At 41.5% G+C, this 119,210-nt stretch overlaps 1 protein-coding gene across 1 annotated transcript; it reads left to right on the top strand.

The window, feature by feature from the left end:
* The first annotated feature begins 32,207 nt into the window (after positions 1–32,207).
* PRELID2 (PRELI domain containing 2) lies at positions 32,208–110,704 on the top strand. The gene is made up of 6 exons (XM_052644159.1): positions 32,208–32,326; positions 47,349–47,406; positions 49,741–49,814; positions 51,346–51,506; positions 77,777–77,882; positions 110,638–110,704. Exons 1-6 carry the CDS (start codon positions 32,252–32,254, stop codon positions 110,695–110,697), a joined length of 534 nt encoding a protein of 177 aa, XP_052500119.1. The 5' UTR covers positions 32,208–32,251; the 3' UTR covers positions 110,698–110,704.
* The last annotated feature ends 8,506 nt before the right edge of the window (positions 110,705–119,210 follow it).

The raw sequence follows: 119,210 nt of genomic DNA, 5'->3' as shown, positions 1-119,210 counted from the left end.
CTTATTTTTATTGAAGGATAATTGCTTTACAGAATTTTGCTGTTTTCTGTCAAACCTCAACATGAATCAGCCATAGGTATATATACATCCCCTCCCTTTTGAAACTCCCTCCCATCTCCCTTCCCATTCCACCCCTCTAGGTTTATGCAGAGCTTCTGTTTGAGTTTCCTGAGCCATATGGCAAATTCCCCTTGGCTATCTATTTTACATATGGTAATGTTACTCTTTCCATACATCTTACCCTCTCCTCCCCTCTCCCCGTGTCTGTAAGTCTGTTCTCTATGTGTGATTCTCCATTGCTGCCCTGTAAATAAGTTCTTCAGTACCATTTATCTAGATTCTGTATATGTGCTTTAGAATACGATATTTATCTTTCTGACTCACTTCACTCTGTATGATAGGTTCTAGGTTCATCCACGTCATCAGAACTGACTCAAATGCGTTCCTTTTTATGGCCGAGTAATATTCCATTGTATATATATATATATATATATATATATATATATATATATACCACATCTTCTTTATCCACTCATCAGTAGATGGACGTCTAGGTTAGTTGCATGTTCTAGCTTTTGTAAATAGTGCTGCAATGAACAATGGGATACATGTGTCTCTTTAAATTTCGGTTTCCTCAGGGTATATGCCTAGGAGTGGGATTACTGGGTCATATGGTGGTTTTATTCCTAGTTTTTTAAGGAATCTCCATACTGTCTTCCACAGTGGCTGTATCAATTTACATTCCCACCAACAGTGCAAGAGTGTTCCTTTTTCTCCACACCCTCTCAAGAATTTATTGTTTGTAGACTTTTTGATGAGGATAATTCTGACTGCTGTGAAGTGATATCTGATTGTGGTTTTGATTTGCATTTCACTAGTAATGAGAGATGTTGAGCATCTTTTCATGTGTTAGCCATCTGTATGTCTTCTTTGGAGAAATGTCTGTTTAGGTCTTTTCCCCAGTCTTTGATTGGATTGTTTGTTTTTCTGGTACTGAGTTGTATGAGCTGCTTATATATTTTGGAAATTAATCCTTTGTCAGTTGTTTCATTTGCTATTATTTTCTCCCATTTTGAGGGTTGTCTTTTCACCTTGCTTATAGGTTCCCAAATCACTGAAGATGGTGATTGCAGCCATGAAATTAAAAGATGCTTACTCCTTGGAAGGAAAGTTATGACCAACCTAGACAGCATATTCAAAAGCAGAGACATTACTTTGCCAACAAATGTCTGTCTAGTCAAGGCTATGGTTTTTCCAGTAGTCATGTATGGATGTGAAAGTTGGACTATAAAGAGGGCTGAATGCCGAAGAACGGATGTTTTTGACCTGTGGTGTTGGAGAAGACTCTTGAGAGTCCCTTGGACTGCAAGGAGATCCAACCAGTCCATCCTAAAGGAGATCAGTCCTGGGTGTTCATTGGAAGGACTGATGTTGAAGCTGAAACTCCAATACTTTGGCCACCTGAAGCCAAAGAGCTGACTCATTTGAAAAGACCCTGATGCTGGGAAAGATTGAGGGCAGAAGGAAAAGGTGATGACGGAGGATGAAATGGTTGGATGGCATCACTGACTCAAAGGACATGAGTTTGGGTAGGCTCCAGGAGTTGGTAATGGGCAGGGAGGCCTGGTGTGCTGTGGTTCATGGGGTTGCAAAGAGTCAGACATGACTGAGTGACTGAACTGAACTGAACTGAATAGTTTCCTTTGCTGTGCAAAGTTTAATCAGGTCCCCCTTGTTTACTTTTGTTTTTATTTCCATTACTCTAGGAGGTGGGTCATAGGGGATCTTGCTTTGATTTATGTCATCGAGTGTTCTGCCTATGTTTTCCTCTAAGAGTTTTATAGTTTCTGGTCTTACATTTAGATCTTTAATCCACTTTGAATTTATCTTTGTGTATGGTGTTAGGAAGTGTTCTCGTTTCATTCTTTTACATGTAGCTGTCCAGTTTTTCCCAGCACCATTTATTGAAGAGGCTGTCTTTGCCCCATTGTATAGTCTTACCTCCTTTGTAAAAAAGAAGGTACCCATAGATGCATGGGTTTATTTCTGGGCTTTCTATCTTGTTCCATTGGTCTATATTTCTGTCTTTGTGCCAGAACCATACTGTCTTGATGACTATAACTTTGTAGTATAATCTTAAGTCAGAAAGATTGATTCCTACAGCTCTATTCTTCTTTCTCAAGACTGCTTTGGCAATTTGGGGTCTTTTCTGTTTCCATATGAATTGCGAAGAGTTGACTCACTGGAAAAGACTCTGAGGCTGGGATGGATTGGGGGCAGGAGGAGAAGGGGACAACAGAGAATGAGATGGGGGGATGGCATCACCGACTCGATGGACATGAGTTTGAGTGAACTCCAGGAGTTGGTGATGAACAGGGAGGCCTGGCGTGTTGCAATTCATGGGGTTGCAAAGAGTTGGACACGACTGAGCGACTGAACTGAACTGAACTGATGAATTGTGAATTTTTTTGGTCTAGTTATGTGAAAAATGCTATTGGTAATCTGATAGGGATTGCATTGAATCTGTAGATTGCATTTGGTATTTCACAGATGTCAATATTTTCATAATATTGATTCTTCCTACCCAGAACATGAAATATCTCTCCATCTGTTTATGTCATCTTTGATTTCTTTCATTAATGTCTTGTAATTTTCTGTGTACAGTTCTTTTGTCTCCTTAGGTAGGTTTATTCCTAGATATTTAATTCTTTTTGTTGCAATGGTGAATGGAATTGATTCCTTAATTTCTCTTTCTGATTTTTTATTGTTAGTATATAGAAATGCAAGTGATTTCTGTGTATTGATTTTGTATTCTGAAACTTTGCTAAATTCATTGATTAGCTCTAGTAATTTTCTGATACTATCTTTAGGGTTTTCTATGTATAGTATCATGTCATCTGCAAACAGTGAGAGCTTTACTTTTTCTTTTCTAATCTGGATTCCTTTTATTTCTTTTTCTTCTCTGATTGATGTAGCTATGACTTACAGAACTATGTTGAATAACAGTGGCAAAAGGAGGAATCCTTGTCTTGTTCCTGATCTTAGGGGGAATGCTTTCGGTTTTTCACCATTGAGATTAATGTTTGCTGTAGGCTTATCATATATGGCCTTTACTCTGTTGAGGAAAGGTTCATTCTATGCCCAGTTTTTGAAGAGTTTTCATCATAAATGGCTGCTGAATTTTGTCCAAGACTTTTTCTGTATCTATTGAGATTATCATATAGTTTTTATCTTTCAGTTTGTTAATATGATGTATCACATTGATTGATTTGCATATATTGAAGAATCCTTGCATTCCTGGAATAAGCCCAACTTGATCATGGTGTATGAGCTTTTTGACGTGTTGCTGAATTCTATTTGCTAAAATTTTGTTGAGGATTTTCACATCTATGTTCATCAGTGATATTGGCCTGTAGTATTCTTATTTTGTGTTGTCTTTGTCTGGTTTTGGTATATCAGGGTGGCCTCGTATAATGAGTTTGGAAGTGTTCCTTCCTCTACAATTTTTTGAAAGACTTTTAGAAGGATAGGCTTTAGCTCTTCTCTAAATGTTTGATGGACATTCTCCTGTGAAGCTGTCTGGTCCTGGGCTTTGCTTTTGGGGAGATTTTTGATCACAGCTTCAATTTCAGTGCTTGTAATTGGGTTGTTCATAATTTCTATTTCTTCCTGGTTCAGTCTTGGAAGATTGAACTTTTCTAAGAATCTGTCCTTTTCTTCCAGGTTATCTATTATATTGCTATATGGTTGTTCATAACAGTCCTCACAATCCTTTGTATTTCTGCATTGTCTGTTGTAACCTCTCCTTTTTCATTTCTAATTTTGTTGATTTGATTCTTCTTTCTTTTTTTTCTTGATGAGTCTGGCTAAAGGTTTGTTAATTTTGTTCATCTTCTCAAAGAACCAGCTTTTAGTTTTATTAATCTTTACTATTGTTTCTTTCATTTCTTTTTCATTTATTTCTGCTCGGATATTTACGATTTCTTTCCTTTTACTAATTTTGGGTTTGTTGTTGTTGTTCCTCTTCTTTTTCCAGTTGTTTTAGGTGTAAAGTTAGGTTGCCTATTCCATGTTTTTCTTGTTTCTTGAGGTAGGATTGTATTGCTATAAACTTCCCTCTTAGAACTGCTTTTGTTGCATCTCATAGGTTTTGAGTTGTCATGTTTTCATTGTCATTTATTTCTCTGATTTCCCTTTTGATTTCTTCAATAACCTGTTGGTTATTTAGAAACGTGTTGTTTTATCTCCACGTGTTTGTGTTTCTTACACTTTTTTTTTCTTGTAATTGATATCTTGTCTCATAGCATTGTGGTCAGAGAAGAAGCTTGATACAATTTCAATTTTCTTAAATTTACTGAGGTTTGATTTGTGACCCAAGATGTGGTCTATCCTGGAGAATGTTCCAAGTGCCCTTGAGAAAAAGGTGTATTCTTCTGCATTTGGATGGAATGTCCTGAAGATTTCAGTGAGATCCATCTCATCTAATGTATCATTTAAGACTTGTGTTTCCTTATTAATTTTCTGTTTTGATGATTTGTCCATTGGTGTGAGTGGGGTGTTAAAATCTACTATTATTGTGTTATTGTCAATTTCTCCTTTTATGCCTGTTAGTGTTTGTCTTATATATTGAGGTGCTTCTATGTTGGGTGCATAGATATTTACAATTGTTATGTCTTCCTCTTGGATTGATCCCATGATCAATTATGTAGTGTCCTTCCTTATCTCTTGTAATCTTCTTTAAGGTCTATTTTGTCTGATATGAGGATTGGTACTCCAGCTTTCTTTTGCTTCCCATTTGCATCACTTCATGGGAAATGGATGGGGAAACAGTGGAAACAGTGTCAGACTATTTTTTTGGGCTCCAAAATCACTGCAGATGGTGATTGCGACCATGAAATGAAAAGATGCTTACTCCTTGGAAGGAAAGTTATGACCAACCTAGATAGCATATTCAAAAGCAGAGACATTACTTTGCCAACAAGGGTCTGTCTAGTCAAGGCTATGGTCTTTCCAGTGGTTACATATGGATGTGAGAGTTGGACTGTGAAGAAAGCTGAGTGCCAAAGAATTGATGCTTTTGAACTGAGGTGTTGGAGAAGAGTCTTGGGAGTCCCTTGGACTGCAAGGAGATCCAACCAGTCCATCCTAAAGGAGGTCAGTCCTGGGTGTTCATTGGAAGGACTGATGCTGAAGCTGAAGCTTCAATACTTTGGCCACCTCATGTGAAGAGTTGACTCATTGGAAAAGACTCTGATGCTGGGAGGGATTGGGGGCAGGAGGAAAAGGGGATGACAGAGGATGAGATGACTGGATGGCATCACCAACTCGATAGACATGAGTTTGGGTGAACTCTGGGAGTTGGTGATGGACAGGGAGGCCTGGGGTGTTGCGATTCATGGGGTCACAAAGAGTCGGACACGACTGAGCGACTGAACTGAACTGAACTGCATGGAATATATTTTTCCATCCTCTCAGTTTCAGTCTATATGTGTCTTGAGGTCTGAAGTGGTTTCCTTGTAGACAGCATATATATAGGTCTTCTTTTGTATCCATTCAGCCAGTCTGAGTCTTTTGGTTGGAGCATTTAATCCACTTACATTTAAAATAATTATTGAGATAGATGTTCCTATTGCCATTTTCTAATAGTTTGGGGTTGATTTTATAGATCTTTATTCTTCTGTTGTATTTCTTGGCTATATAAGTCCTTTTAATATTTGTTGTAAAGTTGGTTTGGTGGTACTGACTTCTCTTAACTTTTGCTTTTCTGAAAAGTTGTTTATTTCTCCATCAATTTTGAATGATATCGTTGCTGGGTACAGTAGTCTTGGTTAGAGATTTTTCCCTTTCAGTACTTTAAATATATCCTGCCAGTTCCTTCTGGCCTACAGAGTTTCTGCTGAAAGATCAGCCATTAATCAAATGGGGTTCCCTTGTATGTTACTTTTTGCTTCTCCCGTGCTGCTCTTAATATTCTTTCTTTGTGTTTAGTCTTTGTTAATTTGATTAGTATGTGTCTTGGTGTGTTTCTCCTTGGGTTTGTATTGTAAGGGACACCTTGTGCCTTTTGGACTTGATTGACTATTTCCTTTCCCATGTTGGGGAAATTTTCAACTATAATCTCTTCAAAATTTTTTTCATAGCCTTTCTTTTTCTCTTATTCTCCTGGGACCCCTATGGTTCAAATGTTGGTGCATTTGCTGTGGTCCCAGATTTCTCTGAGACTGTCCTCGGCTCTTCATTTTTTTCACTTTATTCCACTCTTCAGAAGTTATTTCCACCATTTTATCTTCCAGCTCATTGATTCATTCTTCTGCTTCAGATATTCTGCTACTGATTCCTTCCAGAGTATTTTTAATTTCAGTAATTGTGTTGTTTGTCTCTGTATGTTTATTCTTTAATTCCTCTAGTTCTTTTTAAATTGATTCTTGCATTTTCTCCATTTTGTTTTCAAGGTTTTTGATCATCTTTACTATCATTATTCTGAATTATTTTTCAAGTAATTTGCCTATTTCCTCTTCCTTTATTTGGACTCTGTATTTCTGGTTTGTTCCTTCATTTGTGCAGTATTTCTTTGCCTTTTAATCATTTTTTAAAAGTTATTGTGTTTGAGGTCTCCTTTTCCCAGGCTTCAAGGAAAGTTGAATTCTTTCCTTGAAGAAGGTGAAATTCTTTCTTCCTTTTGGTTTCTGCCCTCCTAAGATTGGCCCTAAGGTTTGTGTGGCTTCCTATAGGGTTTGTGCTGAGTTTTTTTGGTATGTTTTTCCTCTGATGGGCAAGGTTGAGTGAGGTGGTAATCCTGTTGGCTGATGACTGGGTTTGTGTTTTTGTTTTGTTTGTTGTTTAGATGCGGTGTCCTGCACAGGGTGCTACTGGTGGTTGGGTGATGCTGGGTCTTATATTCAAGTGGTTTCCTTTGTGTGAGTTCTCACTATCTGATATTCCCTAGGGTTAGTTCTCTGGTAGTCTAGGGTCTTGGAGTCAGTGTTCCCACTCCAAAGGCTCAGGGCTTGATCTACAGTGCTTGGAAGGCTTCCTCCATTTCTCCATGTCCAACATGGTGGCATCTTGCATGCAATAGTTGAGCATCTTCCCCCAGAAAGCAAGTGGTGCCCCTGGTGGCATCACCTTCTCATCCCAGTCTGGCTCTGGCTCCTCGTCCCGCTTCGCCGGTCACTGGGTCTCCCCAGCCACCTGCTGCCTAGGCTCCCCATGCCCACAGGTATGCCTGGAGGGCACCCGGGCTCTGTGTGCTGCTGCCCAGGCTCCGCATGCCCACAGGTATGCCTGGAGGACACTCGGGCTCTGTGTGCTGCTGCCCAGGCTCCCCATGCCCACAGGTATGCCTGGAGGGCACCCGGGCTCTGTGTGCTGCTGCCCAGGCTCCCCATGCCCACAGGTATGCCTGGAGGGCACCCAGGCTCTGTGTGCTGCTGCCCAGGCTCCCCATGCCCACAGGTATGCCTGGGGGGCACCCAGGTTCTGTGTGCTGTGGTGGCTCCCCCAGTGGGCCTGTCACGCTCCCCTTCCCTCCCACGCTCCCCTTCTCTCCTGTGCCACCACAGCTCTCCGGCTTGTCTGCCTGCTCTCTCTGCTGTCCAGTCAGTCAGTGTTTATCTCTTTTAACACTACAGGATTCCTCTTTGTGAAATTTTCTTAGTGTCATTTTTGTCCAACTCTCATCTTTGTTTCCTTATTAATGATTAATTCTCAGAAGACTGTGGCCATTAATTTATACTAAGATGTGAATACCTAGTAGATTATTGACCATGTCTGCTTTTTAGGGTTCAAAGTTATGCTATGCCTCCTATAGGGTAGGCCATGTGCAAGACACAAGCAGCCAGAAGATGAAACAGACGTAGTCCCTTCTTTCAGGGACATTATAGTCTCACAGGGCAGCAGATATTTAAATAAATATTTGCAAAATAAAGTTAAAGGTGCTATAGGAGAGGAGGAAAGGAGAGAGTATTTAACTCTCATGGAATTGCAGGTGTCTTTCTTTGAGCTATGGGGTCCTTAAGAGCAGGAAGTGTGTCTCATTTATTACTAAGGCCCCAGCATCTCCTACAGCACCTGGTGCATAGAAGGTGTTCAAGAAATGTCCGCTGATTTGGTGTTTGCAGAGACATGACTTTGGGATGCACACACATGGCCCTTGGTGTGTTGTTGTGTGGGCCAGTGTCTTGGGAAATTTCACATGCAGACAGCTTCTAAAATAGCTCCCAGTGACCCCCTACTCATCCTATGCAGTCATTCTCTGAGTGTGAACTGGACTTAGTGGCTTGCTTCCAACAGTGGACTGTGGCAAAAATGATGGGATGCCATCTCTTAGAACACATTATAAAAGACGAACTGAGGGATGAATGAATGAGTGGAAATATGGATAAATGGATCAACATGTGATAAAGCAATACAGCAAAATGCAACTTCTAGAGTCTAGTCTAGGTGGTTTAAGGGTTATTCCTTCTACAGTTCTTTCAACTTTTCTGTACATTAGAACTTTTTCATAATAAAATGTTGAGAGGAAATGCCAAAAACAAAAAACAAAGCAAAACGAGAAAAGACTATGACTTTATTTTTGGCTTTTCTTGCTTCTTCACCTGATGTAGCCAGCTGCCATGCCGTGAACTGCCTTATGGAGAGATCACATAGCCAGAAACAGCCAGGAGAGTGTGTCTCCTGGCTGAGAGCCCAGGAGGAATGGAGGCCCTCAGCCCAACAGCCTGTTAGGAACTGAATCCTGCTGACAAATACATGTGTGAGTTTGGAAGGGTCTCCTTCCCTCCATGAATCTGAGGCTCAACCACAGCCGACATTTTAATTGCAGCCTTGTGAGCCACCTGGAGCCAAGCCATTCGGCTAAGCCCTGCTCAGATCCCTGCCTGTGGGATGATAAATGTTGAGAAAATAGATGTTGTTGAGCCAGTAGTTTGGGAACCATTTGTTACATAGGGATAGATAATTACCACAAGGTAATACTACCTTCTCTCTCGGTCTTTATTGACAGAACATTTTGTTTTGGTTCCTTTTCTTTTCATTTTTTTGACAGATTTTCCTATGGAGAGGAATACTCAGAACGATTTGTTCTTTGTTTAAAACTCAATTTATTAAGTTCATGAATCTAATACCCCAAATTGAAAATCAGTTTTTCTTGGGGCTTTTAAACATTGATTACAGATTTATTAAGCATATCATATTAAACAGTTTAAACTAACTGCAATTATATATTTAGAATGGCTGATCATTTTAAACACTTCAAAACCTTAGTTTATAAACATATAAAACAAAGGCTATAGAACTTACAGTTTCATATAAATTTACTCTAAAGCATCAATATCAAGGATTTAATGCCTCTCTATTTCTCTTCTTATTTTTCTAAGTTAGTTTTTATATAGCCTCAGAGTTTCAGCATTATTATTTTTATTCCTTTCCTTGGGTCACAAAATTCTTAGCAGATCCTGAAGAAAAAATAAACTTATCAAAACAGCCTAGATGGCAGGACTTGGTTTATCGACTGATTAATTCTTGGTCATACTTGTTTGTTTCTCTCAAGGTGATTCTAACCCAAATCACCTTTCTATGGTAAGCTTTTCTATAGTTAAATTACATCTGTTAAGGTCAGTGAGACTATTTCAGGCCTTATCTTATGCCTGGGGTTTTAATTTTGCAACCTAGTATCTATCTCTGATTTGAAAAAAAAAAGATCGCTTGGCCATTGTTATAAAACCTATTATCTTGTCATGATCAAATATTGATTTTGTCTCTTAGCATTAAAAAGTTACATCTCCCTTATTAGTACTGAGATTTAATCTCCTAGGAGTTGTGAGATTAAGTCTGTGTAGTGTTCCTCTGTAGGTCATCTGGCAAATGCTGTGGATCCCTCTATCTGGTTGGTTATTTGGGGTGCCCACCTAAGTTGAACGGTCCTTCCTGTTCTTGGCATCTACTTTTTCTGGGGCTATATAGCTTACACTGTCAACTGTTTATTCTTAATAGATAAGGTAGGCAGATGACTGTGCTTTTAAGCATACCATATTCATATTAGAAATACTAGAAGAAATATCAAACCCTCCTAATTATTAAAATCAATAAAAAATAAATATGATCTATTATAGTCACCACTTTCTATTACAGTAATCTTTTGGTCAAGCTTCATATTAACTCTTCTGAGTCATTTTGAATTCATAGTATTTCACAAAATTGATCTTGTCCTATAAACCATGGTGACGATGATGGTGATGATAATGCAAGAGATGTATCTTTTTCAAATGGGCAAGAGTAAACTGTAGTGTTTAGAGATGAACATTTGGGTAATAAAACAAATACCCCAAGAAAGGCATTATTATAAAAATGAAGATATGCAGAAGGGGAAAGAGGTGTGATAAGAATGAGGGTCAAGGAAGGAGCTTCTGGAACAAATGCTTAAGTTCTATTTTTTGACCTGGGCATACATTTGATGTGTAGTGTGTATGTGTTTTCTGCTCTATTTGTATAATAAGAATTTTATTTAAAAAGCTCACCATATGGTCTTTGAAGCACCCTTCATATTGACTCCTTTATCCTTTATGTATTGTCTCTGATAGTCTTGAAAACTGTCTTGCTTTTTTGGCAATGATTGGATGTTGGAGAGATGTTCTGAAATTTTTTTTCCATCATAAATCAGGAAATTAGCTACCTTCTAAAGGATTCTGTTTTTTGTTTTTTTTAACAGAAAATAATTTTAAAGACCAGGAGCTGTGTCCTGGGTATGTATTAATACAGGCGAATGTGTGATGAACAAGAGTGAATTGCTGCTGGTACTGGGCCACTGAGAGCCGAAAACAAATTTATGAAGGTTATTATTTCACACTGATATTTCCAATTTAACTTATGATATTGCTGTTCCATACTTTTCTTGTCTTATATAAGGTTTCATCAGCTACAAGCCTTTCTCCAGAATTGACAATCTTTTTGATCTGATGAAGCTCCTGGATGGAGCCAAGACATGGTTCATATCACATTCTGCTCATTAGTACAATAATTCCAAAACCTCTGTCAGTCATAGAATTCATAACTTTTTTTCTACAGATTTGCCAATTTCATAATTTTGTACCATTTATATTAATGTTTTCTTAATATTTTTGTTTGATCAACATTAAAGTGAAACCCTTAAAAGAATGATATTCATATTAAGCAATAATATCTGTGGTATTACAGGGTTTCATTAACAGGCTATATAGTTTTCCAGTATCCATTAAGATGGATATGAGTGTTAGAATTTGAGGGGACTCAATAAATGTCATCTTCCTCACTTGAGGCAGATGAGAGTCAGGCAAATGGAGCTCAAAATATGAGGTTAGTGACTAATACAGGCTGCACTGGGGGCTGTTGCTTAGTGAAAGAAGGTGAAAGTGAAAGTCACTCAGTCATGTCCAACTCTGCAACCCCGTGGACTGCAGCTCTTCCCTCCATGGGATTCTCCAGGCAAGAGTACTGGAGTGGGGTGCCATTTCCTTCTCCAGGGGACCTTCCCAACACAGGGATGGAACCCTGGTCTCTCAGATTGTAGGCAGACACTTTTACCATCTGAGCCACGAGAGTTGCTTAGGTGCTGGGCAATTATGGGCTCCCTAAGAGTAAACCCCAGGCTTGAACAGACACATCCGCCAGCAGGCCTACCCTGCAGCATGGCCCATTTCTTCCCACAGCCAAGGACAGCACAGAAGTTGTTCTCCCTGAAGGGGGCAAATTCAGAAAGGTAGGGAGAGAGACTTCCCTGACGGCCCAGTGATGAAGAATCTGCCCTGCAATGCAGAGAACACGGGTTTGATCCCTGGTCAGGGAACTAAAATCCCACATGCCAGGGAGTAATGAAGCCCACACGCTGTAACTACTGAGCCGGTGCACCACAGCTAGAGTCTGTGTGTTCCAATGAGAAATCTCCCATGATGCAACGACAATGCTGCATGCCAGAACTAAGATCAGACACAGACATATAACTAAATAAATGAATTAAAAGAGAGAGAGAGAAAGCGTAGGGAGAGAAGGATTGAGCTACCATACTTGGTTTTTTCCTCCAAACTCACTAATCGGGCAGGAATGAAGAAGAGAATAGAGAAGGGCTAGGAATATTAAGCTAATGGATAGTTCCTCTTTCCTTCTTTTTTAAATTTGGTTTCAGCACATGGCATGTGGGATCCTAGTTCCCAAACCAGGGACTGAACCTGCACCCCCTGCATTGGAAGCATGAAGTCTTAACCACTCGACCACCAGGGAAATCCCAGCTAATAGACGTTTCTGTAAATCAAGCGCAAAGTCAGGGGAAATAACTACTAAGCATACATGTTTGTCCATTTATTGAGTTAAAGCCTCTAAGTACAACTTTGGGAAAATGCTGCTGTAGTGAACAGAGTTATGATGAAGTGCCTATGAAGTTCACCTTGTCCAATATTGCTTGGGTACCTTCCCTGCCTCTCAATTTATTTGTTATATTTGGAGGAACACATTTAATGTAGAAGAGTCTGTCTGAATCCAAATCAGAGTGAGTCATATTGACAATGTAGCGCATATGCTGTCTGGGTCATTTTTTAGACACTTGTGTTAAACTATCATTATGAAACCATAATCAAAAGGCTCCAGCCTTTCATATGCCACTGGGTGTTATTTTGACTTCACTATTCACAAAATGACTATACTATGGCAAAGTCTTCTGAGTTTTCATTCTTTATTTCCTTAATTGAGTCAGGGACACTTATCCCATTCAAACATTTTGATATGATAGCTTCAGATGATCAGGCTCCATAGAATGTCAGCTCTTAAAGGAAAATGTAGAGACACTCTGGCTCCCCCTTCTTTTATAGAGATGAGAAGTGAAGGTCTGCAAAGGCAAAGAACTTGTCCAAGGTCACACCCTACTTAACGGATTTAGCCCCAGATTTCTGGATCTCCTAATTCTCAGCTCATTAACTTTTTAATGCACTCCTGGGCCTTTTAAAGTCAAAATGACAAAGCAATCAGTCTTGGCAGGGAAAAATTATTTCCTAACATTTTGTACCTTTAAAGATATATTTTGAGGAAATTCTCTGGTGGTCTAGTAGTTAAGACATGGTGCTTCCACTGAAGGGGGCATGGGTTTAATCCCTAGTTGAGGAACTAAAGTCCTATATATATAATCTCCCCATTGTTTTCCGTATTCCATACCACTACTCCAATCAACATTGCCTCCTACTTGGATCACTTCAGTAACCTTAAGTCTTCTCCATTTCAGCCTCCAATTCAGTTTCTTCCCTTCACATGAGTTGTTCACTGGAATGCTTTATCTTTTTTTTTTTTTCCCCACCACCTTCCTTATACTCATTGCATTTCTGTTGCAAAAGAGAAAAACACAATTCAAGTGGTGGATTTAACTCAGTGTGGGATAAGTTATGCTACAGTGAAGAGCAGCTCCATGATGTCAGTGCTTTCATTTCTTCCTCTTGGTTGATGGGAGCTCTGCTCTCAGTCCAGCTCAGTCAGGGTCTTAGGTTGACAAGAGTCTCTACCATTTGGAACATATCTGACTGCCATGACCAGGGAAGATAACGTTGTAGGGTGTGTACCAGCTCTTAAAGACCTCTGCCTAGAAGTGAAATACACTGAGGCTGCTCACATTATATTGGCCAAATCAATATAAAGGAGTCTGACTTAAAGGAGTAAGGAAGTAGAGTCCCACCATATGTCCAGAAGGAACAGTACTAGGAAAAAAAAAAAGACTAACACTAAAGCTCCATGCATTTTTTTAGCCAGAAAGGAATGTGCTATGTTTCATATATCTGAACAGTCCTTGGGTTATGGATATAGTCAGTGCTCAGTTACTTCAGTGGTGTCTGACTCTTTGTGACCCTATGGACTTTAGCCCGCCAGGCTCCTCTGTCCATGGGATTTCCCGGGCAAGAATACTGGAGTGGGTCGCCATTTCCTTCTCCAGGGGATCTTCCCAACTCAGGGATCAAATCCACATCTCCAGCACTGGCAGGCAGACTCTTTACCACTGAACTACCAGGGAAGCCCAGGCACAGTCTAAACTGGAGTTTTAATAATGACAAGAAGATCCATTTCTTGATACAGAAATGAATCTCCCTGTTATGCATCATCGCCCCTCCTTCAGTTTCAAGGTCATATCTTCACAATACTCAGTGCAATGGATAAAACGGCTTAAACCAAAGCCCCTAGATAGAGTCTTGCTGCTATAATTGCCCTCACAGAGGTCATTTTCCCATGCCTGATGCAATTGGATACATCACTGGCCAGGGACATGAGGTACACAGCCTAGGTCTTGGCCCCATCCTAGCCTTGAGGGGGGGTGGGCAGAAAAGTCTCCAAATTACCATTGCAGTGAGCATGGGAAGAATATTCAAATAGTCTCCAGAAAGACTTGGATGATGGTTGTAGAAGAATGTGAATTGATGCTAGGTAAGAAAGTAACAAAAGATATTTACTGCTCTTTTCTTTCAGGTCTCATATTTAATGTCACTTCCTCGGGAGGACTTTCTTTGGTATACCCCACTGAATTACTTACTCTTTTTATTATCTCCCAGGAGGCCCTTTCCTTTCAAGGAAGAATATGTAATTTTGTATTTATTTGTGTGATAATTTGTTCAATGTCTGTTTCCCTTCCTAGAAGGCAAGCTCCTTGAGGTCAGTAACTACAGTTGAGCCTTGAACAATGTGGAGTTTGGGGTGCCCACCCCACACATTCAAAAATCCGTATACTGCTATCTCTGCCTAAAAAATAAAGGAATTGATACATAACTCATCAAAGGGCAGGAAACTGAAACAGTTTGGGCAGAATCAGAACTCAAACTTTAATTTTTTTGAGTCCATATATTGTGATCTCTAAATGAACACAAACTTTCCACCACACTAGTTGATTTAAAGATCAGTAAAATGAAAAGAGGTACTAATTTGTTGGAAAAAAACCCAAACAAACCCTATGTGTTCAGTCAGTTCAGTGCAGTCCCTCAGTTGTGTCCAACTGTTTGTGACCCCATGAATTGCAGCATGCCAGGCCTTCCTGTCCATTACCATCTCCTGGAGTTCACTTAAACTCATGTCCATCGAGTCAGTGATACCATCCACCATCTCATCTTCTGTCGTCCCCTTTCCCTCCTGCCCCCAAACCCTCCCAGCATCAGAGTCTTTTCCAATGAGTCAAATCTTCGCATGAGGTGGCCAAAGTACTGGAGCTTCAGCTTTAGCATCATTCCTTCCAAAGAAATCCCAGGGTTGATCTCCTTTAGAATGGACTCGTTGGATCTCCTTGCAGTCCAAGGGACTCTCAAGAGTCTTCTCCAACACCACAGTTCAAAAGCATCAATTCTTCGGTGCTCAGCTTTCTTCACCATCCAACTCTCACATCCATACATCACCACTGGAAAAACCCTAGCCTTGATTAGACGGACCTTTGTTGGCAAAGTAATGTCTCTGCTTTTGAATATGCTATCTAAGTTGGTCATAACTTTTCTTCCAAGGAGTAGTTCAGTTCAGTTCAGTCACTCAGTCGTGTCCGACCCTTTGCAACCCCATGAATCGTAGCACGCGAGGCCTCCCTGTCCATCACCAGCTCCTGGAGTTCACCCAGACTCATGTCCATTGAGTCAGTGATGCCATCCAGCCATCTCATCCTCGGTTGTCCTCTTCTCCTCCTGCCCCCAATCCCTCCCAGCATCACAGTCTTTTCAATGAGTCAACCCTTCGCGTGAGGTGGCCAAAGTACTGGAATTTCAGCTTCAGCATCATTCCCTCCAAAGAACACCCAGGGCTGATCTCCTTCAGAATGGACTGGTTGGATCTCCTTGAAGTCCAAGGGACTCTCAAGAGTCTTCTCCAACAGCACAGTTCAAAAGCATCAATTCTTCGGTGCTCAGTCTTCTTCACAGTCCAACTCTCACATCCATAATGACCACAGGAAAAACCATAGCCTTGACTAGACGGACCTTAGTCGGCAAAGTAATGTCTCTGCTTTTGAATATGCTATCTAGGTTTGTCATAACTTTTCTTCCAAGGAGTAAGCGTCTTTTAATTTCATGGCCTGCAATCACCGTCTGCAGTAATTTTGGAGCCCCAAAAAATAATGTCTGACTCTGTTTCCACTGTTTCTCCATCTATTTCCCATGGAATGATGGGACCGGATGCCATGATCTTCGTTTTCTGAATGTTGAGCTTTAAGCCAACGTTTTCACTCTCCTCTTTCACTTTCATCAAGAGGCTTTTTAGTTCCTCTTCACTTTCTGCCATAAGGGTGGTATCATTTGCATATCTGAGGTGACTGATATTTCTCCTGGCAATCTTGATTCCAGCTTGTGTTTCTTCCAGTCCAGTGTTTCTCATGATGTACTCTGCATAGAAGTTAAATAAGCAGGGTGACAATATACAGCCTTGACATACTCCTTTTCCTATTTGGAACCAGTCTGTTGTTCCATGTCCAGTTCTCATTGTTGTTTCCTGACCTGCATAGAGGTTTCTCAAGAGGCAGGTCAGGTGGTCTGGTATTCCCATCTCTTTCAGAATTTTCCACAGTTTATTGTGATCCACACAGTCAAAGGCTTTGGCATAGTCAATAAAGCAGAAATAAATGTTTTTCTGGAACTCTCTTGCTTTTTCCATGATCCAGCAGATGTTGGCAATTTGATCTCTGGTTCCTCTTCCTTTTCTAAAACCAGCTTGAACATCAGGAATTTCACGGTTTATGTACTGTTGAAGCCTGGCTTGGAGAATTTTGAGCATTACTTTACTAGCATGTGAGATGAGTGCAATTGTGCAGTAGTTTGAGCATTCTTTGGCATTGCCTTTCTTTGGAACTCGAATGAAAACTGACCTTTTCCAGTCCTGTGGCCACTGCTGAGTTTTCCAAATTGCTGGCATATTGAGTGCAGCACTTTCATAACATCATATTTTAGGATTTGAAATATCTCAACTGGAATTCCATCACCTCCAATAGGTTTGTTCATAATGATGCTTCCTTAGGCCCACTTGACTTCACATTCCAGGATATCTGGCTCTAGGTGAGTCATCACACCATGATTATCTGGGTTGTGAAGATCTTTTTTGTACAGTTCTTCTGTGTATTCTTGCCACCTCTTCTTAATATCTTCTGCTTCTGTTAGGTCCATACCATTTCTGTCCTTTATTGAGCCCATCTTTGCATGAAATGTTCCCTTGGTATCTCTAATTTTCTTGAAGAGATCTCTAGTCTTTCCCATTTTATTGTTTTCCTCTATTTCTTTGCATTGATCACTGAGGAAGGCTTTCTTATCTCTCCTTGCTATTCTTTGGAACTCTGCATTCAAATGGGTATATCTTTCCTTTTCACTTCTCTTCTTTTCACAGCTATTTGTAAGGCCTCCTCAGATAGCCATTTTGCTTTTTTTTGCATTTCTTTTTCTTGGAGATGGTTTTGATCCCTGTCTCCTGTACAATGTCAAGAACCTAATGACTTTTAGACTGCAGCAAAACGAAAAAACAAACAAGCAAACAATTACAAGCTTCCAAGAATCTATAAATCAACATAGCAGGAAATCAATACTGAATATTCATTGGAAGGACTGTTGATGAAGCTGAAGCTCTGATACTATGGCCACCTGATGTGAAGAGCTGATTCATTGGAAAAGACCCTGATGCTGGGAAAGATTGAGGTCAGGAGGAGAAGGGGATGACAGAGGATGAGATGTTTGGATGGCATCACTGACTCAATGGACATGTTTGAGGAAACTGGGAGATAGTGAAGGACAGGGAAGCCTGGCATGCTGTAGCCCATGTGGTCACAAATTGTAGGTCATGACTTGACTGAAAAACAACAGCAAAATAAAACTGAGCAAATCTCTATTTTTCACCCTTCATCTGTAAAGAAGATGCAACACAATCCTGTTATGAACTGGTTTAGGCAAGTCCTATTGGTTGAAGTATGGAGACTTTAAGATTTTCTTTTTGTTAGTCATTAGTTGTTTAAATACTGAGAATTTTCATCTTAAGGAAAGTTTCTTAAAAGTGTATGAGTAAACGTGTAGGACCTTAGCTTCTTCATCTGTAAACTGTGGACAATAATAGTACCTGACTATTGTGCTGGGAGGATGAAATAAGTTAACACATGCAAATTTTTCAAAGCAATTACAAAAAACAGTGCCTGGCTCATATTAAGTGCCCAAGAAATGTTACCTATTATTATGAGCAGCTTGTATTAGTGCTTTAGTTCCTTTATTATTTTATTTGAACAGCAATTTCCTCCACCAGAGGACTTATTTATACATTACCTTATATGAATTGCATGAAAGATTCAGCACTTAGTGTTTGCAGGGTGCCAGAGATATAAAGAAATGTAAGACCTAGTTCCATCATTGAGAAATTTGCAATTGAGTTCCAGCAAAGTCCTTTATCCTATGGCTTGGCTTTAGAAAATATCTCTCCAGGGGAGCTAAATTTGGACTGTTAGCTTTTTACCAGGTAGGATTCTCTAGGTTGCAAGTAAGAGAATCCAGCTCAGACTGGCTTGGATTACTAAGCGGATCTGTTAGCTCATATATGGCACAATGAAAACAGTGTGGTGTTTGGGACTAATTGGCAAGGGCTCCATAGTGTTCACTTTAAAGCTTGGATTTAGAAGAAAGAAAGCCTGGGACTTCACTGGCAGTCCAGTGGTTAGGATTCCACACTTCCTTTGCAGGGAACATGGGTTCAGTCCCTGGCTAGAGACCTAAGATCCTGCAAGCCATGCAGTGTGACCACACAGGGAGGGCATCACACCAAGGCTGTCTCCCCATAGAATGTCAGCTAGCCAGAACTAGGGATATTTTCTTGTTCATGTGCAAGTGTGTGTGCTAAGTCACTTCAGCTGTGCTCGACTCTTTGTGACTGTATGGACTGTGACTGTATGGACTGTGTACCGCCAGGCTCCTCTCTCCCTGGGGTTCTCCAGGCAAGAATACTGGAGTGGGTTGCCATTCCCTTCTCCAGGGGATCTTCTCAACTCAGGGGCTGAACCTGGGTCTCCTGCATTGCAGGCAGATTCTTTACTTGTCTTGAGCCACAAGGAAAGCCAAGGAAGGAGGAGTTAATTAACAGAAGGTCCCAATAAACATTTCTTTATGTCTCACTGGTCCATACTGATTCATATACCCATTCTACTGCCAATCAGTGGCAATGAAGATCATTCCTAGGCCACTAAGGCCTATGAAGCTAGGGTTAGAGTGAATCCTTGAAGAAAAACAGTGTTTATCTTGAAGACAGAGGACCGAATGAATGCAGAGTAAACAACCAACCATTCCCTGCCCTTTGAAGAGGGGACCGTATCTTACTTTTCTCTACATTCTAATAGCTGCATAGAATTCTAAATATGGTATATATATACCATATATATATATATATATATATATATATATATATATATATAAAGAAGAAGATCCTTAATAAATACTAGCAGAAAGAATGGATAGTAGGTAGAACCTAGAAAGAATTCTTATTCACCTTACATCTGTCCCAAGAACTAGCATGACCAGTTTTTTCTTGTTTAATTGCCTTCTCCCTGAGCAACATGACTATGGACTCCACCTTGTCCCAGCAGTACTAAAGGGAAGGTCTGGATTGGCCCTTTCTTCTGGAGCTCCGTCGCTGATTAATTACAAGTTGTGATGTTCTTCATTCATTCCCAGGTCATGGGCATATTTTGACTGGTTGGTATCACGTGTATCATATGTAGTGGATGAGTTAGTCTTCCAAGAGAAATTGCCATTTGAGCTTCCTCTTCATTCCAGCTCTAAGGTTAGGGAAGCAGATGTTGGTGGATTAATTAGATCTTAGGGGGACTAGACCTAATACAAAGGACATCATCATTTTTATGCTAAATCGCTCAACAGTGCCCAATTTTTTGCAGCCCCATAGACTGTAGCCTCCTCCAGGCAAGAATATTGGAGTGGTTAGCTATTCCCTTCTCCAGCAGATCTTCCCAACTCAAGGACTGAACCTGGGTCTCCTGCATTGATAGGCAGATTCTTCACCAGTAGTGCCACCTGGAAAGTCCATCCTTTATCTGTTGTTTAATTGGTTATGCCAGACAGACTCTGAGAAGCTCACTGGAATGTTATTTCATGCAGAAACAACAGATTAGTCTAGCCTCCTATGCATCATATATAATGACAGTGGTAATACAGTAAGAAAAAAAAAAAAAGCAAATCTTATGCCTGGTCACAAGTAAAAATAATGTTAGGTGCAGGTGACATTGGTAAATGTATTACCACCCTGGAATTAACCCTTTGATTTCCATGCTCAACATCTCTTTGATCTCATCTCTAAGAAAGAGCCCATGTCTTATGGATAGACTTGAGGTAACCAAGTACACACGACCACTGCATAATATCCTCAAGAGTCACTTAAGCTTTGGGGGAGCTAAAAGCAAAGTCAGGAACCACTTTATTCTGAAATTTCACTACTGTAGTGATTAGACATGCTCTTACTGGCAAGTTCAGTCTGCTTGGTTAGCAAACAAAGGCAGTTGCTTAATGGCTTAGCTTAATCTTGATGTGACCATTCTAATACATTTTTTTTTTCCCTACCAGGAAAGAACTGTTCAAAATTCTTGTATGAATTGCCATTTTCTAGTGGTAATTTCTCCAATATCTATGTTTACCTCTTGAATTTTATCTATGTTATCTTATGCTTTCATGAGTCACCAATACCTCTTTTTGAAAAAATTTAATTAAATTTTTTTTTTTTTTTACTTCAGCTGCCCTGGGTCTTCATTGTGGTGCATGTGGGCTTTCTCCACCTGCAGCACGTGTGATTCTCTCGTTGCAGCAGAAGGGCTTTACAGTGTGCAGGCTCAGTAGTTGCAGGGCACAGGCGTGGTTGTCTTGAGACGTGTGGGATCTTAGATCTCCGACCAGGGATTGAGCCGAGGTTCCCTGCATTGGAAGGTGGCTTCTTAACTGCTGGACCACCAGCACAGTCCCTCTTTAGACTGGTTTGGTTTTCTTCAGAAGTATCAGTGCCTTTAATCTGAGCCCTCTTGTGTATTCTGCCTTCAAATCATTCCAGTTTTCTTCCAGTGACTTTGTATCTATTAGTTTACACTTTTACAGGTAAAAATGTGGGGAGACTGGATTATACTCCCTTTATACTCTCCAGGCTTCCATTTATTCATCTGTAAACTGTGGATAATATTGATAATGGAGGTAGCACTCTATCCGGATCCCCTCTTCAGGTTCTATGCTCCCCCAACCCCCATCCCAAGCACTGCTCCTTATGGCAATTGTCCTCCACTGCCAGGGAATTGCCTCCCAGCCCCTGGCCTCAGTGGGGCTTACCCAGCACCAGAGCCTTTAACAGGGCTGGCTGAGACTCAGTTGGAACCATATTTGTGTTAGGGGAAGCACACTGATTGAAACCACCCACCCTGGCCAGGTACCATAGTAACCATTTGCATGAGTTGTTTTATGACAGGAGATCCTGATAAGGGATACGGAACTAATAAGCCACCACCAACCGGAAGAGTTCAGGAAAGGTCTCAAGGAGACACCACGTGTCCGTCCACTTCCCAGAATCCCTCTCGCTAGCATCCATCTTGGCGGAGTGATGCGTGTGCCACCAGGAAAGACTCTGAATTAGAATGATTGGTCAAAGACCACCTGAAAACTAATCCCATCACCATAAAACCTGACCTTTCGAGCCACGAGGCAGAGCAGTTCTCCTGGGTTCCCTTACCCTACTGCTCTCCACCTGGGTGCCCTTTCCCAATAAAATCTCTTGCTTTGTTAGCACATGTGTCTCCTCAGACAATTCATCTCAGAGTGTTAGACAAGAGCCCAGTTTCGGGCCCTGGAAGGGGTCCGCCTTCCTGCAACATTTGGGGGCAGATTACCTTTTTCCCAAATCCTGCATTCTTAACTTCCTGCTTAACTTCCTGCTTCTCCCTGAAGCACACCCATTGACATTCTCACTTCTGCCTGATCTCATCAATCAGACAGTCCTCTAAGAAAAGTAATAATTTGCTCAAGGCAGAGTTAAGTTGTGCTAAGTTTGTGATTTCTCCCTAAACTCACTCTTCCTTTGCCATAGGGCTCGTCATGGTTACCTCCTTCCCCTCCAAGCATTCCAATTCTCCAGCACCCTACTACTCACACCTTCGCCTAGAAAAATAGGTGGGAAGAAAAGACTTGGTAATTCACATTGAGGCTGAATATGTTACCCCTTAGTTTTCTAAGTTACACTTCTTTTGAAATTCTCTCTGTATGTCTTTCGTTTTATCATTATTGTTCTCTTTTTTATGATACAGATGCCCTTCCATAATTTCTGGTCTTCAGTCTAGTGTGAGATCAGCCTTTTAAAACTGGTCTTCCCAGACAGGAGATATCTTAAATGGATTCTTTTAAAATGCATATCACTAATTACTATTGTTATTACAAAGAAAATTTCCCCTGAAATTGGCCTTAAAGGATGAATGGCCTTAAAGGTGAACTGGCCTTAAAGGATGCAGTTTTACCAAACAAGATGAATAAAATTCTCGTTGGCTTTCTAAACAATCAAAGTGCAAAACGTTAAAAGAGAGTTGAAAATATAAATGTGAAAGACAGCCCAACTTTGATAGGTCTCAGGAGTTGGATTGCTTTGCAGTTGGAATAATGCTTGGCAAGGTTCTTTTGTCTTTTCATTTTATCCCCCTGGCATATGAATTCATATGAGCTAAAATTTTCTTCCACATTATGTTAAGCAGGAGTCTTAATTGAAAGTAATAGAAAACTCTAGTTAAGCACAGAATATTTACTAGAAGGATTCTGGGGAAACTCAGAAAATTCAAGGAGCTGCAGGAAACAGGGCAGCCCATGGGATTCAGGGACTAGACCTGGAAATCTGGTTCCGCAAGGCTCTCTGTCTTTAATCTCTGCTTGTTTGTTGTGTGGTGTTGTGGGTTGACACCTTTGTTTTCTAAAAGGTATTAAATTGCTAAAGCCCGGGGCCTGTGAATGTGGCCTTATTTGGAACGAGAATTTTAACAGATGAGCAAGTTAAGATGATGTGTTAGTTTGTTGGCACTGCCATAACAAAATACCACAGACTGAGTGGCTAAACAATAGAATTTTTTTCCTGGGAATTCCCTGGCAGTGCAGTGCTTGGGACTCTGCGTTTCCACTACCAAGGACCTGGGTTCAATCCCTGGTTGAGGAGCTAAGATCCCACAAGTCATGTGGTATGGTAAAAAAGAAAAAAAAAGAAATTTATCAATATTTCCATACAGTTTCCTTTCAGTTCTGGTGGTTAGAAGTCTAAGATCAAGGTGCTGGCAGGATTAAAATGGTCCTCAAAAAATGGCCCTGTCTTTCTAACCAGTGACTACCCTTCAAGGACTCTGTTCTAAAAAAATCAATAAACATGCTGATAAAAATTAATCCACCAGGATTTCCATAATAGCAATAGATCATATCATGTCCTTCCCCAGCTCAAAGTTCCCAGTAACTTCCCATTTCACACAGAGATAAGGCCAAAAGTTTCATCAATAAAAGACTCTATGTGACCCTCATCCTTATTACTTTTCTGACTTTATCTCCCAGGACTCTGGGCCAGCCTCACTGGCCTCTGTTCTCAAATATGCGAGGCAGAGGAGTCCTGTCTCAGGGCCTTTGAATTTGCCACTCCCTCCACCTGGCCTGGTGGTGATTTAGTCGCCCTGTCTGACTCTTGTGAGCTCATAGACAGAAGCCCGCCAGGCTCCGCTGTCCATAGGATTTTCCAGGCATGAATACTGGAGTGGGTAGCCATTTCCTTCTCCAGGGGATCTTCTTGACACAGGGATTAAACCCCGCTCTCCTGCACTGCAGGCAGATTCTTTACCTACTGAGCTACCACGGAAGCCCTGGCATGATCACCCCTCATATACGGGCACAACCTGCTCGCTCAAGTCTTCTACTAACTGTCACTTTGTCTGGGAGGATTTCTCTTCTGCCCTGCCCCCATTCACTCATCATCCTTCTTTTCCACCTTACTCTTCCCCCTTTAGCACACATACTTGTGCAATAATGGTTTACATATTTCTTTTGCTCAGCATTGGAATTTGACCAGCTTCTAGGTCCTTTGTAGTACGCTGGATGGTATGGTGACCTTCTGGCTCCTTGCCCTGAAACTTCTCTGCCTGATGAAAATTCTTAAACTTCTTTGTGCTGAGCTGTACCCCTCCAGCCTGCAAGCCCTTTACTTGATCAGCCTTAAAACTGAACGAAGAGCCTGGAGTCAGGGATGGAGAGACCACTACTTTAATAGATAGAGGTGGAGGGAATTTAACACGTGTGAAGTTAGGTCCTAGAGTGAGAACCTACCATTGCCCCACTGTATGCAGATGGAGGACAGGGCATGGCGCCGTCTTTGGGTGGGAAACAGGTGTGTGTGTTACCAGTTGCAGGAGGAATTGGTGTTGGCCAGGGAGAACAGCAGAGGGGCATGCTTCTTTGATAAACTATCATAGTGGAGATAGATCTGATTTAAAGATTAGAACAATCACTAGCTGAGGCTAGAGGCAAGTAGACAGTTACTGATTAGGCTCTATGATTTAGAGGGAAGGTGAGTCATGTGAGTAGGGTGTAGGTGAAGCAGAGACTGGTCGCAGAGGATATAAGGAGAACAAGAGAACAGCCATTTGGGCAGCCTGACCCTACACTGTCTGATCAATGTCTTCCTCAGTTGGGGGAAGAGAAGTCTGGTTCAGTGATGTCATGGGTCTAACTTACGCTGACACTGTGAACTTGTTCTGAGATTTTTTGCCTTGTTTTCCCTGTAAATCTCTACTTTGTGCCCTTGTACCCATGGTGCCTGCACTGAATCCAGATCTGAAATGTGAGGGAGTTAGAAGGAAATTTAGAGATAATCTTGGCCCTCTTGGTCATTTTGTTGATTGTAAACTGAGGTTCAGGGACAGGAAGGAACTCACTCAAGGTCATATTCTCTAAGTACATTCATGAGTTTATTCAATATGCCAGGTATTTTGCCAGGCACTTGTGAAATAATAGAAAGAAATATATATATTGGTCTCTGCCCTCCTCCACCCTGTACTCCTCTCCTTCACACCTTAAATTCTGTCCTGCACAGAGCTCCTAAAACCTTTGTTATATCCTAAGTGATAAAAAGCATTAGGAGCATGGTTCCCCCCCACCCCTCATATTTGTTCCTTGTTCTTGACACCAAGCTCCTAAAACCCCTGGAAATTTCTGGGTCATAGGAGTGACTTTTGTTCTAGTGAGGCAACTCTGGGTGGGCTTCTGGATGGAAGCCGGTCACCAGAAAGGCCAGTCCAGGATCAGAGGCTTGAAATTTTCAGCCCTACCCGCTATGCTCCAGAGATGGGAAATGGGCTGAAAGTGGAGTTAATGATTGATCTTGCCTCCATGTGATGAAGCCTCCATAAAAATCCCCAGAATATGGGGCTTGGAGATCTTCCAGGGTGGTGAAGTGTGGAGGTCCTGGCCGGAGAGGGTGTGGGAACCCAGTGCCCCTTCCCACCTAGTTATACGCATGTCTTCCACCTGGATGTTCATCTCTATTCTCTATCATGTCCTTTTCTTTTTTTAATTTAAAAATGACTATTTTATTAAGTAAAGGTATAGAAACTAGATTTCTCCTTTTAAAAATTTATTTTTAATCGGAGTATAATGGCTTTACAATGTTGTGTTAGTTTCTGCTGTAAATTTATGTGAATCAGCTATAAGTGTATATATATATCCCTGCCCTCTTGAACCTCCCTCCCCTTCCCACATCCCACTCATCTAGGTCATCACAGAACACCACGCTGAGCTCCCTGTACTATAGAGCAGGTTCCCACTAACTATCTATTTTACACATGATAGCGTAAATATGTCAATGCTACTCTCTCAGTTCATCCTGCCTTCTCTTTCCCTCCCTGGAATCTAGAAAAATAGTACTGATGAACCTATTTGCAAGGCACGTATAGAGACACAGATGCAGAGAATGGACTTGTCATGTCCTTTTATAATAAACTGGTAAACAGTAAGTAAATTGTTTCCTTAAGTCCTAAGAGCTACTCTAGCAAATTAATTGAACCATGGGAAACTCTGATTTACAGCCCATGGATCAGAAGCATGAGGAACCACCTGGACTTGGGATTGACATCTGAAGGGAGGGGCAGTCTTGTGGGCCTGACCCCTTGACCTGTGTGGTCTGTTGCTCTTTCCAGGTAGATGGTGTCAGAATTGAGTTACATTGGAGGACACCTAGCTGGTGTCACAGAATTTCTCAATGTGGGGGAAACCGCCACATACCTGGTGTCAGAAGTATTGTGAGTGTGGTAGTGATGTGAAAATAAAAGAGAAACACAACAGATGGACTGAGCTTTTTCCTACACAACACCAGATAGGGAAGAGTGAATAACATATAGTTCTTTCCAGTCTGGACAACCTCATACTTCAGTGGAGAATTCACATGAACAGACAGTTATAAGACTTGATAAAAAAAGGTCAGCGTGAAAAAGAGAGAGTCAGAAGAGGAAACTGAGCCAGCGTAAAAAGGGTGAGTAAATGAAAAAGGATAGAGGTGCAAGGATGAATCTCTCCATCAATTTATATCTCACAAATGTGTAAAGGGCCAATCATCCATTCATTCCATCCAAATGTATGGAGTGGTCTGCTGGGCCTTTCCTTGAAGATGCAAAGATGATTTTGGTATCTTAAAGACCAGATAAGGTCTGAATTTTTGAGGCTGGCTAGTAAATTTCCAGACTTGAGTCCCTGACTGGTGAAGCCACCTGATTTCAAAGCAAAGGAAAGTTGTTTTGCAGCAGCCCTCTTCTCTCCCCTGGGGACATAGCAAGCAAGTTGTGCAAACTGTCTGTGATTCTGAGCCATAAGACTGCTTGTCAGTGGCCTCCCTTGTCCAGCTGGGCCCCTTTTCACCTTCAGAGTGCTCTGATGTCCTTGGAATGGGCAGGTGGCATTTGTTCTTACACAAGGCAATTAGCCAATCAGCCCAAGTAGAGCCAACAGGTGCTGGGTCCTTTAATCTTTCAGTACACAGTCTTGGCCTTTTGTGCCTGTTCACCAGGAGTGGGTGAGCAGCTTTCCACGGATGTGTTCTGGAAGAAACCAATGGTCAGGATGGAGTGGGAGCCTAGGGTCTGGCCTTACAGGGGCTTCTCTGTCACGACACTCAGTTTCCAGCTGCTGTTTGGTTGCGGATGCAGATTAGAGATGCCGTGAACTCCACAAGCACATCATCTTCCCTTTGTGGGGCTGTGTGGGTAGAGTTGCTTTATACGTATATTCAATGTGTAACAGCTTTGGCCCCTAACCCTCCACCTCATTTCTCATTCAATATTTCAAGGAAACGTGACCCATGGGTTTAGTAAAGTGGGAATTAAGAATTAACTAGTGGGTTTCACAATTTTGTTCTTGGTGACCTTGACAGCAGTAGGTTCAGTGGAGTGCCAGGGGCTCAAACAGGTTGGAGTGGGTTCAAGACATTATAGGAACAAAAATGGACCAGAGAATTGAAATAGAGCTGGAAGAAGATATGGGGTTAAGGGTGCATGGATTTTTTTTTTTAAGATGGAAGAAATCACAATGTACTTGTATGGTGGCTGGAATGACCAGTAGAGAAAAAAACTGACGATGCAAAAAAGAGGGAGTGGATAAGGCTTGAGATATGTCCTTGAACCAGAAAGAGGACAAGGAACATTTAGGGATGTAGTAGAACTGTGTAAAGGAGAAAAAGTTTTCCTTTACCCTTTTAGGGGCCCTGGCTGGATGTGAAAATTAAACTAACAATGATTATTAGGAGAAAAGCATTGTTGTTTCGTCGCTAAATCATGTCTGACTCTGCAATCTCATGGACTGCAGCCCTCCAGGCTCCTCTGTCCATGGGATTTCCTGGGCAAGAATACTGGAGTGGGTTGCCATTCCTTCTCCAGGGGATCTTCCCAATCCTGAGATTGAACCCATGTCTTCTGGATTGCAGGCAGATTCTTTACTGCTGAGCCACCAGAGACGTCCTGGAGAAAAGGATAGAGATTTATTAACTGTAAGTTTTATAACTGACATAGGAGCCTTCATAATGAAATGAAGACCTGAAGAAATGGTTAAACATAAGTGTTTTTATTCTAGCTTTGATAAAGAGTGGGCAGTTGTGGAGAAGTATAGGACAAAGGGTATGATGAGGTAAGTGTAGTAAACTGGGGGAAACTTGGCAAGCTGTGTTTGTTCAGATTCTTCTTGGTGACCCTTCATCCTGGAGATAACGATGCTTCTTTCCTCTGGGTACAGAGGAAAGATCTGCTTCAGGGGAGGAGGGCTGGGGAAGGCCAGAGAGATCTTCCTGCTTCTGCAGTTTGGGCAGATTCCTTCAGTTTAAAATATTCTGTATGCTGAGGTGCCATATTTTAGGCTACTGTGTTCTGAACCTCATCAGCTGGTTGTTAAACACAGCTGTTATTAAATATTAAATTATATAAAATTACTACTAAACTATATTTTGAAAGGTAATAGATATTCAAAAAGCTTCCCTTCCTAATTCCATTACTACCTTTACCATGGTCTATATTCTTGCAGTTATGTCTGTAGTGTGCGGGTGATGGAAATGACACCACATTGGGCGTCTGAAATTGACTGTGGTGGGAGTGTTTACACCACAGAAATTGCAGCCATTAGACATCAGGCCTTGTTTTGGTTTGATTTTTAAAGTAGAGCTGTTTGTTAACCATCTGCAGCCCACGATTGGATGTGGTGGACAAGTGCAGAGACTGGCCCCAAACTAAGTGTTAGCAGTTAGTCCACAAGAACAGGAGAAAAGGCAGGGCAAATGGACAGGTGGGAAGATATGACAGAGAGATGTTTCCTATTACTAAATGAAAAAGGAAGCTACATAATCACTTGAGAATGAAGCTGGAGAGGGAGGTGTTGGAGGCTTGAAGAGAGAGGAGCCTGGGACACAAAGTGGATTACAAAATTGCAGGGTTTTTGTTTATGGTCTAAGTGCCACTAAAAAGTCTCCTTGAGGTTGGTTACAAATCTAAATAGAAGTCTGGGTGTACACTTTTCCTCCAGGCTCTCTCAGTGGTAAGGCAGTGAGTAAGGGGAGAGATGGATTTATTCAAGGTTTTGCCAGATCAGAAGCAGAAGATATTAAGAAGAGGTGGCAAGAATACACAGAAGAACTGTACAAAAAAGATCTTCACGACCCAGATAATCACGATGATGTGATCACTCGCTTAGGGCCAGACATCCTGGAATGTGAAATCAGGGAGCCTTAGGAAGGATCGCTACAAACAAAGCTAGTGGAGGTGATGGAATTCCAATTGAGCTATTTCAAATCCTGAAAGATGATGCTGTGAAAATGCTACACTCAACATGCCAGCAAATTTGGAAAACTTAGCAATGGCCACGGGACTGGAAAAGGTCAGTTTTCATTCCAATCCCAAAGAAAGGCAATACCAAAGAATGCTCAAGCTACTGCACAATTGCACTTATTTCCAGGGACGGGGGAGACTGGTGGGCTGCCGTCTATGGGGTTGCACAGGGTCGGACATGACTGAAGTGACTTAGCAGCAGCACACGCTAATAAAGTAATGCTCAAAATTCTCCAAGCCAGGCTTCAGCAATACGTGAACCGTGAACTTCCAGATGTTCAATCTGGATTTAGAAAAGGCAGAGGAACCAGAGATCAAATTGCCAACATCCGCTGGATCATTGAAAAAGCAAGAGAATTCCAGAAAAACACCTATTTCTGCTTTATTGACTATGCCAAAGCCTTTGACTGTGTGGATCACAATAAACTGTGGAAAATTCTGAAAGAGATGGGAATACCAGACCACCTGATCTGCCTCCTGAGAAATCTGCATGCAGGTCAGGAAGCAACAGTTAGAACTGGACATGGAACAACAGACTGGTTCCAAATAGGAAAAGGAGTACATCAAGGCTGTATATTGTCACCCTGCTTATTTAACTTATATGCAGAGTACATCATGAAAATTGCTGGGCTGGAGGAAGCACAAGCTGGAATCAAGACTGCCAGGAGAAATATCAGTCACCTCAGATATGCAGATGACACCACCTTTATGGAAGAAAGTGAAGAGGGACTAAAGAGCCTCTTGAGAGTTTGAGTTTGAGTGAAGTCACTCAGTCATGTCCGACTCTTTGCGACCCCGTGGACTGTAGCCTACCAGGCTTCTCTGTCCATGGGATTCTCTAGGCAAGAATACTGGAGTGGGTTACCATTTCCTTCTCCAGGGGATCTTCCCGACCCAGGGATCAAACCCAGGTCTCCCGCATTGGAGGCAGACCCTTTAACCTCTGAGCCACCAGGGAAGCCCAGTGAAAGTGAAAGAGGAGAGCGAAAAAGTTGGCTTAAAGCTCAACATTCAGAAAACGAAGATCATGGCATCTGGTCCCGTCACTTCATGGGAAATAGATGGGGAAACAGTGGAAACAGTGGCTGACTTTATTTTTGGGGGCTCCAAAATCACTGCAGATGGTGATTGCAGCCATGAACTTAAAAGATGCTTACTCCTTGGAAGGAAAGTTATGACCAACCTAGATAGCATATTCAAAAGCAGAGACATTACTTTGCCAACAAAGGTCCGCCTAGTCAAGGCTATGGTTTTTCCAGTAGTCATGTATGGATGTGAGAGTTGAACCATAAGGAAAGCTGAGGGCAGAAGAATTGATGCTTTTGAACTGTGGTGTTGGAGAAGACTCTTGAGAGTCCCTTGGACTGCAAGGAGATCCAACCAGTCCATCCTAAAGGAGATCAGTCCTGGGTGTTCATCGGAAGGACTGATGTTGAAGCTGAAACTCCAATAGTTTGGCCTGATGTGAAGAGCTGACTCGTTGGAAAAGACCCTGATGCTGGGAAAGATTGAGAGCAGGAGGAGAAGGTGACAACAGAGGATGAGATGGTTGGATGGCATCACTGACTCGATGGATGTGAGTTTGAGTGAACTCCGGGAGTTGGTGATGGACAGGGAGGCCTGGCGTGCTGTGGTTCATGGGGTTGCAAAGAGTCAGACATGACTGAGCGACTGAACCGAACTGAATTGAACTTGCCAGATCAGTGTGTCAGGGGTAAGCAAGATTACACAATTATAATGTAAAAGTCGCTACCTCAGAGACCTCTCTGATTCATCCTAGCTAAAATTATTTCACCTGTAACTTTGACCTATTATCTTATTTCTTTTTCTGTTTGTTGTTGTTGTTCAGTTGCTGAGTCGTATCAGACTCTGCCACCCCATGAACTGCATGCCATGCAGCATGCCAGGCTTTCCTGTCCATTACTGTCTCCTGGAGTTTGCTCACACTCATGTCCATTGAGTCGGTGATGCCATCCAACAATCTATTTCACTTATTGGGTGTTAAATCATCTGATTGACTCATCCCACATGACAGAAGGGACTGTGCTTTCCTTACTGCACTGTGCTTCGCACATAGTAGGTGATCAGGAATTCATATGTTAAATAAGGTATTGGATTAATGGATTCACTGGCTTGTTTCTGTAAAATCTGTACAGTTGAGTGAAGACCATTCAAAATTCTTTTTGTATCCCTTGTTTCCTCCTCCCATGGTGTTTAACCTTTCATGAGTGTAGGAATTTCTTTATGGAGTCACACGCAGATACAGGCAATTTTTAAGTACTTGAGATGCAACCTAGAGCCTCAGAGGCAACTGCCCAGGTCCTGTGAGGAATGCAGTCGTGAGCTGGGCAACACTGAGGAGGGTTATATTACAGTCCCTAAACTCGGAGGGAGGGTAGTTTATGTATTTATTACATCTTTTTAGTGCTGCCAGTAGCGGCTTAAGTAAGGCTCCAGGCGAGGTGATGACAAAAACCCCAGCTGCAAGGTTCAAGACTCCCGAGCGTTGAGGTGGAACCTTGGGTCCGCAGAGGTGCGCGTGGCGAGGCCGTGGGGGCGTGGCGAGGCCATGGGGCGTGGCGTGGCGTGGGCGAGGTGTGATCAGACCGGGGAAGGGCGGAGCCGGAGCCAGGGCGGGGCGGGGCCGCTTCTGACGCCTCCAGCCGACACCGCCCGGGGGCCCAGCACCTCCCTCGCCAGCAGCCCGGACTGGCGGAAGTGGACCGGGAAGGGAAAGGGGGTGTGCCAACTGTCTGTTTTTCCGAGTGGACAATAAAGTTTCGAAAGCTTGAAAAAGGAAGAGAAAAAATCCCCGTGCCCCTTAGGCTTCCCGGGCTTGGACGCCTGCGGCCGGGCTCAGACGGAGCTCTAGCGGTAGTGTGCTGGCGGAGGCGTGGTCGGCGCGCCGGGATGGGGGTCACCGTGGACGTGCACGAGGTGTTCAAGTACCCCTTCGAGCAGGTGGTCGCCAGCTTCCTTCGAAAGGTATTCTGCCCGCTCGGTCTCGGCCGGGGCTCGCATCTTCCCGCGCTGCCCCTGTGGCCAGGCCGTCTGCGCCCCAGGCAGCGTCGTCCGAAGTCCCCTTCTCCGTTCGGCTCCCTGCTGCCCGCGCGGAGGTCCGGATCCAGCTGCGGGCTTTGCCTCTGGGATGTGCCAGGCGAGGGCGGGGGTGGATTTCCTCAAAGGCTCCCCCTCCAGGATGAGGGAAAGGCTCGGTGCTTGGCATCACGTTCACACCCTGCCGCAGCTGGAGGGAGAGACGCGGGGAGCCCAGGTTCTTGACCCCGTTGAAGTTGCACAGGGCTTTTCGATGTCTCCAGTAAATACATCATTTACTGAGTCAAAGCTAGTGGGGGCCGTTGATGCCGCCATCCTAGTTTACTCAGCACTGTCGTTCTACCACTTCACCCCTTTCTCTTTTATTAACAGCTGTGGGACTTTGGGCGCCTCCATGCCTTAGTTTTGTAATCTGTAAAATGGGAAAAATAATAGTACCAACTTAGAAGTTGTGAGGATTCAAGTGAAATACTTCCTACAGAGTGCTTATCGCAGTGACTGATACTTGCCTAGTAAATTCTTTGAAAGGTTATGGTTATTCGCGCTACTGTAACTGTCCACTCTAGTCTCAATAGTCAGTGGCCCTCTTTATCTCAAGGGCTTTTCTTGGAACTGTGGCTTGTAACGGTAGAATAGGAAATTCTTTGAAAAATCAAGCATCCAGACCTAGGATGTGGGACCCCTGGGTTCTAGTCTGGTTCTACTTTTAGTTAGTTCACTTGATGACGTTGGTCAAGGGTCGTCTTCTCTCTTGAGGCTTCAGTTTCTTCATCTGTTAAAAGAAAAAAGCACAGCCTAAGAGTTGAGAATTAGATTTTTATTGGACAGACTTGCTGAGGACTTAGGCCTGGATATAGTCTCTCACATAGCTCTGAGGGATTGGCCAGAAGAGGTTAGGGAGGAGCCAGAATATATAAGTTCAAACAAAGAAAAAGATAGTTGACTGTCCAAAGATGACTGCTATTGAAAGAAAACCAGACATCTCAAGTTAATGGAATTAATGCTTTTCTGTGTATGGAATAATTCAAGAATCTGGACTCAATTGAAATTCCTTTGATAGGCTCCTTAACTGTCTAGGGCCTTTATCCTGTTTTTCTCTGTCCTGAATGCCCTCAGGGAGCATCCTCAGGGATGTCCTCAGAGGCTGAAGGAATTTTATGCCACAACATTGTGTGTTTACTGAAATGGCAGGTGACATTCTTTGTCCACAGATGAGAGTGTTGTATCAGAAGACCTTTCAGCTTACGCATCTTAAGGAAGATTTGCAAGAATTGTATTTTATCTTGGGCAGCCGCCACTGGCACTACTCTCTGGAAGCCTGGAGATGGGTTTTTAAATATTAAAAAAAAAAAAATTACTTGACTGCATCCAGTCATAGTTGTGGCCTGTGGGATCCTTTTCTTTTTAGTTGCGGCATGTGAGGTCTAGTTCCCTGACCAGGGAAGGAACCCAGGGCCCCTGCATTGGGAGCCTAGAGTCTGAGCCACTGGACCACTAGGGAAGTTCCTGGAGATGTATATTTTTTTAAAAGAGATAAGACCTGACCTCCATTAGAAGAGGTCATACTGTTGGGGGCCCAGATCACAGAGGAGTGAGTGGGACCCTGGTTATGATGGGGTTGCTATGGAGGCCTTTTGGGGGTGGAATGCCAGCTTGTTGACATTGTTAATTGATCTCATATCTAAAATAGTACCTGGCACTTACTAGGTTCTCAGTATACATCTGATGAGTGATGAATGAATAAACAAATATTTATTGATCTGATGTAGACTTTGCCTTACACTAGGCTTCTGGGCCCTAAAGAGAAAAAGCCACCACCCATTTTTTGTTAGGACTGGCACTTTGAAATGTGAGTTCTCCAATGCCACTGCTCCTTTGGAAAGCCTTTCTGGGTTGTCCCCATCACAAGGTAATCTCTGCTTTGTCAGAGCTGGAGGGACACGTTGGGCCTCAGTGACCATCTTTGACAGTGTTGGATAGTTCTGCATGTGTCTTTTTCCTCATTAGACTCTAATAAGCTTCCTCGGGGTAGGAAGCTTATTAGTGGAAGGAAGCTTACTGCAGAAGCACACAGCACAGGGCCAGACTCATTTAGAGAATACTTGGCATGAGTCAGGCTTCTGGGCTAAATGCTTCTCTTGCATTCAGCAGGTGTTTAAAGACACTTTTCTTCTGGGTGGCAGGCTCTGTTCTGGGTATGGGGCACCATAGACAGACCCTCTTCTCAGGGAGCTGATGGTCTCTAGTGGGTGTGACTAACACAAATAAGTGATTAACAAGCGAACAGATAACTCCAGCTGATGATGTATGTTTACACAGGGAAAGTACGCCGGTGTTGTGAAGTTTGGAGAGTGCCATTAGGGAAGGCTTCCTCGAGAAAGTGGCGTTTGTGAAGTTATGGCCAAGGCATGAGAGGAGTTTCCTAGTTTCCTAGGGGTAGGGGGAGAAAGTGCTTCCCTACATTACCCTGTTTATTCCTCCCAGCAGCTTCTGGAAGTAGTTATGGTTGACTTCCATTCCATTGTCTGGAAAAGCTGAGGTTCAGAGGAGTTTAAGTAACTTTTCCAAGTTCTTGTAGCTAGCAAGTGGGAGAACCAGGATTTCAACACATCTGAATCCAAGCCCATACCGCTAATCACTAGACTGAGCTACCTTGCACATAGTAGGTACTCAGATAATCATTGAGGGAATACAGTGTTGCAGACTCAGCTTTGCTGTGCCCTGTATCCAGTTACAGTTTCTCTTTGCCTGCAATCTGCACTCAGGGTTTATTCATCTCTGTGGACCCCTTATGCCTGGTTTAAGGGTATAGCTTTGACGATAAGAGGGGGAGAAAATACATTGTTTCAGTTATCTCTTTGTTGTTGTTTGGTCAAATATGTCCTAGTCCTACTCTTTGTGACCCCATGGACTGCAGCACGCCAGGCTTCCATGTCCCTCACCATCTCCCAGAGTTTGCTCAAACTTATGTCCATCAAGTCAGTGATGTCATCCAACCATCTCATCCCCTTCTCCTGCTGCCCTCAATCTTTCCCAGCATCAGGGTCTCTTCCAGTGAGTCAGCTCTTCTAATCAGATGGCCAAAGTATTGGAGCTTCAGCTTCAGCATCAGTGAATATTCAGGGTTGATTTCTTTTAGATTGACTGGTTTGATCTCCTTGCTGTCCAAGGGACTCTCAAGAGTCTTCTCCAGCACCACAGGTTGAAAGCATCAATTCTTTGGTGGTCTGCCTTCTTTATGGTCTGACGTTCACATCTGTACATGACACTGGAAAAAACACAGCTTTGACCATATGCACTTTTAGTGGCAAAGTGATGTCTCTGCTTTTTAATATGCTGTCTAGGTTTGTCATAGCTTTTCTTCCAAGGAGCAAGCATCTTTTAATTTCATGGCTGCAGTCATCGTTCGCAGTGATTTGGGAGCCCACAAAAATAAAATCTGTCACTGTTTGCATTTTTTTCCCCATCTGTTTGCCATGAAGTGATGGGACTGGATGCCATGATCTTAGTTTTTTGAATTTTGAGTTTTAAACTGGCTTTTTTACTCTCCTATTTTACTTTCAAGAGGCTCTTTAGTTTCTCATTACTTTCTGCCATTAGAATGGTATCACCTGCATATCTGAGGTTGTTGATATTCCTCCTGGCAATCTTGATTCCGGCATGTGCTTCATCCAGCCTGGCATTTTGCATGCTGTACGCTGCATAGATGTTAAACAAGCAGGGTGACAATATACAGCCTTGTTTTACTTCTTTTCCAATTTTGAACCAGTCAGTTGTTCCATGTCTGGTTTTAACTGTTGCTTCTTGCGATTATCTCTTGCTGTGTAACCAATCACCCTAAAATGTTTTATTGGCCTAAACCAATGGTAAGCTTTTAATTCTCACGTTTCTATGTTTCTGTGGATTGACTGGGCTCAGGTGGGTGGTTTCTAGGTGCCTTGTGTTGTAGCTGTGGTCACTTAATCTAGCTGGGTTCAGTTAAGATCTGGAAGGATTCTGTTTTAAAATTAATTAATTTGTTTATTTTTGACTGTGCGGGGTTTTCATTGCTGTGCCCAGACTTTCTCTAGTTGCATTGATGGGCTTCTCCTTTGGGCTTCTCTTGTTTCAGAAGACGACTCAGAGTCTTAACCACTGGACCCCCAGGCAAGTCCTGGAAAGAATTCTTATAAAATACTTAGCAAAGTGCCTGGCACATAGTAAATAAAGACTGAGGAAGATATTTGAAAGGTAAGGCCAGGGGAAGAGGAGAAGAGCACCTGTAGAAAAGAACACCCATCTAGAGATGGGTCAGTGCGCTTCTAGCACAGTGGACACTACATTCTTCTAGTCACAAAGCAGTCCTTCCAGAGATCCCTGGATGGGGCTAAGTGACTGTCTCTAGGAAGTAGGAAATTCGTTTGCTGTGAGAATTTTTACCTTCATTTAAAGTCATGAGCTGGAAGTCAGTAGACCTCGATTCCAGTCATTGTGCTTCCTTCAATACGAGCAGTTTTGGGGTGGCCTTGGGAAAGAGTATCCCCCATTCTATACTGTGCCCTTGTGCAAATTAGAAAGAGGCATCATTGCGGTGGTTTACCCCGTAAGCTCGCAGTAAATGGGACTAGTGGGAAGTATATGGGGCTGTTAATGCACGTTAGAAAAAAGTGCTCCTTCTTCTGTGTGGTTGTAGCCCTGTGCTCACTGGCCTGCTTGGCTGGAAAACCTTGTGCAGTGAGCAACATGCACAACTGTGTGAGTCAACCCTACTGTCTTAATTTCTTATATGTGAAATGTTATGCTATGTACCCCACCAATCTCCCAGTATTTTTGTGAGAATCAAATGTCTAACAGTTGACAAGAATTTTTTTTAAGAATAAGATAGTAAGAATGATCCTTTTGGTGTAATACAGTTTTCTTTTTCTTTTAGTCTTTATGTATTTTTTGATTCAAAAGAAAGTGCTTGGCAGAAGGGACAATCATCTGAGGATCTCTGGGAAGCATTTAATCTGATTTTGCACAATGGTATGTTTGAAGGCGCTACAGCAGTGAGGAAATTCTATTTTAAACGGAGTTGACTGATCTCTGGCTTTTGGTATGTTAGAGCTTGCTTTCCAAGTTATAATATCCTACTATTTTTAAAACCTTAGGAATGTTTGCTCTTCTTGCACCTGCCTGTTGGATACCACAGGCAATATATTAGCTACATGCTTTCAAAGTTAAGTGGCACCTTGAAAACAAACACCTCAATACTCTTTGTTCGTGGAGTGTAATATGTCTCAATGAACTCTTCATGGAGGAATGCTCTGAAAACCAAAATGGTTTATTTGTCAGATGCTAAACTGTGCTTTCTGTGAACTACAGTGTCAGTGCTCTTGACAGTGTGTTTTGGTTTGTTTCTTTGTATGACTCTCAGCTTTGTAGTTCTCATCATTTACAGCTGTTTCCTTTCTTTTACTTAAAACACCCAGAAACAGCACACTACTGTATAGGCAGATATGGCAGCTGCTAGGCTGCCCCAGCTTTGAAACCTCATGTGGGCTCTTTCATGGGCTTGCCTTGCATGGTGAACTGGATTCCTATATTTTTTAAAAGTTTTTTTTCTAAAAGATGTCCTAAATTTTGTCTACTTGGAATTGAAAGTCATAAAGAAGGACTCAGAGAGCATTGATTGTGCCTGGATTTTTCTTGTTTATTCTCAAATGAAAGCAGAGAAGTTACGGTTTTTCTCGCCGTCGAGTTGTTCAGGTTCATTGTCTGTGTTTCTTTTCTGTTTAATTGTTTGGCCATGCCATGTGGCATATGGGATCCTAATAGTTCCTGGACCAGGGGTGGAACCTTCACCCCCCTGAATCGGAAGTGTGGAGTCTTAACCACTGAACTGCCAAGGAAGCCCTTCAGGTTGATTTTCTTGTTACGCTATAGGCAAAAAAGAGCCATTGTGAATAGAGTATAAGCTTCATGCGTGGAGGTTTTATCATCTGTTCTTGATGTATCTCAAATATCCAAAGAGATCCTGCAACATAGTAGATAGTCAGCAAATCCTTATTGAATGAACGAGAGAAATATTCTCTTCTGGGATTTAGCCTTATGCAATTTCAGGCTGAAGTTGGTGTGCGATTCAGTAGCATGTCCTTACTTTGGGAACTGTAACGAAATGGACAGAGTAAAATAATTTCTTTGCTTCAACACAGTGGCTTCAGGTTTTATTTATTCTAGCCAGGATCCTGATGTTCTGAACAAAATGGTTTGAATGTTTACCCTTAAACTCATAAAGGAGATTTATGAATGGCTATTTCCATTTAGAGTAGAAAGTTGATTGGGTAATTAATAATGTTTCCATTTCTGATCCTGTCTTTTCTCCCTTGCAAATCTGGCACTTAAATGTGTGGAACATCTCTCTGTGCAGAGTTCCTGAAATATTTGAGATGGACCTGTATTTCCAAAATAAGTGATCTGACAAATGATAGGTCTGGGTTAACATGTGGTTATTTATCTTTTGGTTCACACTGTGATAGTCCTTCTTCGCTTTTAACTTCTGCTCCTCAATTCTGTTAGAAAATTAAGCACAACAGGAAGGAGAAGTTACAGAAAGGAAGAGCATGGGCTCTGACATCAGCTGGGGTCCGGGAGCTTATAGTCGTGAGTTTGGTTAAGTCAGTTCACTTTTCTATGCCTCAGTTTCCTCATCTGCAAAATAATAATAATAATATCTTCTGGAGTCATTGGGAGGAAGTAAGTTAGATAATGAACACAGTGCATACAATATTCATAGTTTAAAGTAGCCACATGGTAGGTGCCACACAGTATCTCTGCAGAGATATTTACTAACTTGGAGTAATAAAAGGGAGAAAGTGGAAGTGTTCAGTCATTCAGTCATGTCCGACTTTTTGTGACCCCATGGACTGGAGCCCACCAGGTTCCTCTGTCCATGAAATTCTCCAGGCAAGAATTCTGGAGTGGGTTGCCATTTCCTTCTCCAGGAGATCTTCACAACGCAAGCATTGAGCCTGGGTCTCCCACATTGCAGGCAGACTCTTTACTGAGTGAGCCACCAGGGAAGTCAGTAGTGAGCATGAATAAAGGTGTGCACGTGAATTATGATTAATTTTTAAATTGGCATTTAAATGGTATCAAAGCATACTTGGTAAGTCACCTAGTAGAGATTATGGCTTAATCAGTGCCTGAAAGATAGGAGATTTTTAACTGTCAAAGAACTAATAGTTAAACATTCTTTTATATGTTTTCTAATAGAAATTCACAATGGATCTGTGTATCATTTGGCTTCTGGGAGATGAAAAGCTAAGTAAAACATAGCCCTGGCCTCAAGGAGCTTACTGTTACAGGGGATAAAGGGAGATAAGTTATTTTGTATTTTTTGTGATAAGTGCCTTCTTAAGGGCATATCACAGACATACCCTGTAGGGCAAGATTGATGTTTAATTACAAACCTACAAGAGCTTTTAGAGTACAGAGTACTCTCTGCTCCACTGCGGTGCTTTCCTTCATGCTTGTGGGCAGGAAAGTATCTGGGAGTACTCATACAAATTATGAATTGGTTAAAGCATGAGCTTGTAAGGTTTTACTAATCTAGAAATATAAGAAACATCTTCTATTAATTTTTGAATAATCTTTTAAATATATCTGGATTGCAAATGGATACTAATAATATACTTAATATCACACCACAGTAAATTACAAGATAAAGACTGAAGTCTTGAAAGGAAGTTTTCAAAAATATTGATTCTTTTTGTAGTAGCAAACCAGTAAGGTGCCCAGTGTTACACTTTACATAAAGTTATTTCCTTGAATTCCTATAACAGCTCTTTGAGGTATGGACTTTTTGTTTTGTTTCATTTTCTAATTTCACAGATGAAGAAACGAAGGCAGACTGAGATAAAATAATTTTTCTGAGATTCCCATAGGTGGGCTTCAACTCAGGTCTCTTGAATTCTAAAATCCTTTCTGTTTTCCAGAGTGTCTTTATTTTAATTTTGTTTGTTTCTTAAGCTTTCATCAGCTTACACAATGTTGCAGAACCAGAAAATTCCAGTATCCTTAACTTCCCCAAACTACTGTATAGTTATAAATTGAGGGAATTATCACTGATACCATGTTAACTCTCATAACAGACATTATTCAAATATTGGCACTTGTTTACTAATATATTTTTTTCAGTATAGGAGTCAATCCTATGCTGTGGGATCTAGGATCCCACATTGCGTTTAGTTGTGTCTTTGTCTCCTCCTCAGTTCCTGAGTGCTTTCCTGAATCATGGTTGCTTTCGAACAGTACCTATCAGTTATTTTGTAGACATTGTATCTCTAAATGCACTGGGTTTGTGTATGCCTCTAATGTTTAGGGAAGAGGATTTTCCTTTGTACAATTGTATAAACGATTCTTTCTAAAGAATTTCATTATGTCGTTGCCCATCACTGGGACATTTTGGCATGAATGAGGGTGGCTGGCCATTGTTTAGAATCAGAACTTGTCTTACCAGGAGGGCCTTTGAGGATCATCTGGTGGTCCATCGGCTGGTGTTCACAGGTGACAGCATCACGGTCTGCAGGTCCTGGCTTCTTGTCCTTTGCTCTTTCTACTTCATCCTCCTACTGAAAAGGCCAGTGAACAACCATTTGAAATGTCTGTTGACTTCACTATGTTTAGCCTTTGATATTGACATTTTGATTAATCACTTGATCTTGGTATTTTATGATATTTTATTTTACAATCAACTGTGCTTTTCTTCTAAGATAGACTGTTGCATGTAGCTCGTAAAGGGAGTTTGGCGCAGCCCACGGTGATTTCTTTGTGTAACTAAACGCCAAATCTCTTTCAGCAGCCCTATCCCTCTGCATGCATGCATTTGGCAGCAGCCTGGGTAGCAAAGATTCCCTTAATGCTTATAAAAGTAATATGTTAACATCCCAGACTGATTTTAGGTCCCTATGGCCTTCTTTGCAGGACTAATACAGATATATCAGCTAACTGCTTCCTTGTGCTTGTGCTATCTTGGATAATGCTGTTTGCAAGTTGGTAAACAATGGCTCCTTTGGAGGTCATTGACTTTTTTTGGTGCGAATTTTATAAAAGGCAGGCACTGAGTTCTGACTTTTTGGGGAAGTTGGCATTTTATTTAGATATTTATTAAGAAAATTTTTTGGCTGCACTGTCTTTGTTGCAGCATGTAGGCTCCCTCTAGCTGTGGCCTGCTGGCTTACTTGCCTGGTGCCATGTGGGATCTTAGTCCCCTGGTGAGGGATCGAACTCATGTTCCCTGCATTGGAAGGCGGAGTCTTAATTTGGACCACTAGGGAAGTCCCGAAAGTTGATATTGTAATAGCTCTACTCTCTTAAGAGTGAGCTTTATGAAAGCTTATTATATTTCTCCCTCATGTAAATAAGAAAGGTAAATATACCCTATCTTCATGAATCTACTCCCGGAAGTATATTGACTGTTGTTCCTGTAGTTAGATACTCTTTCTTGGCCTCTCACTCTTCGTAGCTAAGTGTTTATTTTAATGTTTATTGTGTTTTTTACCTCTTATCTTGCAGTTTTTGGCTTCTTGCCTTTTAATATGTAAAAACAAATGAAAGCAAAGTATATGACAATGTAGGAGAAGTCTACATTTTACCTTTGTTAGACTTCAGTTCAGTTCAGTTGCTCAGTCGTGTCCGACTCTTGGCGACCTCATGAATCGCAGCACGCCAGGCCTCCCTGTCCATCACCAACTCCCGGAGTTCACTCAGACTCACGTCCATCGAGTCGGTGATGCCATCCAGCCATCTCATCCTCTGTCATCCCCTTCTCCTCCTGCCCCCAATCCCTCCCAGCATCAGAGTCTTGACTTACATACATATAATATAAGCAATGATATTTGCAATACATTTATATCTTAAGAAAAGGTAAAGGACTAGTTTATATATTCTGTGAAGAAAGTAAAAATTGTAAGTAAATTCAAAATGATCTCAAATATACCTTGAAAAATCCCTCGTGTCACCCAGAGAGTTTGGCAAATGTGCAAATCTCTGTGTGGTAGTTCTTAGCCACTGCAGTCTGCAGTCCACTGGATGTACCAGGTCCAAGGACGGTAAGGGTTCTTGGCTGATATCTGGGTCATCAGACCACTTTGCTTCCATGAATGTCGTTAGTGTGAAGTAGAAACCGGAAGATCCCAGGGTTGCCCCATACACGTTCAGGCTTTATGCCATTATGGTTTTTTGTTTGTTTGTTTCTGTTTTATTTTAAAGATTCTTTTTTAAAAAATGTGAACCACTTTTCTTTCAAGTCTTTATTGAATTTGTAACAATACTGCTTCTGCTTTTTGGCTGTGAGTCATGTGGGGTCTTAGTTCCCCGACCGGGGGTCGAACAAGCACCCCCTGCCTTGGAGAGCGAAGTCTTCACCATTGGACTTTCAGAGAAGTCCCATATGCCATTATGTTTTCAACATGAGACTCCTTATCTTAATGCATTTTGATAGATCTACTTGTTTTGAGGAGGATGAAATGAGGTATATTACATATGGCGACCTCTGCACAGATAGTAGATGCTCAGTAAGTCTTTGATGCGCTCGGTCACGATCTAGCTTGATCCTTTCCACTGTCACACTGTGCTTGTAGAGGTGTCCAGAGAAACCTGGTCACCTGCTTCCTGTCTTCCCAAATTGGTATTCCTGGTGGTCACCTTCTCTGAGCTGGCTTCCCTCTCTGGGTCCCTTGTTATCTGACTTCAGATAAATGTTTGTGAGTTAAATCATGAATGTTCAAGTTACCACAAGATAGTGTCAGATCATTTCAAGTGATGCCAGATAGGGGGAGCCTCAGCACAATAAATCTTTAAAGAAACTTAAAATATATGCCTTTCTTGTCACAGTATTTACCTTTTGTCAATAGACCTCTGATTTCTTTTCCCATTCTTCTATGGAAGGGAACTTGAGGCTCCATATCTATTCAACTTCAAAAGTAGTTGCACAGGAAAATGACCTGAGTCTTGTAAATGAGTTTACTGAAGTGAATAGTCTGGGGCTTCTTGTGTTTGACTGAGACAACTTCCATATTACTTTGTAATTTATAAGAATTGTCTAGTTAGTGACCCTTAAGCATTTTACCTAGAGGAGGGCGTGGCTACCTACTCCAGTGTTCTCGCCTGGAGAATCCCTATGGACAGAGGAGCCTGGCGGGCTACAGTCCATGGGGTTGTATAGAGTTGGACATGACCGAGGTGACTAAGCATAAATATTTTACAATGGCCCCTCTTCATAATTCCCATCCTATTATCCCTTAGTCTGATTTATTTTCTCATTATTTTATTTTTTTTTCTAACATGTAAATTGTCTAAGAATCTACGGTTTTGTTTGTTTTATTCCTTTATCCTTAGTGCACGGAAGAGTGCCTGCATAGTCAAGAAAATTGTTAAATGAAGAATATTTTTGCTATTATTTAAATCGAGAAGGCAATGGCAACCCACTCCAGTATTCTTGCCTGGAGAATCCCAGGGACGGGGGAGCCTGGTGGGCTGCCGTCTCGGGTCGCACAGAGTTGGACACGACTGAAGTGACTTAGCAGCAGCAAATCGATACTTTTTACCTTAGGGGATTCCCTGGTGGCTCAGACAGGAAAGCGTCTGCCTGCAATGCGGGAGACCTGGGTTCGATCCCCGGGCTGGGAAGATCCCCTGGAGAAGGAAATGGCAACCCACTCCAGTACTCTCGCCTAGAAAATTCCATGGATGGAGGAGCCTGGTGGGCTACAGTCCATGGGGTCGCAAAGAGTCAGACACGACTGAGCAACTTCACCTTTACCTTAATAAGCAAATATTAAAGTTATAGAAAAGCATAAATAAAGCATTTGAGTTTGTTGTTGTTCATTCGCTCAGTTGTGTCTGACTCTTTGCGACCCCATGGATTGCAGCACAACAGGCTTCCCTGTCTTCCACTATCTCCTGGAATTTGCTCAGACTCATGTCTGTTGAGTCAGTGATGCTGTCTAACCCTCTCATCGTCTGCTGCCCCTTCTGCTTTTACCTTTAATCTTTCCTAGCATCAGGGTCTCAAAGAATCGGCTCTTCTTTGAGTTTGTAGTCTTTAGGAATTTCATTGCTAATTTTGTGCAGTAACCAGAACTTGGGAAATTTTTATCATTAGCCTTCTCTGGTGATTACATTTACAGCTTCTTTTGTAATTTAGTTCAGCCATCTTCCTGCTATTTACAGTGTATTTCTAATATTCATCAGTCAGGGTATATTGATGAATACAAGACACTGTGTAAACTAGAATTAGAGTAGAGGTAGTATTCTCATACTTTGATTTTACCTTAGTATAAAAGTTCTGATGTATACATACACACACACTTAAAAATTAAGGGCATCTGTGTGAGTCTCAGATATCTTGCTAACTTCAAGGGTGTTGGTGAGGCCCCCTTCCTGAGAAACACAATAGTTAAACCTGATCCCTGTGGTGAACATTATCTTCAAAAAAACACTGAAAGTTAAACTTCAAGAAAACAGGCATCGTAATTTTGAGCATTTTTTTTCCTGTGGCAAACATGAATGAATGAATGAATAGATAAATATTTAAAAAGCCATGTTGGGGAATTCCTTGGTTGTCCAGTGGTTAGAACTTGATGCTTTCAGTGCCAGGGGTGGGTTCGATCCTTGGTTACAGAACTAAGATACTGAAAGTCTTGTGGTGTGGCCCACCCCCCAACCCTCCCACCGCCCCTCCCCCCGCCCAAAAAAAGTGTTGTTGATTAGTTCTCAAGATTGCAGTTCTCCGGATGGAAGTGTGACTGGCAGAGTTTACGGCCTGAGGTCTGGTTTGGCTTTGAGGATGCTGAGAATGGAGCCCACTGCCCTCTTCATAAACTGGTGCCCTTGGTCCCTGAGGGGGGTAGGGTTTAGTTTCCACATTGATCCTGGAGGTCAGTGAGGTTTATCTTCTAGATGGTTCATTCATTCAGCAGATATTCATTGAGTGCCTACTACCTGCCAGGCACTGCTAGGTGGTGGAGATAGAGAAGCCCTGCTCTTTCAGAGTCTCTATTCTAACCCCTTGTCTTTTGGGGCCACAGATATCTTTAAGAATGTGTGAAAGCGATGGACCCTTTTCCCTGAAAATCAGTCAACCTCTTATATACACATACATACACACATGGATGCTCACAGGCACACAGCTGCTGCAGGGTTGGGGAGAACCCTGCTCACTGAATTTCCTTTACCATTTCCTGGGTTCAGAAGGCTTACAGCTCAAGCTTACCAAGTGGAGGGCCCTGTCCCCTACCCATGCCCGCACCTGTCTGCTGCTCTGGTCTCCCCCTCAGCACCTTATGCTGCTTTGGATGAGACTTGCATGTGATTTTCCTTTTGGATTAGATCTCACGATGAAGCAGTATGCCTCTGGGAACAGAACCTGAGAGGCGCTTAGCAGGCCTGGTGGACAGCCTGCTTGTCCTACAGCTTTGAGGACTTCTAGGGTCCGAGTCTCTTTTTTTGCATCCGAGGCATGGAAAGGGTGGGATTTGAGTGACTGAGATGTTTGAAAATAGGTTAGGTGGGCAGGCCTTGAAGGCAAAGGAAAGTATCTGTGGCTAAATTACAGTCTTGATGCTCATTAACTGATTTTAAGCAAATTACCTAGTTTATCCAAGTCTTATTTCTCACAGGTGGAAGGGAGAAAAAAAAAACACCCCAGCATGTGACTCAAGGAATAGTTTTGAAAATTAAACTGAAATAATGTATTAAGCTGCCTAGGACAAAAATGGTAGCTATTATCAGCTCTTTTAACATCCACATTGTGTTTCAGGGGAATTTAATCCATAAATAAGGTATGCATTTTGCATTTTTTTCTTATTGAAATATAGTTGATTTACAGTGCTGTGCCAGTTTCTGCTGTGCAGCACACTGATTCAGCCGTGCACATGTATACACTTATTCATTGAGGACCTGGCATAGAACCCTGTGATTACATTCCTGTGATGCTGACCCAGCCCACCAGGCGATAGTAAAGGACAGTAGTGAAGGAGCGCACTGTGTTTCAGGCTGGGTTTAATTCTGTGGCTCTACTGTTAACCAGCTGGGTGACCTTAAGTGTTCTGATTTTCTTTAGCTTCCATTTAGTTTCCGAAAGACAGTGATATTCCGTGACCCAGTCACAACAGAGAGGCTGATTTTAAAAAAAGATCATGCAGGTAAAGCGTTTAGCACAGTGCCTCGTGCAAGGAATGCTCCTGAGTTATGTAAGGCTGGTTCAAGATTATAGTAGTAGTATTGTTGCTGTTTAGTGCTCAGTCGTGTCTGACTCTTTGCGACCCCTTGGTCTGTCCACGGAATTCTCTAGGCAAGAGTACTGGAGTGGGTTGCCATTCCCTTCTCCAGGGGATCTTCCTCACCCAGGGATGGAACCCTGGTCTCCCGCATTGCAGGCCAGACTCTTTACCGTCTGCGTTACTAGGGAAGCCCAGTATTATTATTAAGCTTAACCTAACCTAACCTTCCCTTCTCCACCCAGAGCTAGGCTGACTCCAAAGACGGTTTCTCTAGATTTCATACAGGTACAATCGATAACAGCATCTCACTTATCTATTCTGAAATAGTAAAATTAAGAAATTTGATTGCAAACTGGCCTTAGAGATTGCTTGTGCATGTATGTGAAGTCACTTCAGTTGCATCAGACTCTGCGGCCCCATGGACTATATAGCCCACCAGGCTCTTCTGTCCGTGGGATTCTTCAGACAAGAATACTGGAATGGGTATCCATTCACTTCTCCAGGTGATCTTCCCAACCCAGGGATCGAACCTGCGTCTCTTGGGTCTCCTGCATTGGCAAGCAGGTTCTTTATCACTAGCGCCACCTGGGAAGCCCCTAGAGATTGCTTGGAAAAGATTTACAGTTCGTGCAAATAAGTGGTTGCTATAAAGTAATTCATTTTGCCAAAAAATGAATGGTAATTTTTCTTTGTGTGTTTTTATTTAGTATCCAAACCCCATGGATAAAAATGTCATCTCCGTAAAAATTGTGGAGGAAAGAAAAGGTAAGTATTACTGAGTTTTGTAAAGATGTGTGTCTGTGTGTGTGTGTCGCCTGTGATATTTTAAACATCTGTTAACAGGTATAGCTCTGTATTCGAGGTGGCTGATCGGAAAGAGCACCCAGCCTTTCCAGCAATAGAAGACTTGCCGTTCATTCTTGTCATCTTCCCCGTTAAGAATTGATGACAAGCTGTGACAGTTAACATTTTTCAACACTTAATGTGTACCAGGCACTTTTATTTTTATTAACTTCATCCTCAGAACAATATAATTCCTTTTTAATGAATGAAGAAACCAAGGTATAGAGAGAGTAAGTAACTTAACTGAGGTTACATGGCTACGTCCTTTAATATATTCACATATCATTTTATGACAAAATAGGTGTGACTAATAGCACATATATGAGATGTAACTGTAAAGTGATTGGATTATGGAGTCAAAACTGTGCTTAACAATATGGTTCAGTATTGACTGGCTTGACAAATTATTTTTGTGTTGCCTGTTGTAAATAAAGTTTTATTGGCACCCAGCTATGCCCATTTTTTAATGTGTTATCTGTGCCTCTTTCCTTATCATAACAGTAGATTTGTAAGAGACTGTATGGCTCACAAAACCTAACATATTTATTTATTATCTGGCACTTTACAGAAGATGTTTATTGACTGCTGGACTGGAGTGTAGGGGTCTTTCCTGTTCTGTCATTCACATCTCTGGCAGAAGTGTTTTCACTCTCAGTGAAGGAAGCTATAATGGTGCTCATTGTCAAAGTATAAACCTTTGGAGACAGCCAGGTCCGGTCTACCAGGCTCTTGAACCTCTTCTAGGAAAACATGAGATGCTACTCTTCATTTCGTGACTCTGAGGCCTTCTCTCTGCTTGGTGAAGAGAGAACTATGTGAGGGTCTTTTCTGCATTTCTATAGCTCTATAAATACGATGAAAAATGATTTTCTCATGTACCTGTACTCATGGGAGAAAGGTTTTACATGGTATTAGAGAAGTTTGATTTCAGGTCCTGATTTCGTTCCTATCTACATGACTTAACTGCTTGGAGGCTCTATTTCTTCATCTTTCAAATGGGAAAGTAATAACAAACAGTCTGTCTTTAGGTTGTTGAGAAGAATCAAGCAATAGAACAGCATGCATATTCCAAAGTGGTTAATTATAATTTCTGCCATTGACAGGGACATCTTCGCCTCCAGGAGTGGCTCATCCATTTTCTCTATGTGTGCTGCAGACTTTGGATGAGATGGCCAGAGGGTGCCAGTGGGCAGAGGAGATGAACCAGGGTCATCCTCCCAACAACTTCAGAGTGTTCAGGGTGTTTGCACCAAGGTTCAGGACTGTTATAGTGTTATAGTCCAAGCTTTGAGAAACCGTGAAGGAACTTGGCTGAGTCGTGTAATTCACAGAGCAAAAGACAGCACTTCAGAGTTTATATTTTTCTCTGATTCACTTTCCTTTTTTTCAACTCAAATTTATCACATTTTTTTTTAATGCCCTTAATGCTACTCGGTAAACTTTTTTCCAGAACAGAGTAGTTCCAGCCACAGAGAGTCTGCTTCCCTATGACAGGAGAGTGTGCCCAGTGTAATTAATAATAGGTTTAAATTCATAGCCAGAAATTGGTGCTTGAAAACTCATTTGGTGCAGAAGGTGGCAGAATTAGATCCTCCATTGTTTTGTTAAAACATGTTAAACATTGGCTGTTGCTGAGCAAAAGGCTCATTGGCCGTGGCCACTGGAGTGTTGACATTGATAGCCCAGAGCAGTGAACAATTTGTGTCTTTTTAAAAGTCTCATTGGAGACTTCAGAAATGGACTTTCTTATTTTATTATTTTAAAACCTTTCTTTTGGCTGTACCCTGCGGCATGTTGGGCCTTAGTTCCCAGACCAGGGATGGAACCCGCGCCGCCTGCATTGGCAGGAGTCATAGCCACTGGACTGCTGGGGAAGTCCCATTTGCAGTTCTTTTTTCCTTGACTTTAGAATGTGCTTCGCTGGTGGCTCAGACGGGAAACAATCCGCCTGCAATGCAGGAGACCTGGGTTCGATCCCTGGGTCGGGGAGATTGCCTTGGAGGAGAGCATGGCAACCCACTCCAGTGTTCTTGCTTGGAGAATCCCATGGACAGAGGAGCCGGGTGGGTTCACAGATATTTGGAGGGATTTGGTCAAGGAAAGTGGTCAGGGAAGCTGGGTTTTGAGTTAAACATTTTCCTTAGGAATTCTCCATATAGAAAATTGAGATTGACATTAAACATTTTATTGACATTAAAATAAGAATACATTTACTTCAGTTTTTTTTTTTTGAGTGTAAACATTTTCTGTTCCTAGATGTGTCAACAGGGATCATCTATAGAAAGAGGATTGCAGTCTGTCAGAATGTGGTTCCAGAAATTTTAAGGAAGGTAAACGCATTTCAAAATTTAATCAGATTTTGTGTAACACTGGGTGATTTTCAAACAGTCATGAAAAGAAATAGCATTTTCTGATGTAAAGAAGTGTTAGAGATTTCCCAGTTCTCCTGTCTCCTAGCCTTTCAAAGGAAGACATCTGTCTCCTCTCCAACCTCAGTTTTGATAGGTGCTACCAGAGATAGTGTTTTTTCCTGTATGTTTTGCCTCTCTTTTGTGGAGGGCGCTTAGTGTACATAGAGATGGACTGCAATTATTTTAAAAGATACTTTGGCTATTTTGCATGAAGTGACCATCTTTTCTGATCTGTCCATGGTTAGATAACGACTCTTAGGTAAGAATGATCAGAATTGGGCAGGTGGTAAATATTTCATCTGATCTTCAATAAGGAAGAGAAAAGCTTCAGTTTCCATTTCACTGTCAGAGAGAATGGTTTTGGTAGTATAATGTTCTCAGCACCCTCTGTAAGTCTTTTTGTGTGTGTTTCTATAAAGTAGTGGTGTTGATGATGAAATCTTCATGATAGCAAATTGTTTTTTCTCTTTGAAATCCTTAAGCACTCTGATGATTGCTGGAAAAAGGTGAGTGGAAAATTTTAATCACATTGCTTTAACCATAGAGTGATTATGACAAAAATCCTTAGAATCATTAGGGAATACGAGGAGAACGTCTTGATGCACATTTTAAAACATGTTTCATGTGATCTTTTCATCCTGGAAGTGATTGTATGTGTGATGTAAAACCCAAGACTCCTGCCAGGTAGCTTGCAATTGTTTAGCTGTGCTGTATATAGAAAACATGGCAGCTTCCATCACTTTCTAAACATGGATGAAGACTGTCACTTTCTTTACTGGAAAGGAGACTGATATGACGGTGAAAATGAACTTTTATTTTCCGGATAGCAGTATATTGCAGTATATGCAGCAAATTATTGCTGGCTTTTTTCACAGAGTGTGTACCCTCCCTTTGCCCTATATACATGCTTTGAATCTATTATTTAAAAAGGCATTCAACTTTGTCTTGTATCTCTATTCTTAAATAATTTAAGGACACCTCTGACTTGTACGATTCTGCCTTTGTAGTTTTCCATGTTTCCTCCACCCGGGAAAGCATACATTTCTAGATATTGGACAGAGTTTAAAATGAAGAAAATATTTTATCCTGTATGTGAGTCCCTAAGTGGGCCCAGTTAGAATCCGTCAATTTAAGAAGGCCATAACCAGCCCTAGAGGAGACATGAGGGAGGCTGATAATTTGCTTAGTGTTTAGCTGTTAGGGAAATTCGGCCAGAGACTGTATAGCCTGCATAAATTCTAGGCCATTTGCATGTCCCTACCAGCCTTTAGTAAGGTCATTGTATGTTTGATTATCAGGGACTTATAGCCATTGGTGAACCATCATCCATATATCAGGATCGCTTGTCCTCTTAATTCCCCAAGATTGGAAGCAACTCTGGACAGAATCTTTATACATTAATAGCTTGCTCTTCCTAAATTCAGAAAGCCGTTCTCCCTCTTTTGGACAGGTGAACATTTTAAAGGTACCTAATATCCAGTTAGAAGAGGAATCATGGTTCAATCCTCAGGAAAGGAACATGGCTATAAGGAGTCACTGCCTTACATGGACACAATATGCATCCATGAAAGAAGAGTCCGTCTTCAGGGAAAGTATGGAAAATCCAAATTGGTAAGATCATGTGTGTGTGTGCTCACATGTGTGTGCAGGTGTGCACACATGTGTGCACTTGCGTATGTGTGCGTGCGTTTGTGTATGTGTAGGTAGGGTGCAGGGAAGCACAAATGAGCACACATATTAAAGAGCTGTGATTTTATTCTTACAACCTTTGCTTAAAACTCACATAAATTATATAGTATTGATTTTTAATCACACAAGTAATCAGTAAATAGATTTCCCTTTGGGGGGAAAAATGACAGCTCAACTCCTTTCTGATTGTCCTGTCTAATCCTGGTGCCATTTTGCCTTCTCCAGAGGAAGTGAATGTTTTCAATGCATTGAGTATTCTAGACCCTTAAGAGATAACTTTAGATACTCATAAAACCTGTATAATATAGTTTTGTGTATCCTTTTTACATACGTGCGTTCATTCTGCTCAAATCATTTTGTACTTATCTTTTTCATTTTGTAGAACGTTTCTAAGCCTTATCAATTTGATCTGTAAAATCCAGATTTTTTTCCTTTAAACTGTTGCATAATGTTCAATCCTATCATTATACTACATTCTCTTTAGCTTTTTTCCTTTTTGACAGATGTTCAGATGATTTCTAATTACTCTTGATTATAAGCAGTACTACTCTTTATTATAAACAGTGCTATAATATTTGTGAAGTGTATGATCCTTGAATATGCTATATGTGAATGTTTCTCTGAAGGAAAATTGATTTCTTTATTGAAATATAGTTGACATACAGTATTATGTTAAAGGAGAATTTTTAATTGTCAGGTTTATTGAATTATTATTTACAAACAATGAAGTTCTTAGCATACAGTTCGATGAGTTTTGGCAAACACACACATATACAGTTGTGTAACCACTGTCACAATCAAGCTTCAGGTAGATTTTAAAGAGCTATATGCCAGGATAATTCGATGTGGACAGAGTATTCTTGCACAGCTGGATATCCACCTTCAAAAGAAAAAAGATGGACCTTTGCCTCATGTCAAATACAGAATTAACTCAAAATGGATCAAAGACCTAAATCAAAGAGTTAAGACTATAAAACTCTTAGAAAAAAAATAGGGGTAAATCTTTGTGATCTTGAATTAGGCAATCGTTTTTTAGTATGGCACCAAAAGCCCGAGGAACAAAAGAAAAAAAAAAAGATAAATTTGACTTCATCAAAACTGAAACTTTTCTGCTTCAAAGGACACCAAGAAGGTGAAAAGACAGTCCAGAGAATGGGAGAAAGTATTTGCAAAATCTGATAAGCGTTTCAGTTCAGTTTGTATCCAGAATATATAAAGGACTATTATAACTCAGTAATAAAAAGACAACTCACTTAAAAAATGGCTAAGACATTTGAGTAGATATTTTGGCCATCTGTATACCGAAAAGGTATACAGATGGCCAATAAGCATATGAAAAGATATTCAGCATCTTTAGTGTTTAGGAAAATGCAAGTTAAAACCACAGTGAGATACCATTTTGAGCCTACTACGATGGCTGTAATAAAAAAGACACAATAGCAAGTGCTGGAAAGGACGTAGAGGAACTGGAAGCCACACACACTGCTGAAAGGAATATCAGTGGCATAGCTGCTGTGGAAGATGGTTTTTCAGTGCCTCAAGTAGTTAAACAGAGTTATCACTTGACCCAGCAGTTCTACACTGTATTGTTCACAAAGATTTGCAGGAATGTTCATAGCACCATTATTCCTAATAGGCAGAATGTAGAAACAAGTCAAACGTCCACCATCTGTTGAATATGTAACCAAAAATGATATATCCACACAATGGAATATTATTCAGCCATAAAAAGAAATGGAGTAATGATTCATGTTACATGGATAAAGCTTGAACACACTATTTTCAGTGAAAGAAGCCAGTTACAAAAGGCCATATATTGTTTGAGTCAGTTTATTTTAAAAGTCCGCAACAGGCAGATTCATAGAGACAGAAGGTAGTTTTAGTGTTTGCCATAGGCAAGGAGGACAGGAGATGGAATTTTCTGGGGGATGACACAAATATTCTGGAACTAGTGTTGATGGTTGTGTAACTCTTGAGTATACTAAAACCACTGAACTATATACCTTAAAGGGGTACATTATGGTATATGAATTATTCCTCAATAAAAGAAAGTTATGTGATGGGTTCTCAGAGTATGCATATTTTAGGTTTATGTAGATTATGTCACCAATATGGCTTTTAAAAAATATTTATTTGGCTGAGCTGGGTCTTGGTTGCAGAGTCTTTGTTGAGTTGTGAGGACTCTAGTTGTGACATGGGCTTAGTTTCCCTGCAGCATGTGGAGTCTTAGTTCCTTGATCAGGGTTTGAACCTGCATCTCCTGCATTGCAAAGTGGGTTCCTAATACTGGACCACAGGGGAAGTTCCTATGACCAATGTGTTAATGTGTTTACACTCACATCAACAGCACATGAAAGCTCATTTCCTATAACATTGCCAGGACTTAACATACTTTTTTATTTTTTGCCAGTATAACAGGTGAGAAATGATTAATTCCTTTGAGGTAGGTTTACAAACAAAAACAAACTATAACAAGCACCAAATGTTAATAGTGATTATTGCTGTGAACTGATTTCAGAGGATAATTTACTGCATGTTTTGCTATTCTGTATGGTTGGCAAATAAAGCCTCCAAACCCAAATAACTAAAAAACAGAAGTCTAAGATCCATCTGAAACCCCATCACTTGTGCACATCATTTCTGCTCCCCATAATTTTGGTCCTGTAGTGACAATTCTAGAATGCTCCAGCAGCACACTGATTATGAATGCTAAGTCTTATTAGCATCTCAGGTGGGTTTACTCTGAACCACCCACTGGCTTTTTTTCTTTTTTCCTGTCAGTCTCCCTCATGCCAGGAACTTCATGCAAGCCATAGATGTGTGGGACTAACTATAAAAATTATAGATAAAGAATAGAGCTCCCCCACTTTTTTTTTTTTTTGGTAGAAGTAGTAAAAGGACAGAGTTGGCTGATTTTATGTAAAAAATACAGACGTCTTTCATTTCATATATTAGTATCTCAGCCTCATGTTATCAGCTCTCTGGGCTACTGCGTCTGAAAATCTTTACTAAAGCTTCATCAATTCTTTCTAAAATGAAAATTGGCCCAGATAATCCAGGGAGAACATCCTTCAGGACCTTTTTCCTTTGTGTGTTTAAAAAAAAATTTTTTTTTTAAATAGTCTGATTCTGGAAAAAAATGATACATGTATCTTGTAAAAAATACTAAGCAATTCAAGAGAAAAAGAAGCAGTTTTCATCATCTAACAGTTGTGCCTATTTGCATAATTTTCTTTGTCCAATCCTAATTGGCATTTAGATGTTTCTGAATTTTTTGCTGTTATAAACAGTGGTGTGATAAAATTACTTTGTTGTTGTTTCCTTGCTAAGTCTTGTCCGACTCTTTGCAACCTTATGGACTGTAGCCTGCCAGGCTCCTCTGTCTATGGCCTTTCCAGGCAGGAATACTGGAATTAGTTACCATTTCCTCCTCCAGGGGATCTTCCTGACACAGGGATCGAACCCAAGTTGAGTCTCCTGCACCTTCTGCATTGCAGGGAGATTTTTTTTAACCACTGAGCCACCTAGGAAGCCCTGATGAATTCATTGTACTTACATATTTCTGCACTTATTCAATGACCTTTTAGAGTAGATGGAGCAAGTGGGATTTCTGGGTCAAAGATTATGTACATTTTATATTTTGATACATATTATCAGATTCCTCTCTAAAAAAGCTTTGGCCAACTATACTTTCTCCTTTCTTTGGTTTTTTATGCTCTTGTCCTCTGCAAAACACTCTCTTTTTGGTTACTGACTCTGACTGTGTCAAGGTCAGAGCTAGATCCTTCGCATGTAGTGTTTTGGAGCTCAGGTTAAATAACTTACCCAAAGTGATAGCATCACTGAGTCATGGAGGTAAGATACGACCCCAAGTGGTGAGGCAGGAATATGGATAATTATAAAAGGATGGACTTAATCTCAAACTGTAGGTTGCTTTAGGTTCCAGGTTATGGAGAATGGGTTTTGTTCCTTTGGCAACAAGTGGTCACACAAAGGTTTCTGAGCAGGGCTGATGATAGCTGTGATCCAGGCTCTGGGAAACTTACATTTTCTTAGGTCTTGATGTGGATTTAGAAGGGTGTTTTAGGCAGACATTCTGAATGACTGGATAATCTTGGTGGGGGCAGGGGGGCACATCAAAGAAAGAAGGACCCAGTATTACTTCCATTCCCCTCCTTGGCAGAGTGTGTGAGTAGTGACTAGTCAGTGCGCCCAGAGGATGAAATGTGGACAGTCCTTTTATAAAGAAAAAAAAGAGGCTGTCACTGCTGCTGAGTCTAAAATTAGACCTTCAAGCTGTGTGTTAGGTAGCAGGTGTGGGCGTGTGATGGGAAACCAGATGTCATTCTGTCCTGTGCATGGCCTATCGGCTCAATTCAGAGACGGCGCACAGTGAGTCTCCCGTAGACTCTGGCTAAGCCTTGCTCCGTGTCTCTCTACATAAATCCAGTTTTGGCCACCTGCTGATGTCTCTGCAGTTGTGGCATCTTCTGGGGCAGAGCTCCATCAGTCTTTCCCTGTCTGTGTATCACACAACTGGGTATTTCTAATATGCTTTCTTCCTTTGTTAACTTTGTAAGACATTTTCTTCCTGCAGTTTTTATGGAATGGAATTGGCATCCTTTCCAGAGCCTGGAGTGATGTGATATTTTGCATTCATCTCAGTTTTTCCAGAGTCCAGCTTAGCACTGCCGGCCTCAGAGATATCCTCTTATACTTACTCTTTACTTATTCTGTCCCCTCTTCTAATCAGGGTGCCTTCCACAGTAAATTACAGACACCCTGACTCACTCAGCCATCACTTGTATACTTTTGTTATATGCCAGGCTCTGTTTTAAGTGCTTGATGTATGTATGTATTTATGAATTTATATATGTAAATTCACTTAATCCTCAGAGAAACTCCATGAGGTTAGAACTATTCTTATCCCCCTTTACAACCTGAGGCTTAGAGAAGTTAAGTAACTTATACTAGCTAATATGACCAGTAAGTGTCAGAATCAGCTTCAAATCCAGGCGGTTTGGCTCTCGAATTTATGCTGCTGGCAGTGACACTACCCTTCCTCTCAGTAAGGAGCTCTGTTATCTTGTAACCAGATGGGCTGCAGTTTCATAGTTGTTCTTTGGGCTCCACCTCTCCCTGTATATCTAATCTTTTTCCAAGTTGGGTTAGCTCTTAGCTGTCAGGAGCAACTAGGGTTGCACACTTATTTGTCCTCATTTTTTTTTATTTTTAAAAAAATTTATTTATTTTATTATTATTATTATTTTACTTTATAATATTGTATTGTGTGTATCTGCCACACATCAACATGAATCCACCACGGGCGTACATTTGTTCTCATTTAAGTGAGGGAAAGAGACCTGTGAACACAAGAGAACCCATCCCAACCATGGGGAAAACGACCTTTCTCTGAGTCTCCGAGTCAGCCTTGATCACCCGCTCCTTCCTGGACCAATAAGAGTGGTCAGAGGCTGATACGGGCTGACTGGCCCTCACCAGTCAGCATCTGCCCCTAGAGCTGCAGTGTGGGTGTTGGGGAGGGGGTGTCCTCTTCCCTCTGAAACACATGAGCTGCATAGAAGACGGAAGGGCGCCTGCACGCACACCACTGGAGTGTAGTAAGAAAGACCACCGCACACGTTTTTTCCTCTTCACGTTTCCTCTTCAACGTGGTGCCCATTGTCTCCGTTAGGCTTTGGGAAGTGATGGAAACATACTTCAGTAAGTGAATAGAGAGGTAGCTCTGTACCAGTCATCAGGCCTCCCGAGAGACAGGAACCCGGAGCTGGAAAGCACAGCCTCTCGTCTTTCCATACCTGTCTCCTTTGTTCATACTAGAGATCTGCTTCATTGCACAACCAGCCTGGCTCCTCCAGGCCTGTGCAGGGTCTTTCCTGTCCTGTGTCACAGTAAATGACTAGATTCTGGGGTTAGAAACAACCTTGGAAACAAAATATATGTCCTTGCAAAATGTACTTCGCTGCTCTAAGCCTCAGTTTCTTCATCTGTATGTTGGGGATAATATCCTTATCTCAGAGGGCTGCTGTGAGGATCAAATGAGATGATACACACGGAGAGCTAGAGTCATGCTTGCCTATGAAAGTGAAGTGAAAGTGAAAGTGTTACTTGCTAAGTCATGTCTGACTCTTTGTGACCCCATGGACTGTAGCCCTCTGGGCTCCTCTGTCTGAGAAACTTTTCAGGCAAGAATACTAGAGTGGGTCTTCATTCTGGCATGAGGACTCCAGAGCACACGCTCAGTAGCCCCACAGCATGTGGGATCTTAGTCCTCTGATCAGGGATGGAACCTGCATCCCCTACACTGAAGGCAGATTCTTTACCACTGGAGCACCAGGAAAGTTCCTCCTGGGCAATAATCCTGGAGTGGGTTACCATTTCCTCCTCCAGGGGATCTTCCTGACCCAGGGATTCAACCTGTGTCTCCTGCATTGCAAGCTGATTCTTTACCATCTAAGATAGCAGGGAAACCCATGCCTGCCAATAATGGTCAGTAAATATTAGTGCTCAACATCATGACTTTTATTGCTGCCATTATCCTCATCTTCTTAAAAATTCATGAAACTTTTGATTCTAATCCTGAGCGTGTACTGTTTTAATGTTGAAACATTATGGTTGTTTCCCATTATGTTTCGGGGAGGTATTTCATGTTGTGATTTTGCATTCTGCAGGCTCACCATCTCTGGGGCTATAAGTCCCTCAATTCGAGAGTCATGGGAGTAGGAACCCTTCTCTGTTAGCTCCAGTGTGAGATTGAAGCAGTGAAGAGCATAACATGCAGGGGTCGGTGCAGGCGTTTGTACGTGTGCGTGCGTGCTCTGTCACTTCACGCGTGTCCAACTCTTTGCGACCCTGTGGATGCCAGCCCGCCAGGCTCCTCTATCCGTGGGATTCTCCAGGCAAGAATACTGGAGTAAGTTGCCATGCCCTCCTCCCGGGGATCTTCCCGACCCAGGGATCAAACCTGGGTGTTCTGCATCGCCTGCATTGCAGGCAGATTCTTTATCCACTGAGCCATCTGGGAAGCCCACAGGCGTTTGACTCGAACTGAATTGCGCTGGATTTGGGGTTCTCTTCTTGGCTTATGCTGTGACCCCATCTGCTGTAGATCCAAGGCCGCATCGTGCTCTAAGGAACTGCCCTCATTTTCAGAGTCAGAGATACTGGGGGCAATGCACTGCACAGCTTGTGACACTTGGGCCACATCAGAGAATAGAAAAATGAATCCACCCAAGATAAAAAAAGTCAACTTTGTGGGAATGTACTTTATTATATGAAGTAGGATACAGGCATTTACTGGCTTCCCAGGTGGCACTAGTGGCAAAGAACCCACCTGCCAGTGTAGGAGAAATGAGAGATGTGAGTTTGACCCCTGGGTTGGGACGATCCCATGGAGGAGGGTGTGGCAGCCCACTCTAGTATTCTTACCTGGAGAATGCCATGGACAGAAGATCCTGGTGGACTATACAGTCCATGGGGTTGCAAAAGAGTTGGACATGACTGAAGTGACCCAGCAAGCAGGCACAGGCATTTATTTACTCTTGGAAGTGGAGAATGGAGTGTTTTGTTTTAGATTTTTTTTTAGCTTAAAGTGTTATTGGCGTGTAATTGCTTTGCAGTGCTGTATAGTTTCTGCTGTGCAGGATGGTGAATCAGCTGCACATATACATGTACCCCTCTGTTTCATATTTCTGTCCCGTTTGGAAGACCCCAGAGCGCTGAGTAGCATTCCCTGCGCTGTACAGTAGGTTCTCACTAGTTGGCTGTTTTGTACACAGTAGTGTATCTGATTCAATCCCAGTTCACCCCACCCTTTCTTTCACCTCCTTGGTGTCCATACTGTACCATTTTTCTAGATTCCGCATTGCGTTAATATACAGTATTTGTTTTTCTCTTTCTGACTTGCTTCACTCTGTATGATTTTTCAGAATGAAAGGTCATGGTTTCTGCCCTCTGAAACCTTCCATTCCAGGATAAACTTATTAATTTCTTGCTAATTCGTGTTTGCTTCTAGACTTTAAAATGTACTTCCGTCAGTTTCTGGTTCTTATTATTAACAGATTTTTATTGTACCATGTGGAAATGTAATTGATATGCACAAGATTTGGTTTTAATAACATTTACTTTATCCAAGTAATGTAATTCTAAAAGAATCATCTTGTAAAACTATTTTCTTGGGCTTTGCCCTTTCAGCATAACGGTGTGTGTTGGGTGGTAAAGAAAAAGCCCCTGTTATCGTGAAGCAGAATTAGAGTTATCACTGTCAGTGGAGATTCATGCTGTTCCTGATAGTAGAGAGCTGGGTTTCTTTTGCTTTTGAGTGACAAGACCATAATCCCATACTCAGCAGCAAGCATCGTGATGGCCCATGTCTTCACCTGTCCATGTCTAAGAACTTTGGCTTGTCCACTGATGCTTGCAAACCTTATTTCTGAGATACGGAGATTTCAGCCTAGTAGCATGTGTGTTAATAACATTGGTTATGTTGACTCACCATTTATAAAATATCCAAATTTCACTCCTGGAATATAGTAAAAGAAACAAAAAAGCCCAAATCAAAACTTTAAACACAGATTAAAAGACTGAGATGAGTAGCATTCTTAGTTCAATATAACATTTTTACTTTTTAAGTTTTTGGATTAAAACATCCCAAGTCTCAAGTATTCATTTGGTGATTCAAATGAATAATTATACAAATAGTATAATTAATTTGCATGTTTCTAGGGACTAATTATTGGGCATTTCTTGTTGTGTATCTGTTTTTTCCCTACTCAGATGTATTCCACCCCCCCCCCCCCCCACCCCAGGAGAAAGTTTGACAGGTAACTTCCTTGTGTTTGTTTGACAGTGGCCTTTTTAGTTGACCTCCAAACTTGTTTTCTCTGAAATATATTAAAATATTCTGATTTTGTCAACTTTACTTAGGAATTATTTCTAAGCCTTGATTGTGATGATAAAGAGCTTGAGGGTATTGTTATCTAATAAACAATAAAACAAAAAAACCCACTGTATTCATGCTCCCAAACCAGATGCCTCTGATTATATTGATCTTAATTTCCCATGTATCAGTGAGTGATGAGACAATTAGCAGAATGAGCTGCTAGTTATTGAACATGGAAAACCAAGGCCTTTTCTGTAAATATAGCATCTGGGCAGGAGCCTTATTTTTCACTCAGTAAGAATCCCCTGCAATAGATATAATTGTCATCCATATAATCAGGGTCTTCTCTACTTTCCCATCCTGCTGAACCCCCACCTCTGGCTCTGCAGGGCTCACAGAGATGGCTCTGTAGCCATTTGTTGAATGAATGCCAGATAATCCTTCTTATGAGCTGAAAAGGGGACATGAGGAGGAGTAAAAAGGGCACTGGCAGGAGGGACACGTGCAGATCAGGGAAGCCTCAAAGGGTTTGTTGGGAAATTCGGTGTAGAGGGAATGTTGAACTCAGTAATACAGAATACTTCTCTTCCGCTTTTTCCTGCTTAGTCATATACTTGCCGTTGGACTCCAGGAAAAGGGCTCAAGCTGGCCTGAGCTCCCTCACAAGAGTGAGTCAAAGTCGCTCAGTCGTGTCCGGCTTTTGCGACCCCGTGGACTATACAGTCCATAGCATTCTCCAGACCAGAATACTGGAGTGGGTAGCCTTTCCCTTCTCCAGGGGATCTTCCCAACCCAAGGATCAAACCCAGGTCTCCTGCATTGAAGGCGATTCTTTACCAGCTGAGCCACCAGGGATGCCCTCACAAGAGTGATGTGGAGATTTAATAAGGTAATGAATGGGAATGCTCTTCCCTTGGAGAGTATAAAGCACTAGATAATATAGGTTGCAATGGTGAATAAAGGCTGTTTACAGAGTGGTGTGGTGCCTTAAAGGTGCTGACTTTGACAAGTGCAGTAAGTGTTTTATTGAAAATGGAGGTGATGACTGAACTGGAAACAGTGGAGTTTAGCCAGGAGAGCACTCTATGCCATTTACAAGTAAGGGCTTTTGAAATATCTTAGTGAAGGCCTATTGATTATTTTTCCTCCCCTCCTCCTTTGCCCTTTGGTTTTGTGTTGTATATTAGTGCAGCATTGAGGGGTGTTTAAACATGTGGATTCATTGTGATCTTGTTTTGCTGGCCTGGGCTGGCTCCTGGGAATTAGTATATTTAACGTTTTCCAGGTAAGTCTGTGGAGCCTCTAGATTTAAGAACCCGTAGTAACTCATCAGTGTCCTGTGGTTCCAGTGGAAAGCAGACATACAGCTGGCACTCGTTTTGCAGCTCTGTTTTCTGCATAGTTCCTGTTAATCTTATACAGCAGGACCAGTTGATAATCTGGCTCTCCAGCAGACAGTTAACACTTTTTGGCAGAAACACCCTGTTGAAAAGTTTAGCGAAATTTGAATGAACTCCTCTGAAATCTCTTATGGAACAGAGGTGCCAGTTTAATTTCCTTCCTCCTCCCTCCCTCTCCCTTCCTTCATCTCTTTCTCTTCTTTTTATCTTTATCTCTTTCCTTCCTTTCCCTTCCTTTCTTTTCCTTTCTTTCCTCCTTTCCCTTCCTCCATTCTCCTCTAGTAAATAAAAAAAGTTTGGGTGTTAAAAATTACAGTGTTTCATTAATATCAACCAAGAATTGATGCCATGCAGAACAACCTAAAGGTCTTTTGGGGCTGTAGCCAGGAACCTGATGGCAGTCCACCTGGTAGACTTTAGGGATCAGCAGTTTGTGCTTTTCCCATTACTCTGGAGCATTCTGTGGTAGGAGAGTACTGCAGTTGCTATAATTCATTTACTTATTCTGCAGAACAAATCATTTTTACAGACATGTAACATGCTGTACGTGGTATTCTGACTTTTACATTAATTTAACATTACCTTTGGGACTGTCTTTCCTTATTAAATGTGTCACTTTAAAATGATTTTTAAAAATGGCTTGTTCAGTTTATTGGATAAAATTATTCTAATGTGTTTAATTATTGGGAATTACATTATTTGCTCTTGTAGATAATCATGTGATGAGAATCTTTGTAGGCTGGTCTGTACCCTCATCTAAGATTTTTTTGCTCAAAGCCCATTGTTAGAGGTAGATATTATGGGTCTAAAGGTTTACATATGTTTGAGGGTTTTATTAGGTATTGCTAAACTAAAGTATGTATGTCTAAGCATCTCAGAAAACTTCCCAGGGACTTGGTAGTGCTGTACAGACCAACATTTGAAATGGGATCAAGAATGGCTACATAATTTGCAGGAGCCAGTCCAAAATGAAAAGGCAGAGTCCCCTGTTAAAAAAGAGTTAGGAACTTTGAAACAGTGACAGTGGCGCATTCAGCTAAATGCGTAGCCCTTCTGATGGCGGAGGACTGTGCCACCCTGTAGAGCACATACCCTTGAAGCCAGCCTGAGTGGGATGCACGTGATGGTGGGCCCAGTATTCCAAGACAAGCCTCCAGTAGACCAGTCCACAAACTTGTATATTGTCAAGCTTTGCCCATCACTCAGGATGCCAGTCAACTTGCACTGAATAGGCACCTTCCTAGGTCACACGGTTGTGGGAAGGGATGTGGGAACAGATGTTAACTGTGTGGATTCAAAAAGTGGCCATGTACTTACTTTTGTGTCACCTTAGCCAGTTCACCTCTCTGAGCCTCAGTGTTTTCGTCTGTAAAATGGGATTAATATTATCTATGTCCTAAGATAGATGGTGAGAATTGAAAGACATGTGTATCGAAGTTTTAATACAGTGCTTCTCCACAGCAGGCTATTAATAAGACAGATGGTGAAAATTAATGCTGTATTTTAAGAGGCTGAGTCACCCTGCCTGTAATATATACCCACTCCTGCAATCCGCTGTTACTTACTCCCTGCTGCTGCTCATGGCTAATCACTTAGATAGCAACCCACTGATTCCTAGAACAGGTTAAAAGAGAGCAGCTCAGGGGGAAAGACTTTAGGAGTGGAGGTTATAGAGGCCAGCAGACTGTTTGGTCTCTGTAACCGCTGAGCTGGCATTTGATATGTGATAAGAGGGCTTCCCTGTGGCTCAGTGGTAAAGAATCTGACCGTAATGCAGAAGACCCAGGTTCGATCCCTGGGTTGAGAAGATCTCCTGGAGGAGGGCATGGCGATCCACTCCAGCATTCTTGCCGGGAGAATTCCACGGACAGAGGAACTTGGTGGGCTACAGTCCATAGCGTCACACAGAGTTGGACACGAATGAAGTGACTCAGCAGCAGCAGTAGCATGGGAGGAAAGGCTGGAAAGATGGAGGGTCTGGAGCTCTGAGGGCCTTGAACGCCAGCACGGGGAGGGAGGGACTCCCTGCCAGGTGGTTTATGAGGATTGAGTGCCACCTAGATGCTAATGGACTGGAAATACTTTGGAGTTTACTGGCGCTGAATTTTTTCTGTGGGCATTTACTTTCTAAGACGTTGTGCCCCTCTTTCTGCAAATGTGGTAGCAGTTTAATAGCATTATTACTAGCAGTGTTAGTGTGATTAACTAACTTGTATTGAATGTTTACCATATTGCCTTGAGTACTACCTTACATATTATCTTATTCACCTTTGGAACAACCTCTGAGTAGGTATGATTAACCCCATTTTACAGAGGAGACGGTGCTTCAGGAACTTACCTATGTGGATGAGTCCCATTCTGTGATAGAGAGGAGATATGAATCCAAGCCATCTGACTGAAGGAGCCACATGCCTCACCCATGTCCTGTATAAATATATATAAATATACATGTATATATATATTTAATACACATATAGATATAAAATGTAAGCAATGTGTATAAAATTATGTGGGTTGTGGTAAGGTTAAAAACTGCTTAGTGCTTACTGAGAACCCTGTAAGTTGAACTGGGGCCCTGAGGAAGCACAGTTTTGTTGGTGGATTTGGTAAGACTTTGGGGGGACCACATGTCCTCGTGTGGTGGAATGCAGGACAGTCTCTGCAGCAGTGTTGGGCCCAGAGGGTTAGGAGGGCATGGGCAGGCAACCTGACCCTCAGACTCTGCTTGTCCCTTGGGCCACCCCTCTGTGTTGGTTACAGAATGTCACAAGCATCTCAGTTAGAACTGAGATGTCATCACAAGCGTATCCATGGAATCTTTTTTTTTCTCATCAAAGACACTTCAATTAAATTCCCATTGTGAAAATAATTTGGCCAGATTTGCCATACCCAGCCAGTCAGTAACTCAGGGACAAGATCTCATTATGAGCTTTTGCTTTCCTGGAAACAGCCATTTTATGGATTCCTTGCTGGTGGCTGCACACCCTGGGGATTAATTCCTGATCCATATTTCCTCTGAACTATTTCATTTTCTCCAGTTCAGAAGGAACCACATTTTTACATGACCCCAACCTTGGAGACTGATGGTATAAACTGTCATTCACTGTCACAGAGGAGTTGCGACCTTTGATCTGAGTGCTCTCTGTCATGATTCCAGTGTGCTCTGTGTAGAATTCTGTTTGCCAGCAGACAAAGCAATAGATGGGACTCAGGTTTGTGCGTGCTCAGTTTCTTAAGTCGTGTTTGAGTCTTTATGACCCCATGGACAGTAGCCCACCAGGGTCCTCTGTCCATGGGATTTTCCAGGCAAGAATGCTGGAGTGGGTTGCCATTTCATTCTCCAGTGTGTCTTCCAGACCCAGGGATCCAACCGCATCATCTGTGTTAGCAGGCGGCTTCTTTACTTCTCAGTTATATATGGCACCCCGCTCCATTACTCTTGCCTGGAAAATCCCAGGGACAGCGGAGCCTGGTGGGCTGCCGTTTTTGGGTTCCACAGAGTTGTATGCGACTGAAGCGACTTAGCATAGCATATGTTTGTCCTATGAGTGAGTGAGCCTCCTTTTTAAACAAGTTTCCAGATATTGGGCTAGCTGATCTCTCAGCCAGGTAAAGGCTGCCTCCTCCTGACAACTACAAGTGAGCTCTTGAGACATTTGATTCAATTTCCCTGACCAAAGTATTGAGATGTACTATAAATTTCTCCTTCTTTTTCGTCTTCCCTACTTCTTCCTTACCCTCCCTCCTCCTCTCCATTCTTCTGTTCCTAATGCATTATTGATTTCCTACCATGTGCTAGTCATTGCAATTGGAAATGATACAATAAAGAAAAAAATATATATAGATATTGGGTTGGCCAAAAAGTTCATTTGGATTTTGCCATATCATTATGCAGAAAACCCTGAATGGACTTTTTGACCAACCCAGTCCAACCATTTAGAAAACCATGGTATTTAAAAAAAAATTGAAACTGTACATGTCCAGTGACACAGGTATTTGACCACTAGGCAAATAGATGGGAAATCAATGGAAACAGTGACATACTTTATTTTCTTGGGCTCCAAAACCACTGTGGACAGTGACTGTAGCCATGAAATTAAAAGATACTTACTCCTTGGAAGAAAAGCTATGGCAACATATTAAAAGCTAGATAACATATTAAAAAGCAGAGAGATTACTTTGCTGATAAAGATCCATATAGTCAAAGCTATGGTTTTTATAGTAGTCGTGTATGGATGTGAGAGTTGGATCATAAAGAAGGCTGAGTACCAAAGAATTGATGCTTTCCCACTGTGGTGTTGGAGAAGACTCCTGACAGTTCCTTGGACTGCAAGGAGATCAAACCAGTCAATCCTAAATAAAATCAGACCTGGCAGTTTCCAGGTACTCGGCCTTGCTCTAGTTTGTTCAGCTCGGCCTCCAGCCGCTCCTGGTGGGCTGCCCATAGCTGGTGCAGCTGTTTCATGGGAAAGGGGTTCATGTTGTTGAAGGTGATGTGCATCAGCTTCCTGGGGGGAAGAGTGAAATCAGAGTCAGCGGGCATCCTGGAAGGACTGATTGGACGGACTGATGCTGAGGCTAAAGCTCCAATATTTTGGCCATCTGATGTGAGGAGCCAACTCATTGGAAAGGATCCTGATGCTGGAAAAGTTTGAAGGCGGGAGGAGAAAGGAATGAACCGAGGCTAAGATAGTTGGATGGCATCACTGGCTCAATGGACATCAGTTTGAGTAAGCTCCAGGAGATGGTGAAGGACAGGGAAGCCTGGCATGTTGTAGTCCATGGAGTCACAAAGCGTCAGACATAACTGAGCGACTGAACAACAGCAAAGACACTCTAGAGACCCTTGTGTACGTGTGTAATTGGATATGTTATAAGTGTTTCCTTTACAAAACTCCAAACTGAGTCCATATTATATGTCCATCTTTGGGAGAGCGGATAGATAATCTGGAGTATTTTCAAGCAATAGAACAGTATACAGCAGTGAAAACTAACAACAGCTTCATGTAGCAGTATGGGTGCATCTCCACTAAGCAAGTAAGTTTTATTCTCTGTGCCTTGGTGAACAGAGATAAGATCAGGATGTGCTTAGGAAGCTGACGGGGCAGTGTGAATTATGGGGAGCCCATGCTGGAGGCAGGAACCCCATCAGGAGGCAGTTGTGGTCTTGAAGAGACAGTGCTGTGCTAAACTCAGGCAGTAGCAGCAGCAAGAGAGAGAATGGAATGGACTGTTGAGGAACTTGAGAAGTAAAATAAACAGTCTGGGGACTGAGTGAATGTTTGGATGGATTAGAAAAAAGAGCCATGTAACCTGTTGCTGAGATTTCTGATCTCATAGCCTGGGACGATGGTTGTCTCCTTCACTGAGATAGGGGCAGGGCTAGGGTTTTGAGCCTGTATATGTGTGTCTACATGATGCCAGGCTATGACCTCAGGCAAGTTATTTAACTTCTACCACCGTTTCCTCATGTGTAAAAGAAAGAAAACATATTAAGAGTGACAACCTTAGAAGATAATACTGTGTCTGATATATAATACACAATTTTACTGTACAGTTTTTTGAAGAGTGTGTGTGACCCTGAGTATATAACATTGTGAATGGATGCAGTCATTCCTTTAGGCTGAATAGAGACAGGTGTAGGAAAACTTCAATCATCTTTATATCTCTTGAATCAAACATCAGATGCTTTAAGCTTGGGGTCAAGGAGAAAGTCATAGGACAAAAAGCACAAAGAACTGGAGTTATATAGTGTGGGAAAAGGAAAGCTGAGAGTTGACTTAATGAGACTTTAAATGAAGGAGTTAAGTCAGAAGTTAGCATGTCCCTATGCTGAAAATGGTTCATGGTTACACACAGCCTGTTAAAGATGACTGTTTATATGAAAATGATGCTTAAGGATTTATTAGTAATATTTTTATTGATTGCCGAGTAATACATCTTTATTACAGAAAATTAGTAAAAAGAACAAAGTAAATACATAGCACCTATAATTCTAATGCCCAGAGAGTCTGTTCATATTTTAGCTCTGTCCACTTGTCTGTTCATATGCTCATCCATCCATCTTATCTCTCTCTGTCTCTCTCTCTTTTTTTAAAGAGCTGAAATTAAACCATAAGTTGTTGTGTAAGCTACTGTGTTTTGCGTTGGAACTTAAATGGAGGCTTACCTAGCATGAGGGATTTAGATTAGCTATGTGTATTAAGAAGAATATATCTGATATGCTTTGCCAATGAGTTATTGAGAGAAAATACAGCAGTTCCTTCTATGAAAGTCTTAAAATATAATAGGATAAGCTTGCATCTCACTGATGGCAAGGGCATGACCCTGCTTTATTGCCCTGTTATTCTCTGATATGTGGGTAAGCCTGAGAGTGCTTTTCTGAGCATTTACTTCTCCCAAAAGTGGTAGAAAAAAATATTGGTTACAATATGATGTAAGTGAGACTTATATTAATCCCTCACCTACATTTTCCTTGCAGACTGAAGAGTACATTTCTCCCTAGAGTGTAGGACTGCTCAACTTTTCATTTTTAAATATTAAAATCACTAAAATTCTACTCTGACTTAATCTGGAACAAAGACAGGAAAGATTAATGTCACTAGGATATAGTTTTACATGGGCAAATCATTCTAAATAGGCTTAGATCTAAGAGGTGGAAGCTGCTTTGCCTAGAATATTTGTGAGATTGGCTAGGATAGCTGTGCATGTATGTGAGAGAGAGGAGGAGGGAGAGATGGAGGGTGGGACGGGGAGAGAAGTGTTCTGAAGGTTTCCTTTTAGTCTGCATCATCTAAATGTGGAGGCTACTGCTATTAGACATTTAGAGAGATCTAATTAAGGGTTATAGTAACTATTTTTACCCAAATCACAGCTTTCTGGTTTCATAACTTTCTTAATATGTTTCTTAGTGAATGTGCTCATATATACATATACACACACTCCCAAGTATACCTATGGGAGATCCGGCTCCCATTTCCTTTTCTTAGAGATATGAGAAAGTAGGGGCAATATTTTTTTTAGTATTTATTTTTGTTCATTTATTTGCCTTCCTGGTCTTAGTTGTGACACACGAAATCTTTGATCTTTGTTGCAACATATGGGATCTAGTTCCCTGACCAGGGGTTGGGAAGCATGGAATTGTACCCACTGGACCACCAGGGAAACCCTTGAATAGTTTTGATTGTAAAGAAATTAAATGTTTATCCATTTAGCAAATACTCATTGAACTCATTGAGTGTAGGTAGTGTGCTGAAAATGGAGGATATGGGCTCATCTAAAAGCATTAAGCAAAGGCGTCAAGCCTTTTATTTAATGGTGCACATGTAACTGTTAATCTGTACCTATTATTTGGTGGCCTCAGATAAATCCTTGTCTTCAATGTAAAGTCTAAACTCCTCAATCTGGGAAGACCATTTGCAATCTGGTCTCCATCTGCCCTGATAGCCTTATCTCCTAGCGTCTCCCATGCCTACCTTATACTTTTTCATGGAAAGAATTTATCAGCCCCTCACTAAGTACTGGGTATTTTCCGATAACTAGCTCTTCAGACATTCTCTGCTCCTTCACACCTTGTCTGGATCCTTGTAGTTTTCCGCTGGGGGAACTCTTTGCCTCCATTTGCTGGGTGACACTCACCATCTTGTCTCTCTTTCCCACTAGTCAGTGGGATTCTGGAGGACAGATCCTGTCCTTCCCTGTATGACTCTTGCACCCAGTAAGGTGCTCAGCGTATTGTAACCACACTGTCAGTGTGCGTTGAACAAATGAATGAATGAGGCAGAGTCCAGTCTCTTCTGGTGGTGAACTCCCTCAGCTTTTGTTTATGTGGGAAACCTTAATTTCGCCTTTACTTTTGAAGGATAATTTTACCAAATATGATATCCTTGGTTTTCAGGTGTTTTTGTATTTTTCTTTTTTTTCTTTAGCCCTTTGTATCTTTCTCCCTGTAGTCGTTAAGTCATGTCTGACTCTTGAGACCCCATGGACTGTAACCTGCCTGACTCCTCCATCCATGGGATTCTCTAGGCAAGAATACTGGAGTGGGTTGGCATTTCCTTTACTAGGGAGCCCTTTGAATATATCATCCCAATTTCTTCTGGCCTTCTTAGTTTCTCCTAAGAAATCATTGAAAACTTTATGGGGGCTCCTTTGTTTGATTTTTTCTTGCTGCTTTTAAGATTCTCTCTCATTTTCTGTGACTTGATAATTTGATTATAAAAGTCTTTTTATTTTATTTTATTTATTTATTTTTTAAAATTTTTATTTTTACTTTTTTTTACTTTACAATACTGTATTGGTTTTGCCATACATTGCATGAATCCACCACGGGTGTACATGCGTTCCCAAACATGAACCCCCTTCCCATCTCCCTCCCCATAACATCTCTCTGGGTCATCACCGTGCACCAGCCCCAAGCATGCTGTATCCTGCGTCGGACATAGACTGGCAATTTGATTCTTACATTATAGTATACATGTTACAATGCCGTTCTCCCAAATCATCCCACCCTCTCCCTCTCCCTCTGAGTCCAAAAGTCCGTTATACACATCTGTGTCTTTTTTGCTGTCTTGCATACAGGGTCATCATTGCCATCTTTCTAAATTCCATATATATGTGTTAGTATACTGTATTGGTGTTTTTCTTTCTGGCTTACTTCACTCTGTATAATCGGCTCCAGTTTCATCCATCTCATCAGAACTGATTCAAATGTATTCTTTTTAACGGCTGAGTAATACTCCATTGTGTATATGTACCACAGCTTTCTTATCCATTCATCTGCTGATGGACATCTAGGTTGTTTCCATGTCCTGGCTATTATAAACAGTGCTGCGATGAACATTGGGGTACATGTGTCTCTTTCAGTTCTGGTTTCCTCGGTGTGTATGCCCAGCAGTGGGATTGCTGGGTCATAAGGCAGTTCTATTTGCAATTTTTAAAGGAATCTCCATACTGTTCTCCATAGTGGCTGTACTAGTTTGCATTTCCACCAACAATATAGGAGGGTTCCCTTTTCTCCACACCCTCTCCAGCATTTATTGCTTGCAGATTTTTGGATCGCAGCCATTCTGACTGGTGTGAAGTGGTACCTCATTGTGGTTTTGATTTGCATTTCTCTAATAATGGGTGATGTTGAGCATCTTTTCATGCGTTTGTTAGCCATCCGTATGTCTTCTTTGGAGAAATGTCTCTCTAGTTCTTTGGCCCATTTTTTGATTGGGTCATTTATTTTTCTGGAATTGAGCTGCATAAGTTGCTTGTATATTTTTGAGATTAGTTGTTTGTCAGTTGCTTCATTTGCTATTATTTTCTCCCATTCAGAAGGCTGTCTTTTCACCTTGCTTATATTTTCCTTTGTTGTGCAGAAGCTTTGAATTTTAATTAGATCCCATTTGTTTATTTTTGCTTTTATTTCCAGAATTCTGGGAGGTGGATCATAGAGGATCCTGCTGGGATTTATGTCAGAGAGTGTTTTGCCTATGTTGTCCTCTAGGAGTTTTATAGTTTCTGGTCTTACATTTAGATCTTTAATCCATTTTGAGTTTATTTTTGTGTGAGGTGTTAGAAAGTGATCTAGTTTCATTCTTTTACAAGTGATTGACCAGTTTTCCCAGCACCACTTGTTAAAAAGATTGTCTTTACTCCATTGTATATTCTTGCCTCCTTTGTCAAAGATAAGGTGTCCATATGTGTGTGGATTTATCTCTGGGCTCTCTATTTTGTTCCATTGGTCTATATTTCTGTCTTTGTGCCAGTACCATACTGTCTTGATGACTGTGGCTTTGTAGTAGAGCCTGAAGTCAGGCAAGTTGATTCCTCCAGTTCCATTCTTCTTTCTCAAGATTGCTTTGGCTATTAGAGGTTTTTGTATTTCCATACAAATCTTGAAATTATTTGTTCTAGTTCTGTGAAAAATATGGCTGGTAGCTTGATAGGGATTGCATTGGATTTGTAAATTGCTTTGGGTAGTATACTCATTTTCACTATATTGATTCTTCTGATCCATGAACATGGTGTATTTCTCCATCTATTAGTGTCCTCTTTGATTTCTTTCATCAGTGTTTATATAGGTCTTTAGGTAGATGTATTCCTAAGTATTTTATTCTTTTCGTTGCAATGGTGAATGGAATTGTTTCCTTAATTTCTTTTTCTACTTTCTCATTATTAGTGTATAGGAATGCAAGGGATTTCTGTGTGTTGATTTTATATCCTGCAACTTTACTATATTCATTGATTAGCTCTAGTAATTTTCTGGTGGAGTCTTTAGGGTTTTCTATGTAGAGGATCATGTCATCTGCAAACAGTGAAAGTTTTACTTCTTGTTTTCCAATTTGGATTCCTTTTATTTCTTTTTCTGCTTTGATTGCTGTGGCCAAAACTTCCAGAACTATGTTGAATAGTAGTGGTGAAAGTGGGCACCCTTGTCTTGTTCCTGACTTTAGGGGAAATGCTTTCAATTTTTCACCATTGAGGATAATGTTTGCTGTGGGTTTGTCATATATAGCTTTTATTATGTTGAGGTATCTTCCTTCTATTCCTGCTTTCTGGAGAGTTTTTATCATAAATGGATGTTGAATTTTGTCAAAGGCCTTCTCTGCATCTATTGAGATAATCATATGGCTTTTATTTTTCAATTTGTTAATGTGGTGAATTACATTGATTGATTTGCAGATATTGAAGAATCCTTGCATCCCTGGGATAAAGCCCACTTGGTCATGGTGTATGATCTTTTTAATGTGTTGTTGGATTCTGATTGCTAGAATTTTGTTGAGGATTTTTGCATCTATGTTCATCAGTGATATTGGCCTGTAGTTTTCTTTTTTTGTGACATCTTTGTCAGGTTTTGGTATTAGGGTGATGGTGGCCTCATAGAATGAGTTGGGAAGTTTACCTTCCTCTGCAATTTCCTGGAAGAGTTTGAGTAGGATAGGTGTTAGCTCTTCTCGAAATTTTTGGTAGAATTCAGCTGTGAAGCCGTCTGGACCTGGGCTTTTGTTTGCTGGAAGATTTCTGATTACAGTTTCAATTTCTGTGCTTGTGATGGGTCTGTTAAGATTTTCTATTTCTTCCTGGTTCAGTTTTGGAAAATTGTACTTTTCTAAGAATTTGTCCATTTCTTCCACATTGTCCATTTTATTGGCATATAATTGCTGAGAGTAGTCTCTTATGATCGTTTGTATTTCGGTGTTGTCTGTTGTGATCTCTCCATTTTCATTTCTAATTTTATTGATTTGATTTTTCTCTCTTTGCTTCTTGATGAGTCTGGCTAATGGTTTGTCAATTTTATTTATCCTTTCAAAGAACCAGCTTTTGGCTTTGTTGATTTTTGCTATGGTCTCTTTTGTTTCTTTTGCATTTATTTCTGCCCTAATTTTTAATTATAAAAGTCTTGATGTGAGTCTCTTTAGGATTTATCCTATTTGGGATCACTGAGTTTCCTAAATTTGGATATCCATTTTCTCCCTCAGATTTGGAAAGTTTTCTGCCATTGTTTCTTTAAATAGGCTCTTTGCTCCTTTCTCTCTTCTTCTCCTTCTGGCACTTCCATAATGTGTACATTGACCACTCAGTGGTGTTCCATAAGTCCACGAGGCTGTCTTCACTTCCTTTTTCTCCCCATTCTCTCTCTTCTGATTTAGTAATTTCAAATGACATATCCTCAAGTTCGCTAATTCTTGCTTCTGCTTGATCAAATCTGGTGTTAACTGTGCTAGTGAAGTTTTCAAGTATTTTATTCTTTAGCTCCTGATTCCTGACCTCCTGCCCCCTTATTTTTCTTTTCTAGTTTCTATCTTTTTTTGGATAGTCTTATTTTGTCCATGCCTCATTTCCTGATTTCATTTAGTTGTCCACTTCTATTCTCTTTTAGCTTATCAAGCATCTTTAAGGTGATTGTTTTGAATTTGTCAGGTAATTCATAGATTTCTGTTTTTTTAGGATTGGTTTCTAGAGATTTATTTTATTATTTTGGTTACGCCTATTTCCTTGTTTGTTTACTTTGTGACCTTTTGTTGAGACTTGGGCATTTGAAGAGACAGCCAACTCTCCCAACCCCTGCATGTTTGCTTTGCACAGGGGAACACTTTCACTCATCAGCCTGAATAGGGATTTGGGGTGGGGGGCCCTCTCAAGTCTTAGGATGTTTCTTTTTTAGGCTTGTGTGTTTAATTCCCTAGTTAGAAGGTCTGCTCCTGTTTTCAAGAGCTCATATTCTTTTGATCCCAGTGTCTGTCTGTAGTACTACAGATTCTCTGGTGCTATAAGAAGCCACCTTGGTTTTATTCTTAGCAGCCCCCTGATATCCAGAATATGCTGCTGTTCCCTTCAGCATTCTGAGTCAGGCAAGACAGAAACCAGTTCTTCAGACAGCACACCCATAAAGCCAGAATGTTAGCCATACATTCCACTCTTTCCTTTTCTCCCAGAGAAGCCAGGAGTTAAGAGCTTTCTCCTGATTGTGCTGCACTGTGCTGGATGCATGGGGCTACGAGTAGGTCAGTGCAGCATATTATTATTCACTCTGATGTGGCTCTGCTTGGCTTTATATTCACATGGGTGCTGTAGTCTTTTCACTGGTCTATGGACTTCTTAGAAAGGAGAATTCACTCATATGTTGTTAAGTTGGGTTCTTGATGAGGAAATGGGGGCCTGGGGCTTACTATTCTGTCATCTTTCTGATATGGCTCTCAAGTGTTGTTTAGATCTTTATTTTATGAAATGGAGATAATATTGGTAGGACTTTAAATAGATCAGTGGCATATATAATCTGTCTCACCTCCTTTTTTGATAATTTTTTTTTGGCTCTGCTGGGTCTTAGTTGCGGCATGTGGGATCTTTAGGTGCAGTGTGGGTGACCTAGTTCCCTGACCAGGGATTGAACCTACGGCTCCTGCATGGGAGCACAGAATGTTAGCTGCTGACCTCCAGGAAAGTCCCTCACCTCCTTTTCTAATCAAAGATTAAAGAAGTCATTCCAGGCTCTTTTCCTATTTCTGTCTGTTAGGAATGGTGGCTGCCTAACATTTAATAAGTTCTTTACTGTGTGTCAGGAGCTGTTCATGTTCCTGTTGTATGTATATGTTTATTTATTTCTGGCACTGGTTGTAAATGTAAGATGCTATAATTATTTCCAGTTTATATGGGGAGGATACTGAGTTAATAGAATCTTAAGTGATCTACTCAAGCTAATAATTGTCTCAGACTTAATTTTTACAAGACATTTTGTAGCATGGGATGAGGATATGTGTATATATTTACTTCAGTCAGTTCAGTTTAGTCGCTCAGTTGTGTCAGACTCTTTGTGACCCCATGAACTGCAGGACACCAGGCCTCTCCTGTCCATCACCAACTCCTGGAGTTTACTCAGACTCACGTCCATTGAGTCAGTGATGCCATCCGACAATCTCATCCTCTGTTGTCCCTTTCTCCTCCCACCTTCAGTCTTTCCCAGCATCAGGGTCTTTTCCATTGAGTCAGTTATTTGCATCAGGTGGCCAAAGTATTGGAGTTTCACCTTCAGCATCAGTCATTCCAATGAATATTTAGGACTGATTTCCTTTAGGATGGACTGGTTGGATCTCCTTGCAGTCCAAAGGACTCTCAAGAGTCTTCTCCAACACCACAATTCAAAAGCATCGATTCTTCGGAGCTCAGCTTTCTTTATAGTCCAATTCTCACATCCATACATGACCACTGGAAAAACCATAGCCTTGACTAGATGGACCTTTGTTGGCAAAGTAATGTCTCTGCTTTTGAATAAGCTGTCTAGGTTAGTTACAACTTTTCTCCCAAGTAGCAAGTCTTTTAATTTCATGGCTGCAGTCACCATCTACAGTGATTTTGGAGCCCCCCAAAATAAAGTCTGACACTGTTTCCATTGTTTCCCCATCTATTTGCCATGAAGTGTTGGGACTGGATGCCATGATCTTAGTTTTCTGAATGTTGAGTTCTAAGCCAACTTTTTCACTCTCCTCTTTCACTTTCATCAAGGGGCTTTTTAGTTTTTCTTTGCTTTCTGCCATAAGAGTGGTGTCATTTGCATATCTGAGGTTATTGATATTTCTCCTGGCAATCTTGATTCCAGCTTGTGCTTCATCCAGCTCAGCATTTCACATGATGTACTCTGCATAGAAGTTAAATAAACAGGGCGACAATACACAGCCTTAATGTACTCCTTTCCCAATTTAGAATCAGTCTGTTTTTCCATGTCCTATTCTAACCGTTGCTTCTTGACCTGCATACAGATTTCTCAGGAGGCAGGTCAGGTGGTCTGGTATTCCCATCTCTCTCAGAATTTTCCACAGTTTATTGTGATCCACACAGTCAAAGGCTTTGGCCTAGTCAATAAAACAGAGGTAAATGTTTTTCTGAAACTCTCTTGCTTTTTCGATGATTCAACAGATGTTGGCAATTTGATCTCTGATTCCTCTGCCTTTTCTAAATCCAGATTGAACATCTGGAAGTTCATGGTTCACATATTGCTGAAGCCTGGCTTGGAGAGTTTTGAGTATTACTTTGTTAGCGTGTGAGATGAGTACAATTGTGTGATAGTTTGAGCATTCTTTGGCATTGCCTTTCTTTGGGATTGGAATGAAAACTGACCTTTTCCAGTTCTGTGAACACTGCTGAGTTTTCCAAATTTTCTGGCATTTTGAGTGCAGCACTTTCACAGCAGCATCTTTTAGGATTTGAAATAGCTCAACTGGAATTCCATCACCTCCACTAGCTTTGTTCATAGTGATGCTTCCTAAGGCCCACTTGACTTCACATTCCACGATATATTTACTTAGAATCAGTCAAATTTATTGTAATAGAGATTCTTAAAGCTGTTTGACTGTCCTGTCAGATTTTAATCATTATGATTTGTTCAGTTTAGTTCAGTTCAGTCGCTCAGTCGTGTCCAACTCTTTGCGACCCCATGAATCACAGCACGCCAGGTCTCCCTGTCCATCACCAACTCCTGGAGTTCACTCAGACTCACGTCCATCGAGTCAGTGATGCCATCCAGCCATCTCATCTTCTGTCATCCCCGTCTCCTCCTGCATCAGAGTCTTTTCCAATGAGTCAACTCTTCACATGAGGTGGCCAATGTACTGGAGTTTCAGCTTTAGCATCATTCCTTCCAAAGAAATCCCAGGGCTGATCTCTTTCAGAATGGACTGGTTGGATCTCCTTGCAGTCCAAGGGACTCTCAAGAGTCTTCTCCAACACCACAGTTCAAACGCATGAATTCTTCGGTGCTCAGCCTTCTTCACAGTCCAACTCTCACATCCATACATGACCACTGGAAAAACCATAGCCTTGACTAGATGGACCTTAATTGGCAAAGTAATGTCTCTGCTTTTGAATATACTATCTAGGTTAGTCATAAGTTTTCTTACAAGGAGTAAGCATTGTTTGATTTGTTAGGTATAAATAAAACTTATGTTTTATATAGGTTTTATAATCAAAATAATGTACCCATTTATTTTCTCTTCTTTCCAGCTTTATTGAGATGCAATTGGCATGTAATATTGTGTAAGTTTAAAGTGTATGGTGTAATGATTTGAAATATGTATATATTACAAAATAATCACAATAAGGTTAGTTAACACATCCATTACCTCACATAGTGACAGTTTTTTTTGTGTGCATGGTGAAGACTTTAAAGATATACTTTCTTAGCGATTTGAAATGAATAGTTTTTAATTTGAGTATAATACATTGCTTATGTTATATAAACTGGAAGTCTCTTTTTAATAAGATCTTTTGTCCTAATAGGCAATTATTGAATTCCTATGGATATTATTTTGTGTTGATTATAAATGGTAATTATGCTGTTGGAAATGCCTGTAATTTAAATTTTCAAATATAGAAATGACACCAAGGGTTTATATTTTTGTTTTTTGCAGGACAGAGTTCATTCAGAAAGGCAGGATTTCAATCACAGGGGCTGGTTTTCTCAACTGCGTTTTGGAGTCTTTTGCTAGTGCATTTTTAAGACAGGGTGTCCAGAAGGTAAGCTTCCTTTCACTCTTAATCAATATTAATTTTAAGAAATTATGCAGTTTCCCATTGGGTTCTTGAACAAGATTCCTGAACAGACATAACAAGAAAAAATATAGTTAATAAATAAATATATACAAAGATAATTACCCTCACTAATTATTACACGAATCCAAATCAAAGTGAAACTAAAGTGCCATTTGTGTCTCATTAAATTAAAAATATGCCAATGAAGAATATGTAATAATATGGGAATACTTACAGTCTAATGAAGAGAAGTAAATCAAAGTGAATAATTATGTTTACAGTATATATAATATGATGACAACTGTTTAGTAAAAAAGAAAATAATACCTAATATTTATGGGGTGCTTACCATGTGCTACTCACTAAAAAGAATATTTAATCATTAATTCACTTAATGCTTGCAAATTTTGGAAATAGCTGTTATTCTTGTCCTGATGTTGTGGATGAAGAAGATGTACCTCTGGAGCTCCTGATTATCTTTTATTATGGTTTTCAAGCCCTATACCTGTGTGAGCTTAGGTGTCCATGAATGGTGTTCAGAGGCCACCTTGGAGATATGTGGTCCTGTGTTACCCTGTTTTAAGTAGAACAATTCTGTTTTCAATTTTCTTGGTTGATTTACAATGTTGTATTCATATATTTATTTATATTTTAATTTTTGGCCACACCCTGCTGCATGTGGGATCTCAGTTCCCCAGCCGGGGATCGAATCCACACCCCCTGCATTGGAAGGCAAAGTCTTAACCACTGGCCCACCAGGGAAGTCCTGAACTATTGTGTTTTTCACCTGTTTTGTATAGCATTACAGCTAAGATTGCTATATCCTATTTTCTTGCCTAGGAAAGTCCTTTTCTCATGCACCTTTACATGCCTACTGCAGGTGTAAATAGTTTAGAATTGCTTTATTATTATTTAGCCCACCAGGCTCCTCTGTCCATGAAATTTTCCAGGCAGGGATATTGGGGTGGGTAGCTATTCCCTCCTCCAGGGAATCTTCCTGACCCAGGGATTGAACCTGGGTCTCCTGCATTGCAAGTGTCTCTGCCATCTGAAGCCCTTATTATATTAAAAATTGTTTAATTGTCATTATTATTATTAATTATGATGATGGACATAATTACTTATTTCCAGGGTTTGCTCAGGTCTGACGCATGTTGCCTAGTTTTGTTTTTGGGGCAGACTTAATGGCTGGTCTACAGATCTATCATTATGACCCCAGAGAATTTCTGGGTAATGAACCTTGTTTTTGTTTTGCAGATCCAGGTTCAGTAATGAACCTGGACCACAACGTGTTAGTCTGAGAGGCTGAGGGTGATGAATGAGTATTTGGTACTGTGCTGTACTACACAGACATACTGTTGAGATTCATGATGTGTTCCTGACCCTGGTGAGCACATGGCCAGACTGGCCCTGCCTTTTTAAGCCTGGGCTTGAGGCAGGTAGTTGAGCTTCTGGAAGGGCTGTTGTGATTATTATGACATTATGGCATTTTGGCAGACATTATGGCAGATTTTTCCTGCTATACTGCAAAATAATGCATTTGTAAACAGCTCCATGTTCTCCAAAATTGCTCTCTAAGAATAATAGTGCTGATGAGAAAAATAACTTTGTTGCCGTGACTCTGGCTGAGTTGACTTCTTGGACACTGTTTAGATTAGAAGTGGCAGACTTTTTCTGTAAAGTGCATGTGTGCTGAGTCCTGTCCAACTCTATGCGACCCTATGCACTGTAGCCTGCCAAGCTCCTCTGGCCATGGAATTTTCCAGGCAAGAAGACTAGAGTGGGTCACCTTTTCCTAATTCATTTCTGTAAAGAGCCAGATAGTCAACATGTTAAGACTTTATGGGCCGTGAGGCAACATCAAAATACTGTGTAGGTGCTTTGTAACAAGAGAAATAAATTTGCACATATTTTTAATTGAAAACATTAAAATATAATGATGGTAATTGAGTATAGTTTTTATAATACAAGTCTACTAAGCATATAATTCTTAAAAAAATGGAACTATTTGTTGGGAGAGATAATATTTACCTGTTCAGTTCAGTCGCTCAGTTGTGTCTGACTCTTTGCAACCCCGTGGATTGCAGCATGCCAACTTCCCTGTCCAACACCAGCTCCCGGAGCTTACTCAAACTCATGTCTATCGAGTCTGTGATGCCATCCAACCATCACATCCTCTGTTATCCCCTTCTCCTCCTGCCTTCAGTCTTTCCCAGCATCAGGGTCTTTTCCAATGAATCAGTTCTTCGCTTCAAGTGGCCAAAGTATTGGAGTTTCAGCTTCAGCATCAGTCCTTCCAATGAATATTCAAGACTGATTTCCTTTAGGATCGACTGGTTGGATCTTCTTGCTATCCAAGGGACTCTCAAGAGTCTTCTTCAACACCACAATTCAAAAGCATCAATTCTTCGGCGTTACAGCTTTCTTTATCATCCAACTCTCACATCTGTACATGACTACTGGAAAACCATAGCTTTAACTAGACAGACCTTTGTAGGCAAAGTAATGTCTCTGCTTTTTAATATGCTGTCTAGGTTTGTCTTAGCTTTTCTTCCAAAGAGCAAGTGTCTTTTAATTTTATGGCTGCAATCACCATCTGCAGTGATTTTGGAGCCCCCCAAAATAAAGTCTGACACTGTTTCCACTGTTACCGTATCTATTTCCCATGAAATGATGGGACCAGTTTTTTACTCTCCTCTTTTGCTTTCATCAAGGGTCTCTTTAGTTCTTCTTTGCTTTCTGCCATAAGGGTGGTGTCATCTGCATATCTGAGGTTATTGATATTTCTCCCAGCAATATTGATTCCAGTTTGTGTTTTACCCAACCTGGCATTTCACACAGTGTACTCTGCATATATGGAGAAGGAAATGGCAACCCACTCCAGTGATCGTGCCTAGAGAATTCCATGGACAGAGGAGCCTGGCAGGCTATAGTCCATGGGGTTACAAAGAGTCAGGCATGACTGAACAACTCACTCACTCTGCATATAAGTTAAATAAGCAGGGTGATAATATACAGCCTTGACATACTTCTTTCCCTATTTGGATCCAGTCTGTTTACCTGTTCAGTTCAGTTCAGTTCAGTGGCTCAGTCGTGTCTGACTCTTTGCGACCCCATGAATCGCAGCACACCAGGCCTCCCTGTTCATCACCATCTCCCGGAGTTCACTCAGACTCACGTCCATTGAGTCCGTGATGCCATCCAGCCATCTCATCCTCGGTCGTCCCCTTTTCCTCCTGCCCCCAATCCCTCCCAGCATCAGAGTCTTTTCCAATTAGTCAGCTCTTCTCATGAGGTGGCCCAAAGTACTGGAGTTTCAGCTTTAGCATCATTCCTTCCAAAAAATTCCAAGGGCTGATCTCCTTTAGAATGGACTGGTTGGATCTCCTTGCAGTCCAAGGGACTCTCAAGAGTCTTCTCCAACACCACAGTTCAAAAGCATGAATTCTTCGGCACTCATCCTTCTTCACAGTCCAACTCTCACATCCATACATGACCACAGGAAAAATCATAGCCTTGACTAGATGGACCTTAGTCAGCAAAGTAATGTCTCTGCTTTTGAATATACTATCTAGGTTGTTCATAACTTTTCTTCAAAGGAATAAGCGTCTTTTAATTTCATGGCTGCAATCACCATCTGCAGTGATTTTGGAGCCCAAACAAATAAAGTCTGACACTGTTTCCACTGTTTCCCCATCTATTTCCCATGAAGTGATGGGACCGGATGCCATGATCTTTGTTTTCTGAATGTTGAGCTTTAAGCCAACTTTTTCACTCTCCTCTTTCACTTTCATCAAGAGGCTTTTTAGCTCCTCTTCACTTTCTGCCATAAGGGTGGTGTCATCTGCATATCTGAGGTTATTGATATTTCTCCCAGCAACCTTGATTCCAGCTTGTGTTTCTTCCAGTCCAGCGTTTCTCATGATATACTCTGCATATAAGTTAAATAAGCAGGGTGACAATATACAGCCTTGACGTACTCCTTTTCCTATTTGGAACCAGTCTGTTGTTCCATGTCCAGTTCTAACTGTTGCTTCCTGAGCTGCATACAGATTTCTCAAGAGGCAGGTCAGGTGGTCTGGTATTCCCTTCTCTTGAAGAATTTTCCACAGTTTATTGTGATCCACACAGTCAAAGGCTTTGGCATAGTCAATAAAGCAGAAATAGATGTTTTTCTGGAACTCTCTTGCTTTTTCCATGATCCAGCGGATGTTGGCAATTTGATCTCTGGTTCCTCTGCCTTTTCTAAAACCAGCTTGAACATCAGGGAGTTCATGGTTCATGTATTGCTGAAGGCTGGCTTGGAGAATTTTAAGCATTACTTTACTAGCGTGTGAGATGAGTGCAGTTGTGCGGTAGTGTGAGCATTCTTTGGCATTGCCTTTCCTTGGGATTGGAATGAAAACTGACCTTTTCCAGTCCTGTGGCCACTGCTGAGTTTTCCAAATTTGCTGGCAAATTTGCTGTTTACCTGAGTTGAGGTTAAAAATTAGTGTTCCCTACAATGAAATTGGTTGCAAATGTTCATTTATAAAAACCATTCTTACTTTTGTGGACCATGCAAGCACAGGTCATGACTGGATTTGGCCTGTGGGCTATAGTTTACCAGCCCTTGCTTTAGATAAATAAATACTGTTTGGTTTTTCTAAGTGAGTCTCAATTTGACCCACCCATCATTCTGAGCCTATTAAAAACCTAATCATACAGTGAGGAGGGTGAAAAGGTTGGCTTAAAACTCAACATTCAGAAAACAAAGATCATGACATCTGGTCCCATCACTTCATGGCAAATAGATCGGAAAACAGTGACAGACTTTATTTTTTTTTGGCTCCAAAATCACTGTAGATGGTGACTGCAGCCATGAAATTAAAAGATGCTTGCTCCTTGGAAGAAAAGCTAAGACTAACTTAGATAGCATATTAAAAAGCAGAGACATTACTTTGCCAGCAAAGTTCCATATCGTCAAAGCTATGGTTTTTCCGGTAGTCATGTACAGATGTGAGAGTTGGACTATAAAGAAAGCTAAGCTCCTAAGAATTGATGCTTTTGAATTGTGGTGTTGAAGAAGACTCTTGAGAGTCCCTTGGACAGCAAGGAAATCCAACCAGTCAGTCCTACAGGAAATCAGTCCTGAATATTCATTGGAAGTACTGATGCTGAAGGTGAAACTCTAATACTTTGAACACCTGATGCAAAGAACTGACTGATTGGAAAAGACCCTGATGTTGGGAAAGACTGAAGGCAGGAGGAGAAGGGGACAACAGAGGATATGGTGGTTGGATGGTATCACCAACTTGATGGACATGAATTTGAGCAGGCTTCGGGAGTTGGTGATGGACTGGGAAGCCTGGCATGCTGCAGTCCATGGGGTCCCAACGAGTCAGATGCAACTGAGCAACTAAACTGACTGATAGAGTGATTGCATATATTGTAATCCTGTGAGACACATAAAGTAGACATTATTATCCCCGCTTTATTGATGAGAATTATTTTGAAGAGGTAAGTGCACTTAGCATGTAGGTGGCTGCTTGCCCATGTTCCTTACTTTTGCATATATACATATATATGTATGTGTGTGTGTGTGTATATATATATATATATATATATATATATATATATATATACACATACATTCGGAGAAGGCAGTGGCACCCCAGTCCAGTACTCTTGCCTGGAAAATCCAATGGACGGAGGAGCCTGGTGGGCTGGAGGCCATGGGGTCGCTAAGAGTTGGACACAACTGAGCGACTTCACTTTCACTTTTCACTTTCACGCATTGGAGAAGGAAATGGCAACCCACTCCAGTATTCTTGCCTGGAGAATCCCAGGGATGGGGGAGCCCGGTGGGCTGCCATCTATGGGGTTGCACAGAGTCGGACACGACTGAAGCGACTTAGCAGCAGCAGCAGCAGCATATATACATTGAGCACCTGTTTTGTGGCAGAAACTGTGTTGAGTGTGGGTTGAATGAACTTACTCAAGATCACAGAACTAGCAAAGGGTGGAGTGTGCTATGCTCAGTTGATCAGTCATGTCCAACTCTTTGAGACACCATGGACTGTGGCCCACCAGGCTCCTCTGTCCATGGAATTTTCCAAGAAGAAATTCTCTAGCAGGTTGCCATTTCCTCCTCAAGGGGATCTTCCCAACCCAGGGATCGAACCTGTGTCTCATGCATCTCCTTCATTGGCAAGCAGATTGTTTACCACTGCACCACCTGACTGGGACTCAAATTTCCATCTTGTATCAACAAATCTTACCCCTTGCCACTTACTATACAAAATGTGTTCAGATGAATGGAGCAGAACATGGCCTCCTCAGTACTGTGTTGTGTATTAGATGAATTTGTGTTGTTGTTCAATTCCCTGTGTATTTATTAGAGCTCCTTGGTTTTGAATAATAGAAACTTATGTTAGGCTTGCTCAATACAGAGCAACAAGGGTGGTGAGGCTGGCAGCGTTCAGAATGGTCTGCACTGGAACTGAGAGCTGCCAGGAACCAGGTGATATTCCTTCTTTAGCTCTTGCCCTTAAGTCTGTGCATCTGTTTGATTCTCTTCCTTTGTAGTCTGGCTTTCTCTGCTTCATCGGCTGTATAGGGCGACATGGGCCTCCACAGTCCAAGTGTACCTCTTATGTAGATTTCTGGCTTGATAGAAAGGCTATCTGCTTATTTCTTCATTTCCAGATTCTCTGGAAGAGACTCTCATTGGCCTTCCATGGGTCATGCATGGCCAGGAGGGTAGAAGCCAGGTTGGGTAACTATGGCTAATCCTCTGTCATGACTACATGGATCATGGTTGGAGAGTCATTTCCCAGGGAAGGGGGTGGTAGAATGGGTGAATACCCCCAAGGCTTCTGCCATTTGATGGCAGTGCTCACAGTAGTACTAGACACTTGGCAGAGCGACTGTTTCATTCACCTTAAACCCAGTCCTCCCTGACCGTGGTACCTTGGCCAGTGCTCAGTGCATCTGTACGTAAATGAGTGAAAAGGCAATAGAATGCATTGGGAGGTCTACAGCTGGCTTCTGGACTGTTATCTAGAAGTCAAGTGACTTTACATTTTTAAAGTGAGGAACCAAGTGGTTCCTCTGAATTCCCTCTCATTATGCCCAAAAGTAAAAATGTATTTTTCCTGCTGGCTTTTGCCTTTTTGGACTTTCTAAAAGAGGCTTAGTTTAATTAGTTAGCTTTTCAGTTCTAAGATCCACTCATGCTTAAATGTCTTTTATCCAAGTAGTGATGTTTTCCCATATCAGCCTGTCTTCTTGATAAACCTTCACAGCTGAGCCAGCATAAAAGGCTTCTGTAGAAGTCATCAATAGAGTATTTTCGGTAACTAATTTTCCCTTTATAACTTTATTCCTGAGGCTGTTCTGTGGTGGTGTTTGCAAATTGGTTGTATGGACTCCCTGTTGGACCCTAGCTTGTTGGAAATCCCCTGCCTCCGTGGTGAAGGGTCTTTTCCCATTTGGATTCACACAGCCAATAACAAAACTGATGCTGAGACTGAAACAGCACAAACTCTTTGATGGCCAGAGAATGGAGAAGCTGGAAGTTAGTTCACAAATCAACTTCTGGGAGTGGAGGATGATCAAAGCAAGATTTTTAAAGGCAGGGTTAATGGTAGAGGGAGCACATGCATTGGTTTTTCGGGAAAGGGTGAGTTTCTTCCTGCAACTGGGGTGTCACTTCTTTCTCTTCCTTCTGTGGTCTGGTAATCCCTGTCTTGGCACGAGTAGGTGTGTCGTTGAGCATGCTAATGTTACCACGAGCGTATCATGAGGCTCGGGGTCTACTGGAGGGCTGGTCTTCTGCCATCTTGGGTTTGGCTGATTCTAACCAATTCTGTTGGCCTCTTGTTTTTCTGTTCTGGTGGTTTCCTGTAAGACAAAGATAGCATTTATCTTTCTTCAAGGAAGAGGGTGGGCTAGAGCTTGAGGTTAACAGACATGGTAACAACGGTGAAGGTGGGATTTTTCTTTTTCCTCCAGAAAGAGAAAAACTAGGTGCTCATGAAGTATATATCTCTGTGTATATAAATTAAAACCTAGTACTAGATATGCACCCCCAAGATGAGGTCTCTTTTTTTTCTTTCTGCCTCTGGGCACTTGTTTGATATCTTTTCTCTCTTCCCTTCACCACCTTGAGATCTGAAATTGGGGGGTGCCTTTCTGACACAAATGCTGCTGTGAACAAAGGGCAAGTGAATATTTGTTCAAATCTCTGCTTTCAGTTCTTTGCCAGAGTATATGGTAATTCTGGGTTTAATTTGTCAAGAAACTGCTTGAAAGTTTCTTTGTGAGATAGCAGTCTATCTTTTTTTTATTTATTTAATTTATTTAAAAGTTTTGTTTCTTGTAACTATTTATTTATTTTTATTTCACTTTATAATACTGTATTGGTTTTGCCATACGTCTTCATCCATGACAGCAGTAGCCTGCACCATTACTGTGTTTTTCTCAGGAAAGTGAGTGCTCTTTATACTACACTCTTGGCCGATGACACTAGCAAGCACGCCATGCAGGTACCTCCTTCATTCTGGAGGGCGCTCACCTGTCTCTTGACTCTGCCATTGTTTCTGTCTCTTCGCCCTGATTTCATGTTCTGGTGGAGAATTTTGGCCCAAGATGGCCAACAGAGGATGGGCCGGAAGTGTTGAGAAAGTGCCACGGACAGGCAGTATGCTGCATGCCAAATACATATGCCTCCAGGGAAGCAAGCACACTCAAAAAACTAAGGAAACAGGAAGATCTGAGGGAAAATAGGGGCTGGTGGAAATCTGGGACACTTGTAAGTCTTCATACACATTTCTGCTGCCTAGAGGAATGGCCAGCAACTGTGACACAGAGCTGGAAGTAACCCAGGCCAGTCAAGTTCAACCTCAGGAATCCTCAGAACAGGAAGCAGAGATAAGGGTATTCCCTGGGGCAGGCATGGCTCTGCAGGTGATCCTCAGCCCTGAGAAGGCATCCCTCCACCAGCGTTGCTCAGTCTTCATTCTGTTGTCAGCCCCATCTAATCCTTTTCAGGCATTTTTTTCCTAGTTGTCCCTCACTTCATGAAATGTTACTACCATAGGTATCCTAATGATCTGTGTATGTACTGTATTATATCTTTGCTAGATATTTAATAAGTGTAAGATATTTTTTATTCACTCCCATGAACAAATGATTTCAGTATTGTCCCCACTGAGAAAGCATACTTTGTACTGCAATGAGTGTAACTACCTTTTGTAGTTTTTGCCTCCATCTCTCCAAATCAAAACAAAACAATCACCAGTTCTCCCCCACTCCCACCCTCTGAACGCCCCCTCCCCACAAACCCCTCCAATTCCAAACAAAAATCAAAGGGACTTTTCAGTGAACTCCCACGTGGTTCTTGTAAATCCCACTCTTTTCTGGGAGAGGCTCAGGAGATAATACAGGAGATGACAGTGTTGTCATGCACATTTTCTTTTTTAGTCCAGTCGTCTGAGTACTTTAGAATAATACAAATGCTGTGAAATGCAGGGCCTTCATTATGTACCCACACAGAGGTGTTTTTTTTTTTTTTTTTTTAAGTTTGTGAAATACATTTTCACTACGTGATAAAATATTAGTTATTTTAGCCACTCTCCTGGCAAGGCCCCATTATTGGTTCCATCATTATTCTTATTGTGTTGATCGGGAGGCTGAAGCAGAGAGAGGTAGAATTCAAAAGCCTGTGAAATATTTGCCACTGAAACAATGTGGGCAAGTCAAACAATTTGTGCATCGTTTTGAAGAAGGTCTGGACTAGGCATGCTACAGCTGAAGAGATCTGAATATGTGGCTTCCTCAGGGTGTGAGCTTATTTGAGCCTTACAAAATCCATTTCAGTAGTGGAAAATAATTCTCTGAGACCCACAGATCTGATATACTGTATACACTGGTGTGTATATATATATTTTGTTTTATATATGGATACATATACAATCTATATATACACGCATACTATACACTGTCCTCAGATATGCAGATGACACCACCCTTATGGCAGAAAGTGAAGAGGAGCTAAAAAACCTCTTGATGAAAGTGAAAGAGGAGAGCGAAAAAGTTGGCTTAAAGCTCAACATTCAGAAAACGAAGATCATGGCATCCAGTCCCATCACTTCATGGGAAATAGATGGGGAAACAGTGGAAACAGTGTCAGACTTTATTTTTTTGGGCTCCAAAATCACTGCAGATGGTGACTGCAGCCATGAAATTAAAAGACGCTTACTCCTTTGAAGAAAAGTTATGAACAACCTAGATAGCATATTAAAAAGCAGAGACATTGCCGACTAAGGTCCGTCTAGTCAAGGCTATGGTTTTTCCAGTGGTCATGTATGGATGTGAGAGTTGGACTGTGAAGAAGGATGAGTGCCAAAGAATTGATGCTTTTGAACTGTGGTGTTGGAGAAGACTCTTGAGAGTCCCTTGGACTGCAAGGAGATCCCACCAGTCCATTCTGAAGGAGATCACCCCTGGTATTTCTTTGGAAGGAATGATGCTCAAGCTGAAACTCCAGTAGTTTGGCCACCTCATGAGAAGAGTTGACTCATTGGAAAAGACTCTGATGCTGGGAGGGATTGGGGGCAGTAGGAGAAAGGGATGACTGAGGATAAGATGGGCATCACGGACTCGATGGACATGAGTCTGAGTGAACTCCGGGGGATGGTGATGAACAGGGAGGCCTGGCGTGCTGCAATTCATGGGGTCGCAAAGAGTTGGACATGACTGAGCGACTGAACTGAACTGATACACTGTCCACTATGTGGGTGTGGTTAGTCACTCAGTCCTGTCCGACTCTCTGCAGCCCCATGGACTGGAGCCCACCAAGCTTCTCTGTCCAGGGAATTTTCCAGGCAAGAATACTGGAGCAGGTTGCCATTTCCTACTCCAGGGGATCTTCCCAACCCAGCAATTGAACTTGCATCTGTTTTGTCTCCTGCATTGGCAGACAGATTCTTTATCTCTTGTGCCACCTGGAAAACCCGTTGTATACTATATAGTTGTGTGTATGTGTATATATATATGTGTGTATATATGTGTGTGTGTGTGTGTATACACACATATATACAGATACAAACCACACACACATATGTGTGTGTGTGTGTGTGTATGTATATAGTATAGTATACTGAGGTACTATATATGCAGTCCAGATGGGCATTTGAAAAGTCATTTCAATGATTTGTATGTACAATTAAGTTCTCTTTGGTACCTATTGGAAATAGATGATTGGTGAGGGTCAGCTGCACCCTCACAGTTGTGCTACCAGCTTATAAAAAAGTTCTGTAATACGTGCAGACCCTTTGTTAATCATTTACAAGTAAGCTCCAAGTAACTTTACCTGTTCTGTAAGTTTTATTACATCTCTGTCCTTCTGGGTGCTTCGTTCCCTGAAGACGGAGCTGATGATATTCCTAAGGCAAGATTCAGCTGTTTTACAGATAACATCAGGTAGCCAGAATCTTTAACCCGGTGTCTGGCTACAGGGCCATTTAGACATAAGCTGTGGGTGCCATCCCTAAGGTTGGCTGGTGAAGGCCTTGCTAAATAGTCTCAAATCCTCATTGCAACATTGAGTGTCTCTCTAGAGTTTTGAGCTAATCCCCACATCTCAAGTTCTATTAATTGAGTTAATGAAGTCCGTTTCTAACATCCATCATGCTAGTTAGTAAGCTGCTAATGTTAACAGTGAAAATTCTCAGATGTAACATTTCTTTTGCTAATTATCAAAGCCTCTGGTGTTTTCAGATAAAGGTAACTGAGGTTTCTGTAGAGTGAGATTGCTGATTAGAACACTCATAGCCAACGCCTGGAGGGTGAAGCCTGAGATAGGGCAACTTACTACCTGGTGTGTAACTTGAATAACACATGCACCATAATATTATGCTGCCCATGCCGAAATATTTTGAAGCAAATTATAGACATCCTAATAATCGTGTTCAGGATGCCAACTCCTGAACTAAAAACCTAGTATGTTCTGCCTTTAGAAAGATGATTTGGTGTGAAACAAGGTTTTGTGTGTGTATGTAACAAACGTTAAGCTTTAGAGAATTGCCCCTTAGTAAATGGCTTTCTTATTTCTCAGATGTCACATTTGACATCTTGGATGTTCAATTTTCTCACCTTTAAAATGGAGTGATAATAGTTCTACATGGGGTTATTTCAAGGTTTGAGTGCTTATAAATGAAACATACCTGCCACATAGAAAAGCTTAAATAATTACTAGCATTAAGAGAAATTCTCTGATAAGAAGTATATTTTTATAAGTAAATAGCCTTTTACATATTTTTTAGAATTTTATTTATGTGTTTTTGGCTGCACTGGATGTTCATTTTGGGCATGGGCTTTCTCAAGTTGCAGCGTGTGGAGGCTACTCTTTGTTGCAATTCAAGGGCTTCTCATTGCAGTGGCGTCTTTTGTTGAGGAGCCTGGGCTGTAGGGCCTGCATGGCTCGATAGTTACAGCTCTCGGGTTCTAGAGCACGAGCTGAGTTGTGGTGCACCGACTTAGTTGCTTCACAGCATGTGAAACCTTCCCAGACTAGGGATCGAACCCATGTCCCCTGCATTGGCAAGTAGACTCCTATCCACTGTACCACCAGGAAAGTCCTTAAAATATTTATCCAAACAAAAATTTTAGATAGCAGCAGTATGGGTAAGGTTTTGTTTCTTTAAATACTGTTTTACAATCATTTTTTTGGTATGTAAATTTATTTATTTTTTATGGTAAACTCCCAGGAAAGTTTTTCATTATGTGTGTCTTCATTTGAGTTTTTAAAATTTTTATTTTATAATGGAGTATATTTGATTTACAGTGTTTAGTTAGTTTCAAGTATACAGCAGAGTGATTCAGTTACTCATTGCAAGGCTGTGATTTCTCTTCTTCAAATTCTTTTCCCTTTTATGTTATTACAAAATATTGAATAGAGTTCCCTGTGCTATTCAGTTGGTCCTTGTTGGTTATCTATTTTATTTATTTTTAATTAATTTATTTTAATTGGAGAATAATTACTTTACAATATTGTGATGGTTTTTGCCATACATCAACATGAATCAGCCTCAGGTATACACGTGCCCCACCTGCCCTGAACCCCCGCTACCACCTTTCTCCCCACCCTATCCTTCTGGGTTGTCACAGAGCACCAGCTTTGAGTTCCCTGGTTCATGCATCAAACTTGCACTGGTCATTGTTTTACGTATGGTAATGCACATATTTCAATGATATTAAAATTCATAATTATATTTCTCAGTGTATCTACATTTAACTTTTGATATGGATCCTTCCATGTGTCTTTGTGTATATTTACATATGTATGTATACGTGTTTCTTTGAGAAACAAAATTGAGATTCTGACCTTCGAGATACTGTGAACATTTCTCTATATCATGACACATTTTCCATATTCTGTGAAAACATGATTTTTGATGCTTTCATAATATGTCACTGGCATAATGGCCCTTATTGTTGGTTTCTGTTTTTTTCAGTGTTGTCAATAATATTGTAATGAATCCATAAATGTAAATGCTTATATTTATTTCTGATCACTTTCTATGCTAACTAGTGTGCACAGCTTAAAGACTTTTGATGTGTATCACCGATTTGCTTCCAGAAGAACTCTGCCTATTTTTAGCTTCCACTATGAGCTGGCTCTGGGTATTATCATTTTTCTTTCTGTATGACTTGAATGAAGGACAGCTTCTTAGAAGTTCCATTTGTTAGTAGGAAAGCAGGGCTAATTGGTCCACCCTCATAGGATTGTTGTGAAGAAGAAATGAAATTGTTAGTTCCAGTCTTTTAATTCTTACTCTAAAGACAGTGAGAGTTAATGCTTCTGTCACTAACTAGTTGTGTGAGCTCAGTTCTCCAAGGTTTGAATTGTGTCTTTGGGCGAGTTGCCCTGAACTGCTCAATTCCTATCCACACATGCATGGTAGTCACAGTCCTAAAAAAGAATGACCATTTCCAAACCCAATAATGATTCCAAGATAGAAGAGAGCAAATAAAACTGTCATTCTAAAGTATAAACTAACAAATAAAACAAGAACCCTAGTGTTATGTTCTACTGACTATATGGGAGACATGTATTTCCCACTTGGTTATATGAATTCTTTTAAGATTCTTTGCATTATTGGAATCACTTGAAGAACTGATGAAATATATTCTGACCATCTTATTTCCCAGCTTTCAATTTAAATCTGTTGATAATACTTTTTAATCCCACTCTTGAGTGCTCAGATAGATTGATTTACTTGATATTTATTCATTAGATGGTGTGAGAATATTGCCAGGATTCTGATTTTTAGCCACTTATTTCTAGATCAGTTAAATAATGGTAACTGCACTCTCCTTGTATACCCCCTCCCCACCAACTCCTTTCAGCCTGCTCTTACCTTTGGTGTTTTAGTTCCAAGAAATGTAACCTTCTCAGTGAAAACATCTTAGTGAAAATGAGTATTCTGTCAGTGATGCAGTTTTTGTTCCTTCTCTGGAGTTTAAATCCATTCTTCTACCTTGACTGTGAGACTAAGGAATTCAGAAATCCCTCCATGGCTCATTTGAATTCACTGGGGTTCTAATAGACTACTTAGTGGTAAAGCTTTTGGGAATCCCTTGAATCAGCCAGCTGGAATTCTGGGGTTTTACTGTCTGTGAAACTAAATGAAACCTGGGAAGTTAAGCTCTTTCCTGAAATGATAGAAAGTGGGTTCCTGAGCTCAGGATGCTTCACTGTGTCATTATTTGCATAGTGATTGGAAGTCATGTCTCTGCACAGTGCAGTATGGAGCCCAGGGGCCAGGAATCAGGAACCTGGGCTTCAGCCCTGCTTTGACTGCTCTTTCTTGGCCATGTGCTTGGACTAGTTCCTCTGAACTTCACTATTATATATCTATCTATCTGTCTGTCTATCTATCTATCTATATTTTTTTTTTTTTTGTAAAATCAGCGATTAGACTAGGAGGTTGTTTTCAGTTCTGACATTGTATGGTTTTTTGTTTGTTTGTTTTGAGCCCTCCCTCTTTTCCCCTGGTCTCCCTGGTAGCTCAGATGGTAAAGAATCGACCTGCAATGCAAGAGACCTGGGTTTGATCCCCGGGTCAGGAACATCCCTTGGAGAAGGGAATGGCAACCCATTCCAGTATTCTTGCCTGGAGAATTTCATGGACAGACCATGGGGTCACAGAGAGTTGGACATGACTGAGTGCCTAACAGTTTCACACTTCCTTTCCCCCACAGTGTGTAAATACCAAGAATTTAAAATTTGTCTGACAAATAGTCCTGAAGTCTGCATAAAAATTCAGGAGTTGAAGCCAAGTAGAGACCCAAGAACTTCAGAGATGATTCATGCAATGAGAGTTGAGGGTTGAGGTGACAGCAATAAAATATTTAAAGATAAAACACTTCTTAATTTTTTAAACCTTTTTATTTATTGATTTTATTTTTGGCTGTGCTGGGTCTTCGTTGCTGCACCGGCTTTTCTGTAGTTGTGAGCAGGGGCTACTGGTGCGTGGGCCATCATCGAGTGGCTTCTCCTGTTGCTGAGCACAGGCTCTGGGTACACAGGCTTCAGGATGTGGCATGTGGGCTCAGTAGTTGCAGTTCTAGAGCTCTAGAGCGCAGGCTTAGTTGTTGGAGTGCGCAGACTCAGTTCTGCAGCATGTTGGGTCTTCTTGGACCAGGGATCAAACCTGTGTCTCCTGTGTGACGGGCAGATTCTTATACCACTGAGCCGCCAGGGAAGGCCTAAAAATAAGGCGCTTTTTAGAAATACTAATCGGCAAGAGAAGGGTGGTAAGCTTGTGGTAGGGATGTTGCAATGTCTTCTTATAATCTTATTCATGTGAGCTAAATGCACTGCACATTATAAATATTTACCTTTTTAAGAATATTTATTTGGTTGTGTCAGGTCTTAGTTGCAGCATGCAAGATGTTTGTTGTGTCTGTCATGTGGGATCCTTTGTTGCAGGGCATGGACTCTTTAGTTGTGGCACACTAGCTCAGTAGTTGCAGCGCTTGGGTTTAGTTGCTGTACAGCATGTGGGATCTTAGTTCCCTATCTAGGGATCAAACTCATGTCCCCTGCATTGCAAGGCAGTTTCTTAAACTGCTGGACCCCCAGGAAAGTCCCCTTGTATCTGTCTTTGAGTATTGGTATCCAGGGATAGATATGCTGGCTTGTGTTCAGTCCATGCCTCTATAAACACAGACTTTTCTGGAAAATTTGGAGAAAGCCAGATACAATAATAATACTAGTACTGTAATTAGTTGAGTGTTCATCAGGAGGCAGGTCCTACCCTGTCTTATGAACATTGAGTTCTCCCAATAATCCTCTAAGAGAGAGGTGTTGTTATTGCCAGTTATCCAGTTTACAGATGAAGGAACAGAGGCACATGGAGATTAAATCACATGCACAGTGTCATCAGCCAGTATCCAGAGCTTGGTACACACCTGACTCTGAACTGGAAACTTAAACCTTAAACTGCACTATGGCACTTGTTTTTCTGTTGCTCTTTTATGCTCACACCCAACCAGAATCTTTGGAGATTTTGAAGTCTTGTTCTCCTCACTGTTCTGGTTGGAATTTCCAACCAATCTATTACTTTTCTGAGTCTGTTCTCAGACTCTGTTGTGGTGAGTTCAGAGACAGTGAGAAAATAGGAATTGGTGGCCACTGTCAATCTCTACATACACTGTGTACACCTAAGATAGGGGCAGAATCGAAAACTGCAACAGCTCTGACCGGGCTGTGTTGAAATACCGGAAACTAGGGGCTGCCCCCACAGCACGTGTGGACTGAGTGCATTTTCGTTGCCGATCTTTGGTGGATCAAGTCTGTTGTAGAATTGGGAATGGATTCAGCCAGATTCTTGGTGCTAAATTAAGCCTCTCTGACCAACAAGGCCAGGAAAAGGTCACTCAGGCATCCCAGATCAGGGGTTAATACAGAATTCTCTGTAGAATGACTTGAATTGCAAAGATAAGTTAATTTCTTGAAGGTACATCTAATAGTGAAATTTTTTTTTTGCTCAGGTCCTGGAGTGTGATAATTAAATGCCCCTTGAGTGCTCCAATGTGTCCAGCTGTTCGTCTTGATCATTCTCTATCCCCCTGTCGGTGGTCATTTCTTATTTTACCTCACTCTGCAGTAGAATGTCATCTCTTGCTGACGGCTCCTTGTGGTGTGCCCACCCTTTGTGGGCCTGGGGACATCAGGCAGAACCCGAGGTAGATGTTGGGGGACAGGCTGGGGTGTCTGCCTGTTAAGGAGAAAAGGAACCTTGTATCTCAGAAACCCAGGTTTGTTGTGGTGATATTTCTTTCAATTGCCTTGGCATTGCATTTGCTGCTTGGGATTTGCTGCCTTATTCTTTGTCTAGCTTTCTTTCTTAGATTCTAGCTAAACAGCTTTTCTCTGAATTTTCTTGGTAAAGAAAAATGGTGGGTTTTTGAGAGTTAATTAACTCCTTTCATGTTGACACCCAGTTTAAGAAATTTAAAAGACTATAATTAAAATTTCTCTCGATCACTCACCTTTGGTGAGGATGTAGCTTTTATTACTTTTAAGACATGAATGTTTGTGAAAGCCCACTAGTTTTTATACTCTCTGCACTTCTTGATATGTTTGAAATATTTCATAATTTAAAAAACTGCTGCACTCCCTCCAGAAGACACTTACAGTTTTTAAACAAAATTTTAAAAAACATTTTATGTAAAATGTTTTGAGTAAGTATTACCTGCACATAAATGTTTTAAACCATATTTCCAGCAGAGGCATTTATGTTCTTTTGCCCTGGCTTTCTTTGAAAGCAGCAGCATACCTTATATTGACCAGCTGTGTGACCTTAGGCACACCACTTCATTTTCTGAGTCTTATTTTTGTCATCTGTAAAATGAGGATAATGTAGGAACCTACTTCAGATAGTACTTGTGCAAGGTGAATGAGTTATGTACATAAAATGCTTAGGAGAGGACTTGGAATACAGTAGATGATCAGTTGTTACTACTATTTAAAAAGAAAAATGCAAGGATTTTATAGGCAAAAACTGAAATTTTCATTATGACACGATAGACAAATGTTTAGTGGTTACGATGAGCCTGTTTTTGCTCAACTCAACCTGTGTTTAAATGTCTGTGCCCTCCCTTATAGGGTGGTTACGAATTTAACCTCCAGGTAAAGTATCAAAGTAGTACCTACCTTGTGAGTAGGAGAATTAAGGGAAATAGCATAAACAGGTGCTCAAAATACCTTCCCACACAATAAATACTCCATAAATGATAACTGTTATCTTTCCATTATAACCCAAATTGGCATATTTCCTTGCAGTCTTTTATGTGCAGATTTCAAGCACTCATAATTATAGTATAAGTAAAATTTTACATCTTGCTTTTTTTCAAGTACTGTTTTATCACAAATGCATTTCACAGTAACTACACAAACTTTGAAGCCATCATTTTTTAATATATGTTTTGCTTATAGCAATTTTAATATATCCTCTGACCTTTAACAGAAACATTTCTTTTCAATGAATTCTAGAGTATTACATTTCATGGTCTCATAACATAGCCTCATTGGAAAATATAACTCATTCTTTATATCTTATAGGCTGATTTATTTACCTTATTTTTGGCTACTCTGAGTCATTGTTACTTTGCGTGGGCTTTCTCTAGTTGCGGCGAGTGGTGGCTATTTTCCAGTTGCAGTGTGCAGGCTTCTCATCGAGGTGGCTTCTCTTGTGAAGCACGGGCTCTGGGTTGCCAGGGCTTCAGTAGTTGCAGTGCACAGCTTAGAGCTCTCAGTGAAGCCATCATTTTAATGACTGTATTCAGTTCAGTTCAGTTGCTCAGTTGTGTCCTATTCTTTGTGACACCATGGACTGCAGCACACCAGGCCTCCCTGTCCATCACCAACTCCTGGAGTTTATTCAAACTCATATCCATTGAGTCATCCAACCAATGGATGGTTGATGCCATCCAACCATCTCATCCTCTGTTGTCTCCTTCTCCTCCCGCCTTCAATCTTTCCCAGCATCAGGGTCTTTTCAGATAGTACTGAAGTGTCAGCTTCAGCATCAGTCCTTCCAATGAATATTCAGGACTGATTCCCTTTAGGATGGACTGGTTGGATCTTCTTGCAGTCCAAGGGACTCTTAAGAGTCTTCTCCAGCGCTACAGTTCAAAAGTATCAGTTCATCGGCACTCAGCTTTCTTTATAGTCCAGCTCTCACATCTATACATGACTACTGGAAAAACCATAGCTTTGACTAGATGGACCTTTGTTGGCAAAGTAACGTCACTGCTTTTTAATATGCTATCTAGGTTGATCATTACTTTTCTTCCAAGGAGCAAGATTTTTTTAAATTCATGGCTACAGTCACCATCTGCAGTGATTTTGGAGCCCCCCAAAATAACTGCATAATATTTCATTAAGTAGTTGTATAACAATTGATTTCACCGTTTCTTTAGTATTGAGCACTAAAGTTCTCTCTGAGTCCTACCATTGTAAACAAGGCCATGTGAAACATCTTTATACAGAGTCCTTCCTATTTTATGTCATTACCTTAGAAAAATTCCCTAAATGTTACTGGTATGTATTTTCTTTTTTTTTTTCTTTTTTATGAAACCATTAGAATAAGGTTTATTATTGAATTGTACAGTTGAAAGATGAGGGTATCATCTCTTACATTCACTTTTTTTTTTAAGTTAATGTTTATGGGCATATAGTTGCTTTACAATGTTGTGTTAATGTCTGCTGAACAGCAAAGTGAATCAGATATGTTTACATTTATCACCTGTTGTTTGGATTTCCTTCCCATATCCAGGGAGAAGGAAATGGCAACCTACTCCGCTATACTTTCCTTGAAAAGTCCCTGGACAGAAGAGCCTGGCTGGCTACAGTCCATGGGGTCTCAAAAGAGACCATGAGAGGTCCATGACTTAGTGATTACACGAACAACAAAACAGCTGCTTTACCGTGTTGTGCTAGTTTCTGCTGTACAGCACAGTGAATCAATGTGTTTACGTGTATCGCCCCTTTTGGGATTTCTTTCCCATTTAGGTCACCACAAGCACTGAGTAGAGTTCTCTGTGCCATACAGCAGGTTCTCATTAGTCGTCTACTTTAGACATAGCGTCAATAGTCTATGTCTGTATACGTCAGTCCAAGTCTCTCATTCATCCCAGGCCCTCCTCTTCCCCCTTCGTGTCCATACGTTTGTTCTCTGTGTGTCTGTGTCTCTATTTCTGCTTCTGCAAATAGGTTCATCCATAGTATTTTTCTAATTCTATATATATATGCTAATATTTGTTTTTCTGACTTAATTCACTCTGTATAATAGTCTCTGGGTCCCTTCATATCTCTGCAAGTGGCACAATTTCATTCCCTTTTTATGGCTGAGTAATATCCCACTGTATATATGTGCCATATTTTTTTTATCCATATTGGTTTGTGAGTATTTTCATGACTCTTTGAATATATTTTTTGTCTCCCTCACTGAACGATAGACTTCTGAGTGGATCTTACCAGATTATCTTCAGTATCTAGCACACAGTGAGTGCCCAATAAATATTTAGTGAATTAGTGAACAAATGTATATCCTAGTGTATTATTTTCCAAAAGTAGTAATAAGACTGCTTAATATTTCCATTGTATTATCTTTTAAAAAATCTTAAAAGCAGAGAAGCTTTTTATCTCTTAGGGCAACAGGAAAGAAAACAGTAGCAAGTAATATTTTGTTGAACATGTTCTTGCCCCGGCCATCATACTTAATACGTTACATGCATTGGCTCCTCCCAATAGCTCAACGATTCTCTGAGATAAGTATGATTTTTATAGATGAGCAGGCTCAGAGAAGTGAGTTGACTTGCCGAAGATCACACAGCTAGTGAGTGGTAGAATCCTTGTTCAAAGCAGGCAGTTGGACCCTGAGCCCGAACACTGGATGACTAGGTTGCTGCTGCTGCTACTAAGTCGCTTCAATTGTGTTTGACTCTGTGCGACCCCATAGATGGCAGCCCACCAGGCTCCCCCATCCCTGGGATTCTCCAGGCATATTCCTGCTAATCGTACTTTTTCTACAGTGTACCATTTTACGTTCCAGCCAGTCTAACAAATGATTTCCCAAGGAGCCTGACTTTGTTGACCAAATCTCAAACAAGGTGTGAATCAGAGTTGTCCCTCAGCCCTGAGCATTTTGCATCAGCCTAAGAACAAGAAGCAGAATTACTTACCACCCTGCTTATTTAAGAGGAATACTACCCTTGCAGTTCACCGAGTGAAGGGTGTTTGAATATATTTTTTACAAGCCTCAGATTTTTTAATTGAAGGGAAGAATTTTATTAGATTTTATTAACATTCAAGACAGCTGTTAGAGTTAGAACATTATCCACATGGGGGTTATTAATCCACACAGGAGTACCTGGGACCGAACAGTAAAAAGGGTATGAGCCTAAGGATTAACCAATAATGGAGAAGGCGATGGCACCCCACTCCAGTACTCTTGCCTGGAAAATCCCATGGTGGAGGAGCCTGGTAGGCTGCAGTCCATGGGGTCTTGAAGAGTCAGACGCGACTTAGTGACTTCACTTTCACGCATTGGAGAAGGAAATGGCAACCCACTCCAGTGTTCTTGCCTGGAGAATCCCAGGGACGGGGGAGCCTGGTGGGCTGCCGTCTATGGGGTCGCACAGAGTCAGACATGACTGAAGTGACTTAGCAGCAGCAGCAGCCCTGTTTAGTTAGCAGTTGAAATATTAGAGCAACTTTTAAAAGTATCAGCTATGTTATTACTTCCATTTCTTCAGTCTCTCTTTTCCCCACATCATTTCATTACAGGGCTTGGGAATTTTAAAGAACTTTTGCATCTGTAAGTGCTACCCAGTATTTTTCCCCCCACCTCTGCAAATGATTGATGCTTAAAAAACAGCAGGTGGTTTATCTTTGGATTGTTTTTTTTGTGTGTATAGAGATTTTTCTCTTTTAGGGTTGTATATGTAGCTTTTGTCCTGGCTGCTCTTGTTTTGTGAAATTAAATGCTTTTAAAAAAAGCATCTGTGTTGTCACTCCCCAGGCCATGTGAAGGATGGGCAGTGAAGGTGAGCTGTTACATCTCTGTTGCTCATGTTCCCTTGGATGCTGGCCAAGTTGTAACTTGATTCCTCATTCGCCCTCCTCCGGTTTTGTCCCCAAGAAGCAATGATCATGATTAGCACTGAAAGGCCTTTCAGGGGAAGTAAGGGCTCTCCGGATTGACATTTGACAATCAAGCAAGGAGTTCTAATCAGCAAATGCTGTGCTGAAACAGAAGCGCTTCCAGTGCCCAAGTGTGTCCTCTGATTTCTGCAGGGTGCATGAAGGAGCTTCACTTGCTATCAACAGAACACGAAATGGATTTGGAGCTGTGGTGAGGTGCTTTTATTCTTAGGACAGTTCCAAGAACTGTATGTAATTTGTTTTCACCTGCCTCCCCTAAATTTGTAAGATTAAAACCACCCAGATACAGATAGAAATAACTCCGTGATGGCAGGAAGGACTATGCCCAAGGTGAAAAAAGGGCAAACAGGAAAGCTAACAAATCTCTCTAGGGAGGTGGTGTGTTTAGAGCTTAGAGTCACAACCTGGCTGTGAATCTGGACTCTGCACTTACTAGCTGGGAGCCTTTGATCAAGTTTCTGCCCCCGTCTGAATTTCGCTTTCCTCAGGGCTTCCCAGGTGGCTCAGCAGTGAAGAATCTGCCTGCCAATGCAGGTGATGTGGGTTCGATCCCTGGTTCAGGAAGATGCCCTGAAAAGGAAATGGCAACCCATTCCAGTATTCATACCTGAAAAATCACATGGACAGAGGAGCCTGGTGGGCTACATTCCATGGGGTCTAAAAGAGTCGGTCGTGACGGAGCAACTGAGCACAAGTACACACATTTATGTTTCATAGGTTGGGTTTGAGGGTTAAATAAGACAAGGCCTGTAAAGTGCTCGGCACAGCCCGCTGGGCCCAAGCCTCTCAGTGATAAGTTCTGTCAAAAGGCTTAGATTCTACCTAGTTCTGTCTCTATTGCAGACGACTTCTGTGACCTAGGAAGGCTGGTTTACCCTGCTGAGCTCAGTATTATCAGGCAGCAGTATTACTAACTCTTAGAGGTGATGTTGGGAGCAAGTGAAATATGCTCTGTGTTCATAAAAAATGAACAAGCACAAGGTGAGCCCCTGCTTACGGTTCCTCCAGGTCACTGACCACCAACTGAAGGAGGGTCCCTTGTCGCGGGCGTCCCACAACACCAGGTAGCACATAGAGATGCGAAAGTTCTCTAAGTCTGTGAGGCCCTCTAGTCAGATTTAGGTCCATAAAGAAATCGGTAGCTACTTTCCGGGCCATAGGGGGAATGGAAAGTAATGCTTAATGACACCGTCATGTGTCAGCAGCTTTGTGTCTTGCCTCTTTGAATCCTCACAGCGATCCTACAAGGGTGTGTGTGTGTGTGTGTGTGTGTGTGTATGTATGTGTGTGTTCTCTTCCCTCCTCCCATTTCACAGACACAGATGCACTGTGAGTACCCACTGTGGAAAAAGTGGGAGAGATCCAGGTTTAAATCCCAGGGTGGCTGCTTACTACCCATGTGACCTTGAGCAACGTGTTCAGGCCTAATTTCCTTACCTGTAATGATGAGAGTAAAAATATCACCTTGTAGGACTGTTGAGAGGATTAAATGTCATAATGTAGGCAAAGCCCCACAGCATTGAGTATGCCTCAGATAAATTGTTAGCCTCAGTATTGTTGAGGTCTGGTGGGATGGGTTGATTGGTTTATTTATTTTTTTTTTGGCTGTGTCAAGTCTTAGCTGCAGCACAAGGGGTCTTCATTATGTCATGGGGATCTTCCATTGGGGTGCATGGGTTCAGTAGTTGCAGTGAGTGGGCTCAGTCACTCCACAGTTTGTGGGATCTTAGTTACCCAACCAGAGGTGGAACCCATGCCCCCTGCATTGCAAGGTGGATTCTTAACCACTGGACCACCAGGGAAGTCACAGGGTTTGGTGGGATATGGTTTTGACCAAAATAAGGCTTTGGAAAATTATATTTTGTTCAAAGAAAATACATAATTCAAAGTCAACAGACTGGTCCTACTTGTAAAGAAGGCTATTATAGAAATTTGAGAATTTAGGGGAAGGAGAAGAGTGAGATAAAAGATTAAAAGAAAATTGTCTGGGCATCCATTGGATTTATCTATTATCTAGGCGACGGATTTATTTATTCTTTTAGGGACAGTTCACTGATTAAATGTACAAGCATGCTGTTAGCCATTGTCTCTCTCAGAATGGGGGAAAAACAAGAGGAAATTATGACTGAGCAAAAAACCTGATGAATAGCAAAAAAAAAAAAAAAAAAAGCTAATAAAGGGAATTGATAGGAACCCTGTTGTCTTTTAGTTTGGTAGGATAAGAGTTGGCACAAGACTTGGTACTGGGACCCTTTGGTGCCAGGCACCAAGCCAGTGCTGCTTCAATGTAAGGAAGATTGTGTTGTAATGAGGCCTGAGATAGAAGGAATAAGGAGTACAGAGCATCCCATCAATGGAGGTTTCTAAGCAAGATGATCAGTTGTCAGAAATGTCATAGGTGGATGTGGCACTGGATGGGAGGGTAGCCTGATGTTTGAAAAAATCACTGGGCTTCCCTGATGTCTCAGCAGGTTAAGAATCCACCTGCAGTGCTGGAGACACAGGAGATGCAGGTTTGATCCCTGGGTCTGGAAAATCCCCTAGAGGAGGAAATGGCAACCCACTCCAGTATTCTTGCCTGAAAAATCCTGTGGACAGAGGACCCTGGTGGGCTACAGTCCACGGGGTCTCAAAGAGTCGAACACAACTAAGTAAAAAAATTACTGCTAATTCTGTCCAACAGATACATATGAACAAGGCATATTTTGCATGAAGTTTAAGGAAAACTGAAATTTTATACAAGTCACATTTAAAAAAATTTAAAAAGAAAATACACTTACTGAGTCACATTGGATTGTGGGAGACCAATGACTAAAGGCCTTTAGCCACTAAAAGGTTGATTTCAAGTCAAGGATCATTTCAAATTGGCAATATGGAAAAGGTTCTGTCATCTTTCATTGTGATATTTGATCCCAGGACAACTCCCTAAACTGGATGGGCCACTTTCATTTCTTTCCTGAGAGTTTCTTATCTGGACTAAATAATACAGTGTCCTTTGCAAGTTTTTAGATTTTTGTTATTTGGGGATATATTCTTTTCCTTTACAAATCTGAGATTAAATATTCTCCTGAAGAAGAGAGGAAGATTTACAATGTGAAGCAGAGACATCTGAATTATTGAATCAATTTAATGTTCTGCAGTTACACCTAAGAATTTTGAGTTACTTATCAAAATAAAAATGAATCTTACTCAAGAGTTTATTAGCCCCTGTGGGAAAATGATACTGAAGTCATACAGTCTGTTAGGATATTCCTACTTGAAAAGCGTTGTATTTAAAATAATTTGTAGATGTGATTAAATATTGATTTGTGTATTAAGAATCTTGTCACTTAGTTTGGGTGCAGGGCTGAAATATCTGATTTATGTATATATCAGGCTTTTTGAGCAGATCAATACGGAAAGGAAGAAAAACTCTTGCTGTGTACCCAATGTCACACTAGGTGCTTTAATGCGTGCAGTCTCATTAAAACCCCACAGCCCTCCCGTGTTCTAGGGACCTGAATCCTGGACTCTTAATCCTGATTGTTGTTGTAGTTTAGTCACTAAATCGTGTCTGACTGTTTGCATCCCAATGGACTGCAGCTCACCAGCTTTCCCTGTCCTTCGCTATCTCCCGGAGTTTACTCAAACTCATATCCATTGAAGCAGTGATGCCATCCAACCATCTCATCCTCTGTCACCCCCCTTCTTCTACTGCCCTCAACCTTTCCCAGCATCAGGGTCTTTCCAGTGAGTCGGTTCTTTGCAGCAGGTGGCCAAAGTATTGCGCTGAAGCTGAAGCGTCAGTGTCAGTCCTTCTAATGAATATTCAGAGTTAATCCTGATTGTCTTGGGTGAAATCAAGATGAGCCTTGGGGCTCATCCAAAAAAAATCATCTCTAAGGCAGATAGGAGGGTAAAATAAGCCAGTGCAGATAAACCACTCAGCATAGTGCCTGGCACACAGTATGTGCCAGGACATTTTAACTCTTACTGTAGTCTGGTGTTATCCCAGTTTAATAAATGAGAAATGCCAAATATAAAAGCCTCAGAATAAAAGAACACTTTATTGTGGAAAAGATCTTTCCCTCGAGAAGCAGTGAGCAGTGCTTCTCTTCCTGAGTGTGGATTCCTCCCTTTCTGTCTCTCCCTCCCTCCCCGTCCCCCTTCCTCATTCCTCCCTTCCTTTCTACAGTTGAAGTGGGCTAGAGGCAGGTCACTTGGAGCCTTCTAACCATGGTAAAGAAGGTGAATTTTACTATAAAAGCGGTGGAACACTGAAGCAGGGAAAGCAACACTTTCTTATTCTGCCTCTTATGGGTACTGTTATGATTCTACATAAAGTAAATAAAAAGGTTCTGGGGAAGTTTTATGTAAACCAACTTAAAAAAGTTGAGAATCAAAAGAAGTGAGGTTTTTAAAGTAAACTTGCTGCATACGTTCTTATCAGGAGGTTTTATAATGTACACTCAGCACCTGGGATGACCTCGCTTTCTAGCTCCGCTTGGCTGATCCGGATGGTTTTGGTCCCATTTTCAGTCCCCCAACTCTACTGTCAGCTCTTTCCACAACATTCCCTCCCTTTTATCTTTCATACTTCTATTCTTTCTTTGTTTTTTTTTAATTTCCTATGGCAACTTGTATTATCCTGACCTTTTACCACACTTTCTAGGTTGCTAACTACTGGGCCGATCGCACTATAATTCCAAAACTAACACTCATCAGCCTGGCATTCAGAACTAATCAGTTGATCAGCCTTATGATTCATAAACATTGAGCATGTGTTTTGTGCCAAATTCTGCACTAGATAGTAAAGATTCAAATGTAGGTAACTGTTGTTCCCTATCTCTGAGCACCTTCTCATCTAATGTGGTAGCCTTGTAAACCGATGATTAATTGGTTGAATGATAGATTCCTTCTTTCAGTAGACATTCACTGCAGGCCTTCTGTGTACTGGACATTGTTCTTCTAGGGGTCACAACTTGTACAAGACAGATAAGGCTCCCAGCCTTATGAAATTTGCATTCTAGTGAGATTAGATGATCAGGAAAGAGATTTAGATGTACAACTATTTTTTTACTGAGTATTTACCAGAAGCTGGGTACTCTGGTAACCAGATAAAACATTATTTGGACTGATTCTTACGAAAAGCCTATGTTACTACATCATCTCCCTTCAAAGATGAGACAGTTGATGATTAGAGAATCTAAGTAAAAAGCCCAAACTTTCACAGTTAAATTGGACTCGGCCCTAAATCTGAGTGTTGTTGCATAATTACAGGGCTATTTGTGGGATGTTGTATGTGCTTTTGTCTCTTCTAGGAAAGAGCAGAGCTGAGGTGGGAGGAAGGGTGTGTGTGAGCAGGTGGTGGTGGGGGTCGTGGAAACATGGGAAGTGTAATACTCTCATTCCTGCTGCATCCAGTCCACTTCCTCCCCCTTCAGGAAGGCGGCCGCTTAACCGCACAAGCACTGATGTTCCCACCCCCATGGCTGTTGTTAGTCCCCGCTCTGCTTGACATTCCCCTCGCTCTTTATGTCACATTCACAGCCAGGCTTGGGTCTTGTTCAAACCATTCATCTTCCAGCAGCTTCCCTAGGTCCTCCCTTCATGCAGGATCAGTCTGTACTTCCCTTCTTCCATTGAACTTTTTTTTTTTTCAAACATGATAATGCTTCTCAGAGGCTGTCTTGTTTTTCAGTTTTTATTTTGCATTCCTCATAATTCCTCCCAAGAAATCGACGACCCCTTGAACAGAAGCATCATGCCTTACATGCATCTCGTTCCTCACAGCATCAGTGCAGTCTTTTATACACAGTGGGCGCTAATATTGTCTCTGGTACTTATTCCAAAGCCATGATGCACAAGAAAGCTTTCTTTTCCATAGTAGGAGAAGTCTTCCAGTGCTTAAGCTGGTTATCACAATACCTAGCTTCTGGTTAAACACTAAGTACACAAATAGTTATTCTTCATCTAATTATGACCAATCTTGTATTATTGTGATAATTAGGTGAGCAGCTCTTTTGTTAAGAGCGCTCTACAGATGTGTCTTTTAGAACTGCTTTGGAACTTTGTAATTTTTTTTTTAGCTGGTGTGATCTTAGTTCCCTGACCAGGGATCACACCCAGGCCTCTGTCAATGGAAGTGCAGAATCCTAAACACTGGACCACCAGGGAATTCCCTAAGGACTTTGTAATTTTTGTAAGGTCTGATATTCCTCTCTCTGTATGTCACACTCACAGCCAGGCTTGGGTCTTACTCAAACTGCAGCTTCTACAGTCCTCCTTCATGCCAGGCTCCTCAGGACTTCCTGGATTTAAGTCAGAGCTTCTTAAGGAAGCATCTGTTTGATAATAAAATAAATATACTGTCTGGATCTAGCCACCTTTAATAACTTTCTCTGCCTCCTTTTCAGGCAAGCTTTTCATTTTCTGTAATAATTAGCTTTCTCATATGCTCTGAGAATGGGGGAATTTGTGAAGTGTTTTGAATTTGAAAAATGCGACTCTGGGTCTCCTCATTGGGGACCCATCTGGCCAGCTTAGCCCTGGAATGAAGGAGATGAGAGTGGGAGGGCTCCCATGTCTGTACATTGGCAAATAGAGAAAGATGACTTGGAAACTGGGGGAAAAATGCTCAGAGGGAAGGAAATAATAAAATCCAGCTGCTTTATGGCTTCTCAGTCCAGAAAGCTTTTGAGTTAAGCTCTATCTATAAAGGTGGGTCCAAGTAATGTTTGTTTTGCATTTCAGGCATCATTGTGTGATAAGTGGTGTAAATTTAGCCCCTTGAAGCATGATCTCTTGGGAGTTGGATTTTAAGAGACTTTATTTGAAAGGACTCCATCGATTGGGTTTTGATTTGGTCCCTCCTTACCAAAGAGAGTACTAAATAATGGCTGGGCCTCCCTGGTAGGCCTTTTTTTGTTTTTAATTCATTTTATGGGTCTCTCTATTTGCCCTTGTTCTCCACCTTCTATTTCTAACTGTTCTGCTTAAAAAGACTGAAGTGATGTGAAAGAGGGGGCAAAAGGGAAAGAAAATCAACTGTCACATTGTAAGCTTAATTGATTCAATAAATAATGTCTTTCAATTCCCAAGGCAAACCCCAAAGCCTTCACTTACGTCAGCTAGCTCTCAGCTCAGTAAATGGTGGCGTTCTTAATTTAGACAGATGGGAAGAGTTCACTGGTGCTCACTTCTAAGGAAGGAGTCTGCTTTTCTGGTTTTAAAGACATACTGACTAGAGTTTGGGGCCCACTCTATAAAAAGAAGCTTGCAACAGAATGAACATGGCTGTTTTTATTCATTCTGAAAAGAGAAGGAAGGCATTTAATTATTGCCCAGGGGTTTGTTGAACCAAAGGGAAAAGAAAAAAAAAAAAACCGAGACAAGGGGAATGAAATCTACTAGTCCATATGTTCCACGCAGGCAAGGATTTAGATTTGTTCACCATTTACTCTCCAGTGCACATGGGCAGGTGCCCAGTAAATATTTGTGAACTGGTTCTGTTGTTGAATGAGTGAGAGCAGAATTAGTTTAAATGTCATTCCACTTGTTTCATTCCCAACTCCTCCTTTCCTGTCTAATTAAAATGGTAAATAGCTCTAAGAGTATGTGCTGTATCTTCCGAAATGATTAAGGACAGTTGTTTCATCAGTGTCCGGAGGTGGTATCCAGCTGCTTTTTTTTTTTAAAACAAATTCTCATACTTGAACACGTCGTGCTTCAGAACCACAAGAGGGCTGTCTGCAGACTCCACGCTCCAGCCTTGGAAGTTCCGATTGTAGGGGTCCAGGTAGGGCTGGGAATCTGTATTTGCTTTTGTGGGTTCCCCTAGTAATTCTGGTGTGCAGTTGCACTGTTTAGTCAGCCTCCGGGTGCCCTGAACTCTCTGGTCTAAGTGATGCCTTGGTAAAAGTGAGGAGCCTGAGGTACCCAGGAGGATACTCAGCAGGGCGCCTGGCCCTATAGTCTGATGTTTTGGTTCGCCCCATAGTCCATGCTTCTTGGCATCAACAAGATCCTTTAGTTAATATTTCTTCCTTTCAAGATAGTGGCTATATTTGTGGTGCTGGAGAAGACTCCAGAGAGTCCCTTGGACAGTAAGGAGATCAAACCAGTCAATCTTAAGGGAACTCAACCCTGAATACTCATTGGAAGGACTGATGCTGAAGCTGAAACTCCAGTATTTTGGTCATCTGATGCAAACATCTGAGTCATTGGAGAAGTTCCTGATGCTGGGAAAGATTGAGGGCAGAAGGAGAAGAGGGCATCAGAGGATGAGAAGGCTGGATAGCATCACTGAAGCAATGAACATGAACTTGGGCAAACTCTGGGAGATGGTGAGGGACAGGGAGGCCCAGCATGCTGCAGTCCATGGGATTGCAGAGTTGAACATGACTGGGTGACTGAACAACAACAACAGCTGGAAATCTGAAGGACCTTTGGAAACCTCAAGGAGCCTCAAGGAAATGTTAACTTTTGTTTAGTGTGCTTTGGTGGTAGTGTTTGGTTATTAAGTTGTGTCCTACTCTTTTGTGACCCCATGGACTGTAGCCCACCAGGTTCCTCTGTCCATGGGATTCTCCAGGCAAGATACTGGAGTGGGTTGCCATTTCCTTCTCCAGGGGATCTTCTCGACCCCAGGATCGAACTCATGTCTCCTTCATTGCAGGTGGGTTCTTTACCATTGAGCCACCGGGGAAGCCCTCAGTGTACTTTAGTACTCAGTATATTGTGCTGTCTTCTCTAGAGATGCATTCCCCTCCTGTGGCTCAGAACAAACCCCAGGTAGGAAGTCCCTACTGTCTCCTGTAGGTCCACTCAGTGTTTCCTAGCCCTGCTGGACTGTGGGAAGCACCAGTTAAAAATACAGCACTGTGGGGTCCACTAGAGTCCTCCAAAATCAAAGCCTTACTGCGTGGGGCCTGAGGCCTGCAATTTAAGTTAGCGTTGTTATCCTCTGTCCTGTCCCCGAGTGCAGTGTGTCCCATTTCTGATAACCCAGCTTTGAATTCCTTAACACTCCATTTCATACATCAAAACCCTGCCTTTCCATCTAAGGTTTAGCCTCTGATATATAGAACTTGTCCTTCAAGAAGGAAAGAGGGAGTACCTGCTCTCTTCTTTCCTTCAGGGTAGAACTTGACCAGCTGAGGTGGGTGGGCTGGCAACTTGATGTGTTCAGCCTTGGTGTGAGCCTTGTGATGTTAAGGGGTGCCCCTGAAACCAGAATTCAGCGTCTGTGTTCTTCCTCTGGCTTTATTATTTAATAGCTGTATAATGTGGGGGGAATTACTAAACCCTCTTTCAATTTCTATTTTCTTCATCTGTAAAATGAGGGTGTCTGTTCAGGAATTTTGTGTGTATTAAACAAGGTTGGGCTCTTTGACACAGGCTCAGATGGGGATTTTTGTGCAGAGGGTTGCTGGAGTGGGCTCTTGGGAACAATGCTTGTGAGGGAGTGAGGAAAGGAGGCAGAAAGAAGGTAACCGTGAACTGCAGTGCAGGTGTGATGAAGGTCTCATCCCATGGGGAACTGTGGCAATGGGATGCCCTTCCGAGTTGTCCCAAATTTACACAGGGGACTGGGTCTTTCTACCTTATACTGGCCAGCCATCTGATGTGGGCCACTCCTGGAGAGGGGCATGACCTTGGGTACTGCAGCTCCCTTTGGCTGAAGGTGGTTGTGTGCTGGCAGCAGCCTGTGGTGCTGGCAGAGGGGGAGGATCTCTGTAATGCACCTTGTACCCAGCGCCAGATAACGGTGCACCAGATAACGCCCATGCAGACCTTAGCAGCGAGTCTAGCACTTGTGTAAGTATTGAGTAAGCACAGGCATAGCTCCTTTTATTACACCTCGCAGATATTGCACATTTTACAGACTGAAGGCTCGTGGCCACCGTACATCAAGCAAGTCTTTTTTTTTGGCCGTGTTGGGTCTTTGTTGTGGCATGTCAGCTTCTCTGGTTGTGGCTTGTGGGATCTTAGTTCTCTGACCAGGGATCAAACCCATGTCCCCTGCATTGGAAGGCAAATTCTTAATCACTGGACCACCAGGGAAATCCCCAGGCAAGTCTTGTGGCATCATTTTCCCAACAGCATCTGTTCATTCTGTGTCTCTGTGTCACATTTCAGTAATTTCTGACTTGTTTGTCGTTATTATACCTGTTACGGTGATCTGTGATCTCTGATGTCACTAGTGTAGTGTTAACTATCACCATGATTATTCCAGCTCTGGCACTGCCACTTAGTAGCTGGATCACAGTAAGTCGCTTGAATTGCTTTCTTATGTTTAAAATGGAAGATTCACAGCTCTGCTCTGTTTCCCCAAGTAGTTCTGAGCACATGTGGAGATAATGTATATAAAATTGCTGAATGGAATATTATAAAAATGTGAGATATGACTGCAAGCCTACTTTTCTGAAATGAATACATGGCCATTGCTTGGATTCCTTGAAGGGAAAGGTTGTGATAAATGTAAAAGTGCTTGTCCATGAAATGTGGCATTTTGATGTTTCTTTCTTCTCTCCATAGGGAATTAGAATAATGGAGATGCTGCTAGAGGAACAGTGTGGTGCCCCCTTAGCCGAATAAAGAATACCAAGTGAGTACCAAAAGCAAAATCAGAATTATTTACTCAAGCCATGTCTTCATGCTTATAAGCCCAAGTATTATGCTTCAGCCTCCCTGGGCTATTCTTGCCGCATGTTTCCCAGTTATACTCACAGGATGCTTCTTGCAAGTGTTTTTGTTATCTGTTCTATATACCTTTATTTGCTTGGTTCTTTGATTTTTAGAGCAGTTTTGTACTACGTGCTGGGTTACAACTGCTCTTAGATTGTTTAAACTGCTCAATACAATCCGCTGTGATTGCCACCCTCAAGATAGCATAGGTTGTAGAGACTGCAGTTCACAATTAACTGACGCTTAATTTTATTGTCCCAAGAACAGTGAAAGCAGGGGTTTAAAGCTGTATTTGGAGTAGGAAAAAAATAAGAAAGGGGCATGTTGATTGATCAGTAAAATACAGATATTTCATCAGTCATGTATACTCCTGCCGATTGGGGGTGGCTGTCTCGAGATGCTATTGAGGAGGATTCCAAGGCCTGGAGAATAACCTCGGGCTCTGGATGAGAGTGTTGTGATTGATTAGCAATGCCTGCCGTGGGCAGAGGATTGAAGAGATAGTACTTGTGCTGGAGTGCACGCCACTTTCAGGGCAAGTGATGTTGGGTTAACAGATAAGCAGGGGGATTCCAGAAGCATTTCCTTTTCAGTTCCTTAAGTTTTTATTATCTGCATCAAGGAGAATGACATGCTTGCTGGGAAGGGCAGAACAAAGTTATCTGAGAGACTAAAAGCCTAATATAAGTTAGTGGATTTGCATCTTACACAATTTATCTGACTTCAATTTTTAACATCTGAGAGAAGGTAAAACCTTTGAGTAGAGCAAACATTGTCATGGGTAATTCAGAATTACCTCAAAGTTCCTTATGTTGGCTTTAAACTAGAGTATACATGGTCTTGTATAAATGACCTGGTCTCTAACTTTGATATCCAATAAAGTTTGAGAACAGTTAACCAAAGAAGAAGCAAAATGAATATTTGTATACAAGAACCTCAGCATTCAAAGCATGCTGGCCAGGCCTGGGCATGAGGATTGGAGAATTATAAAGGGTTTCTGCTTGTTAGCAAGTTTGACTCCATTCTGATGAATATTAAACCTCTGTATACTTAACACATACTGATACATCTATTTATTACTGGAAAGGCTAAGCAAGATAATTTCATCTAGTGAAAGCCTGGCACATGGCAGGTGCTCAAAAAATGTTGGCAAGGAATCAACATGTGGTGTGCTTCCACATCTGCTCTGTTCTTGGGAACGTTGTGGAGAGTAACTCAGCCACATCCCCCTGTTTTTCTAGACTGGCCTCTTTGTGAGGCTTACCAAGGACCTCTGGTGCTTTGTGCACTTGGCACAGAGCCCATCTTACCCTGCAGGGTGGAATCTAAAGTCAGGTTAATTAGAGAATGAGGAACTCGTCTTACAAGTATATATCGGTTTTCAGACTTTAAATCAGCGATTTGGAAACTTTAGTGAGTGTCAGAATCAGGTGGAGAATTTGGTAAACACAGAGTGGTGAGTCCCACTCTGAGTTCCTGATTCAGGAGGTCTGGGAGGAGCCTGGGGCTTTGTGCTTCTGACTAGAGTCCAGGGGATGCTGGTGAGGCTGGTCCAGGGACCACACTTTAAGAATGATTGCTTTAAATAAGTTCCCATCTTGGAGTTGGAGACAGCTGAAATGCAAGGATCCTGCAAAAGCTGATAGCTGGCATTTTGAAATTATTGTGTAGATCTTCCATCAACTTTAATCAGAGGAGGAGTAATCTGTATATGGCTTTTCCTGATTTTAGCATCTCAGCCTCTTCCTGTTTGCCACTTTTATCTTTCCTTCCCCTTTCTTGAAGGTTGACAGGCTTCACAGTGGAGCAAAGATGATTGAAAAGGGTTGAGACTCAACAACACCTCGTGTTTGAAATCATCAGCTTGTGGTTTTAATTTAAAGGGTTATAGTGAAAAAGCGGAAATTTAATAAGCATTACCTCCCATCTTAAATGATCCATGTTCTTGTTTTTTGGTTTTGGTTTTACTGTGGTGGAAAGCTAAGTCATGATCCCGAGGCTTTTTGTTGTTTCTAAAAAGCAACCAGTTCTCCTCCCTGAAGTGAAGAAGTTGAGGTCTGGATGCTATGAGGAGTTGGGTGCAGGAGAGCTGCATTTAATGCCTTTAATGCAACAGAGTTCCTGAAGGATTTACATAGTTCAGACTGTCATCATTTATGACCAGTTCTCTCAGGAGCAAATATGAATTAAGGACTGTATACTCTTACCACAGGGGTCTACAGTCACTGCAAATTAGGGGCTATGGCTAAGGCTTTATGCTTTTTTCAAAATTGGCTTCATTGCTCAGTTGAATTGCCTTCATCAGCACAATTAAATTGACTAATTTCAGTGTATGACTCCGTAAGTTTTGACAAATGTGTAAGGCCAGACCGCGGGGCCATGACGGGCCGCCCCTCCTTTCCCTCCCGCCAGCTAACGGAAGGCGCCTCCCAGATCCCGGGGACCAATGATAGCACACTTTGCCGGCTGCCATGATGAGCTGCCCCTCCTCTCTCCCACCAGCGAGAAGGTCCCTAACGGAAGGGTCCTCCCAGATCCCGGGGACCAATGGCAGCACACTTCCCCAGCTAAAACCGCCCCACCCCAGCCACGTAGAAGGGCCTGTCAGCCCGCGACGCCTTGGCCTGGCGACCTATCTGAAGCCCCGTCCATCTAGCCTGACCATCCCTCGCAAGGAACGTATAAAGGCCTCCCCCAGCACGGTCCGTCCGGCGCGGACTTCCTCCACCTGCCTCGTTCGGGTCTGGAAACCCCGCCCGGGAGCGCTTCCCCTTTAAAAGCCTGTTAGACACTACTTTTGGTGTCTTGGTCGCCTTTACCTAACAAAATGTATACAGCTATGTAAGCATCATGCAAAACACGATATGGAACATTTTGAGGCATTGCTGTTCCTGTAGTGCTGTTGCCAGCTTATTGCTCCCACCTTTTACCTCATTTTTTGGACTATTTTTACAAAATTTTGGCAAGTTTGAAATATGCCTATCTTAATGGAACTTTTTATTTTCTCAAAATGACATTTGCCAGAGTGGGAGAATGTAGGTAGGGAAACTTCCTTTTATGTGCAATAAAATGCTACATTAAAAGAAAGGGCTGAGGGGAGGTGAGGGGTAGGGATTAGCTCCATAGCTAAAGAGTAGAAGTCAGCCGGCTGTAACCCAGAGGTCAAATCTAACGGGTGGCCTCTTTTGTAAATAAAGTTTTATTGAAACACAGCTTTGTTCCTGGTCATGTTCCAGCTCCAGCAGAAGCATAGAGCTGTGACATATCTTTTACCATCTGGCCCTTTAAGAAAAGTTGTCTTTCCCCTGGATTAGAGTTTGGTGGCTCCTAAATTAACACGAGGTGGCCTCCTGGTGGTGGTATGGTCTTTGTTTTGTTTTAAATGTATCATTTGATCACATCTTGCCTCTAGTTCAAAGTTAATAATAGCATGGGCGTTAACTGTGACCACCAGTTGGAGGGTGTTATTTTAAGGCATGAAAAAGCATTAAAATGATCACAACGATGAAGCTAAGACACCAGCAATAGTGATCATTAAAATTGCTTCATAAAGTTCTAGTGCACATACATAGTGGGGTAGAAATATAGGCATTTTGTTTAGCAGGTGCAGTAGCCCTCTGATGGGGCGATACTTTAGGTGCCATGTACAGTGTACTCAGATTTTGAGCTTTGGAATGTTGCAGTTCTTAACAGTGTTTTAAAAAAGCATTCCATGGGGTCTGTACAAATGTGTCCAAGGAGGTGTTGCTTAATATTTTTATATTCTACTATACATTTTAAATGTGCATAATTTAAAATCACACATAGAACCTGACCACATTGTGCAGGGTTACCACCTCACACTAACGATGCTTCCATATCTCAGTGGCATGTGTATTCTAGTTGGTGTTGATAGTTAGAAGGTGATTTTGTCCTGAGCCAAGAGGGAGGTGCATAAATCTCACTAACCAGTCTGCTTGTGGTGTGCTGCTGACACATCCATCTGATAGACTTTTGATTTCCTGTCATTTTTGAAGAAAACAAATAGCCCTGACATCTGTTTGTTCTTGCTGCTGGCAGTTGGGAGGCCGGGCCTGGTGAGGTTTGATAACATAGTCACCTTCTTTCACGTCGAAATGAATAAGACCTCAGTTTTCGCTATATCTTAACTTCCCTTTGAACCAGCTCCTCTGGGTAGCTGGACTTAATAAAATGAGGTGCTTGCTTTGTTCGAAGATCATTATGAGGCAGAAATGCAGTTTCTTCAAGAATTATCCATAGTGATAGAATTCAAGTGACTCTTAAGAGTTGCTTCAGAAAAAGCGGGCAAATAAGTATTGACTGTTGAGACATGTTTATTAGGTGATAAAGCCTGTTTGCTTTCTCTTGCAGGGAAGCCGTGTTGTGTCAACTTCTGCTCGAGAATCTTTCCTTGGACACAACACATCCAAAGACACGAGTTTATAGATACAGGTTTAAGGATGTGGTGTTGGCAGCTTACAGAAGAGGAGACTTTCCTGCTGGCACTTGATGTGATCCATGCCCCTGGGAGTCAGCCCCAGAGAGAGGCTCTTGTGGGGCTGACATCTTCTGGCTGATTCTTACGCACAAGCTCTGCAATTTTACAAATAAAGAAAAAATCCCGGAGAAGGTGATGTCCAAAGAAAAAATCCTGGAGAAGCTGATGTCCATCCTTCATCAGGACATCCTGCTGATTGCCTGGTGATGGTGTCAGGGCAGCCAGGGATGGGCCAGAGGCCTGGAAAATCATGTGTGTTTCTGCTTGTTCTCTGCATCATGGCTCATAGAATTCACAAGAGGATGCTGAGGCAAATAAAGGAGTTAAACCCGATACCTGACTCTTGGGTGGCCTGAAACAGAAAGAAATACACCAGACCTGTGTTGAAGTTAAGCCATAGTCATAGTAATGTTGAAGAGTCTCAGAAGTCAGGAGCACTTGATTTTCTCTACCCAGCAATACAACGTACCTGCCACCAGCATAGCTTTTATAATGTGAACTGTGATTGGTCCTTAACACAACCTGGAGCGGGCAGGGGGGCTGTGGGCTATCATCTTGGCTCCTTCTAACTCATTCTGGGATGTGGAGATCACGTGACCTCTTGGTTCTTTTCACTGGGCAAATAGGGATAATCGGGCACAGATTTTTCTACTTGTGATGATTAAACCAGGGTGTTTGGTGTAAAAAGCGCAGGTCTGGGAGCCAAACAGACAGAACCGGGTTTGAATGTATGTGCGGCTCCCAGCAGCTCCATGATCATGTATGTAGTTTAAAGTCTTTCTGATACTCATTTTTAAAATTGTAAAATGGGGTTATAGAGTTAACCTTACGAGGTTGTTGTAACAATTGGACAACATGTGATTAAGTGCCTAGCATGCTTTTTGGTACGCAGAAGTAAATAGAAGCCATTATTATTATTATTATATTATGTTTTGGAAATGTGCTTTTCCAGTGTAATGTAATGTAGTATTACTGTTTGAAAATTAGATGATGGTAGTTTACATTTCCTATGATTGGAAGCCAAAAAGTTAGTACGCACTACCTAAACAAAAGCTTGAAGAGAGGCAATAATTTGCAATTCATTTGAAGATAAAAATTGGGCCATTTCTGGAAAGTCTTGGGCAAATCATTTTTTTAAAAAATATTAAAAAATTTTCCATTTAGTGCACTGATGAATTTCAGAGGAATTGTATTTTTCTTTCTTCTTCTTTTTTTTTAAATACAAGCCAGTCACTGTGAGCTCCTCTTATGGTATTTGAGCTGTTTGTGCTGCCTGAGTTTTGTATCTCAGGAAAATTTCCCTTCATTTCCTTAGTGTTTCATCCTTTGGTTGGGTTGAGAGGGAAAATGAATGGTGGAAATCTGAACATGCTTTGACCTCCTTTTCCAGTTTGTAAGTGTAGGTTTTTGGAATAATGGCACATTTCCAAAAGTAAAAGGTAATGTGAGTTATCATGGAGGTGAGAGGTGGGAAACCAGTATTTGGAAGTTGATGTTGGAATAATCATTACTTTGGGAGTTCCCTAGCGGCCTGGTGGTTAGGGTTCCACGCTTTGACTGCCATGGCTTGGGTTCAGGCCCTGGTCAGGGAACTGAGGTCCTGCAAGCTGCACGGTTTGGCCAGAAAAAAAAAAAAAAAGAATAAATATAACCCTTCACATTCAACAACCTGCATTCCCTGAAGGCAGGAGTTCTCAACCTAGGCTGTCCATTAGAACCACATGGGAGCTTTCTGCAATCCTATTGCAGGGGTTTCATCCCAGACCAATAAGTCAGAGTCTCCAGGGTAGATCCTAAACATCAGCTTTTTTTTTTTTTAATAAAGCTCCCTAGGCAGTTCCAATGAACAGCTAAGGACACGAACTCTACAGGGATTTCTAGGTGATTTGCAGATATTATCTGATTCCTTTTTTAACACCTCCAAGGTAGGAAAGCATCTTTGTAGCAGGAATTACTGTTAGAGTAAAGCACAGAGAGACTGACTTTTGGGCTTAATTCCTTAAAGCTGGGGCAGCTGATGCAAATGCCTGCAGGGTCTGGCAAGTGATCTGGTGCATGAAGCAGGCTGGTGGACCCTAGGGAGACCCCAGGAATATGTGGTTTGCCAAAGGTGGGCAGCTGCCACCCAGCTCAGCACAGTGCTGCCAAGTGGCTGGTTTTTCTTGTTCTTCCAATTTCCAGGGAAAGGATAAAATTAAAAAAAAAAAACCAAAACAACAAACTTCCAATTTTTATGTATTGGCAACGAATTCAGAATTGTTTAAAACATTGTGCCAGCCAAACAAAACATGTTTGCTGGTAGTTTCCAGCCTTTGCTTCAAAAGTGTTAAGGACCAGCTTAAACATCTCAGCCAGTTTTTGAGAGATTTGCATTTCCTGATTCTGGATGTAAGCTGCTCTCTGCCTCTCCTCCAAGACTGCTTTCACATGTATTTTCCTCCCCCTTCCCGAGCAGTCCTCTGAACTCACATCAGACATTTTTCTTCACTATTTTTTTTCTCTGTGGGCATCCATTACTTCAAGCTTACATATATGGCTTAGAAATCTTATGCTCTTTTTAAAATTAATTAGGGCTTGTTAATTTTTTAAAAATTACATGTCAGAACCCTTTTCCTGTGATACAACATTTAGAAGTCCACATCTAACCTGACTATCTATTAAATGTCAAAACCAGGAGTATAGCCTTGTGGGCACATTAGGAACATGAGTGGGCAGGGTTAACTCCCAGACCTGGCCAGTCTGCTCCTGGCCTGGTTGCTGAACCTACAAGTGAAGGTGAGGCTGGATCAGAGTGATTCTCAGGCTTCTGCTTATGCCAGAAATCCTTGAGGAGGTGGGCTCAACAGCAGGTTCTGAGGGTCTGCCCCAGTGATTCATGAAATTTCAACTGGGACTCAGGGATCTGCATTTTAAAACAAGTTCACCAAGAGGTTTGGTTGTGCTGTTGCACAGACCAGATTTTGAGAAACAGTGATATAGGGGAAGTGTTTGTGGCTTGTGTGTCTATCATGTAAGAAGGCTTTATAGTCGATTGGGCCCACTGATTAATACAGGTGATCACTCAGGACACAGTGTCAAGCTCTCACGCACAGAGAGGCTGACTTAGGCTATCCCTACGTGATTGAGGTGCTTTCACTAAGAGTGAGCTTTTGTGGTTTCAGGTTTTATGTGGATACAAAAGGTGCTATATTCTTTTGATATAAATTGCTTTGTGTATTTTATAAGCAGTATTGTGTAGTAATATCATATTTATCAGACATCATGGGCACATGGTATAGCCGACTCAAGGTTATCCTTTGTTTTTTATTGACTATGATTGCTTTACAATGTTGTGTGAGTTTCTGCTGTACAGCATTGTGAGTCAGCCGTATGTATGCGTATATCCCCTCCCTCTGAGCCGCCCTCCCATCCCACCCCTTTAGGGCATCACAGCACTTAGTTGAGCTCCTTGTGTGTAGCACTTTCAGCTGGCTGGCTGTTTCACATGTGGTAGTGTTTATATGTCAATGCCACTCTCTCAGTAAGGTTATTCTTTTAAGTCGCACATCTTTTTTGCTCTAATTCAGCCATTTACGTGGAACTCTTAATTTAGTATCGATTTCCCTGCTTTTGTAAACAGACTCTATTGAAGATAAGAATTTCATTTCTGGGTGGTCATTTATGTTTTGACTTCTTTCAGGTTCTGTTCAGGTTTGTTAAAACCCCCCTGCTGAACAGCTCTGCTCCTTGAGTTTTACCATGATTTTCCAAGTTTCTTCTTTTCTGTCACTGTTCCCTGTCATGTCTTGCTGTCTTAACTCTGCGTATCTCTATGAACTTCCCTGTCCATTGCTACCTGGGGTTGGCTAATGCTGTTAATTTGCATACTGTGTCAAGTAACAGTAAACAGGAGCCAAGCAAGTCTTTGGGAGGCGTTTCTAACAGT

This window comes from Budorcas taxicolor, chromosome 7, assembly GCF_023091745.1.
Source record: "Budorcas taxicolor isolate Tak-1 chromosome 7, Takin1.1, whole genome shotgun sequence".
NCBI lineage: Eukaryota > Metazoa > Chordata > Mammalia > Artiodactyla > Bovidae > Budorcas > Budorcas taxicolor.
The sequence above is the reverse complement of the archived record's forward strand: the minus strand, read 5'-3'. Positions and strand labels throughout refer to the sequence as shown.

Excerpts from the sequence above, each read along its gene's own strand:
- PRELID2 (XM_052644159.1), top strand. The coding sequence starts at position 32,252 with ATGGGGGTCACCGTGGACGTGCACGAGGTGTTCAAGTACCCCTTCGAG. Across the intron at positions 32,327-47,348 it reads TCGCCAGCTTCCTTCGAAAG|TATCCAAACCCCATGGATAA; the intron begins GTATTCTGCCCG and ends GTTTTTATTTAG. Across the intron at positions 49,815-51,345 it reads TTCCAGAAATTTTAAGGAAG|GTGAACATTTTAAAGGTACC; the intron begins GTAAACGCATTT and ends TCTTTTGGACAG.